The 144,179-nt window shown below is 37.7% G+C and overlaps 2 protein-coding genes across 11 annotated transcripts; one reads left to right on the top strand and one right to left on the bottom strand.

Moving 5' to 3' along the window:
- Positions 1 to 32,979: 32,979 nt before the first annotated feature.
- LOC126691582 (uncharacterized) lies at positions 32,980 to 54,789 on the bottom strand. Of its 7 annotated transcripts, none has more exons than XM_050386627.1 (8): positions 54,680 to 54,789; positions 54,144 to 54,387; positions 51,717 to 51,818; positions 50,828 to 51,586; positions 36,014 to 36,069; positions 35,595 to 35,920; positions 35,093 to 35,415; positions 32,980 to 34,912 (listed from the first exon to the last, which is right to left on the bottom strand). In XM_050386627.1, exons 2-8 carry the CDS (start codon positions 54,321 to 54,323, stop codon positions 33,605 to 33,607), a joined length of 3,054 nt encoding a protein of 1,017 aa, XP_050242584.1. In that variant the 5' UTR covers positions 54,324 to 54,387; positions 54,680 to 54,789; the 3' UTR covers positions 32,980 to 33,604. The 7 variants fall into 7 exon arrangements, with proteins under 7 accessions (XP_050242584.1, XP_050242567.1, XP_050242599.1 ...); XM_050386610.1 differs by having other exon boundaries at positions 54,631 to 54,755; XM_050386642.1 differs by having other exon boundaries at positions 35,093 to 35,412; positions 54,631 to 54,755.
- Positions 54,790 to 70,537: 15,748 nt separating this feature from the next.
- Positions 70,538 to 116,705, top strand: LOC126691565 (sterol 3-beta-glucosyltransferase UGT80A2-like). Of its 4 annotated transcripts, none has more exons than XR_007644802.1 (14): positions 70,538 to 70,902; positions 73,155 to 73,330; positions 74,447 to 74,689; positions 79,714 to 79,825; positions 82,578 to 82,748; positions 83,025 to 83,088; positions 83,369 to 83,426; positions 83,537 to 83,714; positions 89,195 to 89,325; positions 94,915 to 95,017; positions 95,143 to 95,219; positions 105,744 to 105,990; positions 106,550 to 106,597; positions 106,678 to 106,798. XR_007644802.1 is itself a non-coding variant. In XM_050386585.1 (14 exons), the coding sequence occupies exons 1-14, from the start codon at positions 70,788 to 70,790 to the stop codon at positions 116,399 to 116,401; spliced, it is 1,809 nt and encodes a 602-aa protein (XP_050242542.1). In that variant the 5' UTR covers positions 70,546 to 70,787; the 3' UTR covers positions 116,402 to 116,705. The 4 variants fall into 4 exon arrangements, 2 of the variants coding, with proteins under 2 accessions (XP_050242548.1, XP_050242542.1); XR_007644804.1 differs by lacking the exon at positions 105,744 to 105,990 and adding an exon at positions 116,219 to 116,259 and having other exon boundaries at positions 70,542 to 70,902; positions 106,688 to 106,827; XM_050386585.1 differs by lacking the exon at positions 105,744 to 105,990 and adding an exon at positions 116,219 to 116,705 and having other exon boundaries at positions 70,546 to 70,902; positions 106,678 to 106,827.
- Positions 116,706 to 144,179: the final 27,474 nt, after the last annotated feature.

The raw sequence follows: 144,179 nt of genomic DNA, 5'->3' as shown, positions 1-144,179 counted from the left end.
GTATTACAGCTTATAAAAACACGTAAATACATGCATGTAAAGTATGTGGTGTAATTATGTCACATGTTAGCTTAAGTTATGACTACTCACATTATGGCTTTTTGTTCAGTTAATATTATATTATATTGTAATATTCTATTATTGGAATATTATATTAATAGAATGTCATTTTAGGAATATAATTACGTTGTTTCTGTTTATAAGTTGCATTCCCATCACATTATCTATATATACTATAAAACCGAAACCTTTGACCAATATTTGACTTTTTTTTTTTTTTTTACTTTCTTAGGGGTTGCCATGTAGGATTTAGAGTTCCCACATTTTTCCACACCAGCCATATTAAAAAAAATAAATAAATAAAAAAGGAAAACAAATTCTAGCCCGAAATTAAAATTTAAAAAAAGAAAAAAACACCAAAACAAAAACTAATTGTAACTCGAAATTTCCTACAGCTAAAAATCGACACTCAATTCTGAAAATCAAAAACTCAAAATGCACAATCACAAATCCCAATCCTCTCTCTTCTCTACCCTTCTCCTTCCCCCAAAACGCAGATCCATGCCATTTTTTTGTGACCAACGATGCCTCCCCCAAATCTAACCATCTCCTTCATCGATGCCACCCCAAAATTTTGTTTGCTTTGCTTCTTTTTGTTGATTCCTAGACTGAATTACTGATGTTGTATAAGTAATATTTTCTATTTAGTTCTTTTGCTAATGCTGTTGTTAGGTATTGTTAGTGCTACTTTTGTTAGGTTTTTTCTTTTCTTTTTTTGGATTTAATTTTGTGAATTCTTATCTGGCTTCATGTGGCAACCACTTAGAAACTTGATTTTAGGGAATAGTTTCTTTTCTAAATATAAATTTGAAATTCATAAGGAATTTTAAATTCTGATTCTTTTTGGATTCCATTTGGATTTATAGATTATAATTTGAACCAAGATGGAATCATAGACTTTGAGATTGTGTAATTATGATCTCAGTGTCCCACATGGATTAAACATAAGCTTAACCATGTGTTTATAGGCTTTTGGGCACCTTCCCCTTGCAAGCCGATTTTTAAAGGTGAGTTCTACTCATGAGTTTGTAACATTTGGTATCAGAGCCAACTACTACCTCGATTAATCGAGCATAGCTCATTGAGTATGAGAACTTTGTGGTCGGATTACGAAAGGGGTGACCTAAAGGCTATATTAAAATTACAGCTAGGTGAGTGGAGCCACCAAAAAGAGAAAGGAGTTCCATCGGGTTAATGTCACTAGAGTGAGCCGTCGTGGACGTCAGTTGTGGAGTGTGATGGTATGTTATGATCCCAGTGTCCCAAATGGATTAAGTATAAACTTAACCATGTGTTTATAAGCTCTTGGGCACCCTCCCCTTGCAAGCCGGTTTTCAAGGGCAAGTTCTACCCATGGGATTATAACACTTGGTATTTAAAGCCAACCACCATGTCAAGTAATCGAACATAGCTCATTGAGTATGGGATCAAATGAGTTGCGACTTTGTGGTCGGATCTTGAAAGGGGCGACCTAGAGGCTAGATTAAAATTACTGATAGATGAGTGAAGCCACCAAAAAAAGAAAGGGCTACCATCAGGTCAATGTCGCTAGATTGAGCCATCATGGACGTCGGCTGCAGAGCGTGGTGGTATGTTATGATCCTAGTGTCTCACATGGATTAAGTATAAGCTTAACCATGTGTTTATAACCTCTTGGGCACCCTCCCCTAGCAAGCTAGTTTTCAAGGGTGAGTTCTACCCATGGGTTTATAATAGGTAGTAGTTGTATTGTAATACACGAATATCAACATAGATAAAAACTAAATATATTAATAATTATGTGGTCTGTAGTGATACACGATGGTCTAGCATTATTTACTAGGCACATACTAGTTTATGTCTTCACCAAATAGAGAAATACTTCAACAAAGTTCAAAGAAAGAGAAGATCTCATCTCATCAAAACAATGAAGTGTGGGGGCCTTAAGTAAAAGATATCACAACAGGGTCAGTATTAACGCTATAATACAAAGAGAAAGAATAACAATGGAGGTGTCAAGGAAGCTAAAGATTGCTCAGCAAGAATGGGTCCTACAAGGGAACCAAACCCTAATACAGATAACCTTATTACAACCTCTTGCCATTGAAGTTAACTGTGCTAAAGAAAAGGCCTAAATGGTTTTAGATTCTGATTTCACAGAGCTTCAAAAAGTGGGAATGTCATGAGGGAAAGAAAAGATGGTCTACTAATGCATGCCCCTATTTCTGCCATGTGTTCACTCTTCCTTCTCTCTTTGTTTTTACCACTTAGTTTTCTTTTTAGTTCTCTGGTTCTCAATTTCTCTCTTATTGCTTTTTCTTTGTGTTCTTCCTCTCTCTTTGTGTTGTTCCTTCCTAGCTACCTCTCTTCCTTTTTATACCTCTTAGTTCTATGGGATTTCTCCCTTTTGTCCCTAAGGCTTCACCAAACATTTTTGGTTCCTTGTGGGCATCTCTCCAGGCTTGCCTACTAACCCATTGGTTGCCCGACCACTACCTTTGTTCAGAGTGTGCTTGCTGCACCACTCTCCATTCCCGAACAAAATTCCTTGTTTTGTTTCTTCTCCCTCCTCCATTTCTGCATTATCTTTAATGGATAAGGTCTGGAGGCTCTCACTACACTTACCCCTATGGCATGCATGAAGTGGCCCCAGCCATGCTTGCCTCTTTTGGGCAAAATGCCATCCTAGTAAGGAATTCCCCCCAAAATAAGCCTTGGTAGGAACCTCAAAATAGACCTCTTTTCTCCCCTCCACCAAACCACAACCACTGAGTCTCCCAATCAAGGGCCCATCTCTCTTGTATTGGCTAGGTACAAGTGGGTGGCGCCCTGGTCTTTGTGTGTGTTCCACTACCCTCTGGTTTGTCTTCTTTTATTCCCACGTCATTCCTACCATCCTTGCATTATCTTATTTTGCTACAAATATTGGGTTCGTGTCTATCTTCCACGACATAGAGGATGTGTGGGCTAGGCATTGCTGCCTCCCTTTGTTCCTCCATAGGCTAAGCATTGCTTGGGTAGAAGCTCCTACCCATCTAGCCCATTGGCCCATTGGGTTAACTACTTTTATCATTGAGCTTCCATGGCCCATTCGCGTTGCCTTTACCTCTTATTGATCTCATGGGCATGTTGGCTACCATTCCAGCCACGTTGGCCCATTGGATTTATTATTATTTTCCTTGGGCTTCATAGACCCATATTCTCTTTACCTCTTATTTATCCCATGGGCTTGTTGGTTGCCATTCCTGCCACGTTGGCCCATTGGATTTATTACCTCTTTCCTTGGGGTTCCTCGGTCCATTTACATTGTCTTTACCTCTTATTAATCCCATAGGCTTGTTGGCTGTCATTCCTGCCACGTTGGCCTATTGGGTTTATTATCTCTTAGTAATCTTATTTTCTCCACTTTTCCTTATTGTTGGGCTTCTTCTGCCATTAGGCCTTTTGTCAAAAATGGGCCTTAACATTTAGCCCAATGAGCATGTGGATTGCTCCTGCAATTCACATGCGAATACTCTTGCAATTTTCTTTCCCAAGTTTTTTGAACAGGAGTCTCCATCTTGTTCACCTTTTCTGTTGTGAACAGGCTTGTGTTTTCAAATTTCCTAATTTGTCAATTATTCCAAAGCACCGCCTTTGCTTCATTTAATGCGATACCTCTTTTGATGGCTAGTTCATCGCTTCCCTTCTTATTTGTCTTAACCTTTTCCCTTTCTTTTCATTACCTTTACTTTTCTCACAACCCCGTTTCTTTTTCTTCCTTCTCTATTTCTTCTTCTCCGAGTTCTCTCGTCCATCACTCTCACCACATAACCCATCCTTCATGTCACTAAAAAAGAGTGAAGGTTCTTCCCACCGTAAGGGAAAAGAAATTGTCATTGACGACCCACCCATTGAGGCCAAGAAAGGCGAAGAGGCATCCCATTCTAAATCAGATCATTCCAAGGAGGAGGAAGGGAGTTACAACCCTAGCAGCGAGTGCCCTCCTCTCATCGATCCATGGTATAATACCCATTCCCATTTCCCTGTAGTGCTTGATGACTATTCACGTCCTCCACCGGGCCGTGTGTGGCTTTCCCTTGAATGGCGCGATTCGGAATTTTCTTGGGCTCTATTGGCTTCCTCCATCCCCTATCTCACCATTTGTTAGGGAGATGTGCTACCCATGCCCATCCTCTTCGAATTCAGGCCAGGTACATCACTCGGTTTGAAAGAGTGGGTTGATAAGGAGCTTTTTGATACGGGTTTCATGGGTACGTTGTAGTGGGCCGGTGTGTTAAAGGCCATAGTCTCTTCTTGGTGTATGTCCAACTCTCACGACTTGTTCAATCTCCGCCATTTGGTTCACCGATGGTGTAGCTCCACCCATACCTTTTTCCTTTCTTGCAATGAGATCCCCGTGACTTTGGAGGATGTAACCAACCAGTTGCTGCTCCCAATTCTTGGTGACACGGACCCTTGTGACATGCATCTTTCTGCTAAGGAGGAGGCCATGGAGGCCGTGTTATAGAAAGGACTCGATGGGAATGCAAAGCTATCACATTGGGTTGGGGCTTTCACGAAGGCTTCCACCACCACTCGTTGTGCCAGCTTCGTCATGTTTTGGCTTTGTAAGTTTATTTTTGGTTCACACCCACATTATGCCGTAAAGCCTGTTTATTTTTTATTAGCCATAAAGATTTCTGCCGAAATGAGTTTACCATTGGCCCCTATGTTCTTGGGCCATCTGTATGTTCAATTGGATATTCTGTAGAGTGATGAGAGGTAGGCATGTTCCTGCCATATAGTTACTTCTTCTGTTCAAGGCATTATGTTACAGCACCTTCTTTGAGAGCGCTGTGCTAGACACTTGGCTAAGTGCAAACCAATTCGCCATGCCAAGGAAAAATTCCAATCTTGCCCCAGAGTGATCACTGACTTTTGTGGGAGTTTTGTTACTGAGTTTCCATTTTCATATCATTGGGTTGGATTGAAACCCTTTAGTCATCCTGCCGTGGAGTTCTTTGATAAAGAGGTGGGTTTTTCATGAAGGGCTTGTAGAGACTTTAGCACTAGGTACACTTGTGCCGATTCTGCCATGGGGCATTTTATGGCCACTATTGGGACAACTACCCTATTGGTAGCCTATGACAAGAGGAGTATCACTTACTTGGCTGCCACCAATGCTAGGTGGCTGCCTTACTTGACCAATGAGGGTAATAGATATGTGCACTATTTTGCCCACCGGGTGAGGAGGTAGTTTGTGCTTGACTAGGACATACCCGATGGTTTTACTTTGGTTTTGGACACTACCACCTCAGTCTGTCCCTTCTTGTACCCTAGTGCCTTTGAGTTTTGAAGTAAACTTTTCACAGCAGTCACCATCCCTAGTTCCTAGAGAGTGGGCCTTTGCACTGCCCAAATGCACAGTTATTGGTAGGTAGAAATGACTTCATTTGGCCAGGAGTTGTTGAGAGGCTGCAGGTTCTCTCTTATTCCTCCTAAAGGTTTGCATGCTATCATCTCTCTAGACCCTCAACTTCTCCTTCCAACTGGATCTATTGTTGCCTATGCCAGGAAACAAGATATATTTGAGTAGGGGGAGAGAAAGTAGGGGTGGTTTTTATATGCCGATGAGTTTCCCCATGGTTGGGAAAAGAAAGTGAAAGTGTTGAACCTCCATGCACCCACAAAGGAGGGTTCAGCCTCCAAGTCTACCAAGCCTAAGCTAGCCATGAAGGGTGTAGATACTTCCAAGACTTGTTCAGATATAGTTCCCTACAAGGGAGGTCTTCCTCCCATTGGCAGTATCATCCTCGAGAGTACACCTCCTCCTTCCTCTAAGGCTCATTCCACCAAGAGGACAACTTCAATCCAGACCAAGCTTCCCACATCAAGGCAGCTTTCAGATACTCCCCCTTCCAGTAAGACCCGTGGCAGTAAGTAAAGACATCTCTCCTAGCTCCGTCTGCCACCACTGAGAGGAGAGTATGTTATCTGTAATTTCCTTATCTTCTTTATTTTAGTCATTTAGAATGCTTTCCTTCAACAAACCATATGCATACATCTCATTCTTCTTTGGCAATCCAAGCACAAGGAGGACACTTCTGCCACTCGCCCCATATTGCTTGATGAACCCAAGGCCAAGGTATATTTCTTCCCCTACCTTGCTCTTTCTTTCTTTATTTTTTTATTCATGCAAGTACTCCTCGTTTTCTTCGGCTTACTCACCTTGTTCTCTACTCCGTTTTTTTTTTCTTTTCTTTTTTTAAGATTGACGTTGAGCTCATTTCCGTCTACCATCCCACGAGCGAGGAGACTTTTGTTACTACTAACACCTCTATGGAGGGCTTCTTTGAGGGTGTTGAAATTGTTGCTAAGGCCATGACTTTTGCTACAACTGCTGTTGCTGGGGAAATTTCTACTAAGGCTTCAGTTCCTCCTTCGAAGGCATTCCTACTAAGGATTGTACCTCTGTTGAGGGAGGCATCATTGGGGAGTCCACCCTTATTTCTACCGAGCCTACTACCCCTCCGAAGGGAGCCACTTCTCTGGTGATGATTTAGGCAGAGAATGCCCCTCCAGTTACTCCTCCACCCATCAATTCTACTAGCGACCCTTTTGTTGCTCTTTCTCGAGCCGTCAAGGATGGGTCCTCATTGGTTGTCACCCCGTCCTCAATTCCTACCTCTGCCACCCAAGGGCCCGAAGTTAATTTATCTCCTTATGAGGGCTCTAAGGCAATTCTTGAGGATTATAATGATAAGCCGATTATGAAGACACGGGTTTCTGATTCTAATGAGGCTTCTGATGATGAGCATAGGATGGAGGCTATAGGTACATATTTCCCAATCTCTGTTGTATCTTATTTTTCTTCTTTTCCTATCATTCCTTGTACATTCTCTTATCTGCCTTCATGTTACCCTTGTCATGTAGTCACAGATGTTTATGAGGAGCCCAAGACTACAACAATTCCTACGAAGCCCACAACCCCCATTCCTTAGGTCCATTGCCTATCGAGGGGACCCCAAGTGCTACGTTTGAGATTAGGAGTAGTTCTGCCGCTATTCCTAACCCTGTAAGCGAGGCTACTACCTTATTTATTCGCTTTGATGAGACGGAGATGAACGACCTTGATCCAACAGACTTCTAGGGCACTGGGCCTCCTTATGTGGACTTCTATATATACCGGGTGCCCAGGGATTATATGGGCCATTTGGTGGTTGTTTATCGCAACCATGGGGATTTTATGCAAAGGTTCCCTCTTGGCCGTTCTATAGGGAGCACTTCTTTAAGCTATTGGGGTGTGTGATAAACCACATTGAGCATAACTTTGTGGACACCGTTTCTGCGGAGAGGATCTTGCAATAGAGGGCTGTGGATGCCATTGATACCCGTCTCAAGAGTTTGTGAAAGGAGATAGCAGATTTGAAGGCTTGTCGTAAGCGTCTTCTTTTTGACATGACTACTTCTAATCCTTTCCAGGGCGAGACCTTTATTTCTAGCCTTTGATCACCTATTATGTACTCAGGCACTTATTATTTATGTAGCTTTTCTTCCCCTTTATGATACACTTGATTTCCCTTAGCACTTATAACTATTTGATAAGTATAGTATGACTTATATTTTTGGTTTGTAATATATTACTACACATGCTACTGCACTTATTATGCTTTATGAGACTGTGTGTTTTTGCTAATACCTCATGCATGGCTTTCATTAATTTCTGCTCTTTTCATGATTACAATAGAAAAATCAGACTACATTGTTTTCTTGTGACATAAAGTCCCTTGCAAGGGTAGTAACTTGGAGGAAAAAAAAAAAAAGGAAAGATACATAGCATTTCCTACGTGTAATAACGCTTAAGCCACTTGCCATTGATAGGGTCCATGAGATCTTTTCCATCCATTTGGGCCAAGCGATAATATCCGCTCACATTAGCCACCCTTAACACGAAGGGACCTTCCCACTTAGGTGAAAACTTAGATGGTCCTACCAATCCTCTTCGGACATGGTTTGATGTTCTCAACATTAGCTAGCTTTCTGTAAATACTCTTTCTCTTATGGTTTTGCCATAAGCTTCTACCATTTTCTGCCTGTATCTGTGGCCACATTCTTAGGCTTCTTCCTTCTTCTCATCTAATCCTTCCAAATCCTCACACCTTTCTACCGCAAAGACCTCCTTCTCCTTTTCTTTCTTTCACTTCTGCATAACCTTCAAAGAATGTATCATTAATTCTACTAGGCTAATAGCTTCTATTCTATATACTAAGGAGAAAGGAGAAAATCCCATGGTGGATTTTGGTGAACTCCAATAAGCCCACAATGCATTTGCCAGGTGCGTTACCCAACCTACGTTGTATTCTTGTCTCACTTTACTGATGATTTTGATGAGGGTCTTGTTCATTGCTTCAGCTTGCCCATTCCCTTATAGGTGATAGAGCGATGACCAGTGATTTTTTACCTAATAGAATTCCAACATCTTTCTAACTTCTCTGTTCATGAAAGGTATGTCAATGTCACTTATAATTTTGTGGGATACTCCAAAACATGCAATTATATTTTCCTTGATAAAGTTTGTCACGGCACCTCCAGTGGCTTTACGTAGTGGTATGGCCTCTGCCCATTTGGTAAAATACTCTATAGCTTTTAAGATCAAGATATACCCGTTCGAAGGTGGGTTGACTGGTCCCACCAAATCGAGCCCCCATGTGTGAAAGGGCCATGGCGTAATCATGCTTTACAAGCTCTATGGGTTTGTATGGATCAAATTGGCTTGCACCTAGCAATCGTGACACTTCTTCACAAATTCTACTGCATCCTTCTTCATAGTGGGCCAGTAGTAGCCCATCCGCAAGATGCATCGGTATAACTTCTTTCTCCCCTATCATTCCCCCGCATTCACCTGAGTGAACTTCCTTTAGCATCTCCCCGGCCTCATCTGGCCCCAGACATCACAGTGGGTCTCCATCATATCCCTTCTTAAATAAAACTCCTTCGTGTAGGAAGTAATGGGTTACCAATTTTCTAAGCTTGTACCTCTCTTCGTGCTTCTACAATAAGATTCCTTCTGCCAAGTATCCCACAAATTGGCTTCTCCAATCCTCCATAGTGAACACAGCGTAGTTCTCTTCTTGGTTGATGGCCAAATGGCATGCTTCACACTGGCTCTAGATTTGATCCACTTCCCTATTCATATTCGGCCAATAAAAACTCAATCTCTATAGTCTTCGATACAAACTGACTTTCTTGCAGAACCCATAAGTCCTGTTGTGCATTTCCTCTAACTTTCTTTAGGCATCTTCATGCCCCACACATCTTGACAGGGTTCCTCCTAGCATTCTTCAGTACAGCTCTCCTTTCATCATGACATAATCCTTCACAACCTTCAGTTTTGCTGCATCTTCATCCCTTAATAGGGCTTCCCTAATGGGAGCCCTCCAACCCTTCTCACATGTCTCCCTTTCTAGAAATCTTTCCTTAAGTGCTTCAATTATGGACTCCTTTTGCTTCTTCACTTCTACTGTGGTACTACTACCTTCAAAGGCTATTTGTGAGCCCAATGCAGCCAACAAATCTGCATATCTATTCTCACTCCTTTGGGCATGCTCAATCTTAAACGTGCAAAATTTTTCTTCCATCCTTTAGGCTAGCGTCCTATAAGGGGCCAACGTTGGCTCTTTTAAGGAAAAGCTTCCTTTGGCTTGGCAAACCACCAGGTTGAAATCACCCATAACTCTTAGATGTCATATCCCCATCTCAAGGGTTGTTGCCAATCCTGTCAGATATGCCTCGTATTCTACTATATTATTTGAGCACAGAAACTCCAACTTGAATGACAGTGTTATGGTCTCTCCACCTCTGTGGTAAAGAACCACTCCTATGCCTCCTGAGTTTATTATAGAGGAGCCGTCAAACTTCATGACCCACTGATCTGTTGCTATTTCTGTCGTAGCCACTTCTCCAGGTACCTCATCATCTAGTGGGAATTCTTCTTCTCCTAGAAATTGAGCTAGCAGATCTGCTATTGCTTGGATTTTTACCGCTTTAGGCGCACCCACTTTCAAGTCATACTGTGACAATTGTAGTAGCCACTGGGATATCCTGCCAGACAGGATAGGTTGCCAGAGAAGTGCCTTAATTGCATGGGATTTCGTCATGAGGTGAACCTCGTAGGGTAGGAAGTAATGACGTAGCCTCTATGATGTGTAGATACCTTTCTACCCTGGGATAGCATGTCTTAGCTTCCCTCAAAGCGCAACCTACGTAATACACCAGCTATTCAACACCACCTACATCCTCCCGGGCTACAATGCCCCAATGGTAGACAAGCTTGAGGCCAAATAAAGTAACAGTGGTTTCCTACGAATTAGGGTCTGCACAGTTGGTAGGGTCATCATAATCTGCTGGAACTTTTCGAAGGCTTTCTATTGTTCGCCTCCCCATTCAAAACTCTGTCCTTTCTTCAGCAGCTTCGTAAAGGCCAAAGTGATCGATGCTAGGCCCGATATGAACCTTCTAATATAAGAGACTTTGCCCAAAAAGCTTTTCAATTCTTTGATGGTGGTTGATGGCTTCATGGTTGCTATTGCCGCAACTTTGGCCAGATCTACATCTATCCCCCTACTATAGACTAAGAACCCCAAGAACTTCTTGATAGACACCCCAAAAGCTCACTTCAAATGGTTCATTTTTAGTTTGAAAAGTTTGCACCTTTCGAATACCCTTCTTAATAATTTGACATGGTCCTCCCGCTTCTTTGACTTTACCACGATGTCGTTCACATATTCCTCCATTCCGTGACATGTCATGGAATATCACGATCATGGTGCGCTGATAAGTTGCGCCTACGTTCTTCAGCCCGAAGGGCATCACTGTTTAATAGAAATTCCCAATTGGTGTTCGAAAGGCGCTCTTTTTTGCATCTCTGGGTGCCATCCAGATTTGATTGTAGCCATTGAACCCATACATGAAGGAAAACATGGCATGTCCAATAGCAGAGTCTATTATTAGGTCCATGTTGGGCAGTGGGAATTCGTCCTTAGGGCAAGCTCGATAGAGATTCCTAAAATCTACGTAGCAACGAATTTGTCCATTCTTTTTCTTCACATGCACAATATTGGACAGCCACCTTGGGTGTTGGATCGGCTTGATAAATCCTACTGAAAGTTCAAAAACGTGTACAAAAACACTTTTGAACGTTTAGACCCCCAAAAACCAAATTAATCAACACACGCAATATGTTAAACAATAGTGTGCGGAAACTTAACATATGCTATAACATGGTATTGATTAAACAACTATCTAAGCCACAACAAAATAAACCACAGCAGATAATGTAAAGGCAGAGATAGAGAGGAAGGAAGATGCAAACACAGCGATAACACCAGATATGTTATCGAAGAGGAAACCGAAGACCTCGGCGAAAAACCTCTCCGCCGCCCTCCAAGCGGTAATCAATCCACTAGAAAATACAGTTGGGATACAAGGACAGCAATAGACCCTCCAAGCCTAATCTACCCAATGCACCTAAGCTCTCCAAGCTTCTTGCTCCAACGAGGTTGCGCCGAACCTTTTTCTTTTCTAGCTTTCCGGATTCCGCTACTACACCGTAGCATCAACCAATGAATATTGGCTCCTTCCTAACTGCTTCCCAGAACTCCAAACGTCTGTCTCACAGAGATGATAATGGTGAGAACCAGGTTTGGTATAAAGGCCTCTCAAGGATTTGACAATGGAGAGGAAGAGAGTGAGGGATTTTGATGAGACTCTAAGGTAGAGATTGTGGGTAAAACAATCTGGTTTTTCTTTAGGGTTTCTCTCTCAAAATTCTCTCTGGAAGCTCTCTTTCAATCGTGGGTTAAAAGGGTATTTATACTGAAGAGGAGTGGAATGCGAAACGTCAGGTTTTTCCAAAACAGGGGTGGCTCGCGGCTTGACCTCGCGGCTTGACTAAGTCGCGAGTTCCAGTCGCGAGTTAACCGTATGGCCAGTTGTCCTGTTTTGTCCTGTAGTGCTCCAGCTAGCATGACTGTTCATCTTCCAGCATGCTTGGCACGTGTGCAGATTCTGGCGGGTTGAAGCCGCGAGTCCAGTCGCGAGTCCCAGCCGCGACTCTCTGTTTTCTTGCACACTCTTGAGCAATCTTCACACTATCTCACTCACTACCCTTACAACAATCCCACCTAAATACAGGGTTACTAAATGCTGAATTACAAGCAAATTTGGCACGGAATAAAGCCAATTAGATGGTTGAATAAATTCAACCTTACAATCTCCCCCTTTGGCTATTCCGTGACAAAACCCTAAAACAGACTCTAGACTTAACATGTGAGTTGGGAACAGTTGATCAAAACTCACTCACACCTAATTCTAGAAGCTGTGAAGCACTTGAATCATATGAACATAAACTCCTGAAACACAACAATACACCATGATCATTGTAAGCAGAAAATTATTAATGCATATGAAACAGGCAAAAAGAGATCAAGCATAAGATGGAGTTAATGAACAAACCATGGCTTGATCAACCAAGTGAACACCACAAAGTAGTGATCACAGTGTTCATTCACACTTGGAATGAACACAAAGACATACAAGTTAACAAGCACAAGGCAAGACACTTGTATGCTCAACACTCAACCAATGCATAGCACACATGGCATATGCATCTAGGAACAATCCTACAAGGGCACAAGAGTGACAGTACATAAACCACAATGCAGAACATTTAGATTTAAAATACTGATTTCACATAGCATAAAGGCTGCACTTAAGCATGGTACATACCACAAGGCCTACAAACTATGCATAAAACATAAACCCTCAAAGCTTACAAAAGCATATGGGTACAAACTAACAAATACCTGAATAACATCATCAAACATATATAAAAGTTTATCCAAGAGTATATGAGGAAAGTTAGAAACAGTTATACACCAAAACACAGTGTATCAAAACCAAAATAACCATAAGTTTTGAAGATAAGACAAAAGACAAAAATATGTGTGTGTGTGTACTCCCCCTATCACTATGCACACTTCCCTTTGAGCTTTTTCTCCCCCTTACTGAATGCTCTCCCCCTTTTTGTCACGAATAGCTAAAGACTCTCGTCCAACTTTCGTTGAATCTCATCTAGCTGATTCTCCATAGTCTCGAGTCGCATTTGGACATGGTTGTTTGTGGAGTAGAGAAGTGCCACAAGCTCATCAACCCGTTTCTGAATATGTTCAAGAACACTACCAACTCTGTCAGTAGGAGAAGCAGTTTGTGCTTGCGGAATACCAGCCGGTGAAGCTTCAGGAACATCACGAGATGCAGATGTGGTATGTGCAGGTGTCTCTAAGTCAGGAGCAAATGAAGGACCCGGAGAGATGTGAGCATGTCTTAGTGATTTGGAGGAGTGACTTCTGCTCGCTTGAAGAGTTAACAAAGAAATGGGACGTTGACGAGTCAACATTTTACCATCTGCAGGAGGAGTAATGCCAGCACTAAGGATGAGTTTCATGACGAGACTGCAAAATGGAATGATTCCACGAGCTGTAGATCGACAAGCGGTCTTCCTCAAGTTGTAGTAGATGTGAGCACATATATCAATGGGGGCTCCGGTAATGAGATCACACAGAAATATAGCTCTCCCAAGATTGATGAATGTAGTGTTGGACAGTGGATAGAGATTGGTGAACATGATCAACTTCAGTGTGGTCAACTCAGGTGCAAACTTTGCGGTGCTGATGGAAGTTCCTGCACTAGACACCTCATGATCGTGTCCTAGGATTTGTAGAATTTCCCCAACCTCTGGATTTCGATCATCATAGGGAGTTAAGTTCACATTCTGAGGTCTGGTGATGCCGAGAAGATCTGCGATGGAGTCTGGGGTAACACTAAACTCTGTTCCTCTGACCCAGAAAATGAGGATAGGTCCAAGATCAGATGCATTGGAGAAGCATTCCTTGACCAGCTCATCCATTGGATCATCAAAGTTTCCGAACAAGTTTGCGCAGTCTCGTTTCTCAAAGATTCGAGGGATGAAAGTAGTCCCTAAGGTGTTGAACTCTACTACCCGCTCCACTATAGTTGTTGACTTGTCAAACACATTTGAGTAGGCGTGTGAGTTCAGGGGAACTCTGAATCTATCCTCATTGGGATCTTGAGATGCTTGAGATGAAAGACGAGTCCTTTTAGCAACTGGGGTTGCTGGTTCGTCAGAAACAATGTCTTTACCCCTGGAAGATCGACGAGACATCTGCAAGAAAACAGGACAACAGAAAAGAACCAAACAACAATACCCCACAAAAGATTGTCAACAAGAGTCAGTATAACCAATATGTCAATAAGAAAAACTGAATATAGTGCAGACCCAAACAATCCTTCCAACAAAAACCGCACAAACTAATACGTGCATCAAACTTGGTGAAAGTGCACCAAGACAAAGAAAGGCATCACAACTGACAATGAGACACGTTAACATGACCAGGATATGCAATAAGAAACAGCATATGAACATTTAGAACAGATAACATGAATCACTCCATCAGAGACATGAACATGGGGAAAATATTGCAATCATGAAGAAACCAATCATTCACACATCAATATTCATGTAAGAGTAATGAGTAAGTCACATGGACACCAAACCCATTTCAGAAAAGATTCTCAGATTCAATAATCAGCAAAATTTCAGAACAATGAAAAAACACATTGACTGCTCAGCATGAAAACGGGTGAGAACAATATCAAAAACAGGATACTCCATACCCATTACACATAGAGAAAAGAATAAAGAAAACAATACCAGTCCAAACAGTAACAGAAAAATGTAGGGAAAAAGAAACTGAGATTGAGAAAGCAAAAAAACCCATACCTTTTCTTGATGATTTGGAGAAGAGATGAAACACCAAAAGGTTTTGAAAAATGGATTCACGAAGAGTTTTGGGAGAAAACAGCAGTTTTAAGAAAGGATGAACAGTTACAAAAGTTCGAGGGAAAACTGAAAGAGGTTTAAAAACTGCTCCTGTTTCTGCAAAACACGCGATTTTCGCGACTGGTTCAAGTCGCCACACAGTCGCCAGCTCAAGCCGCCAAAGCACTCAAGATGAAAATTTTGAAAAATTTTTCTAAGTGTTTTTCGCGACTGGAAGGTCTACCCGCGAGTGAGTCGCGAGCTGAGCCGCGAAAATCTCTGAGTGAATTTCGCGACTGGACCTTCCACTCGCGAACAAGTCGCCAAAACTGACCAGCGAAGATGCGACTGATGCTCGCGACTTGACACACCCGCGACTGAGCCGCCAAAACAGGACAAAACTGTATTTTTGAAATTTTCAGATTTTTCAGCAAAACACTTTCCAAAAACACCTAAAACACTCAAAAATCTTTTTGTGCTTGAATTAACAAAGATTGAGTATGTGAAAACACATTTTATCAAGTACAATCACACAAATGAATATGGCATTTATCAAACATAAACTTGTGTGTTGTGTGTGGATATCAACAATGAAATAGTCCTTTGTCTAATGTGAAGCTTCAATGATCAATTCAACCAAGGCATACACAATTAGCACTAGATCATGTGACCAATCTCAATTATAGAAATATGAATATATGACTTCCCACACAACTTGATAACATAACTTGGAGCCTTTCATTTGACTCCACTTTCAGCCATAACATTTGATCTTTTGAGGCAATCATCTCTCATTGAGAGAGGGATATATAACATTTTTCTTTGAAGAATAGGCCTTTGGCCTTTTTGAAAGAAGTTTCACTTTTAATATAAAGTCGCTTACCCTTTTTCCTAGTCAAATACTAGAATGTGCGACAGGCTTTTGCAGCTCAATATCTCTTTTCATTTGGAGATTTACATTTAGTGAGCTCTTTTTAGCAAAAAAATAAAAAGTGGGAAGAGATATAGACACAAGTCTATGCATGTTTCAAGATCAACATAACCATTCACTAATCATTCATGACAAGTTTGAAGATCTATTTACAACAATCACATAGATTTCAAGATTTTTCCCAAAGTGATATGAGTGCATGAAAACAAGTAATGTTCGAAAATGCACAAAGCCATTAGCACAAAGGTACACGGCAAAACGAGTTTTAAGACAAAAACTCAACAAAGTCAATCAAGTGTTTTGATTTTCAAATTCTTTATGTGATTTTTGGATTTTTGACTCAAGAAGCAAAAAGAATGATAAAACACAATTAAGAAATATTCACAAACAAACAACCAAAATCAAAAACAACAAGCATATCAAACAAACATAGTCACAAAGCATAGGAAGTATTAATGCATGGACATGTTGTAATGCTTATGCATGAGTACCCCTTTTCACCCACACGACACTTGCGTTTGGGGTGATTTCCTTAGAGGATTGGGTACGGGAGTTAGGGCTTTCAAACCTTCGTGAGAAGCTTTCCAAGCAGTTGGTGAATGCACCAATCATCTTCATCACGTTCATCATTCCGGGATCTCCGTTTTGCTCTCTAGGTTGATCCCCTGCCCACGTTCTCCTATCAACTCTTGGTCCTCCTGACCTTTGAGGAGTAGCACTGTTCTTTGCTCTCAGCTTTTGGCAATTTGGTCGAGTGTGCCCTTGAAGTCCACAGTAATGGCACACATACATTCCTCTAGGACCTCTTTGTGGTCGAGGACGTGACTTGGCACGAGACTCAGACCTGCCCACATGCTGATTATGATGATTCAGCATTCGTTGGTCCACCACATTCTTCTTCTCCTCCACCTCGAGGTTCACACTAGTAGAGTCAGCTACAACTGGATCTTTGGACTTCACAAACTTCACTTCTTTAGTGACATTTCCAGTTGAGCTACTTCCTCCGGTATATCCCAGTCCGGATTTGTCTGAGAAGCTCTTTTGAGATGATATAACATCATCAAGCTTCTTGGTGGTGACCCTCTCTATTTTTGCATTTGCTTGAACAACCTCATTCTCAAGGAATCTCACTTTAGTGTAGGCTTCGGACAGCTCACCATTAAGGGTTTCAATCTCGCATTTGGCCTCCCTATACCGGATTAGGAGACTTTTGTAGTCCTCCTCAGCCTTCTTCATCTTTCTCACTGCAGCCTTGGCCACCCTTGTGTATTCGCCAGATTTCTCCAACAGTGAATTGTAATTTTCTTGAAGAGTAGCTGTGCTTTCTTCTTCTTCAGCTTCTGATTCTTCAACAATTCCTAGTGAGTCATCCTCACTATGTTCTCCAAGGTCTTGAACAAGCAAATTCAATTCACCCGAAGACTCAACATGAGCAATAGTCATGAAAGCTGAGTAGTTCCCTTCTCCATCACAGCTCTCCTCAGATTCTGAGTCGGACGAATCTGAATCACTCAAAGTCGTGGCGTACACCTTGCCTTTGGATTTCAAATAGTTAGGACATTCCCTCTTGAAGTGTCCATGCCCGTTGCATTCAAAACAAGTAACACCTTGTGTGGATTGGGATTCTTTTCCATCTTTCCTCTTGAAATCCCTCTTCTCCCTTCCAGAATTTTGGAAATTTCTCTTATCATCAAATTTTCCATTTTTTTTGAATTTCAAAAACTTCTTGAAATTTTTAACAAGATAGGCTACATCCTTGTCAACCATATCTTCTCCCGAAGAGCCTTGATCTTCCACCTTCTCATTAACAGTCTTTAGAGCAATGGATTTACCCTTCCGTTGATTTGGCAGCGACATTTCATAGGTTTGTAGAGAACCAACCAGTTCCTGAACCTTGATGTCGTCAAGATCCTTGCTCTCTTCAATGGCTGTTACTTTGGCACGGAAGCTTTCCGGCAATGATCGAAGGATCTTCCTTACAATCTTAGAATCCTCCATCTTCTCCCCCAAGTTAAACTTGCTGACAACCACTTCATTTAACTTCCCATAGAATGAGTCGAAAGACTCATCCTCACTCATCTTGAGCTCCTCAAACCGAGTGGTCAGCATTTGTAACTTGGTATCTTTCACCTTCTTCGTGCCTTCATAAGTCGTTTCCAGAATCTCCCATGCATCTTTGGCAATAATAATGTGAGAAATCCTGTGAAATTCATCTGGAGACACACCACAGAAAATAGCATTTAGTGCTTTACTGTTAGCATTAGATGCAGTAAGTGCTGCCTTATCCCATGTGGATTTGGCTGCTTCAGGTTTGGTCCAACCCATCTCAACAGCATCCCACACGGATTCATCAATAGAGCATAAAAAGGCTCTCATACGAACCTTCCAAAATGCATAATTACTTCCATCAAAATATGGAGGTGCATTAAGGGATTGAGACCTATCCATCTCAAAAAGAAAGGGGGTCAAGGATCACACAATGGTAATGAAACCAAACAGATGTGTACCCGCTCTGATACCAATTGAAAGTTCAAAAACGTGTACAAAAACACTTTTGAACGTTTAGACCCCCAAAAACCAAATTAATCAACACACGCAATATGTTAAACAATAGTGTGCGGAAACTTAACATATGCTATAACATGGTATTGATTAAACAACTATCTAAGCCACAACAAAATAAACCACAGCAGATAATGTAAAGGCAGAGATAGAGAGGAAGGAAGATGCAAACACAGCGATAACACCAGATATGTTATCGAAGAGGAAACCGAAGACCTCGGCGAAAAACCTCTCCGCCGCCCTCCAAGCGGTAATCAATCCACTAGAAAATACAGTTGGGATACAAGGACAGCAATAGACCCTCCAAGCCTAATCTACCCAATGCACCTAAGCCCTCCAAGCTTCTTGCTCCAACGAGGTTGCGCCGAACCTTTTTCTTTTCTAGCTTTCCGGATTCCGCTACTACACCGTAGCATCAACCAATGAATATTGGCTCCTTCCTAACTGCTTCCCAGAACTCCAAACGTCTGTCTCACAGAGATGATAATGGTGAGAACCAGGTTTGGTATAAAGGCCTCTCAAGGATTTGACAATGGAGAGGAAGAGAGTGAGGGATTTTGATGAGACTCTAAGGTAGAGATTGTGGGTAAAACAATCTGGTTTTTCTTTAGGGTTTCTCTCTCAAAATTCTCTCTGGAAGCTCTCTTTCAATCGTGGGTTAAAAGGGTATTTATACTGAAGAGGAGTGGAATGCGAAACGTCAGGTTTTTCCAAAACAGGGGTGGCTCGCGGCTTGACCTCGCGGCTTGACTAAGTCGCGAGTTCCAGTCGCGAGTTAACCGTATGGCCAGTTGTCCTGTTTTGTCCTGTAGTGCTCCAGCTAGCATGACTGTTCATCTTCCAGCATGCTTGGCACGTGTGCAGATTCTGGCGGGTTGAAGCCGCGAGTCCAGTCGCGAGTCCCAGCCGCGACTCTCTGTTTTCTTGCACACTCTTGAGCAATCTTCACACTATCTCACTCACTACCCTTACAACAATCCCACCTAAATACAGGGTTACTAAATGCTGAATTACAAGCAAATTTGGCACGGAATAAAGCCAATTAGATGGTTGAATAAATTCAACCTTACACCTACCACCAACAACTTCTGTACTTCTTACACTATCTACTTCTCCACATTAGTGTGGAACACTCTGGCTAGCTGGGCCACTAGCCTAGTGCCTGGTTCAACATTGAGCATATCTATCATTAGGCTTGGATCCAACCCCAGCATCTCGTTGTATTCCCATGCAAAGATGTCCTTGAACTCTTTCAATAACTGAATCAGCTCTGACTTTTCTTCCTCTGGCAACTTCGAACTAATTGAAATTGGTCTTGGCTTCTGCGAGTTTGTGCCCTAGTTTATTTCTTCTAACTTCTCTTCAGCCATCACTTGCATTTCTTCCTCTGTTGGGGCCCTTCTCTGAGACCCCCTTGCACACTACAAGTGGGCCCCGCACACCTTCATAATTTATATACTATTCTGCCGTTAGGCATTTTGACCCAGACACAGTGTGGCTGACTATCTAATTCTAAGGTTGGCGCCTCCTTCCTCTTCCTCTTTCATGCTAGTAACTCTCTCAAATCAAGTTCTAGATCATTTTCAATGTCTTCCCACCTAAGAACAAAGGTACTCAATGGTTTCAACACTAAGCTTTCTCACAACAGTGCCCATTCGTCATAAAACATGGTTTCCACCAAGTGGGCTTCTACTTGCTCAAAAGGAGACAGGTTTGCTGCAATTCGCATCATTCTGTCATGGAATCTCCCCTTCACGCACTAGTGGTATGTTGATGGGATAAAGTAATGCTTATGCAACCATGGTCATCCCAATAATACGTGGTATAAGACCTCTATCTTCACCACATGGAAGCGGGCCAAGGAGGCTGTGGGGCCTAAATTTAGCTAAAGCTGGATGTATTCAACTGTGTATTCTCCTTTTCCCCTAAATCTTGTTACCTCTATGGGGTACCCTTGAATCTTGTTTTCTGGTATCCCAGTTGCTTCCAATGTGCTGAGTGGGATGAGATTCACTGAAGTGCCTGTGTTTTCTAGGGCTTGCTTGACGAGGATCTGATTTATGGATGCTACCAATAGAGTGGCCTTCTATGATCTGGGTAGCCCGCCCCCATATCCTCATCGCTAAAAGTGATTTTTTTTTTGTCCTCTAGTAAGGCTCGATTAGGCTGAGCTTTTGCGGTAAGGCATTCGACTCCTACTCCCGAGGCAATGCTCACCAAGGTCTCCGTGGCCATCCTCCGTTCATTTGTCGTGAACTCTAGCTGGTCAAATAGATTCTTGAACCGGGGACTCTTCTATAAAGTTGTGATGGCTCCTATTGGCAATGAAGGTCTCTCATCTTCCTCCTCACCTGGGTCAACATAGATAACTATTGTCGCGACCCTTTTCCCCTTATGGTTAAGGAGTGGATTTCTCTAAACTTTTGGCTGTGTCAACGAGAGTCCCTCCTCTCATCCTATGGTGGACCAATCCACAGAGAGCCCAGCATTCTGCGGTGGCGTGCTGCACATAGTTGTGCAATTAGCAGAAACGCGAGTCCCTCCACTCCTCTTCAATGGGCTCCCTGGAAACCTAATTGGGCTTGAAGACCCTGTCTACAATCCATTTGTCTAGAAGTATGTCTAATTCCTTTAGCGTGCATGGTATAGGTAGAGGGCTCTCATACTCCCTTCCATATGGCTTCCTTCTCTTTTCATTGGTGGACACCGTCATGGCTTGTGGTGCGAACTTCTGCTTCCTTGGTTTCTCTAAGTTGGGTCTGACTGACTAAGCCATCTTTCTAGGTTTCTGCAGTAGTTAAGTGAACTAGGAAATCCCTAAATTTTTTATTACTACTCGATACTCCATGATCATGTTCCCCATACACATCTCCCTCAGTGTTCTTTCTTTGTAATGGTCATAGCAGTCAAAGGCTATGTCTCTGAACCTCTTGATGTATTCCATGAGGTCCTCACCATTCCTCTGCTTGGTGCCTTGCAGGGTTGCAAGTATTACTGTTTCTTCTCCATGAAAGTATTTGCCACAAAAGACATCCATCATGTCATACCATGTGGGGATGGATCCTAGCTTTAAGCTAGTATACCAAGTGCATGATCACACAAGGATTTTGAAAACTCTCACAGACACAAGTTCTTTTCTGCTATGTAAGGACCCAAGGTGTCCACGAATTCACTCACGCGCTCAATGGTGCTTCCCTTTCTACCATCATATTGAGAAAAGGTTAGGAGTTCATATCTATTAGGGTAAGGCTTGCTGAGTAGTCTCATTGGATATGGCGGCCTCCTTGAATAAAACCTTTCCTTAGGCACCTTGGCCTTTTCTCGTTCCAATAATGCCACTAAATTAGCCATCATGACAAAGTGCTATTCTGCATTCTGAGGGCCACCACTCTTAGGGGTTTCTTCCTTGTCCGTTATATTCTCTAGGTCGTGTTGACTACCCTTCTCCTTGGTCTTATACTCCTTCAGATGGCGCATTTCCTCCATTAGCTGTCTCTGGGAATGTTGCACTGACTGCAGCACCTCAAAAAAAAAAAGTTAGCATTGTCTATGGGGTTTCTTTGTTGTGGTTGTTGCTCAACCCCCGCTCCGTTGATGCCCTCCGCCTGGTTGGTCTGGAGCAGAGTGGCAGGCCGTGATTCTGCCAGCGAAGGCATCGCACTCATGTTTCGCCATGTCTTCGATCTCAAAAGCGTGGCTCACGAAAGGATTGTCTGTCCTTCCTTGTCTGTTTCCCAACTCCCTATTAGAGTCACCAATTTAATGTGGGGGCCTTTCTGTGTTGATGGGCTTGGGCCCATCTACTACTCCAACGCCTATAAGTTAATGGGTAAGGGAGCCGAGACTGCGAGTTACTCCACGAGCCAGCTTGTGTGCAAGCCAGGTATGCCCAATGTTGAGACAACTTGGTGATGGTATGGCAGGCTGGACACGTTAGATATGGTTGAGATGGTATAACTGCCTTACGCTACAAAGGACACTTCCGCAAAATGACTCCTAGAATAAAATATGCTGAATGAAAGAGTTACAGCAGAATAGCCAATCCAAAAAATATATATATAGCTAATACTGCAAACAGGATAACTAGTATGGCAGAACGACTAATACAGTACATAAAATAAAAATTTTAAAAAAAATGAGGTTACTACAGAATAACTAAGAGAAACTAATAAATACCGCAAACAAAATAACTAATACAGTAGAAAAAAAGTAACAGATATCACAGCAGGATCAATATTAATGCTATAATACAAAGAGAAAGAATAATAATGAAGGTGTTGAGGAAGCTAAAGATTGCTCAGCAGGAATAGGTCCAAGATGGGAACCGAACCCCAATACGGATAACTCGTTACAACCTCCTATCGTTGAAGTTAACCGTGCTAGAGAAAAGGCCTAAATGGTTTTAGATTCTAATTTCACAGAGCTTCAGAGTGTGGGAATGTTATGAGGGAGAGAAACGATGGTCTATCGATGCATGCCCAAATTTCTGCCATGTGTTCTCTCTTCCTTCTCTCTTTGTTTTTACCACTTAGTTTTCTTTTAGTTCTCTGATTCTCAATTTCTCTCTTATTACTTTTTCCTTGTGTTCTTCCTCTCTCTCTGTTGTTCCTTCCTAGCTACCTCTCATCCATTTATACCTCTTAATTCTATGGGATTTCTCCGTTTTATCCCTAGGGCTTCACTAACCGTTTTTGGTCCCTTGTGGGCATCTCTCTAGGCTTGCCCACTAACTCATCGGTTGCCCAGTCATTACCTCTACTCAGACTATGCTTGCTGCACCACTCTCGATTCCTGAAAAAAAATTCCTTGTTTTGTTTCTTCCCCCTCCCCCATTTCTACCTTACCTTCAATGGATAAGGTCTAAAGGCTCTGACAACACTTACCCCTATGGCATGCATCAAATGGCCCTAGCCATACTTGCCTTTTTTGGGCGAAATGTCATCCCAGCAAAGCATTTCCCCCAAAAGAAACCTCGGCAAGAACCTCAAAATAGAAATCTTTTCTCCCCACTGCCAAACCACACCCTCTGAATCCCCTAACTAAGGGCCCATCTCTCTTGTATTAGCTGGATATAAATGGGTGGCACCCTGACCTTTGTGTGCGTTCCACTACCCACTGGTTTGTCTTCTTTTATTCCCACGCCATTCCTAATGTCCTTGCATTTTCTTATTCTGCTACAGGTATTAGGTTCGTGTCTATATTCCACGACATAGAGGAGGTATGGGTTAGGCATTGCTGCCTCCCTTCGTTCCTCCATAGGCTAGGCATTGCTTGGGTAGAAGCTTCTGCCCATCTAGCCCATTAGGCTTCTACTTTCTACTATTCCACTTTCTACCATGCCTATAGGCCTACTAGCTATCATTCCTACCATGTTGGCCCATTGGGTTTATTACTTTTATCCTTGAGCTTCCGCGGCCCATTCACGTTGCCTTTACCTCTTATTGATCCCATGGGATTGTTGGCTATCGTTCCTACCACGTTGACCCATTGGATTTATTATCCTTTTCCTTGGGTTTCCTCAACGCATATTGTCTTTACCTCTTATTGATCCCATGGGCTTGTTGGCTACCATTCCTGCCACATTTACCCATTAGGTTTATTACCTCTTTCCTTGGGCTTCCTCGGCCCATTTACATTGTCTTTACCTCTTATTGATCCCATAGGCTTGTTGGCTACCATTCTTGCCACGTTGGCCTATTGGGTTTATTAACTCTTATTAATCTAATTTCTCCTTTTCCTTATTATTGGGCTTTTTCTACCGTTGGTTCTTTTGTCAAAAATGGGCCTCAACACTAAGAAAGAAAAACAATGAGAGAAAGATAGTCTACCACTAGTTTGGAAAGATCCAATCGCCGATCGTCAACTAGAGGTTGCAACGGACAACAACATTGACAAGGACAAAAGCTTTGACTAGCATCTAGAGACTTGTGGAAGCATATCATATGAGAGATTTAGTTATTCTTACACTACTGTAGTCTTTTTTTTAAGCTTTGACCTAAATCGTAAAACCGTCCATGGTTTTCAAACCTAAGTAGTTCAACCGTGGTTCAAATGGTTGTAGACACCGTATTTTGTACCCCTTACATCTCAAGCCCTTGTTCCCCAATGATGGTAAAACTCTAAAGCCCAAGGTTGGTTTAGGCCCCGATCAGACTTAATTTGAATTGAGGAAGGTTTTTATGGAAAATATAACTTTTTTAAGAGCTAAATAAAACTATTTTTTGGGAAAAAAAAAAAAGCCAAGGAAACACTAGGTCATGCATACGCAGACACACGTATGTGTACACAGACACATGTATGCATACACATGCTCCAGATCCACATACGCAAGCTTCATACAGGCGTACTTGTACATGGGAATGCGTACACATTCTAGGGTTCCAAAAACTATGAAAGGCAAGTTTTCTACATTGAAGCTAAGGTTTGGAACGAATCTCACATCGTCTGAAAGCTGTTCCAAACCCTCATTTTCTCAATATAAAAAGCTATACATGGTACCTTCTCAAAATACATAGAAAATCCTCAGGGAAAACCTAAGATTCACTAGAAATAGTGAATCAAAGAGGGAGTTTTTTACAAAACATCCCCAAGTCAATTTTCTTTTGATTGTGACCTTTTTTGGTCTTGATCTTCAAGTTTTGAAGTTTACTAATCATTTTTGTTTGATTGTGAATAGATTTGACTGAGGTGAATGGTCAAAATAAAGCTAAAAAGCTTTTTTTTTGAGGTATATATTCTAAACCTTTTTTTCCTTTCTTTTCTTGTTTTAATTCCTATTTTCTTTGCTTTTCTTGTTTTGATTATGTTATAATATGTCTGTTAGTTTAGTGTTCTCTGTTTTATATTTTAAAGCATGTTAGGTTATTAGATTCTTTGTTTTAAGTTTCTACTCTTTTTTTCTGCTTTGCTTTTCTGGGTTAGGGTTTTTGGGCGTGTATGCATACGCATGCAAAGGTTTTTGGGCGTGTATGCGTACACGTGTTCTCTACATGCGTACGCATACTTAAAGTATGCGTGCACATACAATTGGGCCGTGTACGCACGCCTTATGTATGCATACGCATACTTAAGCCCAAAACCCTAATTCAACCTTTTCTGGTTCTGTTTCTTTATTTTGTTTGTGCAACATGCTTCTACCTTGCCTTGTTTTATGCTTCTCAATTCTCTGTTTCTCTATTTAAGTGTTTGTTTGTTCTTCACATGTTAAATTAGGGTTTCCTTTCAATTAAATCTTTTCTATGACATGAACATGCATTCACATGTCCATCCATTGATGTATAGGTGCTGTGATGCAATGAGGTAAGGCATGCATTCACATGTACATGCATTGGATATGGTCTTGTTTAGGTTTGATGAACATGATGATAGTTAGATTAATGCACAATAGTCTTTAGGGCAAGTGGAAGATTGTTAGGATATGTGCCCTTTAAATCCTATTGTATGATGCTATGTATGTATGACATTATGTTGTGATTAATAAAGTTGTTTTATTATTATCTTAAATAATGGTAACATGAATATTTGGACATTATCATATAGTCCATGAGATGCATAGTATGTGATTTAGTCACAAAAGATATAAGTCACAAGTTCTTTGTAAACTCATAATTTTAGTTCGTAATTGATGATGAAATTTGGCATTTCATCTACGAAAACTATAACATACCAACTAAGATGATTTGTCTTGATCATGGAAGTGGAGACTTCTAGTTTATATGTTTTAAGTGTTAAGACATATTAAACTGGACCGCTGTGAGATTTATTATTCTAATAATGACTATCAAATGAATAATAAACCTCATGACTTCTATTTACATCAAATCTTAATCTTGAAAGAATAATGAACATGATCATGTAGTGTAGGTTGCTTTGATATATCAGGAGTGAGATCTAAAGTCATGATCAAAACTTTAGTATGTTAGGCAGCCACATTTAGTGTTGAAGGAACGAATATTCTCAAGATGGAATTCATAATCTCTTAACGGAGATATAAAATATTCCCTTAAGATAAGTTTAATGGATTTGGTTATTTAAAGTGTTAGGCCTAAACACTTTAGTAAGGAGTTACTAAAGTATATATTTATGAAATTGGATTTCATAAATTTATAATGAATAACTTAAAGGATTAAATTGGGTACTCAAGGATTAAGATGTAGTAATCTTCAAAGTGGCAGTCAACATACATGACTTTGTATTACAATGAATATTTTGATGAAGGGGTTGTATGTATAATAAAGTCTTTGGATATAATTTATTAATAAGGCCTAGAGTGCAATTATATTTATATAGTGGTATTAAATATAATTATTGATAATTTTGGGCTTATCAAGAGTTGACAGAAAAGCCCAAAACCCATTGGAGCTAGTGCCTTATTTATTCCCTTTTGGTCACTCCAAGCCACATACTAAAGCCCAATTGGAATGGCCCAAAAGACTAGCCTAATTAGATAATCAGTTATAAGGAGAGAAACATACAGAATTTTATAAGAGAATGAAATGGTGTGTATGTGAGTGTAAGCCACTCTTATTCTCCCTTAAACACATACATATAAACTGATTGAGAGACCACACTTCTTGGGCACAAGTGGAATTGGAGTGAAGATTAAAAGTGTTCCCAAATACTTCTAACCTTTGGTTTTGAATTTCATTGCACCAAGGTACACTTTCTTATTCTTAAATTCTGAAATTTACGTAGGACATGTTATAAATTGTGAATGAAGTAGATCCATTAATTTTCCACTGTATATGTTTTGTATGAGATACAGACCATGTTTTTCCAATAGAATATGCTTGGTTGATGCCATGATGATACGCTTGGGTGTTTGGGATATGCTCGATATTAATTCCTTATTGATGTTGTTGTTTTGTAATGTGTTTTGCTACCCTTGGATATATATTGCTAGATGAATGGTAGAATTTTTATGCCATGAATTTGATGATAAGTATAAGTATGTTTGGATGATGCTTGGATGCAATCATATGTTTGCTTAATCTCACCATACCTATGTTTCTGCCTTGATTTGATATATATATATATATATATATATATATATATATATATGTTGCTGCCTTGGATGATGTATGAGATAAGATGCATGCTTAGATGTATGTTACGGTTTCAATGCTATGTGATGCAATGCCATGATAAATGTATGCTAGGGTTTGGGATGAAAATGTCATGTTGTATGCTTAGATGTATGTTAGTGTGTGTGTGTGTGTGAGTTTAGAATGCAATGTTGAACATGCCTTTAATAAGATTAAGACGTAAGACATAATGAGTGGAAGCCGACCCATAGGTCGGGCGGTCATGAGTGCCTAACACCTTCCCAAACCGTACCTAAACTCCGAACCCATACTCTGGTAGTAAGATCAGTCCTTTCACGTAAGGGTACTATATACATGGTTCTTTGGCCATAAAATTAGGTGGCGACTCCAATATTCTTTACTCCGCCTTGGTCCACTCGGCCAAGGCATACTCCCCATTGCACCCACAACAGTTCACAGACTATTTTGCATTACAATTTTTAGAGTTAAAAGAACCGTTTTGTTAAACAGTTCACCGTTAACTGGGTTGGACCGTACGGTTTGGTCTAGATTTCAAAACCATGATCTTTACTACACATAAGCATCCTTTATATAGGCTCTCAACCGAACTAGCTAGTATAATGTACAAGCATACGATTGCAACAATATCATATCTCAACAAAGCTTTTATTGTAAGTGAGTTCTAGTTAGCTCAATTGATAGTCTCTAATGGTTGAAGAAGAGATCTGGGGTTCAATCCCCACTTACACCAAAAAGTAATTGGTGTCTTGATCTGATGATAAAGAACGTAATTATCAGAATCTAACGTCATAAGTTGAAACTCTATAAACAAAAAACAAAAACAAAGCTTTCATTGTAATAGCCTAATAGCAATGACTAGTATTAATCTTTGCGTTTATTGCCATGAAACCGTTATAGTAATAGAATATTATAATGAGGCATTTGTTGTAAAAGCCTACTAGCATTCACTTATAAGTAGGGGTGTCAATTTTTACCCAAATCTATTAACCAACCCATGACCCACCTAATTTGGGTTAGTCTTGACCCAACCTAATTAAACATTTGAGTTAAATGCCTATTGGAAAATTTAGTTAAATGAGTCTTAATGGATAAACTCACTGGGTACCCAATGTGTTACCTTTTTACATTTAAAAACAAAAAATCAAAATTAAAACATAACATAACAAAATCAAAATCCTAACACAACATCCTGTCCTCCTCTCTTCCTTTCTCCTTTTTATTTTACTTCATGATTTTCTTAGGTTTTCTTCCTGTTTTCCCACCTTCCAAACACCGAGATCATCTCTCCCTTTCTTCTTTTTCTTTTTCTTGTTGCTTTTCTTAGGTGTTCCTCTCATTTTCCCACCTTCCAAACACTAAGATCCACTTTTGGGTATTTCTGATCTAGATCTCAATTTGTGTTTCATTTTGTTCATCCTTTGCTCTTGATTTATGTGTTTGAATCAATTTGTGGATTTTCTTTTTAAATTTGGAATTGAAAGAATTGCAAATAAGTCTATGGAAATGGGTCTTTCTATGGATGTTTGTTCCAACACTGGCACATTCTCCGGTGAATTTGCCACCAACTTCATCTCCTTCATCGCCTCCTTTGGCAAATCCCTCATCTCTGAATCTAAATCTAACACCAGAATCATCTTGGTGGCTAAAAGGCTATTCCCTTGTAAAGCCATTTTCAACCCTCCCTAAGCTTTAAAATATTACCTTGGTGGCTAATAGGTTCAGATCAAAGAGGAGGGAATGTCAACCCCAAACCCTAGCCATTTTCTTTCTCACTTTGCTTAACATCTTATTTGGTTCAAGAGAAAATGGAGGAAAATATAAGACAAGCAAGAGTTTTCAATCTCTTAAAATAATTGACTTTTTTCTATCTTCTAATATAAAAAAATAAAATAATTGACCTTTTTCTATCTTCTAATAAAAAAATAAAAAAATTGACTTTTTTTTCCTAAAAAAAGTAGTCCTAAACTCCTAATTTTCTAATGGGTTAATTGGGCTGGTTGTCCAAATTAAATGGATTAGGTGGGTATGTGATAGACCGCACCCTCGACCCAAATCTTTCAAACCGAAGGGTTTTGGAATAACCCACATGAATGGGTGGAGTCATGTTGATGTCTCTCAAGAGTGGAAGTTCTACTAATGTTATCTACTCTCCTAAGTCAAAGGTTTTATAATGGAGTTGCCACTTATTTAATTGGAAAAATAAATAAATAAATAAAAATCTAAAAGAGTTGAAAAGTTCATATCTTTATTGATGAATTGAAATTGAATGTACATCTCTTGAAAATTACATGGCTTTAGTCTTAGATACTGTAAGGACTCAATTTATAACAACCCCAAAATGATATTGGGTTCGCACGTTAGGGGCCCAAACAATATAATTTGTAGAGCGTGGGTGTTCAAGAACTAGATTAACCTCTCTAGAAGTAAAAAGATTCAACCTCACGTTTATAGATGGATCAGAGCTGATATAACAATCGGTTTTTCTTTGAAATAGATACAGTACTTTTGTTTTTCAAGTTTTCTTCCTGAGTCTTCTCTTTGTTTTTCTCTATGTTCCGATCCCTTTTCTGCATGCCCTCCTTTCATGTTATATACCGCCCTCTTTATTCCATCTTCACCACACACGTGTAGGTTGGGTTCAGGGGATCTCTTTCTGTCCCACCTAACACCTTCTGGAACCTCTTTCTAGCAGCTGTAAGGCTGCTTCATCACTGTTCAGGCATCACTTCCACATTAATACGGCCAGAGAGTTGGTTGAGAGGCAATTAATGCGAAGGCAACTGTTACCATAGATATTTGTTTGTCTTTTCTCTCTCTCACCTTTGGCCCCTTATCCCACCTTGAGTGGTGACGTAGCTCCGGGGTAGGTCTATAACCAGATGGTGTCCTGATCGTCCTCGAACGCGTATTGCCAAGAAGGGTTTTGTCCTCGAACGAACACTGAACTCACCTCTCGTGATATTCCCTCTTCCCTTCGTTTGGTTACCTCTTCAATCTGATACGGGCCTCCTCGGATGAGTCTGCCTCCTCGGATGGGCCACAGGCCCAACTAACTTGACTTTAATAACTTTAGTGACAGACCGGCCCCCACAGATACAATCAGGAAAAGTACATTGCTTTAATTCCTAGTTATAATCTAGAAATTTAAAAGTATAAGGAAAAACATAATTTATTAACACTTGATCTTAGTTCGGAGGCTATGTTATAAGATTGGGAAGGCTTATATCACCCAACTTTCCCAGCAAAACCAGTCTTCTAGACTTTGGTGGTCAATAATCATATCACATCAATCAATAATTTATATTATCCAATAATTTACAATTGCAAAGATTGAAACAAGCATTCAAGAGCATGTGAATATGTGTGTGTGATGTATGATAAACACTAATCTAGGAGCACATGAACATGTTAATTGAATTGAATTGAAAAACCCTAGAACATGCAAAAGGTAAAGACAACCTAGATCTAACATGCTAACAATCAAGAACATGTGAAGAATTTGAAAATAAAACATGCTTGAATTTAAATAACTAGGGCATAATTAAAGAGATGAGGTTTAAAAACCTTACCTGCATAGGGACCAAAGGCACATTCCTACTACTAATGCGCGCGCGCACGAGAGAGAGAGAGAGAGAGAGAGAGAGAGAGAGAGAGAGAGAGAGAGAGAGAGAGAAGAATTTTCAATTTTCTTTGAAATTCTAGGGTCTAGATCTAAAATTCGGAGTGTTTTCAACTGATACTAGAGAGGGATATTTATACTAGATGCTAGGTCAGGGATGAATCTCTAAGCAATGTGGGACTTAAGAAAATTAGACTTTTTGAGTGAAAAACATGTCTCAAGGTCAAACTTAGTGGGGAGCAAGCCAGAGCAAAAAAGGAAGGAAATCTAGGAGATCTGGTCCAAGTGCACATCAGCACTTGATCGAGATCTCACCCGAATCTTAACCTTTCAATTCATTAGCTTCTGTTTTAGTTGTGATCTGATTCCTTCCAAATTTTGACTAATTTTTTTTTATTTCCTTGGTCAACAAGCTTAGAAAATTAATTTCAAATATGTTCAATTAATTAGTTAATTATTTAATTAATCAATTTTTTCCAGTCTAAATGTTTCATTGAACTTTAAAATTTAACAAATAGTATTAAAGAAGATGGAACTTTGCTCATACAGGAGGAGCACTAAGCATTTTCCGGAAGCGAGCGACAACAAGTACATTCATTAAACATCACCCTCGGAATGACCTGACCTGGTGGGATTATTGGATTCAAAAACACCAATGTAGCAATCCATCGTCTATCTTTTGTATATGACTAGATGATGAGTTACGCAATACGAAAATATTTTGTAATTTCATTTGACAATAATTTTTATGTTTCTTTGAAGACTCATATATAATATTCATTTTATTATATAGTATTTATGATATTTCCCCACACTATTACCGAATGCTTTAAAAGTCCATTTTCTTAATTCATATTTATAATTTTTCTAATTTTAGGAATAGTTTCAAACTATTAATTGAATTTTGTTTACTAATATAAATATATGAAATTGGAACTGCATAGTTCTTAGATAGTCCTAGGAGACTATACCGTATTATAAATTTAATATTTAAAATATGTACTAAAAAAAGTAGACTTTATGTCTAAAACTAAACACTTCACCTATTGAAATGAAAGAAAATAATTTGTATTACAATATAAAGAGAATGTGATCAAACAAAGAAAAATTAGCTACATACACCATTTATTCAAGAAAGTCTAAACCAAAATTGAGAGAACTAATCTCATATTACCAAATAATTTTTACACAGGAGCTCTCTCCTTTATATGGAGAAGGAGAGCACACTAATTAACTTACAATCGCAGATCATAACTATAATAACAAATTAACTAATTTGAAACTAATCTTAGCAAACCGCAACTATAATTTATAGAACTCACAAAACCAAGGCAACCTCCGACCTCCGCATCAAAATCCGTATGTTTGCCTTCATTCAAAGAAAAAAAAAAAAAAAAACCAAACCCCCTTCCCTGGTCGTAGCTAACTGATATTTGTTAGGATCAAATGGGTGTTGGGGCTAGTAAGTGTGAAGTGAAAATGGTGAGTAGAAACACGAAATGTTTTGTGGGTGTATGAGAGAGAGGGAAAAGTCTTGAAACAACAAACCCAAGAAAAAAAAAAATCTTGATTTTGATATTGATCAGATACCAAATGTTTCCAGACCATTTGAAACGACAATTATTAAACCAAATAAAATATTACTTAGAGCCTCCACATAAACAGAAAACCATGTCTTAATACTCCAGGTGAGGACTGAATTTCTGTAAACCCACACTATATAAAACGAGAACTACAAACAAGAATCGCCTTTGTCCACAGGTTTAATCGAATTGAATAGCATTTGGATGCTTGATTGATATTCCTTGTCAGGAACAAATTTATGTAGTAACCATCAATTTCATGTAACAATCCCACCAAGTGAAAATTAGCAAATGACATGTCTGACAATAGAGCGCACGCACACAGTTTCCATTTGAGAATTCACTAACAGAATCACTAAACAATTGTTTCTTGATCCTGGCATCATGTTGAAACAAAATTTGACAAGTTGTAATCATGGACTACCTGATTATCCTTGACAAGACCCGTAAAGATTGATGAGTTTTTTCGTCTGTAGGTCTCAGTCTCCAAAGATACATTGGACACGAGTCCAAATTTTCTGTTCCACTTTTCCTGCTCCACCCTATACTCCACCAATAAAAGCTTGTCAAGTATTCACCTAATTAATTAAATACTACCATTAATTAATAATGATAATATTAATAAGTCAATAATGATAGTATTTAATTTATTATGTTAACACGTGGCAAGCTTTTATTGGTGGAATATAGAGTGAAGCAGGAAAAATGGAACAGAAGATTTGGATTCATTGGACACACAACTTTGCTCTTACATATAATACATTCAATGGTTCATTGTCCCAATCTCGACTTTTGACATGATTAGCCAAGAAAGCACCAACAAGTACTTTTCAATCTCTGGATCCTTGAAAGTTGTTAATTTACAAAACTGTACAGCAGATTGACCATACAAAGTTTCCAAAACTTACAAAAACCTCTTTTAAGCTAAGGCCTAGCACTGCGATCATCAGATATGGTCTCTTCAGAAGAAGCATCACTGTCGATAACTATTACATCACCTGGCTTATTAGCACGATACCAAGAAGCCCCGCTTTGTTCAGCCATTCCAGTTTTCATTCCCGATGAGTAGTTCAAGTGATGAGCACCAGTTGATGGCCACAAGTCACTTGTCCTTAAACCACAAAGTCTACTATGGACTCTGTTTCTTGGTCCAGGGCATGGCTGAGTAGGATAAATATAAGGCTGGCTATCTCTAACTGTCCCCAAATGAGTAATTAATGAACCCACTGCAGGCAGATTTGGCTCAACTGACCTTAAAGGTGTACTAACCGCTTCTCTAAGCCAGTGAGGTAAATTACACTTTGCTTCCAAACAAGTTGTAGGGTCATCAGTTGAAGGATTGCTACGTGCCATAGTCTCCCATTCCAAATAATTGAACGACTCCCAATCATATTTTTCCCCTAGACAATCAGAATAAGAGCCCCTCCTTCGGTAAAAGAAAGGCCTCTGAATGTGTCCAGTGCCATTATTTTGAATGTAACTTGTCCTGAAATATGGCCTATTTGAGCCATTACCCTCCCTAAGAGCATATAAGTTTCCAAGTGAGAGTTGGGTTTCATCAGTCATATGTTCTCCCCAGATTCCTTCTTTGGGACCCAAGAAGTTGCGGGTAAAGTTCGACGAAACATTTTTTGTATTAGAATACTTGAAACGGGAAACATGCATAGCATTCATGAGTTTGGATTGTTCCTCCTCCCACCGCTCAGCCAGGTCCCTTGCCGCCTTCCATGGCGAAAAGCGCAATCTTGGATCCTGCAGCATGGCATCCCAATTGTCCCTTCCATGTCTTCTCACACCAATCCAAAGATTATCCAACTCCTCTTCAGACCACATGGTAGTGTTAGGCTTGAACTCATCTTGCATAGTTCCTCGTCCACTCAAAGCTTTTGCTCGGCTTACAATGCTATCAAGCATCTGCCTGTGTCTTAGAAGTGATGATGGCTGATTTGTCAAGGATTCAGGCACTGCATCCTGGACAAATTTTCTGGCTTCACTGATGGAGTTCAACAATGGCAGCGTGGTGAAATTATTGTAGGCATATCCTCCAACTTTTGGCTCAGTCAGTAAGGATAAACCTAAATGAAGTGAAGATCTGTTTGAGTCTTGTTTCAGCTGACTGCTTTCACTTCTGAATTGGAGATGATTTCTTTCTTCTGAAACCAAGGAATCAGTTACCTCAGACTGTGTAATTGCTAAGCTGAGAACATCAGTAATTTTGTCTTCTGAAAATAGCTGAAATCAATTTTAAAAAAAGCATTTATTTCAACTGGCAATCATATATATCTAGCAAAAGTAACTAATAACAATAAATGACCACCTGAATGAGATTAGCAGATGGCAATATGGCATAAAAAAGAAAAACAAACAGATGATAAACAAAACAACTCCATATAAGGATGTGATACTACCTACCTGCAGATATTTAACTTCTGGTGTGAAGTCCATGGAGAACTCAGCAGAAACTTTATCATTATCTTTGCAGTTGGCACTATTTTCTTCCACAAACATACATGCATCTTTATCTAACTGCATATGGTGTGCTGAAGAAGATTCCCCAACTCTCTCATTTATAGAACTCAACAATTCTGGGGGAGATACTCCGAGTAAAACAGTAGCATCGCTTCTGCTTGCAGAATCCATAGTGTCCCGACCAGTTTGTGGTGCAGCATAAATGGATTGCTTTTTAGAACATGAGTCCGAATTAATATTGCAACCATCTGTACCGCATGAATCTGCTATAAGAGCTCTTCTGAATAATTAGGCAAAAATGAATAGAAAATTTGTATATAAAGAGTCCAGAATAAATAAGGAACAGAAACTGCAGCCGTGATTGCAGCACAGTAGTCACATAATAAAGCTACTGGCTAAAGTGCATGTTCATATCAAGTTTGAAGGCAAAGTAAAGAAATAGTACCAGTGCGAGTAAAAGACAGATCCAAACAAGGTAGAGATCCTCCTGTTGTGACATCAGGCATTATTGTTGCTTTCAGACCACCCCTTGACATAACTCGAGGTTCCTCACTGATAAAGTCCTGGAATTTTTCAAGTTTTTTATCTACAGTTATGGCTTGAGAGGGTGTATCTTTAACAGAATCATTTAAAGAAAATCCCGAACAATCAAAAGTAAGCTCTTCTTGGATGTCTAAGGTAATCTGAGAACTCTGGCCTGGTACTTGTTCAGACACAGGTGAGATGTCAGATAAATTTTCCCCATCATGCAGTCGTTCCCCACACATCACACTGTTAAGAATGAATTAACAAAGCAATTAACCAATTAGAATATCCAATATCAGTAATTCAAATTTGAGCATTATGGAGTTTATAAGAAAATACATTTTAGTTTCAGGAGCATCTCCAGCATGAGACTCTGTAGAATCAACCACTGTTATCTGTGACCAAATCAATGAAAAGAGTGTTCAGAGTGCAGTATAAATGTATCAAGTACGTAAGCCTCTTCCAAAAAGAAAAACAAAACCAAAAAAGAAAAGATGTCAGATACCATTTATACTCATGGTCTTAGTTTGCAATCCATTTATTGGACAGATTCATACATAGCAAAGTCCTGATTTAAAGAAATAGTTCAAAGTACTAAACACAATTTCATTATTAAACCCAGTAGGTAGCAATAATGGCTAACAACAAATATGAAATTTAACCATGTACTATTCATAGAATGTCAAAGTTCCCAACAGAGATGCATTGCTCAAAGAAAGGAGAAAGGATGCACTGACAAAAAGAGAGATCTCATTCTAGGATCTATAACTACTACTTATCTATTCAGTTAAAGCTAATAACAAGGTTACTTCAACTGTAGCACATTTTAAGTTCATGGTATGGGTAGGAGAGCAGAGTACACCAAGGTGCTTGCAATATGATCGATCAGTGGGACAATAAGTGGCAAACAATTCAAGACCACAGTTCACATTGGAACTCTTTGGATTGCTTTGGGATGAGTGTGTGTTTGTGTGTGTGTATACACACTATGAACAAAGTACTATTGGGTTCATTGTAGGAGGAAACAGGGTCTGCTTCTATGTTCAGAATACAATGTGACATAGGGCAAATTGGGGAAATTGTCTACAGTTGGTTGTGGTGGGTTTAGGATTAGAATTTTTAAAGAAGGGGTTTTGGGATTTTGATCGGAATTAAAAGATGTTTTGATGAGTAATTTAATGGCTTTTTGGTAGAAGTAGCCTTCTTCTGTACACAGCCTGTGTATTGGGATTGCACTTTTTATTAATGAATTTATTTATTTACTTATCAAAAAAATAATAGTAGAAGAAATTATGCAGGGTTTTAGGATTTTGAAACATTAAAAAAAAAACACTTGATTTGGGGTTGAGGAAGAAGGAAAAGAGAAGATTTTTAGGGTTTTCAATGATTGTATGAGCATTACTTGTGAACTGTACCAAAGAAAGAGGAAAGAAAAGAGACAGAGCAAAGAACAATAAAGTCAACGTGTCTCAATAATCAAATACTCAATATTGTATTGATCAACTATACCTCTTCTTTAAGTAAAATGAGAAGACTGCCAAACCACATAATACCTTGCATTATTCTCTCTTTATTGCTTCTGCTTCTTTATATTATTTTATTCTCGTCTTTAACATGGTATCAAAACCGATGGTTGTTAGTGGTTGTTTGCTTAACCTTCAGAACTAAATTTGTTGGTTGTTTTCGGTAGTTGTTGATCGGTTTCTGTTGATGTGGTTATGGTTATTGTTGTTGCTGTTGGTTTTTGTTGTTGTTCTTGGCTTGTTGTCTCGTTGCTGTCACCGGTGGTAGTTGCCGTTGGCTGTCGTTATTGTTGTTAGTGGTGTTGTGGATCCAACCAATAGACACAGATCTGACTAGAGATACAAATCTGACTGCAACCCAACTTGGTAGATCTTGGTGGTTGGCCTATGTTTTTGTTGTTCTCGGCAGATCGGTGGTGGTTTCCGACCATCCTCCACTGATTCGATTGTTTTTAGTGTTCTCAACGCTTCTTGGTGGCCATTCTGTCATTTGGTTGTTGTTTCCGGCGTGTTCTAGAGCCGCCAGTGTTGGTTGTTGGTTGAAGCAGACAGGGAAATCCCTTGTTTGTTTGCTTGTTTGGTGGATTATGTTGTTTTGGTTGTCCCTTATCCATGATAAGGATAACCTACCATCTATAAAACCTCTGTTCGGTTTTGTTTGATATTGAAGAACTTCAGCCGGTTCATCTCATTCATCTCGTTTTTTGGTTGGTTCAGCTTCAATTTTGGCTGGTTCCCTTGAGTTTTGGCCATTTCACTTCGTTTTCAGCCTCTTTAAGCAAGTTGGTTGTTGTGTGTTACAAGCTGGACCTATATGACTATATACTCCTGCTTGAGGGGGAGTGTTAAAGTATTAGGTTTATGTTAATGTAATGGCCCAAGAGGCCCAGTTATGTTGTAAGCCCATATTGGCTAACCCTAGTTTCTGGTCTCTATATATACCTTGTTAAGAGTTCACTATAATCGACAACTTGAGTGTATAGTAAAGATGTAGCCGTTAAGGCTTTATTCTGTGAATGTAGGCCATTGGCCAAACCAGGTAATCCCTTGCGTTATTCTCTCTTTATGGCTTCCACTTCTCTATATTATTTTATTCTCGTCTATAACACATATGTATGAAGACTCTTCTTAGTATTAAGGCTCATAGTTTGATTAGTAAACTGAAAACCTAATAAAACACTAACTTGGACATAAAGAGTATTAAACCAAATATAGTTTATCCTAGAAAGTTCTAGACTCAACTAAACTATAAAAATTGTTTTATTGGGCTTTCCTTTCTAACAAACATAACTTTCCTTACAATAATATCATCATCGTTTCACACCACTACATTTGCAGGCCTTCATTACACATCTCCAAACCATCTTAAATGACTCTCCCTCATTTATCCTCAATAGGTCCACTCTCCTCACAAATAATTTCAGTCCCTAACCTATCTTTCATGTTGTAGCCACACATCCATTTAATCGCCTCATCTCTACTACACTCATTTTATCGATATGTTGTTTCTTAAGCCAACTTGTAGAGAACCATAAACTGTTTTATTATTATTTGACTATGTGAGTTTCAATATAAATTTTTTATTATTTTGTAACCATGTGACCATGTAAGTTTATCAGAACCCTATGAGAATGCCCACATAAAAAAGGATTCCAGGGAAGTGAGAAAAAGAAAGAAATATCTTTTTAATGGAAGCTCTGCATCATCCAGAAACTTCTTTCCCTACTCCCAAACCAACCAAAGCAATGCACTTTGTGCTTCTCTTAACATGAGATTGTTACTGTCCCAAAACATAAAAGGGTCCAATAGTCATGTTAAGAAAAATCACAGATAAGTTTTGATTCAATGGGTGGTTCTAGATTGTTTTTTATCAAATCAAAATCCTTCATAATAATACACAAGGAGGCTCGAATCAGGGTGGAACATTTTCTCAAGAAATCAAAGTGGGTGACAAAGCTTTCTTGCTCAACCTTGAGCTATTGTCCATGGGAAATATTGAATGATGGCAAAATACAATGCCAGGGGATGACAGGGCTTCATAATCATTCCAAAAGGCAAAGATGGCAGTGATTGGAGGGGTTTTGGATTAGCATTTAGAACTAACTTATTCTAAAAAGAAGGCAGGATAGCAGGTATGATTCTGGAAACAAGCCAAAAAATTACTGTGCTAGGTAATAAGGCCCCACCAAAGCATGGACGAAACTCCTCCATGGATTTGTCCCAACAATTGGATGGACTGGATGCTTATCTTCAAGGATCAGCCTAAGCAAATCAAGGATGGATCCAAAACTTATGGGAGAGTAGGGGCATATTGAGGTCAACAATTGTGACATTAATGCAATGATGGGAAATATGCCAGATAATATGAAACAATTAAAGTTCCATTAGATAACGACTAATGACAATTGCAGATGGAGTTCTAAGTGAAACTCAAATTTAACAAAGTCGAGTTTCACTTAAAAATTTACATATAACTCGATTTTGAGGATATCGAGTTTTATACAGAACTCGATTTTTTTAAATCGAGTTCCAAAACAAGGACACAATGCTTAATAGTTTCAAAACAGGGTTATTGTGCTAAATTTTTTTTTAAAATAAGGGCAAAAGCCCATTTCCCCTGAAAAAAGAGTAAGTAGGTAGTGACTTGAGACTGATTTGGGCCTAGAGTCGAATGGAGAAGTGGAGTGGAACGTTAACACCATGGAAATCTTAGCCAGACATAGTAACAGGAAGAGAAAATCAGACCTGTATAATGGGCTGCCATATATTGGTGCAGATTTTTTGAAGTGGGTGAAAGATTGCGTACCAACACTCAGAATGGAGTGAAAACTCGGGGCAAAGACAAGTCAATAATAGGGAGAGAGCTCACAGTAATAGAGATTCAATCTCTGTCCAGAAGCAGGAGGAAGACAACAGAAATCATCCCAGAAATGTGGGGAGATGACATTCGAATCAAAAGGGCCCAAGTTTCTTGCGATATCAACCAAGTCGCTGAAGCCATATTAGACAGATTGCCAGTCAGAGTTATCCTGCAATCAAATGGGTCATGCATAATAACATTGCCAACGAAGAAGTGGGGTGGGCTAGAGGGATGAAGTTCACCAAAAGCAAAACACAGATAGTTGTTAGCCCAAAGTCAATGGGATCCATTGTGGCTCAGATTGATGAAGCAGTTCTTATGCTGGACAATTCTTTGAGCATAGTCAAAGCATTGCAGTATTCTTAGTCTAACTCGGTTACACTCAATAAGGAATTAGTTCTGTTTGATGGAATTCCTGATCTTGAGCCAATTTCTATGTATTCAAGTGCAGTTGAGATATAGGTAATTAATAAGAACATTGAAGCATCGGATGGGATCCCAACAAGAATCAAACATTTTAGTAGATTGTTTTCAGCAATATTCAGTTGGTAGGAATTTTATGTGGAATTTTAAATTTATAAGTGTTCAGTTGAATAAAATAAAGGAATCAGAAAAACTCAACATATCTAAATTCCCTCAACTTAAGGGATTCTAAAGTCTTGCCTGAAATAAAGGAATTTTCATCTTCTGCATCTTGGCACTTAAGCAGAAATTTGTTCACACTAAACAGAGACCCAATATATCACTGTTATTTAGCCAAAAAACAGAACCCTCACATTACAAAGAAAATCCCCATAATTATCTTTTGTTTGTGTTCTTCAAAATGTTCACATTGACAAAACTTCCCCTGGGTGTATTATTTGCAGCAGCAGTGCCTCACTTACAGGCCCCTATGACTACTTATGTGACTCACTGGTAGCATCTCCTGTTTCCAGAAATTTAAGTTTCATGCTTTTTCCATTAGCTTTATTCTGAAAATGTGGATCAGAGACCTGTTTTGGATGATGTGGACAGTGGAGTTCTCTAGAATCTCTGAGGCAGACGTTCTTTGGTTAGATAGGCCATTTGATGAGGAAGAGGTGTATGGGGTGATTAAGGGCTTCAATGGTGGTAAGGCTCCTGGCCCAGGTGGTTTTTCTATGGCTTTCTTCCAGTCTTGTTAGAGTATTTTGAAAATAGAAATTATGGAGGATTTTCATAATTTTCATACTCAAGCTGTGTTTGAGAAGAGTCTTAATGCTTCATTTCCTGCCCTCATTCCAAAGAAAGTTGATACTGTTGAAGTAAAGGGTTTCCAGCCTATTAGTCTAGTGGGTGGGATTTACAAGATTATTTCTAAGGTGCTGACTAATCTGATAATAGACCGAAGGCAAGGATTCCAAGGGTGTTGTGCAAGTTGGATGTAGAAAAAGCACATGATCATGTGAATTGGGCTTTTCACATGTACATGCCTCAGCGATGTGGATTCTCAAAAAAATGGTGAAAGTGGATAATGTGTTGTATTTCAACTATTAGATTTTCCATTTTGATTAATGGTTCCACATCTGATTTTTTTGGGAGCTCTAGAGGGATTCATCAAGGGGATCCCGTTGCTCTCTGATATTGTTGTGGAGGCTTCGAGCCGTTGTTGGAAGCAGCTACAACAACATGTCAATTTTCGGGTTTCTCAGTAGGCACTTCGGTTGTACCTTGATGATGATGTCTCATCTTTTGTTTGCAAATGCAGTGTTGGTAAAAGTGTGCTTAAGCGTAAAGCGCAAAGCCTGAAGGCTCTGGTGCTTTTTTCCTCTAAAGCGAGGCGCATTCAAAGAAGCGTGCTTTAGGCAACTTTTTTGCACTTTTTCAAAAAGCTCAAAGTGCGCTTTTTTATATTTTTCAAAAAATTAAAAAATAAATGAAAATAAAAATAACCAAAACTAAATTAAAACTTTAGGATCTTGACATTATTGATATAAACCATTGATTTGGAAAAAATTTTAGTGTAACTTACTATTCATAAAAAAAAAAAATTTTAGTGTAACTTATCATGAAACCCAAAACCTCCTAGTTCTTCTCTATTTTATTTTATTTTATTTTATTTTCTTGGTTTTCCCTGCCCGAAACAGTAACCCACTCAGTTTCTTCTTCTTATTCTATTTTTTCCCTTTTGAATATATGCTTGGTAATTGTTTAGTTATTTTAGTAGTTGATGTTGAACATAGCAAAATAATTCCTATAGACTAATAGTCATTATGTAATTAAAATATTAACTAATATTAGTAATTAGTCATAAAACACTATGGTTATCTGAGATTTAAGAAAGGATATTACATGGAAATATTCATAATCTAGCTAATCCAAAAAATTAAAATGACTTGACTTGCAATTTTTGTATTAAAATTCCAAAAGCAAAGCTTATATAAATGTTATATGAATTAAATAAAATGTTTTATTTGAATTTATATGATAATTTGATCATTTGATTATTGCATTTCTCATTAATAATTATTTTTAAATTTATCAAATTATTATTTTTAAATGTGCGCTTCACTTCAATCAAGTGCACGCTTGTGCTTTGTGCCTAGGCTCCAAGAGGCATTTGCACTTAAGAGGTTGAACTTATCTAAGGGGATAAGATAACTCTAATTAAAAGTATTCTCTCCAGTTTACCAACTTATTTTCTCACCCTTCTTCCTATACCTAGGAAAATAGCTAATCGTATGGAGAAATTACAAAGAGATTTTCTTTAGAGTGGTATTAGTGGCAAATCTAAGCTACATATAGTGAGATGGCCTAAGGTTTTTAAGCCAGTGCAAGTTGGAGGGTTAACCGCCATAGCCTTTCTGGACTCCCAAGTGCGCCTAAAATCAAGCAAGGCAAAAAGGCACTAGTAGAAATCATTTGGGTGACGGAGTCGGAATTGCATGAAATTTGGTAGGATGAAGCGAAATGGCCTTTTGAGCAATAGTAGTCGTTTTGCCACAAGGTACCCCCTAAAAATGGCAAATTCCTTTATTTAGGCCCTGAAAACTGCAATTTTGCCATTTATAGTAATTTTTGTTTCCTTAATAACTTTTTGCTCAAAAGTTAGAATAAAATCCCTGTTATGAGTACTAAGGGAAAAATAGCAATATCATGTACCTCTTTATATATAAATAATATTTTATGTGTTAGGGTTGACTTATCAAACCCTAAACACCTTCACCTTAAACAAAATGGTATTAGAGCCACCAACCCACCATTGCCGTTAATCCTCCAACCACCACCCACCAATACTGTTGTCGCCGGCAACCATAACAGCACCTCGCTAGCTCCGACGACCCTAACAAAGACCTCCGACAATCTCGATTTAGTGGCTGAAGTTGCCAAGCGCTAGTAACCCTCTCTCAGGTCTTGTGACACCAGATCGACGTTGCCTAACCACAAGAGAGGCAGGGTTTTACTCGCCCTCCTCCGGCGACCCATCCTAGCCCACTCGTCAGTCCTCGCACCATTGCTCCTGCACCCTAGCGCCGCTGCCGAAGTTTTTCACTTCTTTTCTTCAATACGTTCTAATTATCTATTCAGGCAGCCTTGGGTTGATTTGTTAGACTACACTTTGTTGATTGATGTTTAGTGGTGGATTGGGCATTTTTTTGGTGTTGGTATGTTTTTTGGAATAGTTTGGTGTTGATTCTTTGATAGATGAGTTGCTGTTGGAGTTGCTGATTGGTTGAAGTACATTAGTTGCTAGTTGGAGTTTGTTATAATTCAGTCTAGCATATTTATTTAGTGTTAGTTTGTTCTTAAGATTGCTATTATGGAGTCCAAAGACAGTGCTCAACCCCCTAATTATTTCTTATCTCCTAATATGTCATCAATTACTTTCATTCGTCTTAATGGAAGTAATTATACTCAGTGGGCACAGGCAGTTGAAGTCTTTCTTCTTGGTAGAAAGAAGTTTGATTACGTGATTAGTGAACCCTTGTACCTACAGACCCTAAATTTGCTGATTAGAGAGCCGAAGATGCAAAAATTAGGAGTTGCTTGTGAAGTAGCATGGAGTCTAAGATCAGTTGTAGTTTGGTTTTCTTACCAACTACTAAACTTGTTTTGGAACAAGCAAGGAACTTGTGTTAACAATTTGAAGCGGAATTATAATCTTCATCAAAATTATTTCTCCTTGAATTTGAGTGATTTGTCTTTAGAATACTATTATAACAAGTTTAAGGGTGTATGTGAAAAACTCAAAATTTATCAGCCCGTCTCCTTTGATGTTAAAACTATGAAGAAATAACGAGATTCTATGCATGTTGCTCGCTTCCTCTCTGGATTGCCTAAAAGTTTGAATCCAGTAAAATCACAAATTTTAGCTAGTCTAGACCTCCCTTCATTGAGTGAAGTTTTTGGTAGACTTCGACAGGCCACATTATCTGGCTAGAGTATTGCCCCTTTCTCTTCCTCCAGTACTGGTGCTTTACCTTCTGGTGATAAATCTGCCTTTACCACTTATATGGGGAGTAATAGAGGTGGTCGTGGAGGTCGAGATCAAGGTCGTGGGGGCCAAGGCCGTGGAGGTCGTGACCAAGAGGGTCGTGGTAATGAACAAGGGGGCCGTGGTAGAGGACGTGGTCTTCATAAGTGCACTTATTGTCATGGTGAGAATCATACAGTAGACTTTTGTTGGGAGTTGTATGGTAAACCCTCGGCTTACCAAGCTAGTTTTCAAGTTGAAGAACCGCCTTCACGACCACTTCCACCAACATCCAGAGTAGTCTCTCTTCCTGAGGAAGAGTACAATCGCCTCTTGTCTTTGCATTCCAACTCCGTTGGGTCTAATTCTACTGCTACTTTAGCTCAACAAGGTACTTCCACTGCTTGTCTTGCCACTCAGGACTTTTGGGTCATTGACTCAGGTGCTACTAACCTCAGTTTACTCTGACCTTGAGCAATCCAGTAGTCTTCCCAATGTTACATTGGCAAATGGCTCAACCACTACAGTTTCTGGTTTGGACACTGCCAATCTTAGTCCTAATCTTTCTCTCTCTTCTATCTTATATATTCCTGATTTTCCTTTTAATCTTTTGTTAATTAGTAAGCTTACTAATATTTTGAATTGTGCTGCCATTTTTTTATCCACTCATTGTATCTTTCAAGATCTCAAGACGGGGAAGATTATTGGTGGAGGGCACGAAGCCAATGGACTTTTACCTGGATCGATGTGGTTCTTCCCGTTTAGTGACTTCTCATTTGTCTATCTCGCCTCTTCAACATCATTGTCGCATTGGTCATCCATCTCTCCAGAATTTGAAGTCATTAGTTCTGTCATGTCATTAAATTGAGTCTTTACAATGTGAAGCATGTCAGTTGGGTAAACACCATAGGGTGCCTTTTGCCTCTAGGCGTGAGAGTCGTGTTAGTAGTCCTTTTCATTTAGTTCATTCTGATATTTGGGGTCCCATAAACACTCCCTCATTGTTGGGATTTAGATATTTTGTCATTTTTGTTGATGATTATTCTAGAGTCACCTATCTTTACCTTATGAAAGAACGGTCTGAATTGTACTCAATTTTCAAATTATTTTATATGGAAATAAAGACTCAAATTAATGCTTCACTTCGTATTTTTTGGTCTAATAATGGTCGTGAATATTTTCATCCATCTTTGTCTCAATTTTTTTATGATCATGGTATAATTCACCAATCTTCATGCCCCCATACTCCACAACAAAATGGTGTTGTTGAACGCAAAATGCATCATTTATTAGAGGTCACTCGTGCCTTAAAGTTTCATATGTGTGTTCCCAAATCATATTGGAGTGAAGCTGTTCTCACTACCTATCACCTAATTAATCGTATGCCTTCCACTATTCTAGGTGGTCAGATCGCTTATACTGTGCTCTCTCTTGGTGCACCTTTGTTTCATCTATCTCCTAAGATCTTTGGTTGTGTGTGCTATGTTCATATCTTAGGTCCAGGGAGTGACAAACTTGATCCTAGATCCATTAAATGTGTTTTTCTTAGGCATTCTTGTACTCAAAAGGGATATCAATATTACTCACCTACTCTTCGTCGTCGTTTCATTAGTAATGATGTCACATTTGATGAATCTCAGTCCTATTTCTCTCCTTCGATTGCTAATGATAGTTCTCCTCCTTGTCTTCCTCTCCTACCACCTGTGTCTCCTATTGAATCTCCTCAAAAACCACTCCAGGTATATCGTCATCGGCAGAAACCTCCAACAGAGACTTCTTCCCCGCATAGTGATCCGCTTCCTGATCCTACCTCTCTTCCAATTGCTTTGCGCAAAGGTAAGCATTCTTGTACCTCTCACCCTATCTCTCAATTTGTCTCTTATGGTCACTTGTCTTCATCTCTTCATGCCTTTACCACATCCTTGAATTCTACTGTTGTTCCTAAGTCTGTGCAGGAGGCTACATCCATCTCTGGTTGGAAGTCTGCTATGGAGGCCGAAATGCCTACCCTGTCTAAAAATGCTACTTGGTCTTTAGTTACTCGTCCTCCAGGGAAAACTACTGTTGGTTGTCATTGGGTGTATACTGTGAAGTATTTGCCTGATGGTTCTATTGAGCATTTGAAGGCTCGCTTGGTTGCCAAAGGATATACCCAGACATATGGTGTTGACCATGCCGAGACATTCTCACCTGTTGCTAAAAGATTTTGATCTCCTTAGCTGCTAATTTGGGCTGTCCATTATTTCAGTTAGATGTTAAAAATGCATTCTTGAATGACGCTTTGAAGGAAAATGTGTATACAGAGCAACCACCTGGGTTTGCTGCTCAAGGGAAGTCTAGAAAAGTATGTAGGTTGCATAAGGCCATCTATGGTCTTAAACAATCTCTCAGAACTTGGTTTGGTAAATTCAATGAAGTAGTGTTAAAATTTGGATTGCGACGTTGCCACTCTGATCACTCTATGTTTTCTCATACCTCTGATAGAGGAAAGATTTTGTTGATAGTATATGTTGATGATATTATGATCACTGGTGATGACAAGTAGGGTATTGATGATTTGAAAAGATACCTTCAAAACTCCTTTCGAACTAAGGATCTGGGTAAACTTCATTATTTCTTGGGTATTGAGGTAGCACGATCTAAAGAAGACATCAGTTTATCTCAAAGGAAGTATGTGTTGGATATTTTGGAAGAAATTGGTTTGTTAGGATATAAACCAGTGGAGAATCCTAGGGATCCTAATGTCAAATTGTATGAAGATCATGGGGAGCTATTATCTAATCTTGAGAGATATCGTCGTCTGGTTGGTAAACTAAATTATCTCACAACTACTCACTCAAATATATCATTTGCAATTAGTGTTTTGAGCCAGTGTATGAAAGATCCTCGTCTTCCACATTGGGAGGCAATTATTCGGATTATGAGGTATCTTCAAGCACATCTAGGCTGTTATCTTTTGTATAAAGCTAATGGTCACTTATGGGTAGAAGCCTACACTAATGCTGATTGGGTTGGATCACCATCAGATTAAAAATCCACTACTGGGTATTGCACTTTTCTGGGAGGAAACCTAATTACTTGGAGAAGTAAGAAACAAACTGTTGTTGCCAGGTCTAGTGCAGAGGGTGAGAATAAAGTCATGGCACACACATCATGTGAGCTTATGTGGATTAAGCATTTACTCGAGGAATTAAGATTTGTTATGAAGCTACCTATGACGATGCATTGTGATAATCAAGCAGCAATTTACATTGCCTCCAATCCTGTGTTCCATGAGCAAACCAAGCATATTGAAGTAGATTGTCATATTACTCGGGAGAAAGTAGAAGATGGTGTAATTGCTACTCCATATGTTTCTACAAGAGTCTAGATTGCTGATATATTTACCAAAGCTTTATGTAAGACTCGTTTAGGTTAATTATGTAACAAGCTAGGATTGTATGATATATACTCTCCAACTTGAGCCAACTTGAGGGGAAGTGTTATGAGTACTGGGGGCAAAATGGTAATATCATCTACCTCTTTATATATAAATAATATTTTATGTTTTAGGGTTGACTTATCAAATCCTAAACACCTTCACCTTAACAGTCTCACTTGTTTTGAGATGACCCTTAAGGTCAGTAGTTTATTATTCTGCATCTAACTCAATTTTACCTTTTTGGTAAATTTCAGTATTTTGTCACCTAATCACGTAATTAATACAAAATAGGGTTTCAGAGATTTCCTAGTCGTCTTAGGGTTTTACTTTTTACTTTTTTAGTATTTATATGTTTTGTAGCCGTCAAAGGCAAATTAGACTATTATCAATAAAATACAGACTTTTGTCGAATTTTTTCTCTGGTGGATTATAGTTTTATCACCTTGTGGATTCAAGGACCCCTCAAGATTTTACTACCCAAAAACTAACAGTTTAATTTCTATCCGTCAAAAAGTGCATCGTGTCTGCTTTCTTCAGGCTTTCGCAACATCAGTTAAGTATTAGATGTTTGAGAAGATTTAATTCTGCCCTATTAGGCAAATGGTTGTGGAGGTATGGCATGGAGACACATGCCTATGAAGGGGGTTATAGAGGCAAAATATAGGAATGAATGGGGTGGTTGGCGCACAAAACATGTGTCAAGTGCGTATGGTGTTAGCCTATGGAAATTCATTAGAGCTGATTGGTTGAACTTTTCAAAACTCCTACAGAATGATGTGGGTGTAGGTACTAGACTGAAATTTTAGAAGCATGTGTGGTGTAGGGATTGTACTCTTAAGGAGGCTTCCCAGAATTTAATTGTATTAGTAGGGCAAAGGATTCTTTAGTAGCGGAGATTATGTATTTTTCTACTAGGAGGATCCATTAGGATGTTCAGTTTTGTCATTCAGTGCATGATTGGGAGCCAGATTCTTTGGCTTTGTTTATGGACATTTTCTAATCTTCGTCTGTGCAAGGTATTGGTCCTAACAAAGTATGTAGGAAGCCAGCAAAGAGTAGAGATTTTAAGGTAAGTGGATATTATCATTCTTTATCCTCTCCTATTGTCATATCTTTTCCTTGGAAAATGGTGTGGCAATCGAAGGTTCCTCCAAGAGTAGCTTTCTTTCATGATCTGCTTCTTTAAGTGAGATCTTAACAATAGATAACCTTCATAAAAGGAGTATTATTGTTCTTGATTGGTGTTTTATGTGTAAAAAGTGTGGGGAGTTAGTGGATCATCTTCTTCTTCATTACCCTGTAACATATGAGTTGTGGTCTTTGATGTTTTGCTTGTTTTGAATTCATTGGGTTATGCCGCATAAGGTTATTGAGTTGTTCAAGTCTTGGATGGGTAAGTTTAGTAGACATCACAATATAGCTATTTGGAGGCTTGTACCGCACTGCTTGATGTTGTGTACCTGGCAAGAACGGAATGCTAGAAGTTTCAAGGGATGTGAACGGTCTATGCTTAAGCTTAAGTCTTCTTTCTTTCAAACTCTCCTAGAATGGAGCTTGGTTCTGCCTTTATTTTCTTGTTTTGCCCTTCTTGTTTTACTTGATCTTTGTAATTTTGGTTCTTGATTTCTTGCCTCTTCAATACATTTTTACTGTACTTGGGTTGGCTATGATAATTAATAATATTTTTACATTACCTATCCAAAAAAAAAAAAAAAATTTGATTTCAAAGAAATAACAAATCTAATGCAACACCCTATGCAATGATCAAATACAAATCTAGGCATCACCCAAAAAATTAACAAAACGGAAAACAAATGGCAAATATGAAAAACATAAAGCTCGTCGGACAATAAAATGTTTTCCAAATACCAAATCCATCTATAATAACACTTACGTAGACTCAAACCCACTACCACTTCTTTTTTAAATAAGTAAAAATTTGTTGATATTAAAAAATAAATAAATTAAAGGTTCTACCTAGGGACACTAGGAATGTAGTTTCAAGTACAACACAAAAACATTACCACTTCTTAAACTGAGATTGATTCAGAATCATCAAATTCCTACTTCTCAAATGATCCACTGTCAGTCACTTGTAACTTCATTTTTTGAAATTAATGATTACAACTGATACTCTCGTCACACCAACATCTACTAATTTCTAAACTCTGAGACTTCAAGCCAAATAACTGCCACTAAGTGATGCAATCCAGAATATGTAAAATAAACACTATTAACACACTTACAGTTTTTTCATATCCAAGTCTCTCTGATTTATTAAAGTGAACTCTAGTAAGAGTATTTCCATTTTACAATGTACAGATGTACTCTTGATATCTACTTCCCCACTTCTGTACTGAATTTCAGAAGAACTACAGCTTATTTGTTTTACAACTAGGGCTAATAACAATAATTTATCAAAAGCATCAAGTTTACGGGCTTCACATAAAGAAAGAAAATCTTGAGAAATACTTTCATTCTCCCAATAGGCTTATCTCTAACATCCAGAACTTGGATTTACTGTAAATGTGAACGAGACAAGGCCCAAATAGAAAACTCAGATATCCCATCAGTTTCTTAACTCAAATATCTAAAGTGGATCTGACAGATCTCCCATCAACACTAACAAAAGGGAAAGACTGACTGACTTGCTCCATATCCTTCCATCCTCCTCTCAACTAAATGACACCAGACAGGTTAAATGTCTCATCTTTAATATGGTATCACATGTACCAGTGATATATTGTATAGAGTAGAAAATCGCAATAAATATATATATATATATATAATAGATAAAAATAAGCTAACAATATAACCAGAAACCTAATCAGCTTTCCTTTCAATTTATATATATCAAGGAGCCATAAGTATTTTAAGTAACATGCCAACAAGCCTTTTAAAAGGACAGTAGACATACTTTATCTTTACTTTGGCTGGATGTATGCCTTGAATCTGGAACCTCCTCCAATTGCCTTGTATCTGTTGCATGATCCACTAAGCAAGCTTTATGAGATGTTACTCCACCACAGACATTTTCACTTGTACAATTACTCCGCTCATTGAACAATGAATGAGTCTCATCAAAGAGTGAACTTTTGCATGTATCACATTCATCCATTTCCTTTTTTTTTTTATATCTTCTACTGAAAGTTAAAAATGGAGTGGTCAACTTGGCTTGCACAACTGAATCACTGCGGTTAGTGGACTTATCTTTACAGAGTAAATCAGTGTCCTCCAAGTGTGATACTTTTAACCCAGATGAATCATCATTACGTGCAAAGCTGCACTTTGTCTCAAAAGATGATTTCAAGCTAACAAAGTCCAAACTCGTTTCAGTGTCCAGCCCCATTGACTGAGAGAGTAATGTCCCTTCAGAGCAATTTTCATCACCTGCAGTGCCAAAATTAGCATTTAAACATGAAACCATCTGAATTTGACCGAACTTATCATCCAAAACCATATCCTCAGAAGATGATCCAGCAGTGTCCTTCCTAGAACCCCCACCAGGACTTCCCATCTGAAATGATTTATCAGAGCTAACCATTATTTCTCTCGAATTAGATCCTTCAATGTGTTTTTTTCCCTTCAATCTACTTGATTTTCGGAGTGGATGAGATGTCGAAGAATCTTTTTGCATAATAATACCACAACATAGCCTCTTCCCATACGAAATACACTACAAGAGAGTGGGATTGGGTGAGGGAAGTGAAGGTGTATCACATCATTAAACAAATATTGAAGGTAACGTCATTAACTAAACATTGCTAACAAAAAACAATTTTCCTTCTAGTAAAAATTAGCAATACCTTAATGAGCTTATCTTGGCATTGAAGATGATATGATTGATGGCATTTATCACAGTATAAAAGGTTGCCTCTGACACCACATACAACACATTCAAGAGATACCTACATGAAATTGAACATCGGGCACACACAATTAAATATGAAATTGGAAAAGATAAAAGAAAAAATTTGTAAAGGAATTAGGGAACATGTCTAATTAGCGAGAAATGTCATATGATATTTTTACGAATAAAAAATTTTAAATTAAAAGTGAGAATCACAAAACCCCAATACACAAGAAGTATATGAGAGTGTTGCAAAAATAAAACAAAGTTGTAAGATTACAAAGATCTAAAAATTGTTCCAACAAGGACCAACTGACACCCCAAACTGACTTTTACCAATCAAACAAAGATCAAAAAATTGATTCCAATTGAAGAAGAGAGGTCTTGTTATGATCCTAGTGTCCCACATGAATGAAGTGTAAGCTCAACCATGTGTGTATAAGCTCTTGGGCATCCTCCCCTTGTAAGCCAGTTTTCAAGGGTGAGTTCTACCCATGGGTTTGTATCATTTGGTATCAAAGTTAGACACCACGACAAATAATATTAAAATGTCTTGTCAAGTCATTGAATAATAGATAGGTGAGTGGTGCCGCCAAAATGAGAAAGGGCTACCATCAGGTCAGTGTCAATAGAGTGAGCCATCGTGAACATGGTGGTATGTTATGATCCTAGTGTCCCACATGGGTTAAGTGTAAGTTTAACCATGTGTATATAAGTTCTTCTGCACCATTCTTTTGTAAGTCAGTTTTCAAAGATAAGTTCTACTTATGGGTTTGTATTAGGTCTCTATCCCATCAAATGTCTAAAATTATGCCCCCTCCAAATACAACATATTGAGAACAAAAGAAGAGTCTTCCACACATCCACAAGCTCCTTCACTGAATTACGCATAACCCAAAATATTCCATTTAACACAAAAATTAACAACCAATGCTCCCTAGATATATTGCAACGCAAAAGGTGATGATTAATTGATGCCCATCATCTTCACATATACAACACTAGTCTGCGATAATTATCTTGCACTAAGAAGACCACCTTCTTCAGAAGTTTTGCCTTCACTTCAATAAAGCTTTCCAAGAAAAATCCACCACGAGATATTCAGTATTCCTTTTGACACCTGATAGTAAGATCTCACATCAAATTAGCCTGTCTTGTACGAAATCCAACCCATCTATTCCACTACTCTCCCATCAAAACAAATCATATAAAGAATGTCAAAAGATTATCTACTAACTCAAGCTCCCAACCATGTAATGCCCTAGAGTATGTAGAACACCAATTGAAAGCATCTTTAGCTCTATGCATATATTCTGCAATAGCAGAATCCTTATTCACTACAATGGAGAAAAATCAGCGAACATGATCATAAGCGGTGCCTCGCTTCACCATATATCAAGCTAAAGGCAAATGCTACCACCAACCACAACAAGATATCTAGTAAACTTCAAGAACTTCTCCCAACAACTCCTAATATGCTTCCACAAGCTCACACCATGACCCCTAGTACACCTAATTAGAGGGAGCTTCCAAAAAAATTTCCTTTTAAAGGCCCTAGCTTACTAAATTTTGTCAAAGAAATTAGCAATGATTGTCACATATGCTCACCAAATTAGTGGGAAGTGGATGGTTCTGAGCAGATGATCATATGAAGATTCATATATGTGAAGAACATAAACCCATCAACTTTGTAAATCTTTGGTAACTTCAGATCTTTATGCTGTTCATTATTTTTATTTGACTAATATTGGGTGCTCCTCAAGTCCAATTTAAGAAACTTTTACAAGATGGCAGGTAGTACAAGCAAATCATAGCAAAAATCGCACCTTAGCGCGATGGAGATACAGGATTTTCTCTTACTATGACTTAAGTATTTCTAGATCTGGTCCACCCTAATTATTTTCTCTTGTATGCATGCTGTATAGTTAAAGATTTTTCCTCTTTTTTCATTGATAGATTTATTGCTTAATTTCAACCCTCTGCACAAGAAGTGCCCAACTTAAGATATCCTTAGAAAAGCTTCACTCGACCAACACTTTAGTTCCGGCTCTTCAGCATTAGGAGAGAATAGGAATTCTCTCCCTTCTGGTGTTAGTTTCACTGCTCATTTCCCTTTTCATTTCATACATCCTCTTTTTTTTAACCCATTTCAATAATAAATACATATTGAGTTGATAAAAAGCAAGAAGTCAACAGGAAACAGTATTCTTTCCATATAACAGTGTCAGTCAGGATTGGGGTTAATTACTTCAAGTGATAATTACATAAAGGAGGAACAATACAAATGTATATAAGGTGCTTGACATAATTCCAAGATGGCAACTTTTGTTACTAAATAAATATGCATGCAATTTTTAAAATTAAAAAAATTTCAGAACCTCACCGTTGAATTTCCTTTACGATTTTGAGATATGCGCTCATCAGTCAATGCGTCATATTTATCTGGGTTGTCATCATTTGGAGCTTCCGAAGGAGCATTTTGCCCAACATTTCCATCGGCAAGCCCAGTTCTTGAAGATGGGCGCTTTCGCTTGTATGTTAAAACCACCTTGCTGCTAGACATTGTAGCTTCCAAGATCTACGACCTACCTGCCTACCTTTACACTCACATCATCAACAATACACATCTGCAAGGACAAAAACTTTCCCATAAATTAAGAGGTAATATACAAGCTATAAGATTCTAACTGAAGAAAAAAAAAAAAAAAAAAAAAGACAAGACCAGCTGAACACACACATACACAGATCTTATTTCTCACTCAAACCATTTATTTCAACGGGTCAAGATTCCTATAGCAATAGCTTAAATTTCTATCAACTTTTGACGGTCAAAACTTAAAACTCCTATTGCAATTTTTGTTTCACTTAACTTGTATTACAGTTCAACACACTTTATCAAGAAAATTTATATGCCATCACCTAGTTTCAAAAGATAAGACTTGCTTGTCATTCATCACAAGCACTTGGCCCATCTTGCTCCCATACCCCTTGAACACATTATTGGTTTTATATGAAGAAGAAAATTTCTGATAAATAATAAAAGTACGTTTGATAACTGCTCTTTTCTTTTATTTTCTGTTTTCAAAAATAATTTTCTATTTTTTAGACTAACAATCTTGTTAGGCAATCTAAAATAGACTGAAAACAAAAATTGTTTTCAAAACTCAATTTTTAAAGAAAACTGGAAATATATAAAAGACTATTTTCAATTTCTAATTATCAAAAGTCAATGAAAATATGCATTTAATTTAATGAATCTGTCTCATTTAATGAGTTTGCATTAGAGTTTAAATCCTAGTAACAATATATTTTAATATTTTCTATTTTTTTCTTCAAAAAGCTATCTTTTTAATTTTAACTAACCAAACATGTTTTTTTATTTCAAAAATACAAGAAAATTGTTTTTTCTTTATATTCCCAAAAACAAGTTTTTGAAAATAGAAAACAAAGAATGTTACCAAACAAGGCAAACATAACTTAAACTTCATTGAATGAAAATAATCAACTATAAAGCCCCAAATGACAGAAGAGACAAAACAGGCCAAAATTTGTTGGCCCAACGCGAAATTGAATTTTTTTGCCCGAATAAAAAATAGGCCAACTAACAGCCCACTCTTTTTTTACGGGCCAACCTGACTAACCTGTGACCCAACCTAATTTTTAAACCATTTTTTTTTCTAAAAAATATTTAAAGCCAAGGTGCTATGTGCATAAACATAAAGATACAAAGCACTGCACTAACATTATTTAGCCATTTAGTAACCACCAGTGACAGTGGTCATGTCCCTATTTATTAAAAAATAAGAATTAAAAAGAAAAAAATACAAAAAGAAAAAGTATCTACAACTACACATCTACACTACTAAATGTCTAACACTAAGTTAAATACTAAGTAGTAGAGGAAAGAAATACAAAAAGCAAAAGCATTTACAACAAGACGTCTATTCTACTAAACATCTAACACTAAGTTAAATACTAAGGGAAAAAATATAAAAGGCAAATCATTTATAACTACACGTCTACACTACTAAATGTTTAATACTAAGTTAAATACTAAGTAATAGAGTTAAATACTAAGACTAATTTACTAACACTGAGTCCAAATAGCACAAAACTAAACTAAACTAAAGTAAAAATAAATAAATAAATAAAATAAAAAGTCCAAAAGTCCATATCATTAGTGAATTTTGAGTCTAAAGTGTGTAAACTTAAAATATATACTTTTTGTGCTCCTTAAAATCTCTCTCTCTCTCTTTCTCTCTCAAGTTGTAAATTTATAATTATAAGCATTATGCCTATGAGTTATTAACATCAAAGATTTTGTTATTATGAGTGTAAAGAATTTTATTCAAGCACAAAACTATCAGAATTTGAAAGGATATGGAAAGTTTTTTGGTTTGTTTGTTTTTTTCCCTTCACATGTATAATAGTAACACAAATAGTCTAATAATTGTAGGTGCCCACTTAAACAGAAAAAAACAAAGGGTATTGTACAATTTGTTTCCTTGATTGATTTGATTCATTCTCTCTAGAAATTTGGCATTTTTTTTTTTCATGTGTAAATATGGGTCGGCCCAAACCTGCCCAACCCACCTGCAACCTAATTGGCCCAACCTATTTGTTAACCCGGCCCATTTGACCTGCAACCTAATTAACCTAACCTGAACCCGACCCGACTCGACAGTTTGCCATGTCTAAAAGTGTCCAATAAACCAACGGGCCCAATAACTCTTGTTGTCTTACAAGCCCAAATAGAGGAATCTTATGGTCAGGACTTTGAGGCCCAAGTCCAGCCCGATTATTCAAAGCTGATGTTATATGCACTATATATAGCTAGTTGGCTACCATGAATGGAGGAGACTACAGAGAGAAAGAGAGAGAGAGATTATTATTTTGAAGTATTTGTGTTATAGTATGCATCTCTTTGGGTAGTCATTGAATGGTGAGTGTGTTCAGTCATGTATCCTTTGTAATTTCATTTGGGTGGTGAATTTTTTGTATCCCATTGGTTTTTCCCTTGGTGGTGAGCTTGTTATATTTGTGTGTCAGTCCTATTTCTTGTTTTTCTTCCACCCCTTTTTTTGATATCAAATTGGTATAAAAAAATTCTCTATTCATATACTATTGTGAGGTCGATGGATTGTTGTATTCAAAAGTTGATGTTGATTTTGGTCCATCAATTGGAGATTAAGGTTCCATATTCTAAAGCAATTCAAAGGGGTTCATTGCTTACAAGAATTAAACCTTAACAATTGTGTGAAGATGGAAATCAAGGATTAGTGGATCAATATGCAAATTTGTTCTTATCCTTGGTTTCATGGGATGTATGGCAAAACAAGTTGCAAATCAAAAGTTGATTAGAAAGAATTATCACTAGAGGAAAAAATTGATAACTAGTATTTTGGTTCAACATGTATTTCTGAAAATAAAGGGATAAAAATGAATGATTGGACATCCAATAGATTCAGGCAAGTATGCTAAACTCAAGCTTAGGGCTGATGGTCCTTTCAAGATAGTGTAGTGCATCAACAACAATGCTTACAAGGTTGATTTGCCTAACCACTATGGAGTTTCAACAACTTTCAATGTAGTTGACCACTCTTCATTCCATGGTTAAGACAACAACCTAGACCCAGAGGTGAGTCTTTTCTAACTGGGGGAGATTAACACAAGAGTGTCCAATAAACCAATAGACCTAGCAACCCTTGTTGTCCTACAAAAGGAATCCTATGGTCTTGACTTGGAGGCCCAGATTCAGCCCAGTTATCCAAAGCTAGTACTATGATTCAAAGCCCCTTAACGTTGGTCCTACAACATTTATTTAGTCAATATTGCTAGTCCTAATGCCTTTAATTAGTCAATCTTGAAAGCTAAAGTTTATGGGAAATATCAGACTATTATTTTCTTTTCTTTTCTTTTTTCTATGTTTTGGGAACTATGTACTAATTTAGTTCTCCTAGGCTTTGAGGGTTGTTCTATGTACCATATATAGCTGGTTAGCTACCATGAATGAAGGAGATTACAAAGAGAGTAATTATTATTCAAAATTGTGTGTGTTATAGTCTGTATCTCTTTAGGTAGTCCATTAAGTAGCGAGTGTGTTCAGCGTTATATCCTTGGTAATTTCCTTTAGGTGGTGAATTTTCTATATCTTATTGGTTTCTCCATTGGTGGTGAGCTTGTTATATAAGTGTGTGAGTCCTATTTCTTGTTTTTCTTCCAACCCTTTTTTTGGCACCAACAAAGCACACAAGAATTATGTTGTGGTAAATAGAAAAACAACAAAACTAAGATGCATGAAAAGTGCAACTATCAAGCAAAGTAGGTAAAGGAGTAAAAGTGAAAACACCCAATGTTGTTGTCCACCCAAGCAAAGTATGGAAAAGAGCTAGCTTTAAGTCTTGAATTGAGCTTTCAGTTCCTTAAAAAATCCGAGCATTCCTCTCCTGCCAAATACCCCATATTAGACAATGAGGGATCATGTTCCAAATAACCCCATTCCTATGTTTACTAAACTTACCCGGCTAGCTTGATAAAAACTCCATTACACCACTAGTCTTAACTTATTTTTCTTCATTTCTATTTGAATGAGTTATGCACCACTCATAAGATATGCATTATGAGATGTAGCTTTTCAAAAAGATGTTGCTGCAACAATCATGGGCAATGACACTTGTCCTAATCATAATCAACGAGACAATTGTTATGTACAATGAAAACATGCATTTCCCAGAAAGAACAGCCACTACTTGGATTTTGTTTTGAGGAAAGACTCGAGTTCCATATGGATTTTTTATTCTACATCAGATAGCCACCACTTGGGACTCAAGTCTTAGAAACTCAAGTTCCTTCTTTAAACTCGAGTCTTTAAGACTTGAAATGCTAGTTTACTAAAATGTTTAAGAAACATGCTAACTAACTAAATATTTCCTAAAATAATGTTAAATTACAAATTTCCCTGCTTGTAAATAAAGCCTTCGAATGTGATATTAGAAAAGGCAATGCACATGGGTAGGGGTGGGACTTGGCAATGGAGCTTCTTGGAAGCTTCCTTATTTATAAATATCCAACACATTTATTTACTTATAATAATATCCCCAAATTTGAATATCTTTTTTCTAACTAACCAATCTAATCACTTTATTATGATATTTTTAAACACTATATTAAATTCAACAATTTATATCATTTAGCTTAATAGCCATAAGTAATTAAATATTTTATTAATCAAAAAAGAAAAAGAAAAAGAAAAAAAAAATATATATATATATATAATGGTAATTCCGAAACAGTATAAAACAGTATGCCGAACTAGGCCGATACTGAAATATTCTGTTCTAATAGACAAACTGAAACGAACACTAAAACGGTATTCATAACATTGGTTCTACCCACTACAACAATAAAAATATGGTTTAATGGACCATTTAAAGAAATTTTTTATACTCACTTTGATATAGGAAATATAAAAACCTATAAGAAAAATAAATTACTTTTTTTTTTCATAAAAAGTTTCTCCTTAGAGAATTCATAAATTCTTCCCTAAAATAATATATTATATTTTACAATATATATATATATATATATATATTAATAGGCAAAACTCAAAGAAAGTCAAATTAGAATTCCAAATTAGAGTCCAATTTTGCGCCATGTATCTAAATTTATGTGAGGACAACACCATAATTATCCTTTAGATTCAAAATTAGATTTCAATTGTGAACTAACTTTTTGCCATGCGTCCCAAATTTTTTTTTATAAAAATTTTGGTGCCAAATGTGTGGATCACACCATAAATATCCATCAAAGTATCCATTGTGAATAAATAATTTTAATTCAATCAATAAAAATTTTTAGTCATCTACTTCAATCTCAATACAATATCTATGACTAAGATGTTCTTGAAGGAATAAAATGTAGCTACATTCCCCCTTCACTCTCTCTCTCTTTTGATTTTCCACTCATAGGTCACAACCCTCATTAAGCTTATCTACTTCTTCGATCTTGTGCCAAAAAACAAAATCCAAGGATCACATAACTAACATGACCCGGAAGATCTTGATCAATTCCAAATTGCAATGCAACTCGGTGTGGGAGGCACTGTTGAATATAGTGTAGTCCAAGAAGTTCACAACTCTTAAGCATAGAGCAAATGACTCCAACTCTTTGTCCAAAGCAGCATCAACTGACGCCCACTGTTCTTTTTCTCTATAGAACTTAGACAACCAATTATGATTCACTGCTATAGCATAAGGGCGCAACTGAAAACTTTCTACTACAAAGTCTATAGCCAACCTCACATTCTCATTTCTCACTTTTTTTTCAGTTTGGACCAGCAAGCAGGCCTTGGCTCACTTTGTGTGATGGATATGGGACTTGTCCGTAGTGTTAGGAATCTCTCCTAAGCCCAAAGCTGGACTAATTGAAATGGTGCAGAAAGTTTAAGCACCTCTTTAGTATCCAATTTTGTTGAGGCAACTAATTTCTCTTTCAGTAAACCTAAATCTGTATAAATACTGGAGAGGACTGCTGGTTGTTGATGCCTCGCGACGGTCGACTATCCATTGCGCGATGCTCGTGCGCGCTAAAGTGCGGCTCGGAGCTTGGGTGCTAGGAAATGAGGGTGAACCTTTGGTGTGTGACTTGAAATGAGTTGATTTTAACCTATTACTAGTCGCTAATCCATGTGATACATGGGGTAATTAAATAAAAATTAAATATAGTTATTATTTTTTTGGAGCAAAAATTTAAAATATTTATTTTACTTAAAGGTCTATGACTTGGCTTAAAAAAGGTATGACTTGAAAATGATTGAAATTGAATGAAAATAAGTAATTTTATTCAAAATAAAGCTTTAGAAATTTTTTTTTCTTTCATATCATTTTTTCCACATAACACATACCGGTGTGGCTCACAACATCTTCGTTATTCTATGGTGATGACTTCACACAATACTCAACAAATATCTACGATCAATATAATTTATGTTTTCTTGGTAATAGATCTACACAAAGTAGGAAAATAAACCAGACATTGTCATACCTAAGGAATACAGCCCAAGCAAGGTACAGGAAAGGTAAAGGAATGCGCCTACATCCAAAGGGTATGGCCTAAAAAGGTACAGGAAATATAAAACAGACATTGCCATACCCCATGAATGTGGCCGAAAGCTAGATACAAGGAAAGGAGAGCCTAGCCTAGATACAAGGTTCTAAAGCAGAGGCTAAGAAGGAGAGAAAGAGATAACCACGCAGAGGAGAAGGGGGAGCTAAGCCCCCTTAATCTATAGAACATTGCCCTTTTTAGGCTTATGTCTTCTTGTTTGCATTCTTTGCCCTTTCTAGATTGCATCTTGGAAGTTGCGCCCTTACTCCAAGTGTGTACATGCACTCCAAGTGTGTACATGTAACAACAAAAGAAAACACAAGGCTAGCAGACAAGCAACAGAGAAGACAAAGAAACAAAGAAAGCCCACAAAGGGGCAAACAGGCGAAGGATAACACATAAAGGAGCATACAAACAAAGAAAGCACACCAATGGGTAAACAGGCATGTTATCAAGCAAAAGAAGGTGTCTTAAAAGGACAAATGTAGATTTGGATTTGGTGTCCGTAGTTCCATTATATTGGAGTACGGACGACACGCGTGCCATCAAGCAAAGTTCCTAACAGGGATTCGGGATCTTGTGTACAAAAGACGGGTGTGAACCCGAATGAGATTATAAGTAGGAACTAAGCTTGATGACACAAACAATCATGCAATGACACATGCATGAACATATAACAAAGGTGCGAAGATGCAAACAAAGAAAGAAAGAGCCAAACAAGATGGCACAAAGCAAGCTAGCAAGCATAAAGGAGGCAAAGCACGTTATCTCACAAAGGGGAAAGGTAGGCATGTTATAAGGCACATAGAGAGGCTACATGAAAAACCCTAACATGCAAAGCTAAACAAAGGAGGAAAAAGGCAAGTGGCAAGCAAGCAAGCCAAACATCATGAAGATGTATTCTTACACATGGTTGCATCCAAACAAGTCACCAAAGGGGCGGATACAACCAAACAAACAAGTAAGCCCCAAAGACCAACAAGCATAAACCCACAGAGGGAAAACAAACAAGAACAAGGAAAAGAGCCTAGATCTAAGCAAAAAAGCATGGAAAAGGGTAAGTAAAGCACAAACATGCATAAAGGAACTAATCCAAACTCTTTATTGAAAAATGGGTGTGTGGATATAGGCCTAGACTACAAGATCTAGATCTATGCCCTACCCAAAAGCCAAACACAAGAAAAGGGAAAAAGTAAGATACATAAAGCTATAAAGCACTAGGCATAGCATCCAAACAAAGCTTTAAGCACATGAACATGTAGATCCAAACACATAAAGATGGCAAGAAGCACATAAGCATGGAGATCTAAGCATAAACATGGCAAAAAACACCTAAGCAAGTAGATATAAGCATAAACAAGGTATAAAGCACATAGACATGTAGATCTAAGCACAAGCAAGATATTTAGACATATCCTAGCCCAAGAAGGCTAGGCTAACAACATCAAAGCAATAAAACATGCTATAAAATAAGTAGACATGCTAGAAAAACTATAGAACATGATGGAAAAACTATAAAAGGCAAGAGATAGCAAGATAAAGCAAAATAAATCAATAAACATGCTAGGAAATAAAATGGGTGTAGATAGTAGCTAAAAAGCTACATCTACACCCTAAACCTCAAATCCAAGGTTCCAAGACCAAGGAGAGGGAGACGGGAGCAAAAACACTATCTCTTGATTGTTAGAGAAAATAAAGAAATCAAAATTTTTTGTATGTATTTTTGGAGAGAATTAGAGAGAAAGAGAGAGAGAATCTACCTAGAAAATCTTCAAAAATGCCCAAAATTTGGGTTTTTTTTTTTTTTTTTCCTATGGGGCTAGGGGGTATTTATGGTAAAAATTTGACTCTTCAGCTTCCAGTGGCCCCTTAAAGGTCGCTAGCCAGCTCCATGGCCAATTTAGGATGCGCGGGGGTTGATGCTAATGTCAACAGTCCTATCCTTTTCTCTGGTTCAAATTTGATTGCATATTTGAATGCCTTCACAGACTTTGATTGGGCTGATCTTGGTGTTTATGAATATTTATGGATATATAGTTTCCAGAACACTAAAGAAAATGAAATTCTAACGGTTGGATAAAAAGTTATGGCCTTAGGAAGCAAGTTGACATGCCCAACATGATTTTCAAGATATCTCAACCGTTTTAACTTCGATTTTGACCCATAAATAGTCGTTGGAAAGGAAGTTCAATAATATTCGCAATGGTGTTGGTTTTAACCCATTCTGATGAAATTAAGGTTTTTGGCAATGTTCTAGATTTCTTTCCGTTACGGCCAAAATGGTTGGAAATTTTCTTACTAGTCAATTAATTGGTACAAATCACACCTACGTTCCACCTCGGTATAAATTCCGGCCTATTCTAGTCTATTCCGTCCATTTCAGACTATTTCGGCCTGTAAGCTAATTTCAGCTAGTACCTAACAAACTCCTCTCATACCCTCTCAGATTCATCTCATTTCACTTCTCTCTCTTACCGTTTTAGATTGTAAGCCAAGAATTGAGAAGGACGATTGTAGCCGCTTTGGAGGTTGAGATGGTGGCACTATGGCTTATAATTAGCTGGGGACAATGCGTACTAAGGATGAAAGAAAATCTTGAAGCACATCTATGCTCGTTCTCTTGAAGAAGCACATCCTTGTTTAATTTGAGTTCTTTGATTTTGGGGCTAACTTAATCTGAGTGCGATGGAGGTAAATGGACAGCTAGGATGTTTATTGCTTTGACGGCATATTCAATTGAAATATTCAATGAAATGTCTAGAACGTTGGCCATTGTTGCTCTTTAAATTTTAAGTAGGTTGCTATTAACAAAAATTTCTAAATGTTTTGGGCTTTTAAAATAATAATAAATTAAAAAGAAAAACAATTTGGGATGAAATGTTATTGATTCAACTAAAAAAGGTGAACTTCTTTTTTTCTTTCTTTTTTTAGGAGCCCTTCATTCATTTAAATAAAATAATATTTACAAATGTATAAATATATTAATTATATATATAACGGCATAGCCCGAAACAGTATACCAGTATTTACCAATACCAAAATATTCCCTTCCAATAGCCAATTCAGAACGGCTTCCGAAACGGAATTCATAACATTCGTTTCTAGGGCCCTTGGGATTCAACTCCAGGTGAAACTTGGTCAAATGTGACAAAAATCTCCAAGTAGCTTGAGTTTGATTTAGAAACATGAAAAAAGTGGTTCTGGAGTGATTTTGACCAACTTTGACTTTCGGTCAACCTAAGGTTGACGAGGGGCATTTTAGTCATTTTGACCTAAAAATGTACTTTAAGGGCTCCGATACCCGAACGGGTTATGGCACGTCAATTTAGATGTTTTCGTGGTCCCATGGTGAAAAGTTAATATTTTTGGATTTTTAGGGGTCTGACATGCAAATCGATGGCAAACAAAATATTTTATCTACACTGGTGCAAGTGCAATTTGAGTTCCTCTGGCCAAGAGTATTGCAATTGGAAAATTTTGCTTTTCAATGCGACACAGAGGCATTGGGAAGACATACTTAGACAACCAATATGAAAGGAATGCTTTATACTCAAATTTGCTCTCACACCCCATAAATTAAAGAATTGGAATGGACAGGAGGAGTAAAGGTTTTCTTTATCATGAAATATTTCAAATATCTCTTTATTATGAAAACAAAAACTAACCCAATAAATGATTTTGCAGGAAAGGTATCTTGCTACGCTGATATTGTAAACATAGAAGCAAAAATTGGGTGGAATTAATTATACCTCATGTCAACTTTGCAAATGAAAAGTAATGCAGCAAAAAATATGTTTTTGTGTGCTAGGTGACCAAATTGTTCATTACATATATTATTTAACTATGAAAATGATTGCATAGGAAACCAAAATGATAATTGCATTAATTATAGATGTAAAAATAAGTTTATTGCATTTTTTTCTTTCATTATTATATTTAGTTACAGAGTATAAATTCGAGTGAAAGATGACAACTTCTTTTGTTTTTTTGATAAATAAGTAGAGAAAATAATTCAAAAAATAGCTCTAACACTTTCTTCAAAAGTATCTAATCTAAATTCTTAACCATTTCCAACTTTAGTTTATTATTTAAAGTTTTCAATATTCTTCATTTAATGGTCGTATATATTGAAACAAAGGCCAAAACCAAAATATCAAATTGTGGTCAATAATCAATCATAGACATTATGACAAACATATAGAGAGCAACTCCAACAATCGCCAATAATACGAACCGTGCAACAATCTAATTCAATTCCAAAAAAAAGCAAAATATGTATGAGTAGTTCTAAAATGATAAATTTTTGAATATATTCATGCCATAATAAATTATATTAACTAATGTCCAATATGTTTAATAACCCCTAGTACCACTAAAATTGACAATTCACGTGTGCAAGCACATGTTACATACTAGTAATAATTAAATTCAATAATTTTATGACATAATTAGATTAAAAAAAACACACTGCCCATGTTGGGCTATAAGTGTGTTAGGCATCAGTTTCATCTTTTAGTTTTTATCTTTTTTTTTATAGCTTTTTAAAATATCATTTTTCCCCACTTTTTTCAAGGTATAAGTATGTTTTAGCATACTTTCAGCAAAAGTTAAATAAACTGTTCCCAAATGAACCCTAAGTATTACCCCTTGTCAGGAGAACTTGAGGGTATCTATATCCATGGGCTGGCTTGGAGTGGTAAGTTGGGGGTGAGATATAAGTAATTTTTCTAAACTAAAAATCTTTAAAAAAAATCAACAAATAATACAAAAAATATAATTGATATTTAGGGTAGGGAAAGCAACTTCACAGTTGGATAAGCAAAGAAATGGAGGTAAAACCAAAGGTGGGAACTCCAATTCCAATACAAACACAGCTGTCCGCATATTGTTGCATTTTATATTTAGCGCTCCAACAGGAGAGTCTGTCTGTGATCGTGTGTTTTGTTTCTCACAAAATAATAATAATCATCATCATCGTATAATAAAAGTTAAAAGCCATACAGTTTCTTTCCACGTATCCAATACGCTTACACCACCACCTAATATCTCCTAATTCTGACTTTTTTATTTTTTATTTTAAAAATACTAAGTACTTTTAATACACACGAGAATAGAGGAAAATGTCTTAAAGAAACTAATAATGGTATATATTCAAAATGACCTTCCTAATTCTGACTAGAGTGAGAGTGACACAAATGTCTGTTAGTCCTTGCTTCTTTATTAATATATTAATTAATAATACTCTTTTTAGTTTCTTTGTAAATAAATAAATGGATAAATTACAACTTATCCAGTGGCGGCTGTAGAAATATTTTTCAGAGTGGTCATTAAGAAATTTAAATTACACAAAATTTAATTAAAAGAGAACTTCATATATTGATCTAAAAATAAAACACACTAACAAAAATACATAAAAGTCTTACAATTTCTTTCTACAAATTTTTTTATTTTGAAATTTGTGCATGATAGTCTTATTACCAATGTTACAAGTTACATCTCTATCAAAAATTTACGCTCTATTTGTTTCGATGTAAAATATTTTCAAGAAAATATTTTCCAATTTTACGGTATTTATTTTGCAGTAAAATATTTGGTCAAGAGTAAAATATTTTTAGTCAACTAAATCAACCTAAACAAATTTATGTAAAATATTTTACACTTAAAATTTTGGTAAAACATTTTACATTTGCTTACTCCCTCACACCCCGATACTCATCATCTCACAACACTTCTACAATCACTTGAAGCTCAAACTCTCCCAGATCAAATTTCTCTCCAAAAACCCAGCCACCTCTGGTCCCCTCTCCCACTAATCACCGGCTCTAAGGTCTGAGGCACCACTGGCCAACTCCAGCTTCCGTCAGCGCCTCCCATCATCGGATTTGTCTCCCTCCTCTCGTACCCATCTCACAGAGAAAATGAAAGTCACGAGGAGGGCTTCTTGGTGGGGAGCTGTGATGCCGATGGTGGTCAAGGAAGCTTTTTGGCATGATCTGGATAGTTGCAATCAAAGGAAGGTGCTACGGTGGATAGCGGCAACCAAGGAAGACTTCGTAGGTTTTGATTTGTTTGAAATGTAGATCACAGTTCCGTTTCATGGGTAGATCAAAGGAAGGTGCTAAGGTGCTACAGTCGTGATCTACCATCAATGTCTGGAAGGTGCTATGGTGACGAGCAAAGACGGAATGAAACTATGATTTGAAATTGGTTTTTATTTCATGGGTTTTTTTTTTTTTTTGGCTTTCTTTTGGGTGGTTATGGAGTTGTTTGGTCGAATTTGTGGCTTAATTCTCATATGTTGTGGATTGCTGGTGGTTTGTGCTCAGATTTGTGGTTTAATGGTTAGATTTTTAGGTGGTAGCTGTCTTTTTCCTCTCTTCCAAATCTGGTTTTTGGAGTGGTTTAATGGTTTATGCTCATTTTGGGGTGGTTGTTGGTGGTTTTTGCTCATTTGGGAATTGGGGTGGCTGTTGGTGGTTTGCATTTTCACGCGTTTTGTCATTCCAAACACTTAAAAATATTTTACTGTCAAATATTTTACAGTAAAATTTTTTACATATAAAATATTTTATATTTGAAAATATTTTACGTCGAAACAAATGGAGCGTTAGTTAGATAAAAATTTTCTTGAGATTTTTCTTTTTATTTGTAAGGATCTAATAAATTGTTAAGGGGACTAAAGTTTAAGAACAAAGTTTGGTTACAAACTTAATTGCATCCTAAGGTTACAAATCTCATTAAATAAATTAATATGACCACATATTTTGAAAATTTAATTGTTGAATTGTATGTTTTTTATGTTCTTAAAACACATGTCAAATTTCATGTCAATAGTATGTTATTTACTTTTGATCTATAAAATTATTTTTTATGTATAATTTTAGATTACAAAAATTTGAAATTTAAAGATTTGATTGATGACATAGCTATTAATTTTTTATCTTCTTTATCTTCTTAAAAAAAGTATTAAATAGAATTATAATCTTAGTTTACAATCAAGTTTGTTACCAAATTTAATTACGTTAGGCTTAAAAACATTTAAAGTGGTCAGAAATATTTTTTAAGGATAAAAAAATCATAAATTTTTAAAATTTATATATAATAATTTTTGTAGGGACACGTTTTGCAGCCAAAACCCAAAGTGTAAGGGATATTGGCTCAGTGGACTCAATACATTAAATTTGTAGAGAGTGAGTAAAAGAACTAAGCCCTAATGCATTTGATTATGGCTAGTATGGATTTATAGGATGATCAAACAAGAACAAGGAACATAAAGCTGAATGAATTCACTGTCCGAGGAGATAAGTTTTCATATAAATCGATTAAATCGATTACAAGTATAATTTTGATGTCTACAGTGTTCTTTTTTTCTTTCTCCCATCCCCTCCTTATGGAGGGTCTCTTACATTATTTAGCTTCCTTTGGACCATTTTAATCCTACATTTGTTAGTCATTTGAGCCTTTACTTGAGTACCTGTTCTATCAAACACATTTTTTGGCTTTCTGTGAGTTGTGGTAGCCAAGACAGCACTGTTTAGGAGTCTTCTACATATAAATGTGGCCAGAAAAATAGCTGCAGTGCATTCAATGCGGTGGTAACAGTTTTCTCTTAGATATTTTTGAGTTCCCTTCCTTCTTGTATGTTCATGATGCACGTCTCTATCACTGGAGTTTCTTGGAAGGTCACCCTGATTGTTGGAATGCATATTTAAGCTGTAATTATCACACTCGATGAAATATTCCTCCTCGGACCACCTTTCAATTTGGATCTTGCTCATTAAGTCCTGAGTCTGAACCATTCATTACCATTCGTTCCCCCTCGGACTACTCACGCTCTCGGCCAAGGCCCAATATATGATTTTGGCTTTTAACCCTACAATTTTTTTTTTTTTAGGTCAGGTTAGTTTTGTGACCACCTTGAGCTGAACGTGAAACCGCCAATGAACTTATCTTTTGATTGAAATTTAAGTTGCTTACCTGTAATTTGAAATTTGATATTTTATCCGTTTGAGGTGTGATAGAAATTTAAGTTGGTTTGAAATTCCATGATGCAAATGTTCCGTCGATTCTTTTTAATCTTGCATTTCTATGTATTTTATGTTTTTGGAGATGTAAAAGTGTAGCAAAATTATACATTTAATTCTGGTTTTAACAAAAGTGGGTTACAAAATTTTAATTGAGCTCATCTAAGATTAGTAAAGTTTCAAATCGTTTGCTTTAATTTCCCGTTGGGAAGTTGTAATTTCTCCTAAATAAAAACGCCTATAAAAATTAATGGCCTGTTTGGAAGTTTAGAGAAGGAAGAGAGGGGAGGAGAGTAGTGGGGAGGAGAGTAAAGGAGAATGATTTCTCTCTACGTTGTTTGGATGTTTTTAAAATTAGTAAGGGAGAAGGGAGTAATTAACCCTTCTTCTTGTTTGGATGTTTTAAAAATTAGGAAGAAGAGGAAATGAAATGATTTAGATAGACAAATTTACTCCTATTTGAAAATGGACTTGTAACATTGGTATATGATTAATTTGTTAAATCAAATAATTATTTAATCAACATTCTCATTCCATCAAATACCACTAATAAAAGTATAAAATTACTATTAAATATTATAAAATAATTTTTATTACCTGCTTTCAAAAAAAAAAAAATATATATATATATATATATATTTATTTATTTATTTATTACCTAAAAAAATTATAATAAAAATAAAAAATAAATTTTCTTTATTGTATACGCAAACAATTCTTTAGCCCATTTATCAAAAAAAAAAAAGAAAAAGAAAAAAAGAAAAAACAATTCTTTAAACCAAATTCAGACCCAAACTCAGAGCCAATGTCCAAGCTCACTTCATCTTCAACAATTTTCTCACTTCCCAAACGCCCTAATAACTCAGAATCCAATGTCCAAGCTCGAGCTCCGGTAGCTAGGGAACACGGGGCTGAAGCTCAGCTGCGTGGGCTTCGGTGCATCGCCTCTCAGCAACGTTTTCGACATAGTCTCTGAGGAAGAAGCAAATGCCTCCGTTCGTGAAGCCTTTCGTCTCGGTATCAACTTCTTCGACACCTCGCCTCTTCGCTCAACGAGATCGTGTACGGGAGCAACTCCGGCGGGCTCCTCAACGTATAGCACGACATGGACGTGCTGAAGATGTACAACGGTGCGTACTGGAGGTCGCTGTTCGACTCACGCATGGGGAAAACGACGTGGCCGTACGGCTCCGGTGTCTGGAGCAAGAAGGAGTGGGAAAACTACGACACCGTTGCTCTCACCGCTTGCCCTGCGCCTTCTTTTCTTTTTGGTATTTTTTTGGGGAAACAAACGGAGCGATGTAGAGAGGAGGGTAACCACTGTAGTGTAAATGTTGTTAGATCAGGGGATTGTTTAGCTTCAGTTAGTGAAATAGTGAGATTCAAAATTTTTTTTTCTATCACCGTAAATTTTCTCGCAACCAAACAAAGATTATTAATGTAATTAGTTTGTAATTTTGTTAATTTAAAAAGGATAAATTAAAAAATTCATTTAGTTAATAATTTATCTACTCTACTCTCCTTTTAAATCTCTCCAATTTAAAAAATTAAAAATAAGAAGTTAGGAGTAGTTTAACCCCTTCCTTTTTCTTAAAAAAAAAAACTTCCAAACAAGATAATTGAATTGCTCTCTCATTATTCCCAAACCCCTCCCTTTACTCTACTCTCCCCTCCTACTTTTAACTTCCAAACAGGCCATAAAAAAAGAGCAAAAAGAAAAGAAAAGCAATACTCCCCAAATCCGTTTCCTTCATCCTTACACAATATCACAAATATTCCAAAAATTGCTTGCATTCACACACATTTTTTGAGTGGAGAGATGATCTTCTAATCAATCAATCAGGCGTGTTTCATTCATTCTTGAATCACTGTGTTGTGTTAGACTTTAAAAAATATATATGGAGGATTGTCATCATCATCGCCACAGCTCCGCCTCCTCCTCCTCCTCATCTGCATCCCTCGATCTTCGACCTCAACCTTCCGCCAACGTTGATGTCTCTTCTACGTCCCACGGTATCAAATTTCTACTTTATTACCTTCCTGTTTCTAGTTTTAAATCAATTACGTTTTTTAAATGCCTCCCGTAACTTGTTTCCATTTTTTTTTCTCTTTTATTTATCAAATGTTTTAGAATTCTTAATTCTCTAAATTTGTTTACATTCCTGATCACTTACATATTGAATGTGACAATGGTATAATTGAAATAATCGCCATAATCTTGGTTTATTTATTTAAATTTTCATGATCAAATTCGTCCTTTTTTTTTTTGGGTTGGGTTTTACACTTCTCCTTATTAATTCTCTAAAATATAGCATTTCTGAGTTAATCCTGTTATTAATATATGTACACACACACACACAGAGTTAATTCTCTAAAATTTAGTATTTCTAGATAGAGTATAATTGAAATAATTGTGATAATGGTGGTTATTTGTCCTTTGTTTGCAAAATTTGAAGCATGACTTTAAATGGTCAAATATGTAGTTTGTGTTGTGGTTTGTCTTCTCTTTAATCTTTTTTTTTTTTTTTCCTGATTTTAAAACATTTCTGAGTTTTCTGTTTTGGAATTACCAATATGGAATGGGTACAATTGAAATTAATGGAATGATTGATTGCGGACATTTTGTCTATTGGACAGAATTTGAAGTTATCTTTGTGTTTTCGGTGCCACTGTCTCCTGTGGTTAGTTGCTTCTTTTATTCACTAATTACAAATGGGTAGCGATGTGGGAACTGAACTGGGAAAGGAACGGTTGTAATTAATACAATGATGAGGGTCATTTTTATTTTATAAGAAAAATGTGAAGCATCTTAGGTAGTGACATTAGAACTAATATTAAAGAGTGTGTGTGTGTTTAATAGTTATTATATCTCCCTTTTTTTGGTTGCTAAACTACACTTTTAGTCCTTAAAGTTTCGGGTTATTTTCATTTTCAAAATTTTGCTTAATTGAAAACAGAATCAAATATGGAAATGTTAAAATGTAAAAGGCCAAAATGAAAAACAACCCCAAACTTTAAGGCCAAAAGAGTACTTTAGTCTTTTATTTATTATTTTATAAATATATATTTCCATTGTCTCTTACTAGTTAGATAATATATATTATGCACACATTCCATGTGATTTAATGCAATTCTATTGACAACCCTGGATTTCAATTTTTTTTTTTTTTCTAATCACATCTCTTGTGGCATCCAATTGTTTTAATCAACTTTTTACATCTATCTCCAATAAAAATCATTAATGAAAATTATTCACATGAGAATTATTGAATACCAAAGGCGTGTTATGAGAGAGAGAGAGAGAGTATGCATGGTTGTGAGGATCTCATATGGTTAATTTTCATGGTTTTACAAGTAAGTTGATGGAAGTGGAAGTAGTTGATTAAAATAACTGGATTTCACAGGAGGTGTGATTAAAAAAGTTGAAAGCGTAAGAGGTATCATTAGAACTGCATTGACAAGAGTTTTGTAGCTTAGTGGCATTGCCCGGTGTCTTTTAAAAGGATAACCAAGGTTCAATTCCCCCTATTTCACTTGTTTTTTTTTTGATAAGTAACGTAAAAAATTTTATTAGAAAAAAACCAAGTACATTGGAAGCCCTATTTCACTTGTTGTCACAATTGAATTTTCCAAAAAAAAAAAAAAAAAAAATTATTAGAACTACATTGAACCATAAGCTATACGCTAATTAGGTATTCTATTCTTTCCCATGAATTGTCTAAAATTTAATTTTTGTTGAATTCTGAGTTACTCAGTTTTCAATTAGAATTTATAGATATAAGGCTAGGGTCAAATGCGATGATTTTGGCTGTGTTTTTATTTATGGATAAATATTTATAGAATTTAAATTATTTATATGATTACATACAAGAAGTAATAATTTTCTGTTTTTGAGGTCACTGTGCCTCATGGTCTTATGTTGTTGTGTGTGTGTGTGTGTGTTTTTTTTTTGATAAGTAAGATATATTGATATCAAAAGGGAAACACCCTAGTACACAGGGAGTGAACAAGGGGACAACAAATCAAGAACAAAAATTGCAAGAATCTAGGAAATCAATAAAAGAAGGGAAATATTTGTTTTGCAAAGCAAACAACCAATCTTATGTTGTTGTGTGTTATTCGCCTTCCATTCATTAGATATAAATGTGGGAAGCCTGTGGTTTTAATCAATGGGATGGTTGCGGTTATATGTTTGAATAATAATTAGAAGCATTTTAGGCATTAGGATGTATTAGAATTTTAATTTATGAATTTGCTTTGCTTAGGGATTACTGAGAGTAATTCATCAACACAAAGTGTGCCTGGGGAAGTGTTGGCTGTTGGAAGATCAGATGCGAGTTCAAGTTCAAGTTCGAGTGAGCTTAGTAAGTCCAAGCAAAATAGCAGGCTTGGAGTGTTGGCAACGAAGTTTTTTGATGAGAAAATTCCACTCAAGAAGAAGGTTTGATACATAAATAAATTTTAACTCATGCTTTTGCAATTTGGCATCATACTCATTTAGCTTTTTTTTTCTTTGAATTTAGTGCTTAGGTAGGTGACATATCATATATGTTTCTTACTTGATTTAAACTAATGGTTATTGATTGATATGGGTTTAAGACTATATACATGTATTACCTTAGCTGGAGTACTTATAATAAAACCAAACCAATAGATATGCAATCGAGTGGGTTGTATATTCACGTTATCCTTGTTATAGCATTTATGTGTTTTATGTTAATAGGAGGTGAAAATTTTCCTAAAGTATAACTGACTACAAAACCACTTAATGGCATATTGTTCCAATGGACGGATATAGTCCAAATATTTGGTGTAGTTAAACTAATTTTTTTTGAACCTAAATAATTGTTGTTGGACTTATTTTTGCTGCCATGTTTTGTTTTCCTTATGTTTTAGTCCATCGTATGTTCATGATTATATTTTGTTACCTATTATAATTCTTTCTCCCACTTATCATCTCTATGCGAGCATTATTCCCTCTTTAACTCAGCACTTTATAGATAGACATTTTTATTAGAATGTTTTAAGGTCCTACCATACCTTTCCCAAAAAATAAAATAAAATAACATTAGTCAAACCAAAGGAACTCGCACAAATGGTATTTGAGTACCATCTAGAAAAGCTAACTGGATAAATTAGGCAGGGATCACCCACTCAAGTCTGGGGTCTTACAAATTGCAATATGTTAAGAGATTTCACTGATTCACTTCTTTTTTGTGTGTGATTATCATTATTATTATTGGTAATTCTTTTAGGTTATGGAATGCTCACCATCTTGAGTAATTTTTTTTTCTACTTATTAAAAAAAAACACTCATTCATAATCTTTTTTGATATTTGAACAAGATTAATATAGGAGAGTTGGTGAACATTGGACATATACACACACACACACATATCCATAATATGTATGTATGTATGCTTGTTTGTGCGCATGTATTGTGTATGTCTGTTTTTATGTATGTGTATGCATGTATTGAAGTTCTACCTATTGTTTGTAATTTCATGGTTTTGTACCATAGTGTCTGGATATTGACAATCCTTGAAAAACTCTGCAGCTTAAATGGTTAAAACGAGTTCCTATGGTTAAAGATGATGGGACCATACAATTTGAAGTTCCAGGAGATATTGAACCCCAAGCTCTTGATTTTGGTACTAGAGTTGTTTATAATGAAGCTGCTGATGCAGAACCTGTAGACACAACTGAGGTTCAAGATATACCTCCGCTGCAAATTGTGATGCTTATTGTTGGAACACGAGGAGATGTACAGCCCTTTGTTGCCATTGGAAAATGTTTGCAGGTTATTATTATTTTCAGTTTTTCATGAGCCCATTAATAGGTCTGATAGAAACAATAAATGCAAGTGAAGTTTGGAGATATAGCCACTCTTCTACTGGTTGCAACTGCACTTCATGTCATGCATCATCTTTTAGTGCATGATGCAACTGCATGTGAACTTAAAGAAGTTTGTTGCCATGTATGTTGCTGATTGGTGGGGTCTTAGCATGAATATGCACCCCACATATGAAGGGCATGTACATTGGAAATGGATGTTCCCCCTTTTCTTTTTGGCCTAGGGAGGATTGGAGATTTGAAATGTTGCTGTCACTTTACTATAATTGTGACTCCTTTCAGTATTGCTGAAGAGCTGGTGAGGCTTTTCTAATGATGCTGTTGAGATTTTAATTATCCAACTTAATACTTGTTTGAATTGTTTTAGCAATTTAGTTCTTTATCATTAAGTTTAATGCTCATGCTAGCTATTTTCTATTCTCATTATTTTTTGTTATTTTTTCTTTTTTCTTTTATGATTTATAACTTACACCATGCATGTGATGGGTTGTGATAATACCATTTGAGTTAAAGGCTATTATTATTTTTTTCACTTAGGGAAAACCACAATAATAAGCTATCTACTTTTTTTGTTTTGTTTTGTTTTTGTTTTTGTTTTTTTGAGAGAGTTTCAACTTATGTCGTCTACTCCTGATGAATAGCTTTTATCATAAGACCAATACACCAATTAGTTTTTGGTATAGGCAGAGATTAAATCCCAGATCTCTTATTTAACCGTCAGAAATTTTACCAGTTGAGCTAACTGGAACCCACAATAAGTTATCTACTTAGTATTTGTTTTTGTTTTGATCATAGCTTGTAAAATAAAAAATCTAACTGTAATAAAAAATTGTTTCAAACCTAGAACACATATAACTAGACATTTTAGACTACATGAATTTTACTTTAATTAGGCTTCACATGTGGGCCCATAAAATAAATATTGAATAGATGAATTAGTAACAAATTAATCTTCCATGGTTGCATCAACTTTTAATGGTTGAAAAATGAGGCAAAAAAGGCTGCATTGGTATATGTTCCATGTGGTGAGTGGTTAGAGATTGAGGCAATTCCTTAAGGCTTTCTAATGTGGGCTATGAGAAAACTAGGCCAGAAGTTGTGGGAAGAGGAGACAATCCAGAATCAGGGCTAGAGTTTTCGGGCTTTGGTTTAAGAAGAATAAGGGCTAGGCCTAATATGTTATGAAGTGAGTGGGAACTTTAAAACTACTCATGAGCCCATTTAGCAGGCTGGACCTTTACCTGGATCTGACAAAAAAAAAAAATTTTGAAGCTTTTGAAAGTTACCCTAGGGAGAAAAATTTATTACATCCCTCCCAAAGATGGAGCTCATTTTCTGTGAAGGCTTAGATAACCAATTGATGTGCAAAGGGATGAGGATCAGGGGAAGATCATGCTAGAAAAGTTTATAGAAGTCTTGGCTGAGGTGATTGGTATGATTGACAGGATTGGCAAAAACCTGGGAATTTGTTTAAAGGATTGGTAGAGTCTACGGTTATTTTTGGCAGTTGAAGATTCCATAGTAACTCCACAAAGTAGTGTAGGGCTGAGAAAGCAGCTATTGAAGCAAAGGAAAGCAGGTCAAAGGGAGTTGAAAAAATTATCTTGATCTTTGAATTAAGATAATGGTGCAACAAGTAGGAAAAAAAGGAGGGTGATAACAAAGTTATTATGAAACTGAAAATAGTGTTGGCGGAATAGAGATAGGGATAACAGGATATGGATCAGAAACCTGTTGAGAGAATGGAAGGCACATAGAATTTGTCTCCAAGGAACAAAAATGGAGAACATGACAAGACGGCAGTATATTTCTGCTGTAGGATAGATGGGATGTGGATAAATTAAGGAGGTGGCAGGCAGCTATTTTATGTTGTGCGATTTTAAATGTGTTGAGGTTGGTTTCATTTGGGCGTTCTATGGGGTATATGGTTTGAATGCTAATTTGGATGGATGGTTGATGTGGTGGGGTTTGTGGGATGTTTTGTGGTGTATTGGAGGTGACTTCAATGTGGTTAGATTCCCCAGTGAAATATTAGGAAGTGGACGGTTGACACTGGCAATGTGGGATTTTTCATATTTCATCATGAAGCAAGGCTTGGTGTATATTTCTTTTGAAGGAGAAATATTCACTTGGTAATAGACGAGTCTCCAACCATGTCGAGAATTGACAGTTTTTTGGCCTTTACCGTGTGGGAAGAGCATTTCAATGATGCAAGCCAAAAGATAACTTTGACAGTTCTGTTGGACCACTCTTATATTGATGCAGGAGAATTTAAGCAAGAAGACCCCATTATTTCCAATTTGCTGGCCCATTTACCACAAGAGCGGCCTTTTATTTCTTTAAGTTATGTTTTGTTATTATCATATCTTTAGTATTTTAAAAGTTCATGTGACATGAAATTGGATGGTTACAACTTAATTGCAATGTGTAAGATGAAGGGTTAGGATTCTATGGTTAGTAAAAGCTATTATAAATAGCCTCGTTTTAGTCATTTTAGGTGCTTTATGAAATTTTAGATTTGAAAATTTCTTGATCTCTTTGAGACTAGAAACTGATATTTGATTTTTCCAACTTGAATCTTATAATCTTTTTCTTTGCTTTAATCTTCTTCTTGTTGTGATTTCTTCTTAAACCCTTCTTCTACACTAGATCTAATTTCTCGCCTCATCAATTATTATTAGAGCAAAAGAGCCTAGATCTAAGCTACAAAATTGAGATATGAGTCAAAGGTTGCAATTTTAAGTTATGATTGGTTATGGTAGGGGTCGTGGGCATAGAGGAAATCAAGGGCAACAAATAGAGATGGTAGAGATGAGTCATGTGATTGAAGATTTATCACGAGTTGTACAATCTCTTTAGTGGCGGGAAGCAGTGGGAGCCCGTATGGAGATTTGGAAGGTGACTGTGAACCCTTGGACACACTAGAAGATGATTTTGAGCATGAGAATGATGATATAAAAGATGAGAACTCCTTTCAAGATGCTGAATTCATAGAACATGCAACACAAGGTAGATTGGAAGATTGGTTGGTGTCTGCAGTTGTGTTACAACAACGACAACCAAAGCCTTAGTCCTAAAATTCTTTTTTGGCTATGGATCCTTAACAGATTAATTAGGGTTAGTCACATGTATTATTTTCCTTCATCCTATTCTATCTAAAGTCATATGCTTTGTAGTTCCTTAATTGACATATCCTTTTTTAATACTTCTATGATTGTGATTTTTGGTCTTCCTCTACCATTTTTTGTTCCCTTAACCTCAATTTGGATCAACTAACTTTTTCTTACTGGTGCATTGGTTGCTCTCTTCTGAGTATGAGGAAATCATCTCAAGAGACTCTATCTCATCTTATCATCAATAGGGGCTACCCCAATCTTGAAGAGTATTCCTTATTTCGAATCCTATCTTTCCATGTATTTTCACTTATCCATCTTAACATTCTCGTATCAGCTACACTCATTTTATGAATATTCTGCTTCTTAACGGCCCAACATTTGGCACCATAGAGCATGGTTGGTCGTATAGCAGTCTTATGAAAATTTCTCTCTAACTTGATAGGTATTCTATGATCGCACAATACTCATGTATGGGATTCTCTACCAAACTATGTATGATGTCTACTTTGATGATAATGATTTAGAGGTGAGTACTTCAATACATATTAAAGAAACTATTCAAGAGAGTGATGCACACCAAGTGTTCAATGCAAGTCTTAAGAGTGATCTTTTGGATGTGGAAGGTTTGCATACTGCATACACATATTGATATGAATAACCCAATGATGCTTGATGAAGTTCTCAAGAGAAGAATTTTAGTGCAGATTGATACTTTCACGTGGTAAAACGTGATTTTTAATCAATCTTCTATTGGTATAATCAATAATGGTGTTAACGTTGTAGCACGAGAATCTTTCCTTTTAATGAAAATAAAGATACAAGATTTGATAATGTTTGGGAAGAATTCAAGGAGCGAGACTTAATTCGACAATATTCAAGAGATGTAAGGGTGAGGTTGAACTAATTTTTGAAAGAAACTTGTATGGTGCCAGATGATAGTAATTTATTATAGTAGATGAGAAATTACCATTGGTGTTGTACGTGTAAGTTGGAAGGGGAATTAGTGGATCGTTTACTTCTCTGTTGTAACTTTGTTCATGAACCATGGACCTTGGTGTCAGTTTTTTTGGGAGTTTAATTGGGTTATGCTGTAAATGGTTCTTGGTCTCTTGCAGTGCTGCAAAAGAAGATTTGGACAACAAGATGCGATAGACTCTTGAAAGGCCATTCCCTTTTTTTTTTAGTGATGTTTTTGGAGAGAAGAACAAAATGAGCAAATGTTTTGAAGGAAGGAAGGGAGATTTAAATTATGAGATTGAAGAATGTATTTTAAAGGAGTCTACACAAATGGACAAAGGCCATGAATCCTTCTCCCTCTAGTTTTCTTGTTTTTCTAGTTATTTTAAGTTTTAGGCCATAATTTCTTTGTATTTTAGTATTATCTCTTGTGCACACTAGAGCACTACCCATGTCTCTTCACTTTTATTAACGAAAATGATTATTATTTGTCAAAATTTTTTACTAGTCTTGCATCTGCTATAATGGACTCTTGGTCATCATATAGGTTCCTACGTATTTGTTGTATATTTTGAGTGACATAATGAACATAAGATGCTTAATTTGGCTGTAAAGCGGAAGGTTGGGTATTTAGAGTAAAGTATATAGTTTGCTGATCTGTTTATCAATGTTGCATTATATCGAAATTGAAATATTCTTATGAATTCCTTAAAAAATGGCTCAATAAGGTGTCTTATTTTTAATTATTCCTAGTGCCATATTTAACTTGCCATAAAAAGAAAAATATTTCTAGGGACATAGAGTTTATGCATGCAGATGATGAAAACTTTTCATCATACTGTAAATTAGAACCACATACCCTACAGGCAATATGAGTTGATGGAAACTTTGCATGCAGGAGCACGGCCACAGGGTTAGACTAGCAACTCATGCTAATTTCAAAGATTTCATCTTGACTGCTGGGTTGGAGTTCTTTCCTTTAGGTGGAGATCCAAAAGTTCTTGCTGGTTGTAAGTGTTCCTATCCTACTTTCTCGTAAGTCCTACTTGTTTTGACAAAGAAGTCCTACTGTGTGATGCATAATACACAATGATTAGGAGCACAGCATCATAAATATCTTTCGTGTGAAATAATTCTACAAAATGCATTGTGGATGATATTATCTTTGAAGGATGTGTTTCAAGTAATGTTTTGACTACTGCCTTTATGCAGTAGGTATCAATAAGAATATGGCTACTGTTATACCTGGACCTTCATTTCATCCTGTTGTACTAACAACATGGAATAATATAAGGGTATGGCTACTGGACACCTCTAATGGTAGAAATTTATTGAGAAGTTAAAAAATGCAGCAGTTGTCCATGTAACTGCACTTGGGACTTCTACCATAATCTATGCAACATAGACCATAACTAAGAATTATTACTGTTTCAATAATATTGAGAATAATGCAGGATAAAATACTAGATAAAGGATTTATACATTACTGAATCAATCAAGATTGCTGGCACATTTACTGTGCCGTGGCAATTGGCAGGTTCTCTAAATCATGGCTTCTATCTGGAATCCTTGTTTTTCTGTCTCTGGTCAAGAAGGAAAAATGAGTCATAGGATATAGATCAAAGACTTCCTTTAAAGAAAATCTAGAGCGGGAGTAGCAAGGAATGCTGTTTTTGTTGCAAACATTGGCAAATCTTCAGATAATTCAAAAACGTAGTAAGAAATACTGTTAGAAACTGTACAGGGTCTAGATGAACCCTGCAATGCTATGGAAGGAAGGTGCTCTTTGGACTTGAGCAGTTCCTGATTTTGTGTTCGGTAACTTGATTCTTGGAGCTATACATCTGTTGTTGGCTTTTCATGGGAATTGTTATATCTAGACTGTGTCACTTTAGAAATCAATTTAGTACTAAATATTGTAGTCAAAGGTGAGCCAGGCGCTTGCCTAGGCTCCTGCGTGAGGTGGGGCGCCTTTAGTAAGGTGACACCTTAAGCCATGAAAAAGGCGCTAAGGTGAGAGCCTCAGTGTCTTATTTATTTTTTATTTTTTAAATTTATTATTTATTATTTTTATTAATAATTTTAAATTTTTTTATAGAAGGTTATTGTAATTGTAAAACCTATTATTAGATTAATTAATTTAAAAAGGCATGTTATAAAACCTATTGTTAATTAAACTTATTTACAAAAGTTTGTTGTCAAACTTGTTAGATTAATTAATTTATATAGAAGATTGTTGTAGAATCTATTGTTAGAATAAGTAATTGAGCCTAAAGCATGTTATTCCTACTTTGAAATAATTTGATAGACCTAGGTTTTTCATGCAACACATTGATAAATCCTTCATTATAATATTTCAAATATTTCAATACAATAGGTACATATGATTTAAGTTCTATATGTATAATAAATATATTAAGAATTTGGCGACTCGCATTTCTCGGGCTAGCACCTTTTGTTGTCTCACGCCTCAGGTGATGCAAGGCCTTGGTGCCTTAAGGTTGGCTTTTGCCTTTGAGTAAATTTAAATTGAGCTAATTATATACTTTTTTTTCCCCCGTATTTTCTCTTTCCATGACTCTGTTGGGATACTTAGTTCAGTGACTTTAGTCTAATGTATAATTTTTTCATTAGCCAATTATAAGGGTATATTTATAATTTACATGTTAATGACTATTCAAGAGTATTAAAATAAATGTGAGGGTAATCAGAAACCCTAACACAGTGTATGAAATTTACGAATCTACTTCAATTTCATAAAGTTAATTCTGGTACTTTTAAACTTCCCAAACTTGATGCTTGTGGTTATGTTAATAACGGACAGATTTATGGTTGGGCTCTTTAAGCATTAATATACATTCATACATACATATATGTGATTGCATAGGCCACTGGTTCAAATTGGATTGGTGTAGAACCTGCCTAGTGAAAAAGAGGGCATCGGTTCTGAGCTTGAATGAATGAAATGAATTTCACCAATGAGCTTTCACTTAAATGGAACCTCCTCTCATTTACGAATCTACTTCAATTTCATAAAGTTAATTCTGGTACTTTTAAACTTCCCAAACTTGATGCTTGTGGTTATGTTAATAACGGACAGATTCATGGTTGGGCTCTTTAAGCATTAATATACATTCATACATACATATATGTGATTGCATAGGCCACCGGTTCAAATTGGATTGGTGTAGAACTTGCCTAGTGAAAAAGAGGGGCATTGGTTCCGAGCTTGAATGAATGAAATGAATTTCACCAATGAGCTTTCACTTAAATGGAACCTCCTTTCCTTGTTCAAATGAGGTGGAGGGTGAAGTTATCAGTTTAAGACCTATTGGGTGTATGCGTAAGTTACCAATAGAAAGAATATCTGAATTTTATAGTGTCTATCCCCCCCCCCCCCCATGTAGGAAAATATCAAAATGGATGCAACAAAATTGAAGAACAAAAAAAATAAAAATATTGTTAACCTAGAGAAATGGCTTGCTTGGAGTCAGCACCTAGCAAGGGAGAACAACCTAGGAGTTAGCACCAAAACATAACAAAAATTTCAAGAGAATTTTTTTTAATCAATCAAACTTGTCTACATAAGAGTACAATCACACATGTATGTAGACTACTAAAACTAAATCCTAATTCTAGTTGATGGAGGAAAGTCAATTGTTAAATTCCAAAAATAACCTTGACTCTTAAAAGTACAGTTGACTCTTTCTTTTCAACCTTGTAGTTTAGTTCACATCAAGTTTTGTTTTGTTTTTTATGCAGATATGGTCAAGAATAAAGGTTTCTTACCATCTGGGCCTTCAGAAATATCAATCCAGAGAAATCAACTCAAGGACATTATATACTCTTTACTTCCTGCATGCTTGGATCCCGACCCTGCTACCAATATTCCATTTAAAGCAGATGCAATAATTGCCAATCCCCCAGCATATGGTTAGCTTTCATCACTTGTTTTAATTCTCCATGTGTTATGAAATCAAGATTTTAAAAAAAGTGGTAATTTGTCTTTTCATAAAAAGAAGAAGAAAAAGTGGTTGTTAATTAATCTAGTTTCTTGATTAGTAAGTTATATGGACATTCAGTGGGTTTATAAACCACGATCTTAACAGTAAATTTTTTCCCACAGTTTCAGTTCATCAGCTGTCTTCATTTTTGTACATGACTTGAAGTCATTCAATTGACTGTTAAATTGTACAAATACTTGTTCAGGACACACTCATGTTGCTGAGGCGCTAAAAGTACCACTTCATATATTTTTCACGATGCCATGGACGTAAGCCTTGTTTGTTTGGAACTTTGGATAAGCTTAATGCTAAAAATATCTATTAAATAACTAGTTTATCCTTGATAAAGTGTTTCATCTTATGTGTTTTTTTTTTTTTTTTTTCCAATATTCCTTTGAGAAACATGATTAAAAAATTGTTATTCTCTTGCATTGTTTATTTGTTTATGTGTGAACTTATCACACACACACACCAACTTAAATTGGGAATATTCCTATGAATTGCATGATGATATTTGATTGCTCTTTTTCTTTAATTATTTTTTTTCAGGCCTACTAGTGAATTCCCCCACCCTCTATCTCGTGTTAGGCAACAAATTGGATATAGAGTGAGTATCTTTTAGTACTTTTCTTAATCCTTATTGCTTTTGATTTATCTTGAACCAATGCTTCACTGGTTTTGTATATTTTATAAATCAAGTTACACTTCTTTTTGCAGCTTTCTTATCAAATTGTTGATGCATTAATTTGGCTTGGAATACGAGACATGATTAATGAGTTTAGGAAGAAACAGCTAAAGTTAAGACCAGTTACATATCTCAGCGGATCCTATAGCTCTCCTCCTGATATACCCTATGGATACATATGGAGTCCTCATCTAGTTCCCAAACCGAAAGGTGATATGTTCAACATTTCCATTACACTCCTAGTCTCTAGTTGCTGTTATATCGTGTGTTGCAATTTTTGCGATTATATGTTGGATTAATTGTTTAGGATGCAATAGATCAAGTGTACAAGATATTTTTATCTTTTAATTTACTATTTATATATAACCATCTTATGCTATTTTTATTGTTCCAAACGATCTAAAAACAAAGCACCATAATTGAAAAGCCTTCTCACAATGAAGCAACAAATGATCTCGAGTCTCCCTACAAAAATGACACATAACACACCAGACAACAAAGTCAAGACCCCTACGCCTCAAGTTATCACCTCTAGGAATCTTATCCCAAGCTACGGTCCAAACAAAAAATGAAACACGTTGAGGTGCTTTAACTTTCAAACACCTTTCCTTGACACCTTTCCAAGGAAAGACTAAGGAGAAAGAACCTCTCAACTCCTTATAAAACAAACGAATATCAAAATCCCCATTCATCTTCAACTACCCTCTCATACGACCCCCACTTTCCAAAAAAAGTATATTGGTGATGCAGGAGGCAGTGAGAATGATTTATTATATTTTATTTGATTTAATGTATCAAGGGAAATTATGTAATATCTTAATATTCTCGAATGGACTGTGCTTATAGTCCATTGACTCTTATTTTAGTTTTATTTAAGCTTAGTTATTTAGTTTGGGTTTAGTAATAAAGCCCAAGGAGTCCAAGTCCAAGTTTATTAGGGTTTTATGAAATTCTAGTTCTACTAGGATTAGGTATTAGTCTTCTATTTAAAGAGTTGTAGTACTTTCTATTGAGGTGGTTAATGATTAATATTTTCAGAATTTGAGAGTTATGAAACTTTCTTTTATGGTTTGTGTGGTGCAACCTTCTTTGAGGTGTGATGCTTAGGCAGACTAGGTGTGATTCTTAGATATTGAGGCCATGTTTGGTTCTCACTTCACACATATCTCAGTTCTCATATCTCAATTTTTATAACTCAAAATTCATTTTCATATCTCATATCTAATTTCCTATTTTTTCTTAAGAGATGGGACATTGTTAGCAACATACTAGCCGAAGTACCTACTGAAAAGCTCAAAAACTGTTCCAACATAGTAGCTGCATCCAACATACGAATCAAAGCCTCCATGACAATATCAAAAAGGAGCGGAGATAATGAGTCATCTTGACGAACACCCGTAGTGCTTCCAAAAAAATCAACTGGAGTACCATTGATTAGAATAGAAACTTTGACAGTTGATATACTCCACATAATCCACCTCCAATTTTCTAAGAAGCCACATCACCTAAGCAAATACATAAGAAAATTCCAATTCACATGATCATAAGCTTTCTCAACATCCAACTTGCAAATAACCCCCGTCACCCTGTCTTCATCCTACTGTCTATACATTTAGAAGCAATTAAAACATAATCCAAAATCTGCCTACCTTTAACAAAGGCATTTTGAGAATCTGAGATAGGACTATGTGTCACCCTTCGTAAACGATTGGCCAAAACCTTAGATATAATCGTATACATCCCTCCCACCAAACTAATAGGACGAAAAGCCTTCACTTCCACAACATCAGATTTCTTAGGAATGAGGGCAAGGAAAGAAACATTAAAACTCCTTTCAAACACAGCTTGCTCATGGAAATTATGAAGGACAGCCATAATATTTGATTTCAAAATGCTCCAGCAAGATTGAAAAAAAGCCATGGAGAAAGCATTTGGACCTAGTGACTTATCATCATTGAACCCACTAACCACCCCAAACACTTCATCCTCAAAAGGTCTATAAAACCACAAAGCATCTTCCTCAGAAATTCTTCCGAAGTCCACATCATCCAGAATAGGGCAATGACCCTCATTTTCAGAGTAAAGCCTTCTATAAAAATGAGTAATACACTCCGCAATGGATCCTTGGTCGGAAGACATCACCCCATCCACCATAAGCATATCAATATAATTAAATTGTCTGTGAGAGTTGGCCATACGATGGAAGAATTCTGTGTTCCTATCACCTTCTTTAATGCAAAAAACTCTTAATTTCTGCCTCCAACAAATTTCTTCCATCAACGTCATTTTTCCAACTCTCCTCTAATTCTTTCCTTATCCAGCTTTTCCTCTATTGTAAGGACACAACTTTTCTCAACAGCCTCCAACCCTCGAAGATCACTCCACAACTTCTTCCCCTTTTCTTCTACATTACCAAACTCCTCCACATTCCATCTCTTGAGATAAACCTTCAAAACCTTCAATTTATATGCTAAAACAAAACTAGGAGCTTCATAAAAATGATAAGACTCCCACCAGGGGTGTATCCTTTCTACAAAACCCTCATCCTTTAGCCACATATTTTCAAACCTAAAAGGCCTCCTTCCTCTATGAAACTAGCTTATAACCTGCACAATGTGTGGGATACTTTTATTTATTACAAAATACATGGTAACTGAAAATATAAACATTTTATATTAAAATAATACGAAAAAAATTCAAATAATTACTTCCAAGAAAAAAACCTAAATTCAGGGAGTCTTTCATAGGGACTTCCAAATTCAATCTTGAAATTTCATGGTTGCTCAACAAAATTTTTAATTGACCTTTTAGAAAAAGATTTTAAAAAATCTGTAGTCTTTCATGGTGACTTTGTTTTTTGTAGAAGCAAATATAGGTGACTTCGATAGACAATAATTAAAAATTAAAGTATTATGATATTCAAATCTTGTAGTATTAATCCATGAAAAATGCATCAAACTATAGTAGTAAATAGTCTCACAAATTCTACACCATAGGAAAATGTAGAGTAACAAACAAAGAAATACAGGATAAAGAAATCATTGAGTTTCGCCTAAATGCAAACCATTGATTTAGGAGATTTAAGAATGTTGTCAGATTGTCTAAGAAAAAATTTCCCTGTAATGTAATAAAGAAAAACATGAGACCACAATTAGTTGTAATCAGGAATCAAAATTAAAACTAATATTCAGGATATATATTCTAAATACAAAGAAAATCTAGCAATAGCATAATACAATTTAATTTAGTGTTGAAATCAATCAACTTCAAACTTTAATTGTATAAACTTATATCATAACAATTCTAAAATAGTTGTATAGATCAACTTAACACAAAAAAAATTTCATAAAATTTTTTCAGAGGTCTGGGTCATTTGTATTTTCTAAATGTTGATGGACTTTTTTGTTTCCTGCAATGATTGACACTTTAATTAATTGGCGCTTCAAAAAATAGCATAATACATGCATATTGGCCATTCCTTTGGAGCAACTAAATCAAACATAATTATAAATGAAACTCTAGTAGAAGATGGTTCCAATTGTCAGTGGCGGCTCTAGGAATATTTTTTAGGGTGGTCACTAAGAAACTTAAATTATACAAAATTTAATAAAGAGACAACTTGAATATATCAACATTACAAAAAAAAAAAAAACACGCAAATACATGAAATATTACAATTTTTTGTACTAGTAAAGAAAAAAAGACTAATAAGAGATAAAGTGGAAATTGAAAATGCTGACACAAGAATAATGAAATGACTCCAACAATTTCATAACAAATCTTATGCAACAAGTTATTATTGGTGGGTAAAACATGTTAATATTGAGCTCAAATTATAATTAGTAACAGCTTACCACATAAGATTTATTGTGAATATATTGTGGATGTAACAATACTATTATTTTTGTTGAATTCAAATTCTTGTGATTCTCAGATCATGTTGTTTAACATTTTTATTAGGGTGGTCAAAATAAGTTAATATAGTATATAAATTTTTTTGTTTTAAGTATATATATACATTTTTTTCAAGTCAGGGTGGCCACTGAATAGATTAATTTAAACTAATTATTTTTATATATATTTTTTTGCTAAGTATAAAATAAAAATTTAGCTAGTGAGGGTGGTCACATGACCACCCTCACATGCAAGTGGAGCCACCACTGCCAATTTTTCCCATGACCATTCTCCTGTTTTTCCTAGCTTGTGTAGGACCATTTCTAATACACAAAGTTTGGAAATTATTTCGTCTTCCATGCCATTTTCTTTTGGTTCACTTCTCAAGCATTATCATCCGTCTTCTTTGTCATGCTACTCTTGCATTATATATATATATATATATATATTCCTTTTTTCTACGATAACATTGTAAAGGATCAAAAGTAATTTTAATAATTCTTTTTTTGTTACAAAGAGTACATATGTGAAAATCTGCATATACTGTTTTTGATCTTTTAAAAAATAAAAATTATCAAGCATTAACAAATGAGAAAGACATTCATTTAAAAATAAAAGCAACCGAAGGAAAATTATGCTATCCTGACCTTTCAATTTAATTTAGTAACTCTTCTTGAACAATAACCAACTATCTTATCTACCTCTATGCTACTAAAAAAACAGGTGAAAAAAGAAAAAGAAAAAAAAGATATTGAAATTCATAAATCCTGATAAACATCAATGTAAAACAGGTTCTACAAAATACAAATTGAGTTCATATACACATTCCATCCACAAAAAATCTAGAAGTAAATTTGGTCACGTGCAAAATGATGTAGAGAATAATTAAGATGGTAGTGACCTGCATCACGGTGAACAGGAAAACTATGGTACTAAGGTTGTACTATGTTGTCAGTAAAATCACTTGGAGTACAAATATAATGGTAAGACTATTAACCACTATTCAATTGGCAAAACTGATCCACGTATCTTAGGAAACAGGATTGGATGATTTGCAAGTTTTGGCAAGTAACAAAAAGTTGTTTTGGTCCTTTTGGAATTTTAATTGAACAATCTGGACTCAAGAGTCTACCAATTAGGAACAGCTACCACCTCAAGTTCAGATCCAAATTCCATTGACTAAATGTTACCCATTTACTGACAGGCACAAAAATACACACACACACACACATATTTTCATCAAGCTAATTTCTTCTTCATCAACTGCTTTTGTTATATATTCTTTGTAACATAGACTTTTATCTATAATGAAAACATACAAACTTTTAAAATACCAAGACAAAGGAAGAGGTACAATGGAATTAAAAAGTGAAGTTACAGACTTTAAAAATAATAAGACAGACTTTACTTTTACAGGTCAATTTAATGCAGAAAAAAAGTTTAATTGAAACAAAATACTTAAAAAACAATTCTGACTAAATTATGCAGGGAAAAAACTAATTCAAACCTTTTACTCCATTGTATGGTGGCAAGAGATATCTGGTCACTTGTGTTAACATTATTTTGGAGTATCATTGGTAAAGCTGAATATGATGGTTCAGTTGTTGGCAAGGGAGATATGCACAAGTTTTCATTTCTGATGTGAGATATGCCATAAAACTTCTCTGTTAAAGTTATTGTGTTCAATGCTAAATTGTTTTTGGTGTACTACCTCTATCTTGGTTCTTTTATCCTGAGTAGCAAATGTGATTCTGCAGTGTTATGTACTGATAAAATATATCGGAATTCTTTGGCAGATTGGGGACCTAACATTGATGTTGTTGGATTTTGTTTTCTTGACCTTGCATCAAATTATCAACCCCCAGATTCACTAGTGGAATGGCTTGCAGCTGGTAAAAAGCCAATCTATATTGGGTTTGGTAGTCTTGTGAGTTTCTTTTCACTATTTGTTCCTTTTCTTTTCTTTCTTTTTTTATTTTTTATTTATTTTTGATGTGGGGGGGGGGGGGGTGGGGAGTGATTTTGTAGTTTGGTAGACAGGTAGCTAACCTTGATCAGTCTAACAAAGATCCATAGCTGACCCTAAAGTTTTTTTTTGGGGGGGGGGGGGGGGTTGTTTTTATTTTATAGTTTGATGAAACATAAAATCCAACACTAGATATGGCCAACTTAAGGATATTTAATTATTCTTTTTTTATTGAGATTTATTGTATTGAAGATTTTTTTTATTATATACAATAGTTTGAACGAGATTATTAGTTCATTTCATTTTGTAGTTTAGATTTATAATGGAGGGTTCAAAAAATTTGCCAAAGATTTGTGGCTTGAAGTTACAAGGAGGCCTGACTATGTCTAATTAGCCAGAAAATTGTTTTTTTATCATCTTCAACAACAGATATGGGTGGGATTTGGAGTTTCTTTATAGAATCGAAACTTTTGCAATTGGTGGTAGAGGAAGGGGGAAGTTTTTTTGCTTTACAGATTTTTGAACGGGGTAAGTACTTCATGAAATCAGTATTTATGGGTAAGAAGGCAACACTGTGGTTAATGAATAATATTGAGTATAGCGTTTGTGGGATCAATCCAAAGCAATTCTTTACGTTTAGATATGGTGTTACTGCCTACACTTTGGAAAGGTGTTCCAATTCGTTTGGTCAATACTTATTACTGACTGAACTGAAAGTTGGCGGGCTAAGGAGGTCTATCATCATTCCTGAACGCAAGGCACAGTGCAGTTGGAAGGGTTTTGGGCTTGAGTTGAGAATAATGTTGGAACCTAATCAATATGTGTTGGGGGTTGCAAAACCTACTGCACAACAACATAATGCAAAATCAACGCTTCAAGGGGGCTTCAGGCCTTGCAAAACCTACTGCACAAAAACATAATACAAAATCAACACTTCAACGTTCACGATGTTTTGCAGAGATGGTCAAAGGGCATGAGAAGTCAAGTAGTATAGTTAAAGGGCATGAGAAGTCAAGTAGTATGGGGACTACATGGCAGTCTATTGCCATTGATAAAGGCAAGAGTTAGATGGGGGTGACAGATGTGGCGAAACCGAATATTCCAAAGCTTGCTACGGTGGTGATGGATGACAATTCCGGTGATAAATCTGGTCTGGAAGCTGTGAGAGGTGCAGATGGGGGAGATTAGTACATTAAAGTGGAACCTAATTTAGGGGAACAAATCTTGGAAGGAATTAGGAGGTGATTTCTGTTACAGTTTAGTTTGAATTCAAATTATTCTGATAATGGAAAGGTGCGAGAATTTAGGAATTCATGTTGGGTAGTGATGTAGCCACAGTCTATCCTTAGGACAGCCAACCAACATCACCCCCCCCCAAACTCTTAGGACTGACAGCCAGCCAGCCTCTATAAGCCAAACAGCCAGCCACTCTTTCTTACCTCTTAGGACAGGCTGGCAGCAATTTATCTTGACTTCTTAGATCTGCCATTTATCCTCTTTAATTTCAGCTTTGACTTATGTGTTGACAGCCAGCTTAACTGTAACTTTTAACTAGTTTATTTCCTAGTAGTTAAAGATTATAAATAGGCTTGTTATGTAAGAGAAGAATCAGTTTTTATTTATTTATTTTTTTATGTAACTTTAACCTACTTTCAGACTTGGACTGAAACTCTATTTCTCCAGTCTCTCTGTAATTCCAGCTTTGATTCTTAATTCTAAGGGAATTCTAGTTAAGTTCTTAGTAATTTGATCTTGATTTCCATTAGGTTGGGAAAGGTTTGATTGTGGAGATGAATGAGGAAGGTAAGAGGCGAGTATCCTGGGAGGATAATGAAGTGGGGTTTAAAAATTTTAAATGGGTTTCAAGTGTGACCTCTAGTCTAAATTCAGATGGGCTAAAGGGATATATGGATTTGGGTCAAAAGCTATCGGGTCAAATAGGACCTTGTTTTAAATCTGGTGAAACTTCTAAAGCTCATGCGAGCTCTGTGCTGAAGCTTGCAACAACAGATCGAAGAGAGAAAGGAAGGGCGCTCTCTTTGAGGTTGTCGAGGGTGTTGGAGGTCAAATTCAACCTTATTTCTGATCGGCTTTGCTTATTCGGTGTACGATTGGTAGCGCTAGGGTTGTAAACATCATTGGTTTATTCGAAATTTTGGTAGCATAGTTGCCCCTATTACTGATTCTTTGAAGAGAGGGAAATTTAGATGGGGTGGAGAGGTTGACAAAAGTTTCTCTATAATTAAAGAAAAATTAACTACAACTCCAATTTTGGCACTTCCTAATTTTGATAAGGTGTTTGGGTTGGAGTGTGATGTTAGTGGGGTTGGGATAGATTCTGTTCTTCCTCAAGAGGTTTGCCCCGTTGCTTTTCATAGTGAAAAATTAAATGAAACTAGACAAAAGTGGTCAACTTATGAACAAGAGTTGTATGCAGTTATTCGAGCCTTGAAGCATTGGGAGCATTACTTAATCCTGAAGGAGTTTGTAATTTTTCCTGACCATGAGTCATTGAAATATTTCAAGAATCAAAAGCACTTGAATAAAATGCAAGCAAGGTGGGCTTCTTACCTAGAACAGTTTGACTGTGTTATTAAACATAAATCTGGAGCTTCTAATAGAGTTGCTGATGCTCTAAGTTGTAGGGCCACATTGTTGGTTACTTTAAGAAATGAAGTGGTTAGCTTTGACTGTTTAAAGGAGTTATATGAACTGGTGAAGATTTTGGTGAAACTTGGGAAAACCTCCTATAACAGCAGTCTGTTGGTGACTTTCATATTTTGGAGGGCTACTTATTTAAAGGAAACTGGTTGTGTATTCCATAGATGTCCCTACATGAAAAGATTATTCGGAATCTGCATGGAAGTGGTCTTGCGGGCCATTTGGGGCATGACAAGATAGTTGCTAGTGTGGAGGAGAGGTATTACTAGCCCCAATTGAAGATGGATGTCGGGAATCTTGTTCGCAAATGTCATGTCTGTCAAGTTGCGAAGGGGCAATCCTAAAATACCAGTTTATATATGCCTTTACCCCACTCTTGAGAGAATATTTGGGAGGACCTAACTATGGGCTTTGTGTTGGGACTTCCAAAGGCTCACAGGGGTGTGGATTTTGCGTTTGTTGTTGACAGGTTTTCGAAGATGACGCATTTTATTCCTTGTTGTAAGACTTCAGGTAGTGCACATATTGCAAAACTATTCTTTCAGGAGATTTTCCGGTTGCATGGAGTTCCAAATTCCATTACTTCTGAGTTCTGACTATGATTCAAAATTTCTTACTCACTTTTGGCTTACTTTGTGGAGGAGATTTGACATGAGCTTGAATTATAGTAGCACGGCACATTCTCAGACAGATGGGCAGACGACGGTTGTGAACAGAACTCTGGGGAATTTAATTCGTAGCATTCAAAGCAATAGGATAATGCACTTGCACAAGCTGAATTTGCCTACAACAGTGCTGTCCATAGTTCTACTGGACGATCACCATTTTCAGTTGTTTATAGGAAGGTTCCAAAGCATGCATTGTACTTAGTCAAGTTGCCTAAATTTCCAGGTTTGAGTGCTGTAGCAAATAATATGGCAGAAAAGGTTCAGTCAGTTCAGGCAGAAGTTAAGAAAAAGATTGAGGAAACCAATGCAAAGTATAAGGCAGCAGCTAATAAACATCGAAGGCACAAGTTGTTTCAAGAGGGGGACATGGTCATGGTTTTTCTATGCAAGGAGAGGTTTCCAATTGGCACCTACAACAAGCTGAAGCCAAAGAAATACGGTCCTCACAGAATTCTCAAGAAAATCAATGACAATGCGTATGTGGTTGATCTTCCTAGTGATATGGCAATTTCAAAGATTTTTAATGTGGCTGATTTGTATGAGTACTATCCATCTAGCGAGCCATTGTATCTGGAGATTAACTCGAGGGCGAGTTCTTTACAATTGGAGGGGAATGATGTAGAACAAGCATCCAAAGATTTTCTTGAGAAAAAGGATATTCATAAATCAAGGCAAAGGGGCGCGTAATTAATTTATTATTTACAATTGTTATTGCTTATTTTCAGGCCAAAGTTTAGTTATTTTATTTTAGCTATTCTATTTAGGGGTAGTTTGGACTTTTGCGATGTTGTAGGAAAGTTAAGGGTATTTTTGGGCTCATATAATTCTGTATTTTTAATTTTTTTGTTTTTTGTTGAAGAAGATTGAAATAAAATACTTCTATGAGGTTTTCTCAAATTCTTGGTGGATTCCAGACTTATTTTCTCTTGATTCGTCAAGGGTTCGTTAAGCTAGAACGAGATCTAGCCTATTACATTTTCCGTTTTGTGTTAGAAGGCCCCTAGGCAAGTTTCTTTTTTTGTTTGGACTGCCGCTTGAAATAAGATTCTCATTGGTGATAATACGAAGAATAAGAGGTTTGATTTTGTTGATTGGTGTTGCATATGTTGTTGTTGTGGGGAGCCTGTGGATCATTTGTTGATTCATTGTAAGAAGGCTCAACAATTATGATGTTTCGTCTTTCTATCTTTTTGGGTTTTCTGGGTCTTACTAAAAATGATTTTTGATCTTTTGTTTGGTTGGAGGAATTGGTTGGGGAAACACTCGTCAGACATTTGGAATTTAGTACTGTTGTGCTTGTTGTGGTGCATATGGAGAACATAATTTTCGTACGTTTGAGGATGTGGATAGTTCTAATGATCAATTGCTCTCTTCTTTTAGTAGTTATTGGTTTGATTGTTTTCGGGCTTGGGGACTCACATCGTGTGACTCCATCCCTTTGTTCATTAGCCCTCTTCTTTTTGGTAATTAGCTTTTTGTTTTTTTCTTTCCTCTTTTTATACTTTTTGACTACTTTGTGCTTTTCATGCATACTGTAGTGTCTTTAATAAACTTTTTCTGACCTATAAACAATATATATATATATATATATATATACTGGAAGGTATAATCTCATATGTTAACAATTCCACTTATTTTTTCCTTATTGATGCCTTCCTGCTCCTAATTTTTGTGATTTTTCGATGTGAGCTTTGCATTTTTAACTTAGTTACATACCATGTAGCATTACTGTTGAGAATCAGAAGGTGGCTAGAAAATACTGACTACAATTCTATGCCAACCTCTTCATCTTGACATTATGTGTCCTCCTTTGGTATCCAACCCAATTGATTGGGATTGAGGCTTAGGTGATAACCCCTAAAGAGACTTGAGCAAGGCCTAATTGAAAATGGATCGGATTATTGACTGTGTCTTAGAGTTAAGTTATAGATAATGAGGAATCATAAAAGCAAACTGTGATACAGAGTTTTGCAATATTGGTAATAAGCATGCTGCTTTTCCAATTGGGGATTTAGGTTTTGGTCAGTTTCCTTGTTTAATAGAGAACTACCTTGTAGTGTCCCACGAATAAATGTAACGTTTCTTGATTGTGTGTACTATTAAATATGGATGGCAGTTCATTGAAGTATCTGTAATGCTCATAAATGGAGCTAAAAGGTGAATTTCCTTTGAATGGTAATATATCTCTTTACTTTCTGATCTGTTAACGAGATTGCAACAGCCTGTTGAAGAACCGGAGAAAATGACCAAGATTATAGTTGAGGCTTTAGAAATTACTGGACAAAGAGGCATCATAAACAAAGGCTGGGGTGGTCTTGGGAATTGTGAGTCCTTATACCTACTTTTTCATTGCATAGAATTTATAACCCACCAAATTTACTACTAGTAATTACTTTGGAAATTTGCATATTGTAGAAGCAAATAGATTAACCTAGTTTACTTTTTACAGTGGCAGAACCGAAGGACTTCGTACTCTTACTGGACAGTTGCCCGCATGATTGGCTATTCCCAAGATGCATCGCTGTGGTAAATTCTTCCTATTGTATTCATTGATTTTGATTTTGACAAGGTTTTACAGTATTAGGTTTCCTTAGAGTTGGTCTGCCATGATTTCTTTATGCATGACAGTTGGGCTTAGATTTGGTTTCCCTTTTAAGGTTTGTGTATTTAGGCTCTTTTCCATCCTTGTTTTCTGGTTAATACAAAAATCCTATATACAATTTTATTTAGAGAGATTTGAAAAATTTTATAGTTTGCAGGGACTTACCTTGATAGGTCAATGTGTAAGTTATAATTGTATTAAGTGTTAAAAAGAGAAAGAATTGTATCCTTGTATCCTTCTAGAAAGATATCATTGGCGAGGTGTTGCCATTCTAGACTATTCTAGAAGATATTATAGGTGAGGCAGCCCTAGTGAGGTGTCCCCATTGTAGACTATTCAAGAAGATACTATTGGTGAGGTGTCCCTACCAGCTGTCACTATCATAATATTATTTGTAGTATTTTTTGTAATATATTTGGAATTAAATGGGTGAGGGCATGACATAGAAAAATCCCTTTCTTTTTCATATTATCTTGTTTACATCTTTATTAACATTATATAATGAAAAATTTGGGGGGCTTGGCCTCCCATTCTACTTGTGTTTCTGACTATTTGCAACAATGGTATGGCCTCAAGGCTTCAGATGTACTACATTTTGGTAGATAAAGTGGCATGTAATTCTCAATTTCACTTAGCTGACTGATGTGTATGCATTAGTTGGCATGCTTTCTTGGCTTCATGGTGTAGGATCATTAATATAAAGCTCTCTACTAGGATTAATTTCTCATTGTCTAATGTGAAGGATGAATGGAGTTTAGTAGAAAAGGAACTTTACAGATAGAATTAAATACTAGCCTTTGAAGCTTATCTTCTTATGTTTGATGAATGATTGGTTGGCTGCTACTAGAAGTAATTTCAACTTAATTTGATTGAGTTTCATGATTCTTTCCATTTTAGACGACATTTTATTGGTGTCTCTCTTGTATGCATCCAGTGTGTTAGAGTTACTCCTCTTAATTGCAGTCTTTTAATAAAATTCTGGCTCTTCCAAAAATGATTTCACTACCTTTAATTTGAGGAAGTGGAGTGGTGATTCGGTTGATCATGTGTTACTACATTGTCCTTGTGCACAAGAAATGTGATGATGTAAGACAGGTTGAGGAATCTATCTACATGTCCTTCTAGTGGGCTTTAGGATAAGAAAATTTATAATCTTGGTAATTGTTATAGTGAGTGAAGTGATTCGGGTTTTTATATTGGTAAAGGTTTGAAAGGTTTGAATTTTGGTGGCTGAAACAGAGTATAACAAGTTGTAGAAATTTTGTACAGCAGCAAAATTAGGAATTTTATGCCCTGTTTGATGGTCAATATTGTGGTTAACAGGTAGCAAACATATATGGGAGGGATTTTTTATAGGTTAGGAGAATGGCTTAATTTGGAATTGCAAGAAGGCAACAAAGAATTTGTTTGTTGCTGTGGGGTTTTTTGAATGGCCATCTAAAGAGTAATAGTGCGCCAGGCACTCCTGCCTCAAAATTCAAATAAAACTGTTGTTTACTGTGAAAGTGTTTTAGGGTTTGATTAGTCAACCCTAACACATAAAATATTATTTATATATAAAATACATGATGTTATTGTTTTGCCCCTATTACTCATAACACTCCCCCCAAGCTGGAGAGTATATATCATACAATCCTAGCTTGTTACATAATAAACCCAAACGAGTCTTACTTAAAGCTTTAGTAAACATATCAGCAATCTGGACTCTACAACTGATCTTAGACTCCATGCTATTCCACAAACAACTCCTAATTTGTGCATCTTCGGCTCTCCAATCAGCAAATTTAGGGTCTGTAGGTACAGGAGGTTCCTTAATCACGCAATCAAACTTCTTTCTACCAAGAAGAAAGACTTCAACTGCCTGTGCCCACTGAGCATAATTACTACCATTTAGACGAATGGAGGTAATTGATAACATATCAGGAGATAAGAAATAATTAGGGGGCTGAGCACTGTCTTTGGACTCCATAATAGCAATCTGAAGAACAAACTAACACTAAAGAAATAAGCTGGACTGAATTAAAACAAACTCCAACCAGCAACCAATGTACTTCAACCAATCAGCCACGTCAACAGTAACTCATCTATCAACGAATCAACACCAAACTATTCCAAAAAACAAGGCAGCAACAAATCCATACCAACACCAAAAAAAAAATTGCCCAATCCACCACTAAACATCAACCTAAGGCTGCCTGAACAGATATGCAGAGAACGTATTGAAGAAGAGAAGAAAATTAGACCATGGTTGAAACCCTCAACTGAAAAACTCCGGCGGCGGCGCTAGGGTGCAGGAGTGGCAGTGCGAGGACCGGCGAGTAAGCTAGGATGGTCGCTGGAGGAGGGCGAGTAAAACCCTACCTCTCTCGCGATCAGGCGACGTCGATTTGGTGTCGCGAGACCGGAGAGAGGGTCATTGGCGCTGGACAACTCCTTTAGCCACTAAATTGAGATCGTCGGAGTCTCTATTAGGGTTGTTGGAGCTAGCGAGTAAGGATATGGTTGCCGGCAACAACAATATCGGTGGGTGGTGGTCGGAGGGTTAACGGCAGTGGCGGCTTGGTGGCTCTGATACCATGTTGTTTACTGTGAAAGTGTTTTAGGGTTTGATTAGTCAGCCCTAACACATAAAATATTATTTATATATAAAGTACATGATATTACTGTTTTGTCCCTATTACTCATAACAAAAACAATATTCATTAAAATCAAAATCTTTGTATTCTTTTGGGTTACTAATATATGAGGGCTCTTTCTTTTGTTAGTAGCTTTGGGATTCCAGATTTGACTTGTAAAAGAAAGACACATAGATCCAAATAGATTCATAATTGAAGAAATTCAAAATTTCCTAAAATTTTTAGACAACTCAATTGCTGAAAATCTTGTCAAATTGCAGGGGTTGCATAAAATTACTTATCTGGCCCTCATTGCATAGTTTCAAAGCTTTGGGTTTGGCTATAGATCCTTAACAAACTAAATTTGGGTTGGCCACATTTAATCTTCTCTCCCATTCTTTTTTATTTTATTTTTTATGGTTAAAAAAAAAAAAGAATTGGAGAGAAGATTAAATCTTCTCTACCATTCTATCCTATCCAAAGTCTCAATCTTATTTAATTAACATGAAATTTCTTTTAAGCGTTGGAGAGACTGTTTCCTATTTTGTGCCGAAGCAATTTATAGCGTAGGCTGAAACAGGTGAAATCAAAGGGCATAACATAGGGAACCTTTTTTTTTGATAAGTGATTAAGATTTATTGATATAAAAAAAGAGACACCCAAGCACATAGGAAACGAATAGGGTAAACAAATCAAGTACAAAAATTACATAAATCAAGAATTGAAGATAAGAATTGGTTTGTCAAAGCTGACAACCAATCCAATATGGTTCTAAAGAAGAATAACTCGAGGTTTGGCATGGATCTCTTGTTATCTTCAAAGCACTTGTTTTTTCTTTCCCGCAAAAGGCACCTCATCAAACAATGGGGAACAACCATCCATATATGTCCATTTCAATGACAACCAAACTGACCTTGCAACATAGGGAACCTTTCTAAAGTAGAGCCCTTTGGGCTCGCTTCTAGCTAGTAAAACTTATGGGCTCGCTTCTAGCCCAAGAGCTTAGCCAACCTTTTTTGCTGAGCTGGAGTAGCAATTCGTTGCTCCAAAATATACTTTAAGCTTTGTTGATCAGTTTTTATGATAAATGGCCTACCCAACAAGTATGGCCTCCATTTGTGCACAGCAGTAACCAAAGCTAGAAGTTCTTTTTCATAGTTAGATAGATGCAAAGCTTTGCCCTTCAAAAGCTGACTGTGGAAAGCAATTAGCCTTTGATCTTTTGATCTTGCATCAGAACAGCCCCTAAACCCAAACCTGAAGCATCAGATTCGATTGTAAAGGGCTTAGTGAAATTAGGCAAAGCCAAGACAGGAGGATGACACACTGCAGTTTTGAGTTTCTGAAATGATTCTTCAGCTTGAGGGGACCAAGCAAAGGCGTTTTTCTTCAACAGGGCAGTCAAGGGAGCAACTATCTGGCCATAATGTTGGATGAATTTCCTAGTAACCTATAAGGCCTAAAAATCCTTTTAAAGCCTTAACAGTTTTTGGAGAAGGCCATGCCTGCATAGCAAAAGTCTTCCAGGGGTCAGCACTCACACCCTGGCCAGAAATGATATGGCCAAGATACTCTACCTCAGAAATACCAAAAATACATTTGCTCCTTTTGGCATATAATTGATGCTGCAATAACAAGCTGAGAACAACTCTAAGATGCTGAAGGTGCAGCTCCAAGCTGGAAAGCATGAGTGCGCCTCCAGGGGTGGCGCACCTGCGTCCAACACGCACGGAGGCGCTGTGCGGCCGTCAATGCGGCTGCACCTGCGTCTGTTACAAATCCTTTTTTTTTTTGTTTTTCGATACGGGCTGATTCGGTCTGAAACAGGCCGAATCGGAAAACGAAACGGGCTGAAATAAGTGTTTTTTTTTTTTTTTTAAAAGTAAAAAATTTGGGCAAGTCTTGACGCTTTCAAGTCTCATTGTTAGTAGAACAGAGAAGGTGAAAAAAAAAAAATGAAGATCAACGTGGACTGATGGAGCAGAAGTAGTATGACTTTGTGAAAGGAAAAAAGAAAAAAAGAAAAAAAAAAGAGAAGATGAGAATAAGAGGAGAACCTGGAGAAGGAGCTTTGAGATACAGTGCAAAGAGATTCAAGAGAGCACAAAGACAAAAGGAAATAAAGTTACAATTGGAGTAGGTGATTTGATATTTGATAAAATGCTTTCACAGTTTCATGTGGGTGGGTTGGGAAATGGGAAAAAGTAGGTTGCAGAACCTTCTGGGAAGGTTACTTAAACAATGAAACAAATTTTTATTTTTATCTTTAAAAGAAAAACCATAAATAAATATTTTATAATAATAATTCCACTTTATTTATGATTTTAAAGAGACTATATTAAAATTATTATTATTATTATTATTAGTAGTAGTAGTAGTAATCCCGATAATCCCGAAATGGTACGCCGAAATAAACTGGTATTGAAATATACTATTCTAATGGACAAACCGAAATGAGTTTTGAAACGGTATTGATAACATTGGGCAAAACACACTGTTTTGACTCTACTTTAAAGGAAAAAAAAATTTGATAGCATTGGGCAAAACACACAGTTTTGACTCTAGTTTAAAGGAAAAAAAAATTGGTATATGTTTACCATTATATGAAAAAGTATGCTTAATAATATATAAAAAATATCAATAAAAATATATTTAATAATTTATTAATAAACGTATTCCGCCGCACCCGCACTTTACTTTTTCAAAAAATGCTGATTCGCCACACTATACTCGCACCCGCACCCGCACCCGAACCTAAATCCACAACTGTGCTTCCTAGGCTCCAAGCTATTGCTGAAAATCAGAATGTCATCAAAGAAAACCAACACAAATTTACTTAAGTAAGGCCTGCAAACATCATTCATTATGGCTTGGAATGTAGATGGCGCATTGGTCAAGCCAAATGGCATAACTAAGAATTCATAGTGACCCTCATGGGTTCCAAAAGCAGTTTTAGAAATATCCTCTTTCTTCATTCGAATTTGGTGATAACCAGATCTCGAATCTAGCTTAGAAAAAATGCTAGAACCAGCTAATTCATCAAGTAGCTCATCAACAACTAGGATTGGGAACTTGTCCTTGATTGTAGCCTGGTTTAGAGCTCTATAGTCAATGCACATACGCCAAGAACCATCTGCTTTCCTAACCAACAACACTGGGGAAGAAAAAGGACTCTAGCTATGCCTTATAGACCCAACCTCCAATAGTTTATTGACAATCTTCTCAATCTCAGCTTTTTGAACCTATAGGGTTTTTGACACACAGGTGCAATGCCTTCCTTTAAAATAATCTGGTGCTCATGACCTCCACAAGGAGGTAAACTAGTAGGTGTCTAAAAAAATAGTAGAAAATTCAGTCAGTAACTCCTCAATTTTTGGTGCACACTGTGAAGAAGAACTGGTGGTGGCTAAAGAGACAATCTGCAACATGAGACCCTTTTTCACAGGTGGTTTAAAGAATTGAGTTCCTTCTTGAAGGGTCAAACCAGTAGGCTGCAAACCCACTAATCTCACAGTATTATTGAAATGTTGAAACACCATAGACATTTCCAAAAAATCCCATTGGATTAGACCAAGGGTTCTGAGCCATTGAGTACCTAAGACCAATTCATAGTCACCCAAGGCCAATGCATTCAAGTCTACTGCAAAAACCTGACCTTGCATAGCAACTTTTACATTTGAGCAGACACGTTTTTTTCTAATTGAAGCACCATTAGCCACTTTCACCTTAAATGTTAAAGAAGAATCTAATGGCAAATGTAAAACAGAGACCATAGTAGCATCTATAAGATTGTGAGTACTCCTAGTGTCAATGAAGATAATAAACCAATGTCCATTAATTTTTCCCTTAATTCTCGTTGTACCAGGTGAGGGACTACCCAAAAGAGCATAAAGTGTGATCTTAGCTTCTGCCATTTTAGGTTCAGACTTATTAACATCAGATTTATCCACATCTAATTGTAACAAAGTAGCCTCAGAATCATCAAGTTCTACTAATTGAACACTAGAGCTATGTTCTTGAAAAAGACAAAGACCCTCTAACAGGAAAAGCTTAGCAGACTTACATTGATGACCAAGCTAGAACTTCTCATCACAGTTGAAACAAAGACCCTTCTTTCTCCTTTTCTCCATTTGAGCAGGTGATAACCTTTGCAAGGGAAGCCTAAATCTGGATTCCAACTTAACCTCAGGCTTTGGACCCAAAATTGAAGGCTTAGAATAGTCAATTGAAGACCTCTGACTTCTGCAGCTACTATTCAAGTACTCTTCTTGGATTTTAGCTAATCCAAAGGCTTCATTAAGGTTCTTGGGATTGAGCATCTTCACAGGCAACCTCACCTCATCCTTAAGACCACTAAGAAAACAACTTAACTTGTGATTGTCAGACAAGCCCCTAATTCTATTCGATAGAGCTTTAAATTTCCCTTTATGAACCACAACATTGGTTGTCTGCCTCAATCTTGTAAGTGATTCCATAGGATCTTCATATGTAGTATTCCCAAATTTTCTTAATAACACTTCCACAAAACCTTCCCAAGTTGCAAACACCCCTATTTCATCATTGTCTTGAAACCACACCAGGGCATCTCCATCCATGTGGAAAGAAGCCATTAACAGCCCTCTCATTGCATGGGGTTTGGTAGAAACTGAAATACTGGTTGGCTTTGTATATCCAAGATGCAGGATCATCCCCTTTGAATCGAGGAAAATCAAGTCTCACACTCTTTGACAGATTTGAAAGTGGCAGAGTAACAGCTTTTGATATTGGGGATTTTGGAGACCGAGATGGGGATTTTGGAGACAGATTGTTGTTGTCTCTTTTCTTCAGCTTTAGTGAGTTTTTGCAGAGCAATACTAATGGCATTCAACTGCTGGGTATTAGCATTTAGCTGTTGAGTAATTTCTTGTAAAGAATGGGCATGGTGGTCAGTGGTGGTTTTGAGATTGGAGATGGATTCATTGATGTAAGATGAAGAATTGGTTTTAGTCATGGTGCAGGAAAGAGGGCTCTGATACCAATTGTTAGGTTCTTGGCTAATCAGAATTTAGAAGAGAGAAGAAAAACAGTAATTTTGAGGGTAACTAGCCTCCTGAGTTGAGAGAATTGAGAGAGAAGAGATAAGAGCAAATGGGTTAACTTTTCTGGATATTTCTCATTATGATCCTTATCAGTTTTATACACAAGAGTACCCCTTCCATCCGAAACTAACAAACTAACTGACATTCCAACTAACATACCAGCACATGCCAGCAATCCTAACATACAATGTAATACACCAATCTTTCAGTACATCAGTAAACTATTACACTTAGACTCCTAACACATTCTCATTTTGAAGACCACATTTTTGGTATGTCCCAAGGTTTGCAATTGCCTTCTAGATTCTGCATACAGGTTCCTACTGGTTTCAATCGTAGAAGAACTTGTATGACTCACGACAAATCATTAATCATATACCTTACCTCAGCCATCTTTGTCTTCCGACCTTGATTTTATCTGCCCCATGACTTCTACCATGAGCAACCATAGCTTAAGGTTGGGACGTTTGACTCAAATCTGAATTTTATGGCTTAGACCCAGGATCTTTGGCTTTGATATCACTTGGTGCAGTTAGAGAACTTATGTTTGGTGTAGAAGAAGGGTTTACAAAGACATTCTAGCAACAATCAAGATTAAAGTAAAAAAATAAGATAATAGGATTGAAGTTGGAATAATTAAATATTAGTTACTTAAGAAATATTCAAATTTGAAATTTCATAAATTAGATAAGAGAGGGTTGCGTACGATTCAAAAGGGGCTATTTATTATAGCATTTAGTAACTCTAGAACCCTAGCCCTTCATCTAATATGTAATATTTAAATACTAACCATCAAATTTCATTAAAAAGTCACATGTTAGTCACATAGAAAACAAGATCTTCTCCATTTCACGATTAACATTTTATGTTTTGGATCTAACAACGTATAGAGTGCCATGCCTTTTAAAATTTCAAATGATGAGGTTTGTAATATTCACTTTGAATCATGAAATGAATCTACTTCAAATGGAGAGGATAATTTTCCGGTCCTCAAAATACTAAAGACATTATAACTAAGCAGTATAGAGTATAGATACCCCTAAACCCTTAGCTAGTCCATGTCAGACACGGTAGTAGTAGACAAGTGTCCGCTGATCAAGTGGATTAGTTTGAGACTCAACCCAGCCTCATTGGATAGGAGAAAATGGAACCCCTGTCAACTATGAAGAAGTTGGAGCTTGATCATTCAGACTTCCACAGGTCAAAGTTAGATGTGTTAAAAACCGACAATGGGGCGTCAGGGTGGAAACCGTAAAACCTGGAGTGTCTCCATCAGAGTGGGTCAATTTTGTTGGATTTCTATGTGAAAAACTCGCCACTTGACCTGAGTGCATTGGGTTTTGAAGAGCTCCACTCGCTGTTGATTGCCACAGGCATTTGCAACACATCAAGTTGGTTCGGGTTGAGCCAGTGGGTCGGATTTTGCAGGTGGATGGACAATCCTACATGCCAAGGACACTCCTGCATGCGTGTCCACAATGTGTTTAAATATTTTGATAGATAGTTATTAAAAAAGATAGAATAAATTTAATATATGCCTGTAAATAAATAAAATATAAAGTTATCTACTAATAAATTAATTAATTGTTGTACCCCCATTGTGTCGTCTCATAATTTTTCAAGAATTGTTATGTCACTATGTCTCATGTCGTGTTTTTGTCCATGCTTCTCAGCATAATAATAAATAAAACCTAACATTGAGAAATAAAAGACTAGTCTGGTTATAACTATGGGCTAAAGAAAATAAACTACTGGTGCCTTCTTTGTTTTGGTATTGGATGCTCCTGCAAGTTTAGTATGGCAGCCATCAAAAATTCTTTTTCCCTTTCTATTCTTAGACACAAAAGTGATTCCTCCCTATTTCTGTTTTTACACTTGTCCCCTTCTACCATCAAAAGGACCTGCCAGTTTGGGATGGCTGGAGGTAAGCAAATTTGGATCTTTCTGTGGACAGAGGTGGGGGAAAGATCCTGAACAACAATAATCTCTGAAATCAAGAAATCATATTGGTAGATTGTTGATGCTTGTGTCGACAAAGGGGGAAAAGGAAACGTTGGATCGTTTGCTACATATATTGTAGTTTTGATTATGTGATGTGGAGTTGTGTTTGGGAAGCCTTTTTTTCTTTACAATCCAAATGTGATGCATCACCGTCACCAATGGTGTGCCCTTTACTCAACCATAAGTAGGGTGAACATGGGAGTCATCCTTGCACATTGATGGGAGCCACCAACATACTTAGTAGAACCTTTTTACTCAACCATTGGTGGAGCGAACATGAGTCTTGTAGCTCTACTTGGTGGGACCTCTACTACCGAATACTTGCCCATGAACCATCGGCTTTGATGCCAATTGTTGGGGGAGAGAACATATTAGGGAGACTCCAATTAATTAGTTAATATAACATATAAGGACAACACTTAACTGAAAAGCTTAAGCCAATGGCTATGAGCTCAACTATATTATATTAACCGCTTATTCTTCTCATTAGTATCCAATGTGGGACTTCACTACTCAACTAATCAAGCTGCTCACACATGAAATTTCTAACAGTATCATGTTTTTTATGATGCTGAAGTGCCTGCTTGTGCTCCTCCTCAATAACTGCTGTGTAACTTCAAAACAGCCATTTACTATTCGTTATTGGGTCCAAATTCTTACCTTTAAATGTTAGTTTGTTTCTACTCTTTTTTTGGATATGTAGTTTGTTTCTAATATAGGTGACTTACAGCTGAAAACCTCATTTTCTGCTCAGATTAAAAGGACTTGTTTACAGAAGATTATGCATATTACAGGGGTTAAGAGAATCAACTCAAGTTCAAGTCATTACCCAACCATACAGCTTTGGTATATTGACACTTTAGAAACAAGCAAGGAAGTTAAGTAGATTATGGCATGGTTGGAGAGCTTCGCATATATTGTTGGTTCACTTCCTAACTGCTTAAACTTATGGGTTTGATGGTTCCCAACATGGCTCATACTTGGTTGACAATGATTGCAAGGTGGTTGTTAGAGAGCTTCATGTACATTTTTGATCCACTTTCTAACTACTTAAGACTTTCATTTTGATGGTTGCCAACAATATTAGAATTGCAAATTGAAGTTGTGATGCGTTTGGTTCATCTAGTTACTAGAAGGATGCTTGATGGTGTGGTTAAGGCTGCTTTTTTTGACATCATGAAAAGTTTATTTCTCTCATCATACGACTGAAAGTTTGATATTTACTGAGTGTGTTCCCTATTCTACTTTTCTTTGCTGTTCTTTTTTCATTTGCTTGACATTTACTTGATAGCGTGGTTGGTTACATTCATTATGGTATTTGTTTGTGTGCTATGTACTAGAAAAGGTTAATGTAATAGAGATTGTACCATAGTAACTCAGAAAGATAGCAAGAATCCTAATCAGACAGAAAATGAATCATATGACTAAAACATAACCAAAGATTTATGTTGAGTGAACAGAGCTCCTTGTCAAAGATGATACCTTTTTAGGATATATTATTGTCAATATATGTTTTAGATTCATATTTAATCACCTATTGTTTGGTAAATGATTACGTAGGTGCATCATGGCGGTGCTGGAACAACTGCTGCTGGCCTTAAAGCTGCGGTAACTAATTCTGCTATTCTAGGAGATTCATAGTCTTGTGATTGTTTCAGTTGCTTATGTTGGTCTTCTCTGCTATTTAGTGTCCAACAGCCATTGTCCCATTCTTTGGTGATCAACCATTCTGGGGAGAGCGGGTTCATGCCCGAGGAGTAGGTCCTGCACCTATCCCAATTGATGAATTTTCACGTGAAAAGTTGGTTGATGCTATTAACTTCATGCTAGATCCTGAGGTAGCCGTTAACATCCTATCTTAATTTTGTTGTCTGAGTCATGTTGTTATGTATATGCCTTAAGTAGAAATAGCTGTCTTGTTGGTTAGACTTGAAGATGCTAAATTTTCTTGAAAGGGCATGCACTGATACTTAAGTTAATGGAAGGGATTCTAGTTTATTTTTATGCCTTAAAAGTAGAAATATTTATCTTTTTAGTTAGACTTGAAGCTGATAAATTCTCTTGAAAAGGACATGCACGGATACTTTAGTTCATGGAAAGGGATACTAGTTTTTATTTTTAATTTTATTGCAACTAATTGATGTCCCATGCATTAGTATATTATGGTTTATTTTAAAATTATTTGGATACTTTTTTCTTATGAATTATTTATAATACTCATTGTTTTGTATAAAGATTTAGGGAATTATTAGTTTAAATTATATTACACCTCACTAAATAGAAAGAAATTAGGAAAAGTATTTTGTTAATATTAATATGAGTAAGAATATGAACGTCTTGCTTGAGTAAATTCACAAATATTTAATTATGTCATTTAATTGAAGCCACAAATATTTAATTATTGTAATTAATTAAAGTGCCAATTATCTTTTTTTATTCCTGTAAATAGTTTCCTTATTTTCCACCTAAGGTTAATTACCAATAAGGCATCAAGGTAATTGGGTTCAATTAGCATCTCCTTTATAATTTGATTGCCTCTTTGGAAATGCATATGGTAAAACAATGTTGTTTAAATTAGAAATGTATTTTTCTACTAGCTATAGAATAGAAATCTTACCTTAACTTGTACGATTAAGATTAAATAATATTTAAATAAATGATATGATAGAAGTCATCTTTAATGCTAGCTTAAATAATTATTAACATGTCGTAAGTGATTATTGTCTTCGATATTAAATTGGTAAATGCATGTAAAAATTGATACAGATCTTCTAGAGTTCCTATGGTAACTCAACCTTAAAATCCTAACCATTCATGGTTGAATTAACGGTTAAGATTTTTCCATAACATCACTATCTTCTATTAGAATTGAGAAAATATTTGAAAGAACCAACCCACCCTATCAACTTGGTTCGATCCAATAGGTCGTAGGCAGTTTTGACTGAGTGGATGGTCAAAATCAGGGTTTTCCTTCATAATTAATTCGATGTCAAACAGGTCTCAGGTTTTATAAGAAATTACCCAATAATTTGACCCAATTGACCGGTAAACCCATCTATCTAGACACATGATTTTCATTGGAGAAAATCCTTATATTTTTAAATTTCCATATGATTTTCATACTCTCTCTCTCTCTCCAAAGACAGCCTTACACAACTTCACTGTCTTTCAAGACCTCGTTGTCCCTATCTGTTGTCAACCCTTGTGATCCCTTCATCATTGCCTTAGAGACCATTTAAGCCTTCGAAATCACTTGCATCTTGGTCCTCACCCATTCACTATCACTTGCCTTTTTCCCTTCGAAGGCTTTGCCCAGAATTCCATTTCTCTTTCGATTGTTGTATTTGTATTGTACTGTGTTGATTTTAGATTCACATCAGATTGCTAAAGTTTTTTTTGATAAGTAACTAAAAAGTTTATTGAAAGAACACAGCCCTGTACATAGGAAATATATGAAAGAGGCAAAAACATCAAGACACCAAAGTACAATGATCAAGCAACCTAGGAAGGGAAATACAAGAAAAATAAGGTAAAACCAAACACCATTCGAGAAGAGTAGAAAAGAAAAAAGACTTAAACTCAAGAATGGACCGTTTGTGATCCTCAAAGCTTCTCGAATTCTGTTCCCGCTAGATACACCACATCAAACAGTGCGGCACAATCCTCCAAATAACTATATTACGATGTCGCCTGAAATTGCAAGACCAACAATCCAACGAATCTGCTACCCTTTGTGGCATCACCCAAAAAATACCAAACAAGCAGAAGATCATACTCCACATCTCAAATGCAATAGGATAGTGAAGGAGGAGATGATCTACAGATTCCCCACACCCTTTGCACATAAAACACTGCTCAAGAACAACAAAGTGCCTTTTTTGAAGATTATCTATAGTTAAAATCTTGCCGAAAGCCGCAGTCCAAGAGAAAAAAGCAACCCGAGGAGGAACCTTCGATTGCCACACCATTTTCCAAGGGAAGGGAATGACAGTAGAAGGGGATAGAGAATGATAATACCCACTCACCTTAAAACCTCGACTGCAGGCTGGCTTCCAACAAAGTTTGTCAGCACCAACACCCTGCACCTTTGTGGAATAGATCAAGATCAAAAACAAATCCAAAGAAAGTGACTCTTGATCATTCACTAAGCGACGAAACTGAATGTCCCAAGAAACTCTCCCATTTGCGTAGCACATAACCTCACGGACCAAAGCCTCCCTTGTCTTACTAATATTATATAAATCTGGAAACTCCTCCTTAAGAGGACGATCCCTACACCACACATCATCCCAAAACTTCACACGAGTACCATCACCCACATCATACCGAGAGAACTTGGAAAAATTCAACCAGTCACTTCTAATGAACATCCACAAACAAACACCATAAGCCCCCGACACAGATTTTGTGCACCAACCACCCCACTCATTCCCATACTTCGCCCCAATGACCCTTCTCCAAAGGGCATCATTCTCCCAACCATAACGCCACAACCATTTGGCTAATAAGACTGAATTAAACCTTCTCAAGCACCGAATGTCTATCCCTCCATTCTTCACTGGCCTACAAACCTTAGACCAATTTACTAAATGAATTTTATGATCATCCCCAATACCAGTCCAAAGAAAATCTCTTTGTAATTTCTCCATCCTCTTAGCCACCTTAACTGGAATAGGGAGAAGAGAAAGGAAATATGTAGGTAAGCTAGAAAGAGTACTCTTAATAAGGGTAACTTTACCCCCTTGGATAAATACAACCTCTTCCAACCAGCTAACCTTCACTCCATCTTCTCCAAGATAGGATTCCAAATAGTTTTATCTTTTATTCTTGGGTCCTTGGTAGTGTATCTCTCTTTCCTTTTTCTTTTTTTCTTCTCTCTCTCTCTCTCTCTCTCTCTCTCTCTCTCTCTCTCTCTCTTTGGGTAATTTGTGTTGAAAATATCACTTGTTTGAAGTCCGGCCATCCACTTGAAAGGAGGGAGCTCAATTCAACCATTCCAATAGTTGACACCGAGCCCAAAGATCCATCACTTGACACGGTCAAGTCATAATGTTCACCCACCGACCCATGAGCAACCCCTATGTTTCATAGATACTAAAAATGGTGCCAGTTAATGTTTGTTTAATTGTTGATGGCTGGTCAAATTCTACACTAATCATTTAATCACGGATGGTTAAGATTTAAGAACTCTACGAAGGAGTTACTATTAGAATTCTATGGTGTGGTTTTGAAATAGATTGTTCTTTGGCAACTTTAGAAATAGAATTGTTACTTAACTTGTAAGATTTAAATAATATTTAATTTAATGACACAATAGAATTCAAATTTAACTCTAAATTAAATAATGAATATATCATATGTAATTAACAACTTCAATATTAAAGAGTTAAATATGTTGTTTAAGGTGAAGGTGTTTAGGGTTTGTAAGTCAACCCTAACACATAAAATATTATTCATATATAAAGAAGTACATGATATTACTATTTTGCCCCTAGTACTCATAATACTCCCCCTCAAGCTGGAGAGTATATATCATACAATCTTAGCTTGTTACATAATAAACCCAAACTAGTCTTACATAAAGCTTTGGTAAACATATTAGCAATCTAGACTTTTGTGGAAACATATGGAGTAGCCATGGCACACACATCTTCTACTTTCTCCCGAGTAATATGACAATCTACTTCAATATGCTTGGTTCATTCATGGAACAAAGGATTGGAGGCAATGTAAATTGCTGCTTGATTATCACAATGCATAGTCATAGGTAGCTTCACAACAAATCTTAATTCCTCAAGTGAATGCTTAATCCACATAAGCTCACATGATGTGTGTGCCATGGCTCTATACTCAGCCTTTGCACTAGACCTGGCAACAATAGTTTGTTTCTTACTTCTCCAAGTAATCAGGTTTCCTCCTAGAAAAGTGCAATACCCAGTAGTGAATTTTCTATTTGACGGTGATCCAACCCAATCAGCATTAGTGTAGGCTTCTATTCGTAGGTGACCATTAGCTTTATACAAAAGACTACGGCCTGGATGTGCTTTAAGATACCTCACAATCCGAATAGCTGCCTCCCAATGTGGAAGGCGAGGATCTTTCATATACTGGCTCAAAACACTAATTGCAAATGATATCTAGACGTTTTGAAGGTATCTTTTTAAGGTATCTTTTTAAATCATCAATACCCTACTTGTCATCACCAGTGATTATAATATCATCAACATATACTATCAACAAAATCTTTCCTCTTGCAAAGGTATGGGAAAACACAGTGATCAGAGGAGCAAGGTTGCAATCCAAATTTCAACACTACTTCACTGAATTTACGAAACCAAGCTCTGGGAGATTGTTTAAGACCATTAATGGCCTTATGCAACCTACACACTTTCTAGACTACCCCTGGGAAACAAACCCAGGTGGTTGCTCCATATACACCACTTCCTTCAAATCGCCATTCAAGAAGGCATTTTTAACATCTAATTGAAATAGTGGCCAGCCCAAATTAGCAGCCAAGGAGATCAAAATCCGGACAGAAGAAATTTTAGCAACAGGTGAGAATGTCTCGTTGTAGTCAACACCGTATGTCTGGGTATACCCTTTGGCAACCAAGTGAGCCTTTAAACGCTCGATAGAACCATCAGGCAAATACTTCATAATATACACCCAATGACAACCAACAATAGTTTTTCCTGGAGGATGAGTAACTAAAGACCAAGTAGCATTTTTAGACAAGGCAGACATTTTTGCCTTCATAGCAGGCTTCCAACTAGAGATGGACGTAGTCTCCTAGACAGACTTAGGAACAGTAGTAGAATTCAAGGATGTGGTAAAGGCATGAAGAGATGAAGACAAGTGACCATAAGAGACAAATTGAGAGATAGGGTGAGAGGTACAAGAACGCTTACCTTTGCTCAAAGCAATTGGAAGAGAGTCAGGATTAAGAGGCGGATCACTAGGCGAGGAAGAAGTCTCTGTTGGAGGTTTTTGCTGACGACTCTATAACTAGAGTGGTTTCTAAGGAGATTCAGTAGGAGACACAGGTGGGAGGAGAGGAAGACAAGGAGGAGAATTGTCACTAGCAATCGAAGGAGAGAGATAAGATTGAGATTCATCAAATGTGACATCAGCACTAATGAAACGACGACGAAGAGTGGCTGAGTAACATCAGTACCCCTTTTGAGTATGAGAATACCCAAGAAAAACACATTTAATGGACCTAGATTAAGTTTGTCACTCCCTGGACCAAAGATATGAACATAGCATACACAACCAAAGATCTTAGGAGGTAGATGAAACAAAGGTGCATTAGGAGAGAGCACAGTATAAAGGGTCTAACCACCTAGAATAGTGGAAGGCATACGATTAATCAGGTCATAGGCAAGGAGAACAGCATCATCCCAATATGATTTGGGAATGCGCATATGAAACTTTAAGGCACGAGTGACCTCTAATAATTGACGCGTCTTGCGTTTAGCAACACCATTTTGTTGTGAAGTATGGGGGAATGAAAATTGGTGAATTATACCATGATCATTAAAAAATTGAGACAAAGATGTATAAAAATATTCACGAGTATTATTAGACCGAAAAATATGAAGTGAAGCATTAAACTGAGTGCTATAAACACCTTGTAGGGAGGTGCATAATCGTGAATTGGAAGCTTTTAGGAGCTTCATCAATTCCATTTATAGCACTCCTGTAAGGGGAATCGAGGAGGATAAGAGATGTTGGCTGCCTTGTAAAAGTAAGGGGTTCACGGTTAGTACATACTACCATCTTCTTGTTGGCCATAGTGAGCAGTTTTTCCCTTGGAAAAGCATTTGGAAGCAGAAGATCCCCTCTAGAGTGGCTTTTTTTGTCTGGACCGCAGCCTTGGGGAAATGTCTAACAATTGACAATTTAAGGAAAAGAAAGGTTTGCATTTTGGATTGGTGTTATATGTGCAAGTGTAATAGTGAAAGTGTTGACCATCTTTTCCTTCATTGCCCGGTTGCTTCGGAGCTATGGGATATGGTTTTTGGTTTATTTGGAGTTAGTTGGGTCATGTCTTTGTCTGTTGTTGGGCTCTTGGCTTGCTGGCAAGGTCGTTTTGGTTGCCATCGTAATGGAGATATTTGGAAGGTCGTTCCTCTTTGTTTGATGTGGTGTATTTGGAAGGAGAGAAATAGTAGGTGTTTTGAAGACATTGAGCGTTCCATGCCTGATCTCAAGCTTCTTTTTCTCCGAACCTTATTTGATTGGTTCTCTGTGTGGAGAAACTAACCTTTTTCTACTATTTTGGATTTACTTGACTTTTGTAATATTCGTTTTTAATTTGTTCACCCTTGTATACTTCCTGTGTACTTGGGTGTCTCTCTATTTTGATATCAATGAATCCTTATTACTTATCAAAAAAAAAAAAAATCAAAATGAACTAAATGAAAAGGACTACTAACACGACTCTCACGCCTAGAGGCAAAATGCACCCTATGGTGTTTACCCAATTGACATGCTTCACATTGTAAAGACTCAATTTGATGACATGACGGAACTAATGACTTCAAATTTTGGAGAGATGGATGACCAAGGCGACAATGATGCTGAAGAGGTGAGATAGACAAATGAGAAACCACTAAACTAGAAGAACCACATCGATCTAGGTAATAAAGTCCAGTGGCTTCGAGCCCTCCTCCAATAATATTCCCCGTCTTGAGACCTTGAAAGATACAATGAGTGGATAAAAAAATGGCAGCACAATTCAAAAGTTTAGTAAGCTTACTAATGGACAAAAGATTAAAAAGAAAATGAGGAATATATAAGACAGATGAGAGAGAGATTAGGACTAAGATTGGCAGTGCCCAAACCAGAAATTGTAGTGGCTGAGCCATCTGCCAATGTAACATTGGGAAGACTACTAGATTGCTCAAGGTCAGAGAGTAAACATGAGGTACCTATCATATTATTAGTAGCACTTGAGTCAATGACCCAAGGGTCCTGAGTGGCAAGACAAGCAGTGGAAGTAGGTTGTTGAGCCAAAGTAGAAGTAATAACAGACCCAACAAAGTTGGAATGCAGAGACAAAAGGCGATTGTACTCTTCCTTGGGAATAGAGACTACTCTAGATGTTGGTGGAAGTGACTGTGAAGGCAGTTCTTCAACTTGAAAACTAGCTTGGTGAGCTGAGGGTCTACCATACAACTCCCAACAAAAGTTTACTCTACTGTATGATTCTCACCATGACAATAAGTGCACTTACGAAGACCATGTCCTCTACCTCAACCCCCTTGTTCACTACCACAACCTTCTTCTTCACTACCACAGCCCCCTTGGTCATGACCTCCATGACCTCGGCCCCCACGACCTTGACCTCCATGACCACCTCTATTACTCCCCATATAAGTGGTAAAGGCAGATTTATCACGAGAAGGTAATGCATCAGTACTAGAGGAAGAGAGAGGCAGTACTCGAGTTAGATAATGTGGCCTATCGAAGTCTACCAAAAACTTCACTCAATGAAGGGAGGTCTAGACTAGCTAAAATTTGTGATTTTACCGGATTCAAACTTTTAGGCAATCCAGAGAGGAAGTGAGCAACATGCATAGAATCTCGTTGTTTCTTCATAGTTTTAACATTAACGGAGATGGGCTGATAAATATTGAGTTCTTCTCATACACCCTTAAACTCGTTATAATAGTCCTCGAAAGACAAATCACTCAAACTCAAGGAGAAATAATTTTGATGAAGATCATAAATCTGCTTCAAATTGTTAACACCAGAGTAAAGTTCCTTGGCTTGTTCCCAAACAAGTTTAGTAGTTGGTAAAAAAACCAAACTACAATTGATCTTAGACTCCATGCTATTCCACAAGCAACTCCTAATTTGTGCATCTTTGGCTCTCCAATCAGCAAATTTAGGGTTTGTAGGTCCAGGGGGTTCAATAATCACGTAATCAAACTTCTTTCTATCAAACTTCAAACAGCAACCACACCAATGTACTCCAACCAATCAGCGAATCCAACAGCAACTCTTCTATCAAAGAATCAACACCAAACTATTCCAAAAACTAGGCAGCAACAGATCCATACCAACACCAAAAAAGAAAAGAAAAAAAGAAGCCCAATCCACCACTAAACATCAACCAACAAAGTCTAGTCCAACAAATAAGCTCGAGGCTACCTAACCATATAATCAGAATGTATTGAAGAAAAGAAGAAAATCAAACCATGGTTGAAACCCTCGGTTGAATACTCTGGCAGTGGCGCGAGGACCAGCGAGTAAAACCCTGCCTCTCTCGTGGTTAGGCGACATCGATCTGGTGTCGCAAGACCTGAGAGAGGGTCATTGATGCTGGAGAACTCCTTTAGCCACTAAATCGAGATCGTCGGAGGTTTGTGTTAGGGTCGTTGGAGCTAGCGAGGTGCTGTTATGATTTCTGGCGATAATAGTATCGGTGGGTGGTGGTCGGAGGATTAACGACAGTGGTGGGTTGGTGGCTCTGATACCATGTTGTTTAAGGTGAAGGTGTTTAGGGTTTGATAAGTCAACCCTAACACATAAAATATTATTTATATATAAAGTACATGATATTAATGTTTTGCCCCTAGTACACAACAAAATATATTTTAAAAGATGTGAACTCTAATAAAAGAGCAATCCAATTTCCTTTTCAAAGAGAGTGCCATGACAGAACCTTGTCCTTGAGGTATTGTAGGTGAGGATCCACAGCTTTTACATATATAATGATTATAGGCAATGGACAATGTTTTGAGCCAGATCATATTTCCTTATCTCACTTTTTAGAGTCCAATGTTAAACATGGCAAACGTTTGTAAATACATCCGGACATGAATAAAACTCATTACACCTCTAGGTATACTGGGGTAGTAATGAAAGTTACGGAGTCTTAAATTGTCATGTTCTAGCAAACATAATAGATTTCAATTCACAAGGAAAGAACAATATTTTCCTAAAAACAATGAGGAAAAGCCATATATATAAAGATTTGAGATGTAATTCTACATCTTGCAAGTGAGGATTGACATAATGCAAATAAGGGTTCATATGTCTTATCAGTTTGAGAATTTTAAGTTTAAAAGAAATATTCTGCCTTATTGCCTGTCTCTGGCATAGCAAATGCCCAATTAAATTAATGGACAGAATTAGTATATTTTTCTTGTCTTTGGCATAGCAATGCTCAATTAAATCAATGGACAGGATTAGTAAATTTTTCTTCTTTGCCTTATGCAGGTCAAGAAGCGTGCTGTTGAGGTGGCTGATGCCATGAAAAATGAAGATGGGGTGACAGGAGCAGTGAAAGCCTTTCACAAGCATTTTCCTCCTAAACTATCTAAGGAAGAGATTAAGCCATTGCATGAGCACTCAAAAGTCTTTTCGATTCGGCAATGTTTTGGTTGCTCATTTTTGGGTTGATTTTCCGTCTCTTTTGTCATTACAGTCATAACATTGTGAGATTCTGGTACTTCAAATATGGCTTAAGATATTTTTTTAAAACGAAACAGTAGCTTAGTATTTTGGCTAGCGTTTTAAAGAAAACAAAAAATTAATAATTGTGATTTTGCCGGAATTTTTTCAGTTTCAGTTACCCAGTTTATCAGATAATGGTATAATTACTTAATCCTTACCTGATTACATTACATGTATCTTCTCACTGTTGTCGTGTTGCTCGTGTATGGGACTGATTACATGGAACTTTGAAGATGATTTCGTTCATTTATCATTGTGTAACGTTTGTTAACGTGGTTCTTCATTCTTGTTAACTCTAAATAGTAGGAGACTATTGGTGTATCTAGTGGAGTTAAAAAATTATTTGTTAGATAATGCATCTAAATTCTATAAGTTTTCAAATTAGAAGTACTCATTTATAAATCTTCCTATCAAAAGTTAGAGTGGGCACCATGGATGTGCTTTTGGATTTTTTGTTATTTCTAAACATCATTATCTGCTATCAGCAAACAACTGCAAATTTTATAGTCAGGAAATGCAATTATTCTAACGGGTTGATTATTCCTCATAGCATGTACTTACATAAGCCTTCTTTTACGTAAACAAGTGATTCTTTCGTATTTGCCATTTTCGTGACTGTTGTTATTCTTGGGAAGTGTGTTGTTGGGGGTTAAAATCAACATAACATGTAAATATTACATAAGAGGGTAATTACGAAGAGATTAATTTTGCCCCTACTACTTATGCATACACAAAACTCTCTTAGACATTTCAAAAACTGAAAAAGGGAGAGTTCAAGCATTTTTATGGTTGGACCGACCGAGATTCAATTGAGGTCAAACCGTGATGATGTCCTAATTAATTTAATAGTAATAAATAAGAAAATTTTACTAAAAATGTCTAAAAAAATTTAAACATTTTTATAAGGTTAATAGAAAATAATTAAGCATAAACAATTGTAAAAAAATTTGTGTATAGTGATCTTTCAAATAAAAAAAAATGTCCAGAATAAAATCATTTTAACATAAATTTATAAATTGTATACACATGTTAAAATCATAATTCTTGAACCACTAATAAAATTATCAAATAATAACAGATTAAGAGGGAGATAATATTAAATTGAAAAAATATAAACTAAACTTAAAATAAATAAAATATGAAATTCCAAGAAGGGCACATTAAAGGCAGTCAGCAGTCAGCATGGTGGATAGCGTTCTAGTATAGTCTCCTTGAAGGACATCCCAGGTTTACAATACATAGTTGTATATTCACACCAATTTGTAATTCCTCAAGTTCACATGATGTTTGAGTCACGGCCCTGTATTTAACCTGTGTCTTTTCCGAGTGATCAACCTCTGTATCACTTATTTATTTATTCATTTTAGGTTGTGTTTGCTTCGTGTAAAAGCATTTCCAGAAAATATTCCATTTTCCGGAAATGCTATTTTCCAGAAAGGAAAATGTTTTCATGTGTTTGGCTGCCACAAAATTCGTTTTACGGAAAATCAATTCCGGTGTTTGGTTCATTCAAACATTTTTACAGAAAATGCTTTACATACCCAATTTTCCATACACACTCATGTAAGTGAAATTGAGATCGCGCAAAAAAATCCAGCAAAAGAAACAAAACCTAGCAAAAAAACTCATCAAATCCGGTCAAATTGAGATTGCGCGGCGGAGGAGAAGATGAGATCACACGGTGAAGGCGAGATCGAGCGGAGGCGAGATCGGTGCGATCGTCCAACGAGCGGCGCGATCGACGAGCAGTGCGATCGACGATCGGATTCTTCCTCTCTCTCTCCGATCTGGGCTCTCTCTCTCTCTCTCTCTCTCTCCGGAAATGATTTGAAGTGAAAATGAGAGTGTAAAATCATTTCCGGGTCAAAGGAGTAAATGTTGGTCAACAGGAAATGATTTTCCGGAAAATTTCATTTTCCGTTGCTGCCAAACATGCGGGTTTGGGGGAAAATGATTTCCTGAAATCATTTTCCCCCAAAACAAACGCACCCTTAATCTAAGGGTACCTCACAAGTCAACGAACTGCCACCTAATTTGGATCATGAATTGAATTGCCTCCTAATTTGGAACATGAGAAGTTAGTATATTTCTCACAAAACTAATTATAAATGATATATCTCAATGACTAATAGTTTGATATTTCAATCCAATCAATTATATCTTTTTTTTTTTTTTTTTTTTTTTTTTTTTTCTTTCTTTGGGTCAAGGCTTCTGCAGATAGGTGTGAAGAATTGGGTTTGGTTCTCTCTCCATGAGGCGCTTGGGAACCAGTCTATGCACAAAGCAAAGAACACTCCAAAGATACAAATATATATATATATATATATATATATAATTGTAGGTGCTCAAAAAGTAAAGGCCTAAGCCAACTAAGAACAGTGGCACCTTGACTTTCAAACCAAGCCTAAACAATAGAATTTTCTAAAGAGAGTGAGAAAATACTTCAAGTGCAATTCTAAGCTAAGTTCAAGTTTAAGGCTGAAGAGCACAGAGTAAAAGATAAGTGTAATTTAAGTAGTAATTGAGAATAATGTTCTCCTCGGGCTGGTCCGATGATTAATCTCTTATATATATTTGGTTCAAGTTTCACACTAGATAATACACTATTCACTTCCTTATTTTTTTTTGTTTCTTAAAGAAAAAATGTTTACCCCCTTTTTTTGGGAGATTCCTTTTCTTTTATATTCCCCTTCCTTGCATCCTAACCCTCCACCTGTATGCCTCTAGGCATTCCTCAGGATACTTGCCTCATCGAAACTCTACTGAAAGTGGTAGAAGGGGCTGCTAGCTGTGGAGTTATTGTTTAGGGGCCATTTCCACATTAATGCAGATGATAAGGTTGGTGTAGGGCATTCAATGCGGAGGGGGGAAGTATACCCTTTAGGAAACTTTCTCCCACAATCCTTGCCTCCGTCACTATCTCTTCACCTTTCCTTGGAACTCCACAGGACACCAATTGTCCTAACTCTATTTCCATCCTCGAGTGGGCGAAATCCTCGGAGCTTATTTACCCCTTTGGGCCTAGACTATGCAAGTTATTCCATGATTTGATCCTCCTCAGTCTTCAAATTGATCCTCGGTCCTTGAACCCCCCACAATAGCCCCTTAAAACCTTTGCTATTAGGAGTTACTCTAAGAGTAAGGTTTTAGTAGTAATGGGGAGGCTGGTACGTGCTAAGCATGTTCCCACGTGGAGACGTCATTTCACTTGTGTTCTAAACACTCCTAACGTTTCAGTATCCACGTTCTTGTAGTTATTGCATCAGGCGGTTGCTTGTCCCCCACATTCTATAGTGCGATGGTGATCCAACGGTCCCAATTCCCTGGAATTTATGAGCGGGAAATTTACCGCTCCTTTTCAACTCCTATATAAAGAGGGAATGGGGGTGATTTTTTTTCCATTTACATGCTTTCTACAAATTTTCTTTGAAGCAGTAGTCTGAGGAAATCTTCTTCCAGCGCTCATAAGTGCCTTTGGCCCTTCTTCCAACATTATAAAGATTTTTTTTTCTTTCTTTCCTATTTATTTCACTTGATAGGAAAATATGGGTAGATTTGCTAAACTAATTGATACACTCGAGGGCATGGCAGCTTTTAGGGCTAAGTATAGAATCCTAGAAAATGCTGAACTTCAACATTGTGAACTAGGAGAGTGGTTGCTTATGAATAAACCACCTGGGGCAGTGGTTATTCCCATTATCGTCTTTATAGAAGGCGGAATGGAAATTCCCATGGGTAGGGTAACTAGGGATTTTCTCATTAACTTTAGGTTATCCCTGATCCAATGTTCTCCCAACCTTTTTAGGATCTTCGGTAGTGTAGACATGATAAACTGAAAAATGGGAACCAACCTTATGCGTTATGACGTAAGTTGGGTCTATAATTGCCAAAAAGGAAAAGATACGAGTTACTATTTTAGGTGTAGAGTACCCTTTGTTAAGTTGATTTATTGTATTTCTAAGTCGAATAAGGGTATGGACGAAGATTTCCTTATTGTCTCAGGTGAATGGCATGACGTTTTGCACTGCCCTACCCAAGATGGGGAACCAGGTGGGATACCTAAGGCCTTAGAGTAACTTAGATTGCCCTATCTCCTTATCTTGCCATTTTTGCCTTCAAAAAAAAAAAAAAAAAAAAAAAAAAAAATCTTTGAACTGACTCCTTTTGTTTTTTGTTTTCTTGGCAAATGAGTTTCACATTGTCTTGAACAAAAATCTAGTGAACTTTGCTGATCTTAACCAAATTCTACAATCAGAGATCTTCCTTCATCAAGATAGACAGCTTCGGGCGGTACACGTAATCTTAGGATTCAAGCCCATCTCCACTTGTTTCCAATCTCCCAAACACGTGATCAAAGCCAAAGACCCGAGGCTTGCCTTGATTGATGTAGCTATCCCCGGATTCCTGACCAAACCACCCTTATCCGGTACTCAGGACGCTTAATTGCCCGCCACTTGCAACCAAGCTCCTTTATTCCCACGAGCAACCTCTTCCTTCTAACAAAGAGTAGGGAGAGCCAACGTCTGAACCTACTCAGGAAGACATAAAAAAGGACTTTGAAGTCTTTTATCGGACAAACATCGAAGATCCTCCAGTATCTACCCACTGTTGCCTTGTTGCTGCTTAAGTTAGTTACAGCCAAGAAGCAGTTGACGTTCCTGAGGCCATGGTGCTTGAAGAGAAAACGCCTGACTTTCTAGCCTTACTCACTACCCATGCTAGGGAAAATGCTCTCGTGGTTCCTATTGTACGCTAGCCACCTACTCTTGCCCCATCTCACACCTCTGTTACGGATTCCTTTGAGAAGAAGAGAAAGAGAGGGAAGCAGACTAAGAGTTCTGAAGAAGGGGAGATACCCTAACCCACCTAACAGCTGCTTTCCAAAGAGCCCAGAATTACAAGGGTGCAGCAAAAGAAAGGTACTACTGCCAGGGTCGGCAAAGGCACTAAAGGGGAGTAGCTTTCCAAGGCTACCATATGGAACCCAGCCTTCATGCTCAGTTCAGAAAACCCCGTCACATCTGAGGCATCCCTTAGGGATGCTTAGAAGGGTAGGTCCGGATAGGTGTCTTTGTGTCTAGAGAAGGCTCTACCCCTTCTTGATGACGTGTAGGAGCTCAAGGGGTTGAGAAAACGTGAGGTGCTCCTTTCACTAAAGAGGGGTCTTGCAAATTTTAGTTTCTGCACCATTGTTTTATTGCAACTTTCTCATGTTCTTTATGTTAAAATTGTAACATGTACATGCATTTTCTTTAAAAATAGACTGTGCAAGCATCCTTTGTGGCCGAGGAGTGGGTTGACCATGCTCTATCAAAATCTCAGGAGGCAAAGAGTAAACTAGCTCAATTAGATAAGACCCTAGCTTATGCTGAGAAAAAGTACAAAGACTTACTTTTTTATCTGCCTAAGGCCGAGAAACGGTGTAAAAATGCCGAGGTTGCCCTAGGAGGGTTTGAGAAGCAGGCCGAGGAGTTATAGGTTTCTCTGAAGAAGGCTAAAACACAACTAGACTTAGCTAGTGAGCAGATTAAACTTCAGCATAAACAACTCGAGGGCAAGGATTTTGAGAAAGCGAAGGTCGAACAAGTTGCGTATGACGCTGGCATGACCAAAACTGCCCAAATCCTAACTACTCAGCTCAGAGATGTAGCTAGGGCTTCTGTCTTGAAGTTTGGGGCGAAGCCCTTAATGCTGCTAGAGTTAATGTTGACTCTGATATGAGGGGAACCAATAAGTTTTATTACCCTTTAGCACTTCGCATTGCTCCTAGTTCTGCCCTTCTTCCTCTCAATCCAAGCTCTACCTCTTTGGTACCCAAGTCCACAGCAGCCCCAACTTCTGTGCCTTCTGCTGGAAAAGAAAAAGAACAACAAACTCCAACCTTAGTGGTGGAGTTAGAAACATAAGAAGTTGCAAAAGTTGAGCAGTTGAAAAAGAAGAAGAAGGAGAAAGAGAAGGAGGTTGTAGCCTAGTTCTTCCAAGTTTAACACTTAGGCCGATTTTGTAATGGGCTAGGTTTAGCTAACGCCTCTTGTCTTCCTTTCCTTTTCTTTCTGTCGCTTTGTAATCAACTCTTAAATTTAAATGAAAATATCCAAGCTTTGTTACATTCCTGTTTTGCATAACTTTCAATTTTCTACTTTGCCAAATATAGCATATGTTCTACCGACTAGAATGTATAGCCTTAAATATATTAAACCGTCTTAAATTTAACTTAACCTTAGAAGTATGATCCAGGAGCTTGGATAGACTTATAATCAAACTTCTGGATTGTACCTTATTTACCTTAGGGTTAACTTTTCTCGATACTTAACTAGTTTCTTACAAGTACTAATTTGCCCGAGACTTGTGACCCGAGGAGTCGGAAAAGACCAAGGTTCTGCTTAACACTTAACCAATTTCACATAAAAGTTAATTTACCCAAGGCTTGTGACCCGAGGAGTCGAACAAGGCCAAGGTTCTGTTTAACACTTAACCAATTTATATAAGGGTTAATTTACCTAGGGCTTGTGACCCGAGGAGTCGAACAAGCCCACGGTTCTGTTTAACACTTAACCAATTTCATGTAAGGGTTAATTTACCCAAGGCTTGTGACTCGAGGAGTCGAACAAGGCCAAGGTTCTGTTTAACACTTTCATATAAGGGTTTACCCAAGGTTTGTGACCCGAGGAGTCGAACAAGGCCAAGGTTCTATTTAACACTTAACCAATTTCACACAAGGGTTAATCTTAACGAACAACCTTTTGTAAACCGAGCACCAAACATCAAAAGAGTAAGAATTGGATCGAATCCAAAGTATTATTAATAATAATATCTACACAAATTATTTACATTCCATGGACGAGAAACAATATTCTCATCCAAATCTTCTAAGTAATAGGCCCCAATACCCATTACTAAGGTAATTCGATATGGGCCTTCCCAATTAGGCCCTAATTTTCCCCATGATGGATTCTTCATTGGTCCCACTACTTTCCTTAAGACTAGGTCTCTAAGAACCATTGGCCTCACCTTAACTCCCTTGTCATACCCTTGCTTGAGTTTCAGCTGATAATGTGCCATTTTAACCATGGCTACCTCTCTCTTTTCTTCAACTAACTCCAAGCTTGTTGATAGTAGACAGTTGTTTTCTTCCACACTGAATTGATTTGTTTTCAAGGTTGGGAACCCTGTTTCGAGAGGTATGATGCTTTGGACCCATAGGTCATTGAGAACAAAGGTTCCCCAGTTGATCTTCGGGGTGTGGTACGATATGCCCATAGTACATGTGGTAACTCGTTCACCCATTTCCCTTTCGCCTCATCTAGCCTCTTCTTTAATCCACTAACTATGAATTTATTAACTACTTCTGTTTGCCCGTTTTCCTGTGGATAGGCTTGGGTGGAATACCTATTTTTGATACCTAACTCCCCACAATACCTTCTAAAAGCCTTATTGTCAAATTGGAGCCCATTGTCTGAGATCAATGTATGGGGAATCCTGAATTTGGTTACAATGTTCCTCCAAACAAACTTCTGCATCCACATCCCTAATGTTAGACAATAGCTTGGCTTCAACCCGTTTTATGAGGTAGTCGGTCCCGATGAGAAGCCATCTTCAGTTTCCTACAGCCCTTGGGAATGACCCCATTATGTCCAAGCCCCATTGAGCAAACGGCCATGGACTAGAGAGTGGATTCAAGATTCCCCCAGGTTGGTGGATATTTGGGGCATATCTTTGATACTGGTCACACTTCTTAACATAATCTTAGGCAGCCCTCTGCATATTAGGCCACCAATACCCTTGGGTGAGAGCTTTATGTGACAAGGACCTTCCCCCGGTATGACTCCCATAAATCCCTTCATGTAACTCTTCCAACAAGGGTTCCACAGCTTCAGGATGGACGCACAACAAATACGGTCTTGAATAGGAATGTTTATACAGCTTATGCTCTTCAGAAAGCCAGTACTGTGAAGCTTTCCTTCGAATCTTCTCAGCCTCACCTTTGTCTTCAGGTAGTGATCCACTTCTTAAGAATGAGACTAATGGATCCATCCAACTTGGTCCAACCTGTATGCTATGTATCTTTCTCGGTGTCTGATCATTATGGTTAGAAACCATCATATCCTCGACAATGATAACCCGAGGAAGTCCTGACCCTGAAGAGATGGCCAACATAGCCAACGAATCTGCATGAGATTTCTGGCCCTTTGGGATCTACTTCAAAGAGAAGGCTTCGAAGTTGACTTGAGCTTGCCTAACTTTACTGCGATATCCTTGCATTAGTTGGTCCTTAGCCTTAAATTCTCTATTAACTTGCCCAACCCCTAACCTTGAATCCGAAGAAGACTTCTATGACCTTTCCTCCCAAATTGCTAACCATTGCCATCCTTGAGAATAAAGCTTCATATTCTACTTCATTGTTTGTGGCTGGAAATCTCAACCTCAAGGATATTTCCATAGTTATACTCTCGGGGGATATTATGATAATTCCCACAACGGATCCTTTCTAATTAGTTGCACCATCAGTATAAAATTCCTAAGTTGGAAAGCTAGGAGTAGAGACTACCACGATCTCAGAGCCTAACACCTTGTTTTCCACAAATTCCATTGTAAACTCAGCAACCAAGTCAGTTAGGACTTGTCCCTTTATAGCCGTACGGGGCATATACTTAATATCAAAAGCCCTGAGCATCGTCCCCCATTTGGCAATCCTCCTCGTGTGATCAAATTTTCGAAGCAGTGCCTGCAAAGGGAGCTAGGTAAAAACCACCACTGTATGTGCTTGGAAATAATGAAGGAGTTTCCTCGTCGCATGTATAATGGCCAAAATTGCATTTTCCAAGGGTAAAGAACGAATTTTGGCTTCTTGCAAGTATTTGCTGACATAGTAGACAGGCCTTTGCACTCCATCATTTATTCTAAGCAAGACTAGGCTTATTGCATGGTTAGAAACTACTATATAAGCGTACAAGACCTCCTTCTTCTCTGGTCAGGAAAGGACAAGAGAATGAGACAAGTACCTCTTTAATTCCTCGAAGGCATCAATGCACTCCTTTGTCCACTCAAAATTCTTCCATTTGTGGAGAAACTAAAAGAACGACAGGCAGCGGTCTGCTGATCGAGAGATGAACCTATTCAGAGCTGTCGTCATTCCTGTTAGCTTCTATACTTCTTTGAGATTTTGAGGTGGATATAGGTTATTTATGGCTTTAATTTGATCGGGATTAACCTTAATTCCCTGATGAGTGATCATATAACCCAAAAACTTGCCCGAACTAACACCAAAAGAGCACTTAGAAGCATTAAGTCACAATTTGTGTTCCCTAAGCACCTTGAACACATCCTCCAAGTCAGTCAAATGCTTCGAAGTCTGCTTACTCTTCACAACTATATCATCAATATATGCCTCCACAGTTTTCCCAATTTGAGACTTAAACATTCGGGTCATCATCCTTTAATATGTAGATCTAGTATTCTTTAAGCCAAAAGGCATTACCCAGTAGTGGTAATTCTCAGTTGGGGTTCGGAAAGCTGTCTTCTCTTGGTCGGGTTGGGCTAAAGGTATTTGGTGATACCTCTGGGAGGCTTCTAGAAAACTCATCAGAGGATGTCTGATAGTCGCATCGACTAATTAGTCAATCTGAGGCACAAGAAAGGGATCCTTTGGACATGCTTTATTCAAATCCGTGAAATCCACACACAATTGCCACTTTTCATTCTTCTTTTTTACCACCACAGTGTTAGCCAACCATTCAAGGTAAAAAGTCTCCTTGATTGCCCCTGCTTGCTTGAGTTTGATCACCTCATCCTTCACTGCCTCGGCATGCTCCTTTGAAGAGCGCTGAAGTGGTTGTCTCTTTGGTACAGCCCTAGTATTTATAGTCAAGTGATGGCATATAAAGTCCAGGTCAATCCCCGGTGCCTCATAAGCACTCCATGCAAAAAAATCCACGTTATCATTCAAAAGACCTACTAGCTTCTCTTTTTCCTTAGGGGGTATTTAAGCACAAACTTGGAAATATCTATCCACATTTGACCCAATCATCACTTTGTCTAACTCCTCACAGAGTATCCCCTGTTGCTTAATCCCAATTTCACCCTCGGGGTCAGTTAATTGCTATGGGACCTCTTTTGAGGTAGAAACAACTTTTTTCAATGATTGTTGTTTGATAGCAACCACTAGGTACTGCCTGGCCATTTCCTGACTTCCAACAAGTTCCCCTACCCGGCCCTCGGTGAGGTATTTTACTTTAAGCTGCAAAGTAGATGATACCTCTCCTATGGCATGAAGCCAAGGCCTAGCCAAAATAGCTGTGGGGCAGTAAGCTTCAGCCACAGTGAAGTTAACTTGCACAACTTCATTCCCTGCTTGAACAAGGAGCCTAATCATTCCATGGGGAATTACTATTCTCCCATCAAATCCGACCAACGAGGAATCATACTTGCTTATATCCTCGGGCTTGAAATTCAGGCCCTTATACAAGTCTAGGTACATAAATTCAGCTCCACTTCCTTGGTTCACCAGTACCTTCTTTACATCATAGCCCTTAATATGTAGGGTCACAACCAGTGCATCATCATGGGGTTGAAAAGTCCCCACCTTATCCTCTTCCGAGAAGCCTAGAGTTGGCAATGCTTCATGTCTAACTCTTTTAGATTCTTGGACTTGCTCTTTACACTTTGGATTTGAGGTTACTGAAATAATGCCCGAAAGTGAATCTGCACCACGACTAGGGGTGGTAAAAATCACATTAATTGTTCCCAGAGGTGGCCGAGGAGCAACCTCTTTTTGATACTCTGCTCCAGTTTGATTTGTTTGCCCCTGAGGCTGGTGCATAAACTGCTTCAGTTTCCCTACTTTCACTAACTGATCCAGATGATCTTGTAAAGTTTTGCAGTCTTTGGTTGTGTGACCTCTATCTTAATGATAATGGCAGTAAAGGCCTTCATTGCGCTTGGATGGGTCTCTTCCCATCTTATTGGGCCATTTGAAATATGGCTCATTCTTTATCTTCTCAAGGATTTGATACACTAGCTCCTTAAACACTGAGTTGACTACTTGTGTGTTAGCTCTTGATGGTTGGCTAGCAAACTCTCTTCCTCAACCTGTTTATACTTGTTAATGCAGTCCATGAGCTGACGCATACCTTTGGCGAGCTTCATAGTCAAGGATTTTCTTAAGTCATGTTCTGTTGGGAGCCTAACCTTGAAGGTTTTGATGGCCACATCCTCAAAATCCCCACCAATTTCATTGAATTTCTCCCTGTATCTGTTAGAATAGATTTTGAGTGTCTCCCCCTTTCTCATTGCCATGGATAATAAGGAGTCTAGAGGCCTTGGGACCCTACTGCATGTCACGAACCTATCTCCGAAGGCCTATGTCAACTCTTCATAAGAACCTATAGAATCCTCTTCTAGTCCATCGAACCACCTCATGGTAATAGGTCCGAGGCTGGAAGGGAAAACCTTGCACATAAGGGCCTCGTTCCCCGAGTGAATGGCCATCCTTTGATTAAAGTGACTCACATGCTCCATGGGGTATGTTCTCCCATTGTAAATAGTAAAGGTGGGTTGGGTGAAAAGATGAGGTAGCTTGGCCCTATCAATTCTTCGCGTAAAGGGTGACTTAGCAATTTGGTGTAAAGCTTTGCTCATTGCGTCATTTCCCATGCTCTTAGGGAATAAGCTCTCTCTATGCCTCTTACTGTGCCTCTCCACCTTATCCAAGCATGAAGATGCAGAGAAAGATTCACTAGGGGGAGTCCTTGACCTCAGTTTGTAGCTGCCATCTTTAGATCTTGAGCTTAATGGGGGTGTTCGATCTTCCCTATCGTGCGCCCTACAGCGCAACTTTTTGCACAAATAATTAATCTCCGACCTAATATTTCGATTCTCTTGTTCATGGGACACATGAATCCCCGTTCTTAAGTGATTCCTATTAGTACATTCTGTATACAGCGTTTCCAACCCAACGCTTGGAGTTCGATTATGCTCTCGATCTCTCCTCTACTCCAAGTTGTCAAAGTGGTCCACATGCTGTGAGCCAATGGATTCCCCTTTGTTCTACCTGGAGTTAGCCATAGCTTGAAAGAAGAAGATTACAGATTGCTTCCCATAGACAGCTCCAATTGTAGGTGCTCAAAAAGTAAAGGCCCAAGTCCACTAAGAACAGTGGTACCTTGTCTTTCAAACCAAGCCCAGACAATAGAATTTTCTAAAGAGAGTGAGAAAATACTTCAAGTGCAATTCTAAGCTAAGTTCAAGTCTAAGGCTGAAGAGCCCAAAGTAACAGATAAGTCTAATTTAAGTAGTAATTGAGAATAATGTTCTCTTCGGGCTGGTCCAAGGATTAGTCTCTTATATATAATTGTTTCAAGTTTTATACCAGATAATACACTGTTCACTTCCCTGTTTTTTTGTTTCTTAAAGAAAAAATTTTCATCCTCTTTTTTTGGGAGATTCCCTTCCTTTTATATTCCCTTTCCTTGCATCCTAGCCCTCCACCTGTATGCCTCCAGGCGTTCCTCAGGATACTTGTCCCATCAAAACTCTGTTGAAGGTGGTAGAAGGGGCTGCTAGCTGTGAATTTACTGTTTAAGGGTCATTTCCACTTTAATGCAGCTGATAAGGTTGGTGTAGGGCATTCAATGCGGAGGGGGGAAGTATACCCTTTAGGAAACTTCCTCCCACCATCCTTGCCTCCGTCACTATCTCTTCTCCTTTCCCTGGAACTCCACAGGACACCAATTGTCCTGATTCTATTTCCATCCACGGGTGGGTGAAATCCTCGGAGCTTATTTACCCCTTTGGGCCTGGACTATGCAAGTTATTCCTCGGTCTGATCCTCCTTAGTCCTCGGACCCCCCACAATAATGATTAGTTCAAATGAAAAACTAATGCATGTTACAACAGTGAAAAATAATAAAAATTTCAGCATATATAATTATGAGCAAAAGTGTTCTCAATAGGGTATTGATTGAAAAGATCTCAAGACTATAAAGTTGTATGGTTTGGAACATGAGTTAGAGTAGTCATTTTTAGGAGATTGTAGAGAGTTTGGTTTTATGCTTTTTGAGGTAGGGAAAGGAGTCCTAGTGATATATGCTATACACTTGCTATGAATACTCTAATTTTCCTCTTCACTCAAGTTTTGCTTTCTTTCCATTTTTTGTCTTCTTCATTATCTTACTCTCTCTTCTGATTGCCTAGGTTATCATTAATTTTCTTCCTAATTTGCTTTATGCTTTTTCTCCCTTTCTTTATCTATTTCCTCATATGTTCTTCCTTGACTTCTATGTTACCCATTCATGGGTAATGTTCCCAATTTTTATACCCAAAATTTGATACTTATTTTCACCCTTTTGCCCTCACCCTTATCTCTTTTGTCCGTTGCAGGCATTCAACCTTTTTACATGATGCCCATTGCCCATGTTAGCCAGGTACCCTTCCATTATCTTCTAACCATGCTTAGTTGGGCGTAATCCCACTAAGGATTTTCAGACTATGCCTCATGACAAACAACCTTCCCATTTTTAGTGAAGGTCAGACAGTTGTGGAGCCACTACCTCTCCCTCTCCCTAAAATAGTAAAGACTCCCATTAATTCTCTTTGTCCTCATCCTATAGCATGTATCAAATGGCTCCTACCTATTCCTTACCCATTTTGGTAAAGATGTTTTCCCAGCAAAACATATTCCTAAAAGTGGTATCGAATGGCTCCTACCTATACCAAATCTAGGCCATTTCCCCCTCACCAAACCACACCCTTTGCATCTCCTTATTTCTTGCAGCTACTACCTGCTGCTATTCCTATTTTCTTTTCATCATGTTTCACATAAGAGGTTTGGCTTCTCTTTATTTTTATAAGAATGTTATGGGTTTTATGGGCTTGCTGCCCTTTTTTGTATTTGGTCCTGTACGTGCAAGTTAGACTCTCAAGCTTGTAAAGGAAAATAAGCTGTGGATCTAACAGTATATTTAAGTGCAAAATATCATGAACAATAAAAATGGAAACTTTACACTTTAATGTCTAGAGAAATGTAAAAGAGAAATAGGGAAAGTAAATGAGGCATGTAACATAGGTGGAAAACTCTTGGAAAGGGATGAAAAACCATGGTTGAGTGAAGAACAAAATATCCTTCACTCTTTAAAGCTTTCTATTATATGAAAGTTAAGGTTTTTACACAATGGTGATGTTCTTCTCAAAGAAAGCCTCCTTTTCCCTCACTTTCCTTCCTAGACTTTTGCCTTTTCTCTTTATCGTTCTTGGTTCTTACCCTAATTGTTTAGTAACATGTTCCTTTTATAGTACTAGGAATGTTTTTAGGTACATAAGGACAGGTGTCAAGCCCCCATTCGCCCATTTAAACCCTAATACAACTATTGTACTATACTACGACTAGAGGAGATAACAAACCTATGCACGCAAGAACAAACTTCCGTATGCATAATCAAGCCTGCGTACGTAGGCAAGATTATGCATACGTAGGTTCTAGCCCAGAAACCCTAAAAACACAAAAATCGGGCAGAACCACAAGACGAAAAATTCTAACAACCTAACATGCATTTAAAACACATAAACATATAAACCTAAGCTAGATAAACATGTTAAACCATATTATCACAAGGAATAAAGCAAATAGAAGATTAAATGCAAAAAATGAAAGAAAAGAAAAAGAAAGGTATAAAACTAATACCTCGAAGAAAAGCTCTTCAAGCTTGATTTTTGATTGTTCCCCTTAGTTAAATCTATTACAATTCAATAAAAATGTGATTAGCAACGTTAAATCCACGATGCACATCACGCATACATGGGGCGGGGTGCAACATCGGAGAACTGTGTAGGATTCAAATGTCCGAAGTCCCACCTTTGTTGCTTGGGAAACAAGCAACGACAGGTTCATTAGCCCAGAACCTGTTTTGCCACTTGCAAGCAAATGGCGAGTGACTCACTATTCTAAAGTCAATTAAAAAGAAAAAGAAAAAGAAACAGGGGCACTTTTCGAGCTAACCCAACAAACAACAAAAGGATACAGTCTTTGTGGTGTCCATTCGGGGCTTTTGCCTTAAACTTCTTTGCGTGACTCGGTCCTCTTGTCTTCTTCACTTCTTTATCTACCTTTTCTGATGAGGCTCTTGCCTCAAGTTGACCTTGGTCTCTTTCTTTATCTCTATCTCTACCTTTTTCTACCGTGCCTGCATGTTGAATTCCCGGAGGATATGTGCACGAGTAGTCTTGATTGTTGGATCCACTAGGGGTGGTGAAAACTTGCTGAGGAGTAGGTATGTATGGGGAGGAATCTTTTGCCTCTTTCATGAATTATTTAGGGATGAGAAACTCATTGAGGAGTAGTAGAAATGGACTCACTGAGGAGTAGTGTAACTTTTGTAGATGTGTGATCCATTGGGGAAGAATCTTCTACTTCCTTCATGGTATGCTGAGGACTTTAAGGAAGAATCTTCTGCTTCCTTACTAGGGATACTTTAGGTGTACTTGATCCATTGGAGAAGAATCTTCTGCTTCTTCACTAGGGATTGTTTAAATATGCTTAGGTCCATTGGGGAAGAATCTTCTGCGTCCTTCATGGGGATGGTGTTCTAGATATGCTTGATCCACTAGGGAAGAATCTTCTGCTTCCTTACTGGGGATAGTGTTCTTGAGTTTATGTGATCTACTAGGAATGGTTTTGGGATGTACATGCTTCATTGGGGGAAGAGTTTTATGCTTCCTTTACTACTCATTAGGGGGTCTTTGGCGACTTTGTGCCTAATTGGGGCAATCTTGAGATTTTTTTTTTGACTAAACTACATGTAGTTTAGAGGTGAGGCCTAAACTACACGTAGTTTCCCACCTCTTTATTTTTCCCATCTGTTTCTTTTTCTTCTTCATTCTCTTCATCTCCCTCATCTCTTCACATTCTTCATAACTCTTCAACTTTACACATTAGGAGGGGTAGGAACATGTTTAGGATTGGTTTTGGATGATATATGTTTGAAAATGTCGAAGGACACCTCCTGTCTGTGCTTTTGTGTATGTGGGCTCGAGCCTGCGTATTCAGCTTGTACTTATGCATACGTAGCTCTGTTCTTGCGTACATAGGTCTATTCTTAAGGCTCTGAATACATAGGTTTTGGCTTGCGTATACGGGGTCCTATTTGCGTACGTGGGCCTTGACCCATGTATGTGAGGCACTTGGCAAAGGCCTTACTCTGCTAAATTTCAGTTCTTTTTCCATTGTTTCACTTTTATATGAAATCCTAACACCCCTTTTTGTCATTTTGCACCTGAACATCACTGCATCCTTCTTTTTATCTTTATTCTTGCATCGAAAACATCATTTTTCATCATTTTCACTTGAATCTAGAATCTAATGTTATCTTCATCTTTTGTAGTCCTCATCCCCTTACGATGGTACAGGAAACACTAACAAGGTGGTAGAGTGGTACAACCTCCTTGTTCCTGAAACCAAGGCTTACATTCGGGAAGCGAGCTTCAAGGCTATCCTTAGCCTTCTGTCAGAAAGGTCTACAAGTGCTACTTTGGTGCAATGCCTCATCGAGAGGTGGTGGGATACTACTCATACCTTCCATATTGCTGACCGGGAGATGACGGTGACTCCCTATGACTTCCACTGCATAACCAGCCTTAGCTTCGAAGGCCCATCGTTAACTTGGACAGCGTGTTAGGCATCTAGCTGGGTCTTAACATGTTAGGGAGGAAGTACTCCATCGAGACCATCCGTTACTTTGACTTGGTGTTAGATTACATGCTTCTCCCACAAAAGGACTATGGAGGAGCATGTTTGGATGGCTAGGGCTTTTCTTCTACATTTGTTAGGAGCTTATCTCTTCACCAATGGTGGGCAAGTGGTGTCCTTAAGGTGGTTGACCCTCTTTCAAGGCTTTGCAGATGCACGGAGGGCCAATTGGGGGCAGGCATGTCTTGCCTATCTTTAATCTAGCCTCGACACTCTTAGCCGGGGCACCTTGCGGTAGCTTGTGGGGCCTTGGAAGCTCCTTAAGGTTAGTTCTCTTTCCATCTCTTGTATTTTCATTTGTAGCTTGTAGTCTAGCAAACTGTATCATCTTGCAAACTATCATTTTGCAAACTGTACCATTTTGCAAACTGTACCATCTTGTATCTAACCTGTGGCTTGTGCTTCCTTTTGCAGCGGTGGATTGTTAGGTATGGCCTTATAACTCTAGGCACAGATCTAAATTTGTGGGAATTCCCTCGAGTAAGGGCCCACTTTGTTGGGTTAACTTCAGATGAGGTAAGTTTAAGAGTTCCAGCTTTCATGCTTCTTCATGCATTTCCCTTAGGATACTCTTCTCTTAACCTTGTATCAGCCAGCCCCTTCCTGCTTCTCCGGATTTGGAAGTTGTTGCCATCATTACTTTGGAGATTACCCGACCCTTCGAAGGAGCGGGCTTGAGGGCACTCTACTTGGAAAAGTGTGCAAAAACCAAGCTAAGGTTGAGTTTGCCAAAGACGTACCACCTATTTGCCATAGCAAGAGGGACGCCCAACACAACTTGAAACAAAGAGGGGATATCCCCACCCATGGTAGGGAAGACGAGATCGTCAATCTCTGGTTCACCCATGATGGCACCAAATTCTTCGATGGTGGGGCATAGTTCTACTCCACTAAAGTGGAAAACATGTTGAGTAGAGACCTAATAGTTGGTAGTAGCTCGAAGAAGAGGCCCATCCACCCTTATTTGATGGTATGGAAAGACACAAGAAAAACCATAGGGGGTGATGGAATCTTTGAAATCAAGAGTAAGCCTCCCAATCCATGCCGAGACATCGAGTGAAGAGTTTTCTGCCATTGGTGGGCCTCAAAAAGGTGCTTTCTAAGTTAAAAATACATTGGTAAGGGTTTTGGGACCCAAACGGCTACTTTTATACTTAATTAGGGCGGCTAGGGTTTCCTCTGATTCACGGCCCGCATATGTAAGGTTAACTTTGCTTACAAAACGTCAAAGTTGCGTCAGAGGCCTATCCCCATGTACGCATAGAGCTTGGCAAAAATTCATTATCCCCTATTTTAAGCATGGTTTTTCCACTCCAAGGCATCCCTAGGGTTCCTACGACCTAAAAGATCATTCAAGGCATATTTCAAGCACAAGATTTCAAGCATCAAAGAAGCAATATTGTATGGAAACATACAATTAACCATACATCTTGTAAATTAAGTACAAGTCCCAATTAAAAGCATAAATGTAAAAAGATGTTCTTAAGTACAATCCTTTGCCTTAAACTGAATTCAAATGTCTGCTAAAAGAAATAAAAAACAATAAAAGCATCAAAAAGAAAGAAATATGTGTGTTGTATGCCTATGTGTCTTGACTGCAGGTAATCATTGGTGTCGCCTCTTCCTTGGTTGATAGCTGAGTGTCACCTCCAAATCCTCCTCATCACTACCACCACCATCATCATTATCACCACCATTGCCTGGGTAGGCCGCCCCTCTAGGACCGTACAAGCTCCTTGAATAGTTGGTCACCTCCAGCTTGAGATTCCTAGCCAACCATACGAACTCCTCATGCTCTTGCAAGGTACATCTTGGTCCAAAGGTCATATTGTGTGGACCTCTGGATGTGCATGGTGGTTTATGAGCTAAAGAGAGGTAACCCGGTGGTTTAGGAAGGAAGCAAGCTTCTTTGCGGGAAGTCCTCTTCTTCTTCAGGTATAATCCCTAACTTTTGTCTAGGTTCTTAACCTAGCTGGATTCCTTTAATTTTGCATGGGTTGCCTTTCGGTTTTTGACCTATCGCGGCACCTTATACCGTCTTTCATTATTATTTATGTTTTTTTTTTCTTTCACTCAAGCTCTCTTTTCTTCTTCTTTTTGCTTTCCCTTTTTTTTTTACTCCCTCCTCTCTCTTTTTTCAAATATGGCTACAAGAGAGGCTTCGGTTGTTTCAATCTCCTACCGTACCCCCAGCACATACCTCCCTAGGCATTTTAGGGACTGCCGGCTTCATCAAAAGGACATGAGCTTTAAGGCATACATGGAGCTTATGGGTCACATTAAGGAGACTGGCATTCAATGGGTCGTGGAGTGGTGGCACATCTCAAGCATGGTTTATCGTTGTTGCAAGGACTACTGTGTGCCTTTAGTTGGACTTTGTTGTTGCTCATACTACTGCACTTGTCGTATCTCAAGGCAATTTGGAGAATGTAAAGGAGCTCCTAGAGGTGAAGGTGCCTTCCACACTGAGGTGTTTACTAACAAGATCTTAGGTAGGCTTTGTGAGGGTTGGCCACGCCGTAGGGTGACTAGAGGCATTGCCCTTCCTCGATACATCTATCCCACTACGGGGTACAAGTTATGGTTAGAGGATGACAGGAAGTTGATTATAAGGGATGAGAAAGCTTGCATGAAGACTAGCAAGAAAGCAAGGAGGGTTGAGTGACCACCTTGATATGCCCCATATTTTACTTTTTTGCACTTTATGATTCTCATGTTTTTGCTTTTGAATTTAATAAAAGATTGGAGTGTTCCAAATCCCCTATGAAAACAATCTTGTTACCTTTTAATTTGAGCAATAAGAAAATCACTTTTTATTATCTTTGCTTATTGTCATCTCATTCTTTTGTTTTTCTTTTCTTTTTCCTTTTCCATGTAATTTTTTCCCATGACGTCCCTTTGGAAATTTTTCCATGCCTATGGTTTTTCCCCCTAACTTTTGCCTAGACTACCCATTCAGGTTTTCAATCTAGCGGGGTTCTTTTGCCTTAATTTTTGCCTAGGCCACCTTTTCGGGTTTTCAACCTAGCAGACTTTTTTTTTTTCCCTTTAAATGTTGTATTTCTGGAGTCTATCCATGTTAATTGGGCGATGCATCTCTTCCCCATCCAAATCTGCGATCCTTGTAGCACCTCCAGACATGATCTTCTTAATGATAAAAGGCCCAGACCACCTTGGCTTCATCTTCCCCTTGGATCAAAAGTCTCATCTCTAAGCACCTTTAGGACCAAGTCCCCTTCTTTAAGGTTTCTCGGTTTCACTTTCTTGTTGAATGCTTTTTCAATCCTTTTTTGGTACCCTTGTGCATGATACTGTGCCCTAGCCCTCTTCTCATCTATCAAAGCCAATTGTTCATATCTCACCTTTGCTCAATCCTCTTCTAGGAACTTGGTTTCCACCAATACCCTCAAAGATTGTATCTCCACCTCAATAGGAAGCATGTCTCACTACCATAAACCAAAGAGTAAGGTGTTGCCCTAGTTGACGCACAAATAGAAGTTCTATAATCCCATAAGGCAAATGGAAGCTTCTCGGCCCAGTCTTTGTAAGTCATTACCATCTTGGCTAGGATGTTCTTCACATTCTTATTAGCTACTTCTATGGCCCCACTGGCTTGTGGTCGATATGGTGAAGACTTGTGATGCTTAATGCTATATTCCTCCATGACTCTTCGAACTTCACCCTCAAAGTGGGAATCGTTATCAGAGATGATTTCTTGGGGCACCCTAAATTGGCATATGATGTTGTTTTCTAAGAACCGAGCCATATGCTTAGCCTTCAATACGGAGTAGGAGGCTGTTTCCACCCATTTGGTGAAATAGTCAATTGCCACCAGGATGTATTCAAGCCCATTTGAAGCCTTAGGAGCTATCCTTCCGATCACATCTATGCCCCAAACCGAGAATGGCCATGGAGAAGTCATGCTGTACAACTCACTAGGTGGTACATGATTCTAGTTGGCATGTGTTGGACAATCATGGCATTTCTTCACATAGTCCACACAATCGGTCTCCATCGTATTCAATAGTACCCCATCCTTAGGATTTTCTTGGCTAACATTCTCCCATTCATATGAGGGCCACAAATCCCTTAATGAACTTCTTCCATTACTTTCTCGACTTCTTCCTTCTTCAACCAACCAACGAAGGTGTATACCATCGTAGGACTTTCTATAGAGTTGTCCTTTACATAGGATGTATTGAATTGCCATCATCTTAATGGAACGACGTTCTCTCTTGTCGGCACCATCTGGATATGCCCTTAGTTCCAAGAACTTCATGATGTCATAGTACCACAAAACTTCCTCTTCCTCTATGGTCATTGCTGAAGCTTTGGTCTTCCCTTTGTGCATTTCCTCATAACTTTGCTCAATCTCCAAGGGTCGTGTCCATACTCCCTCTGGTATTTCAACCATGCAGGTTAAGGAAGTTAAGGCATCCACAAATTGATTTTGAGCTCTAGGAATGATTGTGTACTCAATCTTGTCAAAGATCTTGGTCAAGTCCAAGTATTTTTTATAAGGCTTCAAGTGTTCCGCATTCACCTTCCACAACTTTTATGCTTGTGCTATAACCAAAGTCGAATCTCCAAAGACTTCGGCCTCCGTTACCCTCAATTCTTGAAGAGCTTCCATTCCGGAAATACAAGTCTCATATTCAGCCATGTTATTAGTTGCTTCAAGGTTCAACTTGATTGCCAAAGGTATGTGAGATCCCTCGGGGGTGATCAAGAGTACTCCTATCCCATTCCCATATCGGCTTACGGCTTCGTCAAAGTACATCTTCCATGCCCCTAACTTAACATCCATCATGTCCTTATTCGAAAAGTTTTCTTTACCATCTTCACCCTCTATAGGATTCTCAGTACAAAAATCCGACACGACACTCCTTTTGATAGTTTTTCTAGCCATATACTTCAAACCGAATTCTGTCAATAAGATCAACCATCTTGACAATCTTCCACTCAAAGCATGTTTCTACAACTTCCTTCTTCAAACTCTCGATGCTTGGGCCTTCTTCATGAAGATGGTTTAGCTTGCTGTGGATGCTATTGACACTCGCATCGAGAGTTTGAAGAAGGAAGTTGTAGAGCTAGAGGCATGTCTTGAGCGCCTTCTTGGTGTTACTGGCTCCTGTCGCTTTGAGGATCAGACCTTTATTTTAGGCCTTTGATTGGACTTTTTTTCCCTTATGTAGCTTTATTTCCTTCCCTCATGTTTACTTTTTTCCCCCTTTCTCTACGCAATGCACTTTATTTCTCTAGCACTTATGACTTATTTTGATAAGTTTGATATGACTAATATATTTTGGGTTTGTAATCTATTATGCTACATCTGCTATAGCTACTATTATGCTTTATGATACAGTATATATATTTTGCTAATAATTCATGCATGATCTTCATTACTTTCTGATTTTACTTTTAATCATAAGTTATAGGTAAAATATGCTACAGTGCTTTCTTGTGACACTGTCCTCGCAAGGGTAGTCACTTGGAGGAAAGAAAAAAGCAAGAAAGAAAAGGAATGATTATGTAATATTTCCTACACATAATAGCGTTCTAGCCACTTGCCATTAATGGGTCCATTAAATCTTTTCCATCCATCTAGGCTAAATGATAGTACCCACTTGCATGTGCTTCCCTAACCACAAAAGGGTCCTTCTCATTTTGGTGAGAAATTAGATAGTCCTGCCATACCTCGCCTAACATGGTCTGCTATTCTCAACACGAGTTATTCTTTTATAAACATTTTCTCTTCAATTATCCTGTTTGGTCATCCTTTGCCTGTATCTGCGGCTACGCTCTTAGGCTTCTTCCCTATTTTCATCCTACCCTTTTAGGTCCTCGCAAGTTTATGCTGTAAAGACTTCCTTTTCCATTTCCTTCTTTCATGTTTGCATAACCCTCAAAGATGGTATCATTACTTCTGCTAGGCTCACCACTTCTATCCCATACACTAAGGAGAAGGGAGAGAATCTTGTGGCAGATTTGGGCAAGCTTCGGTAAGCCCAGAGTGCATCTAGCAGATGTGTTGCCCAGCCTCCACTGTACTCCTATCTCATCTTGCTGATGATCTTAATGAGGGTTTTGTTTGTTGCTTTCGCCTGCCCATTTCCTTGCGGGTAATAAGGTGATGACTGGTGATGCTTCACCTAATAGAACTCTAGCATCTTCCTCACTCTTCTATTGACAAAGGGGGTACCATTGTCACTTATGATTTTGTAAGGTACCCCAAATCAGACAATTATGCTCTCTTTACTGAAATTTGCCACAGCTCCTCCGATGGCTTTGCGGAGTGGTATGGCTCTGCCCACTTGGTGAAATATTCTGTAGCCACAAGGATCCATAAGTACCCATGGGAAGGTGGATTGACTGGTCTTACCAAATCAAGCCCTCAGGTGTGGAAGGGCCATGGTGACCATGCTATGCAAGCTTTGTCGATGAGTGTGGATCAAATTGGCTTGCACTTGGCAACTATGGCACTTCTTCACAAATTCTTCTGCATCCTTCTTCTTAGTGGGCCAATAGTAGCCCATCTACAGTATGCACTAGTACAGCTTCTTCTATCCCTAATGCTCTCCATATTCTCTTGCATGCATTTCCTTTAACATATCTCCAGCTACTTCTGGACCCAAACACCGTAGTGGGTCCCCATCATATCCCTTAAAAAGAATTCCCCCGTGTAGGAAGTAGTAGGTTACAAGCTTCTTGAGTCTATACCTTCCTTCATGCTTCTGTGGCAGGATGCCTTCTGTGAACTATTCTATGAACAAGCTTCTCCAATCCTCTATGGCAAACATGGCATAACTCTCTTCTCTATCCATGGCTAGATGGTAGGCTTCACACTAGGTTTGGATCAAGTCTGCGTCCTTACCCATGCAACCTTCGATATAGGTTGATCTCACTATAGAACCCACAATTTTTGCTGCGCACTTCCTTTAGCTTTTTTTGGGCCTTTTCATGCCCCACATACCTTGACAGAATTCCTCCTAGAATTATGTGGTATATCTCTCCTTTCAATTTTGCCATGTCTTCTTCTTTTAACAGGACTTCCTTGATGGGAGCCCTCCAATCCTCGCATCCTTGCTTCTCCTGAAACCTTTCCTGGAGTATTTCAATTATGGACTCCCTTCGCTTATTAATCCCAACTCTAGTACTGCTCCCTTCAAAGGCTATTTATAAGCCCGACGTGGCTAATGCAACCGCATATCGATTCTTGCTCCTGTGAGTGTGCTTTATTTCAAATGTGCAAAACTTTTCCTCCATCCTTTGGGCCAATGTCCTGTATGGGCCTGGACTTGGTTCCTTTAAAGAAAAACTCCCCTTAGCCTAGTAGACTACTTGATTGGAGTCGCCTATCACCGTTAAATGTTTGATCCCCACTTCGATGGCCGTTGCTAACCCTGTCAGGTAGGCCTCGTATTCTGCAGTATTTTTTGAACACAAAAATTCTAATTTGAATGAGAGTGCCACGGTCTCTTCACTATTGTGATAGAGTACCACTCATATGCCTCTTGAGTTTGCTGTAGAGGAACCATCAAACTTCATGATCCATTGTTCTTCAGCCACTTCTGCCATGGCTACTTCTCATGGTACTTCATTGTCTAGCAGGAATTCCTCTTCTCCTGAGAATTGAGCCAACAGGTTTGCTATGGCCAAGCTTTTTACCACCTTGGGTGTTCCTGCCTTTAAGTCATACTGTGACAGCTGTTGTAGCAACTGAGATATTCTCCCAGATAGAATAGGTTGTCATAGAAGTGCTTTGATCGTGTGGGATTTCGTCATTAAATGTATCTCATAAGCCAAGAAGTAATGGCGTAGTTTCGTCATTAAATGTATCTCATAAGCCAATAAGTAATGGCATAGTCTTTACGACGCATAGATGATTGCCAAGCATACCCTTTTTGCTTTGGGATAATGGGTCTCAGGGCACAGCTTATGTAGTGGACTAGTTGTTCAATGCCGCCTCCATCCTCCTGGGCTATCAAAGCCCCAATGGCAGATGGGCTTAAGGCTAGGTAAAGCAGCAATGGTTTCCCGTGGACTAGGGCTTGCATTGTAGAGAGATTCGTCATAATCTATTGTCGCTTTTGGAAAGCTGTCTACTGTGTTTCCTCCCACTCAAAGCCTTGTCCTTTCTTTTGTAACTTCGTAAAAGTCGAACTGATTGATGCTAAGCCAGGGATAAACCTCCTGATGTAAGAGACTTTGCCAAGTAAACTTTTCAACTTTTTTACTATAGCTGGTGGCTTCACAGTTGCTATTGCCACTACTTTGGCTGAATCTATGTCTATCCATCTATTGTGGACCAGAAATCCCAAAAATTTCCTAGCAGAAACTCCAAAGGTGCACTTTAGTGGGTTCATTCTTAGCTTGAAAAGTCTGTACCTTTCGAATACATTTCTTAACACCTTAACATGATCTTCTTGCCTTCTCGATTTCACCACTATGTCATCCACATAGTCCTCCAGTTCTCAGTGCATTATGTCATGAAATATGGCAGTCGTTGTGTGCTGATAAGTTGCACTTGCATTTTTTAGCTCGAAGGGCATCACTGTGTAGTAAAAATTCCCAATAGGCGTTCTGAAAGCAGTCTTTTCCACATCCTTTGATGCCATCTAAATTTGATTGTATCTGTTAAACCCATCCATAAAGGAAAACATGGCATTTCCCACGGGGGAATTTATCAGCAAGTCCATGTTGGGTAATGGGAACATGTCTTTGGGGCAAACCCGATTAAGACTTGTTCTTTTTCTTTATAGGCATGATGTTGGACAACCATCGTGGGTGTTGAATCGGTTTGATGAAAACAGCCACTAATAATTTATGTACCTCCTTTACTATATGTTCCTCTATTTTAGTGTGGAACACCCTGGCAGGCTGATCCACTGGCTTGGCCCCAGGATCCACATTAAGTGTGTGTACCCCTAACCCTAGGTCTAGCCCAGGCATTTCGTTGTAATCCCATGCAAAAGCATCTCTGAATTTTTTTAATAGTAGGATCAATTCTGCCTTTTCTTCTTCTAACAATTATGAGCTTATTGAAATTGGTCTTAGCTTTTGTAGGTCTGTGCCCAAGTCAATCTCTTCCAGCTTTTCTTCTACCATTAGTTATGCGTATTTTTTGCCGCAATCTCCTTTCCATTTTCTGTGTCACTTTCTTCTCCCGAACTATATTGGGCCTCTTGCATACTACAGGTGGGCCCTGCGCACCTTCGTAATTTATATACTATCCTGTCGTCAGGTGTTTGGACCCTGACACATCGTAGTGTACTTCCTAGCTTCGAAGTTGGTGCTTCTTTCCTTTTCCTCTTTCGCATTAGTAATTCTCTCAATTCAGGCTCTGGGTCGTCCTAGATATCCTTCCACTTGGGGATAAAGGTGTCTTGTAGCTTGGATACTGAACTCTCTCCAGATGGCACCCATTCATCGTAGAACATGGTCTCGACCAAATGGGCTTCTGCCTGCTCGAATAGGGATGGGTTTGTTGCTATCCATATCATCTTGCCATTCAATCTTCCCTTCATGCACTGGTGATAGATGGATGGAATTAGGCAATGCTTGTGTAGCCATGGCCTTCCCAGCAGTATATGATAGGAAACTTCTGTCTTTACCACATGAAAACGGGCAAAAGAGGTTATTGGGCCTACCTTCAGCCATAGCTGTATATGACTTGTTGTATACTCGTCTCTTCCTCTGAACCCCGTTACTTCCATCAAGCATCCTTGAATCTTACTTTCTTGTATTCTTGCTACTTGTAGCGTGCTGACTCGGATGAGGTTTATTGAAGCGCCCGTGTCAACCAGGGCTCTCTTAATGGGAATTTGGTTTATGGAGGTTGCTAAGTAGAGGGGCCTTCTGTGGTTTGAGTAATCCTCCTCCATGTCTTCATCGCTGAAAGCAATCTCATTGGTGTCTTGCAGGAAAGCTCTGTCAGCCTTGGCTTTTGTGGCAAGGCATTCTATTTCGACTTCTGAGGCAATGCTTACTAGAGCCTCTGTGGCCATCCTTCGTTTGTTTGTTGTGAGCTCTAGTTGGTCAAACAAGCTCTTAAACCGGGAGCTTTTCTATAAGGTAGTAATGGCTGCGATAGGCAGAGTCGGCCTTTCTTCTTCATCCTCACCCGAGTATGCGTAAATAAAAACTGCTACTACCCCCTTCCCCTTATGATTAGGGAATGGGTTCCTTTGCACCTCTGGTTGGGATAGCTCAAGGGTTCCTTCTCTAATTCTATGGTGCACTAATTTATGGAGCACCTAACATTCTGCGGTGGCGTGCTACACATAGTTATGCAGATGGCAGAAACATGGGTCCCTCCATTCTTCTTCAGTGGGTTTTTTGGAGAGTTGATTGGGTTTGAAAACTCCATCTGCAATCCATTTGTCTAGAAGAACATTCAGTTCCTTTGGTGTGCATGGTATTGGTCGATGGTTCTCGTACTCCCTTCCTTCTGACTTCTTTTTCTTCTTGCCGGTGGACATTATCTTGGCCTGTGGTGTGGATCTGCGCTCCTTGGGCTTGTCAGAGCTAAGCTTGATTGATTGGGCTGTCTTCCTAGCCTTTTGCAAAAGTTGAGTAAATTGGGAAATTTCTAAATTTTCTAGGACAGCTCTATACTCCATGATCATATCCCCCATGCACATTTCCACCAGCATCTTCTCCTCATAGTGGTTATAGCAATCGAGAGCTATGTCCCTAAACCTTTTGATGTACTCTATCAAGTCTTCGTTGCTTTTCTGCTTAGTGCCTTGCAAAGTTACGAGAGTTACCGTTTCCTCTCCGTGAAGTACTTGGTGTAGAACACGTCTACCATATCATCCTAAGTTGGGATTGATCCTGGATTCAAGCCAGTGTACCAAGTATATGCCTGGTCACATAAGGACTTTGAAAACTCTCGAGGGTAGAGATCCTCGTCTGCTGCGTAGGGACCAAGGGTTTTAATAAACTTACTTACATGCTCAACAACGCTTCCCCTTCTACCATCAT

This window comes from Quercus robur, chromosome 1 (assembly GCF_932294415.1).
Source record: "Quercus robur chromosome 1, dhQueRobu3.1, whole genome shotgun sequence".
Taxonomy (NCBI): domain Eukaryota; kingdom Viridiplantae; phylum Streptophyta; class Magnoliopsida; order Fagales; family Fagaceae; genus Quercus; species Quercus robur.
Note: the sequence above shows the minus strand (reverse complement) of the source record. Positions and strands in the feature narration are given on the sequence as shown.

What these genes read in the sequence shown, in the direction of transcription:
- LOC126691582 (XM_050386627.1), bottom strand. Translation starts at nt 54,323, where the DNA reads ATGTCTAGCAGCAAGGTGGTTTTAACATACAAGCGAAAGCGCCCATCT. An exon ending in TCTGTCTTTTACTCGCACTG is followed by an intron (nt 35,416 to 35,594) that starts GTACTATTTCTT and finishes GAGCTCTTATAG; the next exon opens with CAGATTCATGCGGTACAGAT. An exon ending in CAGAAGTTAAATATCTGCAG is followed by an intron (nt 34,913 to 35,092) that starts GTAGGTAGTATC and finishes AATTGATTTCAG; the next exon opens with CTATTTTCAGAAGACAAAAT.
- LOC126691565 (XM_050386585.1), top strand. Translation starts at nt 70,788, where the DNA reads ATGGAGGATTGTCATCATCATCGCCACAGCTCCGCCTCCTCCTCCTCC. An exon ending in TGTCTCTTCTACGTCCCACG is followed by an intron (nt 70,903 to 73,154) that starts GTATCAAATTTC and finishes TGCTTTGCTTAG; the next exon opens with GGATTACTGAGAGTAATTCA. An exon ending in GGCAACAAATTGGATATAGA is followed by an intron (nt 83,427 to 83,536) that starts GTGAGTATCTTT and finishes TTCTTTTTGCAG; the next exon opens with CTTTCTTATCAAATTGTTGA.